The sequence below is a fragment of the Somniosus microcephalus genome, chromosome 5 (assembly GCF_052327205.1).
Source record: "Somniosus microcephalus isolate GS21.2 chromosome 5, FLI_Smic_1.0, whole genome shotgun sequence".
In the NCBI taxonomy this organism is placed as follows: domain Eukaryota; kingdom Metazoa; phylum Chordata; class Chondrichthyes; order Squaliformes; family Somniosidae; genus Somniosus; species Somniosus microcephalus.
The window spans coordinates 298207652-298351830 of record NC_140991.1 but is presented as its reverse complement, the minus strand read 5'-3'; the positions used below and the strand labels follow the sequence as shown (position 1 = coordinate 298351830).

The following is a 144179-nucleotide window of genomic DNA, read 5'->3' as shown; positions in this document are numbered from 1 at the left end:
TTTGCTTTAAATAAGGAGAAAACGAGGTGTTACTGGCGAACTCAGCCTGTCGAGGATGATGTGCACCTATAGGATTCATTTACACAACAGGGCCTTTTGCAGCACTCTGCCAAAATAATTTACATTTTTATCACAATACGTGTGGAATGTAAAAACATAAGCTTGATTTAGTAAACATGCTGCAAGGATTGAACTAGCTGAGTCCAGCCAGACAGCATATTTCATACCCCAGTACTTTGAGGTCAGGCATTGTCCACTCAGGGCCCAGATTTCAGACCTACAGTAAAACAAACAATACAACTCCAGGCGTCATTTCTCAGCTGAAAGGCCCCTTCAGTTCTGTTCTTGATCTGATTGTCGAGAATGAACCACACTCCTAAATTTCCCTTCCTCCTTCTGGGGAAGCATCTTGCCTCTGATCAGTACCTTCCCACAATAGCACAGTGAAAGTGCAAGCACATCCTGTGAGAAATTGACACCATGAAGCCTCTTGGTGCAGTGCGCTAGAATCAGAGGAGTCATTTTCCTACTTCAAACCGAAGCCTCAGCCACCAGCAGCATACATCGGCAAACTGGGCCCACCCTGTGTGCGATCTTCCAACCATTTACATCGAGTGTACAGCACGGAAACAGGCCATTCGGCCCAACTGGTCTATGTCGCCGTTAATACTCCACACGAGCCCCCTCCCACCCCTCTTCATCTAACCCTAACCTTCTATTCCTTTCACCCTCATGCGCCTATCTAGCTTCTCTTAAATGCATCTATGCTATTTGCCTCAGTTACTCCATGTGGTAGCGAGTTCCACATTCTAACCACTCTCTGGGTAAAGAAGTTTCTCCTGAATTCCCTATTGGATTTATTAGTTACTACCTTATATTTATGACCTCTAGCTTTGGACTCCCCCACATTTTCTGTACGTCTACCCTATCAAACCCTGTCATAACTTAAAGTCCTCTATTAGGTCACCCCTCAGCCTTCTCTTTTCCAGAGAAAAGAGCCCCAGCCTATTCAGCCTTTCTTGATAATATATCCTCTCAATTCTGGTATCATCCTTGTGAATTCTCCTGTGTCTCTATATCCTTTTTTATAATATGGAGACCAGAACTGTTTACAGTACTCCAGTGTGGTCTAACCAAGGTTCTATACAAGTTTTACATAACTTCTCTGCTTTTCAATTCTAACCCTCTATAAATGAACCCCATTGGCTTTTTTTATGGCCTTATTAACCTGCGTCATTAAAGTTAGTGATTTGTGTATCTGTACCCCTAGATCCCTTTGCTGTTCTACCCCACTTAGACTCTTAGGGCTAGAAATTCGTTATCGCCAAGGAATGGGCGGCGTCAGTAGAAAAGTTGGAGAATTAGCGCCAGGCGCAATTGGTGTTACACTTAAAGGGTGGACCAATATCGGGTGCAGTCTAATTGCAACTCATCATTGCCATAGGCTTTTTTCATTACTTAAAGAGGAGGTTCATTGATACTGCAGGCAGAAGCAGAACAAGGAGAAGGAGCTGGAGGACTGAACCAGGTGTGCTCATGGCAGGTCCACGCCCCAGGGAGAGAGCCCGCAGATTCTCTGATCAAACATTGGAGGCATTGGTTTTCGCTGTGGAGAGACGGAGGGCGGTGCTCTACCCAGCAAGTGGCAAGGGACCCTCGCCATAAGTCTTCCACACCATTTGGAGGGAGGTAGCGCAGCACGTCTCGGGCAGCACTGTGGTCCCCAGGACCCACACACAGTGCAGGAAGAAATTTAACAAACTCGCTCGGGTGGTCAGGGTGATTGAATGCTTCAACAAATGCTACATACCACCATCTGTACCACAAGCTTCACTCACTGCCCAAAGCACCAGACCCCCAGCACTCACCCACCAACAATCTCTACCTACCAACACTCACACCCACATCTCATACCTTGCTCACAATGACAGCTATTCAACTATGGCAGGCACATCGCCCAAACACATTGCTCCACAATCACTCACACACTTTCCTTTCTCTTGCAGGCCAAGGTGGTGCACAACAGGAGGGAGCAGGAGCGCACAGGCGGGGGACAAGCAGACACCCAACCACTGTCTGTGCTGGAGAATCGGGTTCTGCAAATTATTGGGCGCCAGGTGGTGGGCGCCGTGGCCACCGGTGACATTGACCCCCTTGGGGACAACAATGGCATGTTCACCCCTACTCCTTCTCACATCCCACTTCCCCCTCACCCCACAAACGTTTCGCAATTTCAGCTAATCATGCTGCATGCATGCATTTCTCTCTTCCTGTCCCCTTCCCCTCACCTTAACCTGACTCTTGTGCCTTTATGCTTTCAGATAATCAGCAAGCACCTGAGCAGCCTGTCCCTGAGGGCACCGTTGAGAGCGAGGCGGGAGAAGAGGAGGAGGAAGAACACACCGCGTCACTGCATGTCTCACCCGCAGGCATCAGCTCAGATACTGGCACTATGTGTTCTTTAGAGGCTAGTATAGTAGCGGGATCTGCACAGGGTGAGGCACCGGGGACGAGTGGGCTGCAGCAAGGCCAGGGGGAAAGGGTAGCTTGGGGGCCAGCCCCCCAGAGGGCGAGTTCTGCTGCACAGGACTCGGATGAGGACCTCGATGGGGAGGCCTTTAGAAGAAGGGTGATGGGCATCCACACGGAGATGATAGGTACAGTGGCAAGGGTGCCTGACAGCCTCTCAGCAATGGTAAGGAGCGTGGAGAAGTTCACCTCCAACATTGCACAAGGCTCTGCGCACACCATGGAGCCCATCATTTCCAGGCTGCAAAAGATGGTAGACTCCCAGAGAGAGCGTGGCGACCCAGACCTGATGCCACGTGTGATGGGCGATCTGGCAGCTTCCATTGCAGCACAGACAGAAGCGACACAGCGTCTTAGTGCTGTAATGCAGTCTATGCTCGGTGGCATTCAATCTCAGACTGCCCACATGCAGTCTCAGCTTGATGCCACACAAGCTCTGACTGCTGCCATCGTGGCTGGGTCTACCACCATCGACCAGGGCTTTCACGGTGTCACAGCAGGCCAGCAATCTGCGCTCCAACAGATTGCTAGGGATGCTGAGGTGCTGCCCCGAGGGAGTGGCAGTGGGTCAGTGGAGCAGGAACCTGCTGTCTTCTCTCAGGATGACAGCATTCCTGCTCCCACCGCTGCCACTCCGCCTTTGTCCTTGTCGCTGCCTGTCATCTAGCCAGCCCAGACTGCTGCCGCCCATGCTGAGGTGGTGCAGTCTACAGCCAGGCCTTCCAGGTCCAGAGCTGGTCGAGGACACCCTGCAAGGCCATCTGAAGTCTCCCACAAAGACACTCAGCAGCCTTCCACCAGCTGTGCTGCGCCACTGGGCCAACACTTCGTAGGAGCACTAGAGTAGGAAAAGGCACAGTAACGACAAGCACTAAGGGATTGCACAAGGGTGAAAAGTAAATATTTTTGGTGTAAATATGTGTCCACTACTTTTTTATAAATGTATTACTTCACTTACCATTCTTTTGTGGTGTCTCTCATTTCAGCTTTGCGCTGTGATATGACCTGCGAGAGGGATGGAATGATGGGGATGTGGTGAGCAAAGGGGATCTGGGTTTAACTCATCCTGGTGTGAGGCTGGAGGTCTGTTTAGAGGAGGTGGCAGAGTTCTGTCATCACCTCCTTGGTGAAGCGGAGCTGTCTAATACACTGCTCCTCGCTTAATTGAAGGTAGGAGATGTACTCTCGGAATCCCCTCGGACGGTAAGGCCTCCTGGTGAGAGCCCTGATGTTTCTCCTCATCACTCTGTGCACATGTTCCCGTATTTCTCACTGTCTCGCGTACTACTCCCTCCGCTGTAGATCCTGGAGGGCGAGGTGGCGGCAGTACAGCCCCCATTAATGTTACCAAGTGTAGCAGTTTGAATCTTTGAAGAATAAATGTAGCTACTTTTTAGTTGCCAGAAGACTCCTGATACAAAAGAACCTTAAAATTACTGAATGAAACTGTTGCAGTGGGTGAAACTAACAAAAAACCACTGAAACTGTACTAACCTGACAGCTGTGAGTGATTACTGATGATCCCTTTAAATATCGTCCCTGGAGCCGGCTTCCTGGTACTGTACACCAGCTCTCCCTGTCAGTGTTTACTCCAGGTGGTGAGGTAAGTGGCGAGAATCAATTTTGCAAATCGGGCGGTCAGTGAGCGTTTCACACTCACTGACGTCACAATCTATTTGGCATTGACGTTCCCGGCGATACCTGTTACCGACGGCGCTACGGGGGTTGAGTGGGGGTGAGGCAGATTTGGCATGCGGCACTGGATTTGCCTCGCCCTGGTGATACTGGTTTAGCACCCCATTAACGCCATCTACTGGCGCTAAAGGGAAGCGGTAAGGGGACGAATTTTCCCCCCTTATTGTCCAAGCAGTATGTGATCTCCTTATTCTTCCTACCAAAATGCACCACCTCACACTTATCATTTAAAGGATTGGTCGGGAAATCAAGTGTGGGGAAAATCCGAATCTCTAATACACACTTCTGACAAGCAAGACTTCCTCACCAAAAGTGCAAAGACCTCAGATCCCTTTTTTTCCCAAATTTTTCTTTTCCTCCCCTGAAGGCACTGTTTCATACTGGGATGGTGCCAGCAATCCTTCAGTTCCTCATCCAATTACCCATTCTTCACATGTCAGCATTGGTGGTGAGTATCAGCAGGCTGTTACTGTGGGAGGCATTCCAGCTGGGCCCAAACCTGTTCTGACTTAACACAAGAACATAAGAACTAGGAGCAGGAGTAGACCATACGACCCCTCGAGCCTGTTCCGCCATTCAATCTTTTACCTCAACTACATTTTCCCGCCCGATCCCCATATCCCTTGATTCCCTAAAATCGATCTCAATCTTGAATATACTCAATGATTCAGCATCTGCAGCCCTCTGGGGTGGAGAATTCCAAAGATTCACAACTCTCTGAGTGAAGAAATTTCTCCTCATCTTAGTCCTAAATGGCCGACCCCTTATCCTGAGACTGTGCCCCCTGGTTCTAGACTCTCCAGCCAGGGGAAACAGGCTCTCAGCATCTAACCTGTCAAGCCCTCTAAGCATGAGAGCACACACACACATGCACACACATGCACACACACACACGCACATATCGGGCAGGATTTTCATTGGGCCGTGGAGGCGGGATTGGTGGCGTGTGGGGGGTTAAAATCGCGAAATCAGGGGGCACGAACCCATCCCGCCTCCAACCAGCCTCCATGCCAGTTTCAAAGGAGGCGGATACCCGACCTGTGCTGGGACCCGCCTCCCCGAGGCGGGAAGGGGATTAGTGCCAATTAACTGCCTGTTAACAGGTAGTTAACAGGCAGTTTATAGCCTAATCCCTATTTTTATTGCTGAAGTGTGGGATTCCCAACGGCTCCAAACCACGCCAAGTTAGCGAGGCAGACCGTCGGGCTGAAGGACTTGGAGGGTTTGAGATGTCCGGTGTTCAGGTGAGTGATGTGTGCATGAGTGCAGAGGTAAGTGTGTTTGGTGTGTGTAAAGTGTTTAAATAAGTTTTAATTACCTTTACTTACCTTTACAGCCTTCCTTCCTTCAGGTCTCGGGAGTCCCTCATCTCACCGGCACAGAAAGCAGAATGGCCGCTGTGGTGTATGTAACCTGTTCCACCTTAAGAGAACTTAAGCCTGTTCCACCTTAAGAGATGTACTACTTTCTCTGGCTGCTGTATACGTAATACCGGTGGTGACCACCGGTATATAAGTACTGTGTAGTGATATTGTATTTAGTATAGTCCTGACCTCCAACTAGTAAAGACCTGTTGAACTTTATTCTTGTAGTCTGTGTCAGTAATTAATCTTAATACAACTGGAACACACAGACTTAACAGTGGCGACGAGTCCGATTCTTACCCTGCGGCAGTTTATATCCACGGCGGCTTCGTCCACAGAACGGGCGTCGAAGAGAGGCACCCACCCTCATCACCCTGCTGGAAGACACGTCGCGCGGCAGGCATCGAGAACCCGGAGTGCAGAAGACATCCTGAACTCGAAGCCTCCATCAGCGGCAGTCAGCTATCTTCTTTCTACCTCGGTGGTGGGTAAGCCGGTCAGCGACGCGAGCAGAAAATCGGCCGCGTTGGCTGTACAGACGGGGTGAGGAAGACAGAGGAATAAGGGCGGTGAGATCGATCGCGACCGGAGATAAGGGCCGGGCCGCATTCGGGCCGAAAGGCGCAGCGCGGGGACATCGATCGCGGTTGGTGATAAGGGCCGGGCCGCTTTCGGGCCAAAAAGGAGAAGCGTCTGGGGCGACTGAAGGCGCGAGAGCCGCGGTGAAGGCGAACGCAGCCGGTGCTAATAACCGGGCTGCAAGAAGGGCTGCGAGGCGCGACATCGGGGAAGCGCGAATGCCCGAGGGAGCCGCGGTGAAGCGGAGACAGCGTCGGGGGAGTTACTAACCGCTGGGAAAGGGGAGCAGCAGCGGCACGCCAAACGCCATTGCAGCCAGTGGGTGAAGACCGCCAAGCGCGGGAAAACCGCCATTTTGTAGGCGGAGGACAAAGACAAGAGCGGGAAGCCGCCATCTTGGGAAAAAATAAATTGCAACGATGCCTAAACATGGGAACATTGATACCTTTGATGGTGACATCGAAGATTGGGCCATGTATGTAGAACGCATACAAAATTATTGTAAAGCAAATAAAATCCCAGATGCAGAGAAAGCACTAACGTTATTGAACTTAATGGGTGCGAAGACAGACGGGCAATTGAAACACCTTTTATCACCAGATGAACTGGCGGATAAGACGTTCGAGGAGATTGTTACTGTCCTGAAAAATCATCTAAACCCCACGCCGCTGATGCTAGCGGAACGATTTAAATTTTACAGCAGAAGGCAGCTGAAGGATGAAAGCAATGCTGAATATTTAATGGAATTGCGTAAGCTAGCAAAGTTCTGTCAGTTTGGAACGGGACTAACAGAAGCGCTAAGAGATAAATTTGTGTGTGGATTATTAAAAGAAGATACACCAAAGCGACTGCTCGAGGAGAATGAGCTGACGCTTGAGAAAGCGGTCACTATGGCAGCAGCACACGAAGCCGCAGCGAGAGGCACGGCAGTAATGCAGCTACTGTCACCGGAACACAGTACAAATAAATTGGGTTTGAGTACTGTAAAATGTTATCGTTGTGGAAAGACAACACACGATCAGAACCAGTGTTGGTTTAAAAACCAAGAATGCAGAACGTGTGGCAGGCTTGGCCACATAGCTAAAGTATGCCGGTCAGGAAAGAAGACCAGCAACAAAAAGTCACCGCAAGGAAAATACATAAAGGTGCACAAGGTGACAAAGACCAGTTCGAACGAACAGAAGTCAGATTCAGACGCTAGCAGTAATGAACTGGGTAGCTTAAGAGTACACAACGTTGGTAAGGATGCAGATCTCCAGACAATTTGGGTCACTCTTCAGATAGCAGGAGTCCAAGTAAAGATGGAATTGGACACTGGATCGGCATTGACGGTCATGAATAAGAAAGATTACTAAAGGTTATTCCAACATATTCCCCTACGGGATACGGAGATTATATTGAAAACATACACGGGGCAAAGAGTGTACCCCATCGGAAAGATAGAGGTAAAAGTGGTCCACAAGGGCGAAGAAAGCCAAGTAATGGACTTATATGTGCTACCTGAAGGAGGTCCACCACTACTGGGACGGGAGTGGATTAGGAAAATGAATATGGACTGGCACTCCTTAAAAGCACTAACGGTAGATTCCGGGGAAACAGATGTCAAACCTAAACGATTGTCCAAAATATTGGATGATGCTAAAGAGGTGTTCCAGCAAGGACTGGGAACACTGAAAGGAATTACGGCAAACATCAAGATTAATGAACATGCACAACCAAAATTTTTCAAAGCCAGACCGGTACCCTATGCAATACGACCTACTGTAGAAGCGGAACTGGAAGCGCTAGAACGTTTAGGTGTACTGTCTAAGGTAGATTGGAGTGAGTGGGCTACGCCCATTGTTCCCGTTATGAAACGTCCTTCGAGCAACAAGCCAGGAGAACCAGGGAAGGTTCGCATCTGTGGAGATTTCAAGATCACCGTTAATCCGGTGCTTCACACGGTGCAGTATCCGCTTCCGCGGATTGAGGATATTTTTGCTTCGTTGTCTGGCGGGAAACACTTCACCAAGGTAGACCTGGCGCAGGCGTACTTGCAGATGGAGGTTGATGAAGAGTCACGCCAGTACCTCACGATCAACACGCATAGAGGTTTGTACCGGTATAATAGGCTGGTTTTTGGAGTGGCATCGGCTCCGGCAATTTGGCAGAGGGCCATGGAGCAGGTATTACAGGGAATTCCAGGCACACAATGTTACCTGGACGATATTCTGATTACAGGTGATGGTGATGAAGAACACCTCGCAAACTTGGAACTGGTGCTCAACAGACTGAAAGAGTATGGACTTAGAGTTAATCGGCAGAAATGTGAGTTCTTTCAGAAGCGGATCTCGTACTGTGGTCATGTCATTGACCGGGAGGGGCTTCATAAGTCTCCTGACAAGATAGAGGCAGTTGTAAAGGCTCCCGCTCCGGATAATGTCTCTCAGTTGAGGTCGTTTCTGGGATTGATTAACTATTACCATAAGTTTCTACCGAATCTATCCACGGTACTGCACCCGCTGAACGCTCTTTTACAGAAGGGGGTACCATGGGAATGGAGCGAAAACTGTAAGAAGGCATTTCGCAAAAGCAAAGAATTGATCACTTCAGAGGAAGTGTTGGCTCACTTCAACCCGACACTGCCTATTCGGTTGGCTTGTGATGCTTCTCCATATGGTATTGGGGCAGTACTCTCACACAAGTTGCCAAATGGCACGGAAAGGCCAGTCGCGTTTGCATCCAGATCATTGACCTCCGCTGAGCGCAACTATGCGCAGATCGATAGGGAGGCTCTCAGCCTTGTATGGGGAGTGAAGAAGTTTAATCATTACCTGCAGGGCCAAAAATTCACACTTCTGACAGACCATCAGCCGTTGGTATCCATTTTTAACCCTAAGAAGGGTGTTTCGGTGATGACAGCACAGCGACTCCAGAGATGGTCCCTTTTCCTAGGGGCACATCAATATCAAATAGAATTCAAAGGTACAAAGCAGCATGGCAATGCTGATGGGCTGTCGCGCCTGCCACTACCTGAAGCAGAAGAGACGACGAAAGTTGACCCTGTTGAGTTATTTCATTCGACCATCATCGAGTGTTTACCAGTCACCAATGCAAGTATTGAAAGAGAAACCAGGAACGACCCGACACTGTCCCGAGTTTACGAGGTGACAGTGAAGGGATGGCCAACACATGGTGATCCTCTGTTACCAGCATTCTCGGCAAGGCGAGACCAGCTGTCCGTCTGCCATGGTACTTTGATGTACGGGACAAGAGTGATTATTCCTCCCAAGTTACGGGAAAGAGTTCTAAAGGAACTGCATGAAGGTCATCTGGGGGGAGTTAAGATGAAAAGTCTTGCTAGGGCTTATGTATGGTGGCCGGGCATTGACCAACAGATAGAGGAGTTGACAAAAAGCTGCGTGGGGTGCAAAAAAGTGCAAAATGCACCTCCGATCGTACCGCTACACCCATGGGAATGGCCTTCAGCCCCATGGCAACGCGTACATATTGACTTTGCTGGTCCATTCATGGACTCCATGTTCCTAATTGCGGTGGACGCACAGTCCAAATGGCCAGAAGTGATCAAGATGAATACCACTACTTCAGAAAAGACAATTGCGGTGTTAAGAACAATATTCGCAAGGAACGGATTGCCAGAACAGATATGTTCGGACAACGGACCACAGCTCGTGTCGGAAGAATTCCAAAAATTCTTAAAGAAGAATGGGGTGAAACATTATACCTCTGCCCCATATCATCCGGCGACAAATGGGTTGGCCGAGAGATTTGTCCAAACATTCAAAAAGGCAATAAAGGCCATGAACGATGATCAGATTCCATTACAACACAAGGTGGACAATTTCCTAATGGCATATCGAAACACCGCTCATGCAGTGACTAACCAAAGTCCTGCCATGATGTTTTATAACAGGAGGTTGCGGTCCAGGTTGGACTTGTTAAACGCAAATGTGCGGAGGGAAGTGGAAAACAAACAGTTCCGGCATATTAATAACAAGTCCACTCGAAGTTTCGACGTAGGACAACCAGTGTTGGCAAGGGGCTATGGAAACGAAAAATGGCAGTCCGGAACAATTCAGACCAAACAAGGACCTCTGATGTACACAGTAGATATTGGTAAAAATGTGATAAGGCGTCATGCGGATCAACTGGTAGAATCAAGAGCAAGGGTCGAACCCATGGTTGCGACAGAGACAACTGTGGAAGACGTTAATGAACCTGAAGCATCTACCTCGGCAGGGACTGTACCTGATGATGACGTCCAATACACAGGAAACCAACAAGAAGAGTCACCTCAGCAACAAGAATCAGAGACCACTGAAAGGCGTTATCCAAACCGAATCAGAAGGCCTCCTGAGAGACTGAACCTTTGAACTGTTTATACCTGAAGTTATATATGTATATATGTTATGATGTTATGTTAAATGGGGATATGACTGTTAAGCTAAAAAGGGAGGATTGTGGTGTATGTAACCTGTTCCACCTTAAGAGAACTTAAGCCTGTTCCACCTTAAGAGATGTACTACTTTCTCTGGCTGCTGTATACGTAATACCGGTGGTGACCACCGGTATATAAGTACTGTGTAGTGATATTGTATTTAGTATAGTCCTGACCTCCAACTAGTAAAGACCTGTTGAACTTTATTCTTGTAGTCTGTGTCAGTAATTAATCTTAATACAACTGGAACACACAGAGTTAACAGCCGCGAGCTGTCAAAAGTTGCAGCATTCAGCTTTTTGTTCTGGAGAGATCTCTAAATCAGCCTGAGAGGAAGGAATTAACTTAGTGTACAGATTGTCAGTGTTTGACAGCTTCAAAGAGCTGTCAAACGCTGATATTTCATCTGTCAAAAGCTCTTGACAGATGAAATGTCTGTCTGTGATGTCACCTGTTGCCAGGTGGCCCTTAATTGCTATTGATTTCCTCAGAAAACCATGGAGATCTGGCTTAAGCCCCAGTAATGCATCCGCTGTTATTGCAGTCACCGTCACAATCGCAGAGGACCCAACACCTGAACCACATGTCCACCAGTGTTATAAAAGGTGGACTATTGGAGGAACGCAAATGATGAGCTTTGCATACAGATTGAAGATAGCTACAGCTGATGCTGATAGCAAGGAGGTAATACAATATTGGCCTGGAAAATCCATGGACTGTGATCCGGGTGATTATATCAGGCACCCGCCAGTGCCTTCCAGCGCTGGTCTTTCAGAGTTTGTGGGGTCTGTGGGATGGCATCTAATTTGCCTGGGGGTGGTGGGCACCCATGCCACTGAATATTTGATACCTGGATGCCTTGGGTGGGGTTTTGGAACCCAGGCAACTCGCCCAACACTCCCCAGTGTTCCCTAGGTGCCCTGTGTAAAGGGGCCAATTTCAGTTTTGTTTTTTTAACACTTCTGCAGTCATCGAGGGTCCAGGCATCTGCTCTGACCTGGACACACTTGGTGGGGCGCACGTCCATCCATCTGCGGACTGGTAGGCCTCATCTTACTCAGCGTACTGGCCTCAAGATCAATGCTGGGGTCTCAGCTGAACCAGGGAGTGAAACATAGAAACATAGAGATAGGAACAGGAGTAGGCCATTCGGCCCTTCGAGCCTGCTCCGCCATTCAATGAGATCATGGCTGATCTTCGTCTGAGATCATAGCTGATCTTACCAGTTCAGTACCCCGTCCCCGCCTTTTCTCCGTAACCCTTAATCCCCTTAGCCTTCAGAAATATATCCAATTCTCTCTTGAAAATATTTATTGAATTAGCCTTCACAGCCCTCTGTGGCAGGGAATTCCACAGGCTCACCACTCTTTGAGTGAAGACATTTTTCCTCATCTCTGTTTTAAATGATTTGCCCGCTATTTTTAGACTGTGGCCCCTGGTTCTGTGCTCCCCGGCCATTGGAAACATTCTCTCTGAATTCAGCCTGTCCAGGCCTGCCATAATTTTATATGTTTCGATGAGATCCCCTCTCAATCTTCTAAACTCCAGTGAGTACAAGCCCAAACTATTTAATCTCTCTTCGTAGGTCATTCCCGCCATTCCAGGTATCAGCCTAGTGAATCGCCGTTGCACTCTTTCCATGGCAAGAACATCCTTCCGCAGATGGGGCGACCAAAACTGTACACAATACTCCAGATGCGGTCTCACCAGCACCTTGTACAGCTGTAGTAAGGTATCCCTATTCCTATACTCGAACCCCCTTGATATGAAGGCCAACATACCATTTGCCTTCTTAATCGCCTGTTGCACCTGCATGCTCTCCTTCAGTGACTGGTGCACAAGAACACCCAGGTCCCTCTGCACTTCCCCATCTCCCAATCTATTGCCATTTAGATAATAATCTACCCTCCTGTTTTTACCCCCAAAGTGGATAACCTCGCATTTATCCACATTATAGTGCATCTGCCACGTATCCGCCCATTCCCCCAATCTGTCCAAATCGCACTGTAGCCTCCTGACATCCTCATCAGAGCCCACCCCTCCTCCTAGTTTAGTGTCGTCAGCGAATTTGGAAATATTGCATCCAATTCCCTGATCCAGATCATTTATATATATTGTGAACAGCTGGGGTCCCAGGACAGATCCTTGCGGCACCCCGCTGGTCACTGCCTGCCACTCCGAAAACGAGCCGTTTATTCCAACTCTCTGTTTTCTATCCGCCAGCCAGTTCTCTATCCACGTTAATACTTTGCCCCCAATCCCATGAGCCTTAATTTTGCATGATAATCTTTTGTGTGGGACCTTATCGAAGGCTTTCTGGAAGTCAAGGTACACCACATCCACTGGCTCTCCCCCATCTATTTTACCAGTTACTTCCTCAAAAAATTCCAGCAGATTAGTCAAACACGATTTACCCTTTGTGGGGAACTTCCAGTGTAGGGAGCCCGCTCTCTGACATCATTGGCTTCGCAAAAGGGTGGGTAGGTAGAGATTCCACTCCTTATAAGGCTGCTCGGAAAATCCTGGAAAGTGCCGAGACCTGACAAAGCTGGGTCCCTGCTGTTTTCCAGTGAGTTCTGCCAGACTCTTGCTGGGTTTATGGCGGGACCCAGCGGGACCTCTGAGGAAAGTTGGGGTCTCAAACCATCAAGTTATCGAAATTTTTTAAAAAGGTGCTGGAAATGGTGAACCATCCCAGCTGAAAAGCCAACCTACCTTTTCTGTTCAAATGCTGTTGTGCATTTCCAGCATTTTTATATTTTTATTTAACTCTATTACATTTTTTGTTTTTTTCCTTTTCTATCTTCAAATTACGGAATTTCCTTTGAACTTGGAGAACACACACAATCGCCTTATCATCACCAAATATGCAAGAAAGCTATTTAAAGATATTGGGGGCTATTTTGGCCAAAGGGTGAAAACAGGCACGAAATGGGTGCTGTGCTAATAAGTCACGCCTGTTTGAAAGTCTGGTTTTTGGTGCTAATTGCTGTTTACCATAATTTGAACTTGCCTGTAGGTGCTAAACAGACACCTGCAGGTTTAGCACTCAAGTGCTGATTAGACGCAATTTTCATGGAGTAATGTATGTGGGCTCCTCTCACCCGCTTCCAACTGAAGGGCCTCGGTTTTCTCATTCGATGCGGCTTGGGAGCGGGTCAGCTGGTCTCCGGGTTCCAGTCCCACCCCCAACTGCATCCAGCCCACGGAGGTGATTTTGCGTCAATTGGCCTTGTTAAGCCCGCCCTGCAGGCTTGCCAGCCAATTAAGAGGAAGCCGGTGTCAGATGACGTCATTTGATGATGCGTCGTCTGCTGGTTTTCTTAAAGGGACCACGCACAATTTTTTTTGACAGCTGATTTCTCAGCGTTTGACAGCATTGAGGTGTTGCAAGCACTGACAATCACTGTACAAAGGTGAGCTCTTGCACTCAGGCTCTCCAGTGACTCCCTCCTTAGGCTAAAACAGATGGCAGCTGCAGATGAGGTTACAGAAGCAATCTGTCACTAGTGAGAGAGGTTCTCCCAATGAGATGGGACTAGACATACAATTCAAAACTTGTTACCTCCAGAAAAGTGTAAATGCATTAAAAATGATTTCCCCAACATTTTCTTACCTCTGAAACTCACCAGTGCACCATTGGATCCTTCACACCACTTCTGCAGCTGTCATCAATCCAGAAACATTACAGCAGACTCACAACACACCACACCACACTTACCTGGCGTGGTGTCCGGAAGTCGGGAAGCCCAAAGTAGAAGTGGCAAAATTGAAAAAGAGCCTGTTAACGGCAAAATTCCGGCCTTGGTGTGGAGTGCGCTGGCTGGTACACAGCGGCACGTTGCAGGATGGCTCAGGGACTGAGGGAGAGGGGTGCACTGGTTCTCGGACACCACCTCGCTCTCCTCGCCCTCTCTCCTGCAGCAGCTGGTGCTGCTCTGCCTGGCCTTATGTCTTCTTCCCATTCCTCGTCCAGACCAAGGGAGACCCCTGGCAAGATTCTCCAATTCTCCTGGTGACTCCTATAAGGTGTCCAATAAGGTGGAGTAGCACAGCTCACTCTTTTTACGTGAAGTTCTCAGAGAATTTCCAGAATAAATGTTGCTCGAGTGTTGGTGAACTCTTGACAAAATGTCCCAGAAAGTCTCCCGATGTGTTTCAGAGATCCTCTTCACAGCTCCAGCAGCAAGTGAACACGAAATGGTGAGTATCCCTTTAAGTAGCGCTTGAAATCGACACCAACACCGTGTTTGCTCCCAAACAGCTGATTGCTGTCCAGACAGGGCTTTAGTTGATGCATTAGTCACCAAAATGCCCTGCAGCCTCTTTAATGAGTGCTAACAGACATTTTAAGTGGCAATCAGCTGCTTAATGGTCCTCCAGCCGGCTGTTCCTAGCGCAGGCTTCAACTCCTTTACCAAGATGGCGTCTTGTGCTAAACGCGGGCTAAACCGGCGTATCAGCTCAAGACCCCATCTTGGCCCCCTCGGAGGATCGTTAGCGCCTGAACGCGCTGCTGAAAATCGCCCCCATTGAATACCTTCATAACAAAATGGAACCAAAGCACAAACCGCAAAGCAATATAAACTGTGTTATATTTATTATGTGAATATTGCGATGGCTGAGGAAAAATATAAGCGATAATAAAATGAACATAAGACCATGTCCTAATTGCAATGACATCACAAAAAGGCCCCTGTACGTTGAATGTTGCTTATATGAAAGAAAAATGGCTGGCCTCATAATTGCAGCAATAAAAAAGAACCTGTACAGCCTGGAAACTGAAGTTTCTTATGGATAAAGGGATTGGGGTGGGTGGAGGGTGGGCACACTGAATACATTGGCTTATTTGATGGCAGAAATTAGGAGTAGAAGATGTGATCCAGCTGAGAAACAGAATTAACAAAAACATGCAAATAAGTTATTGCTCCTATTCAAACCTGTCGTGCTTAGAACATGAAAACACCTTTTTTTTCTGTTTGTTGCTATGGTGAAAGCTTTTATGCAAATAAACATAGGGATTGATTGATGCTTATTACGACGTGAAGAGATTAGCACAGCTCTTCAAGGAGAACAGCCTTTAACGCTGAGGAAAAAAAGGCATTGGTACAAAGTCTGGGAACATTGGAAAAGATGGTTTGGAAAGGATACCGAACGAGCTGTATTCTCTATGTGCGTTAGAGGAAACCATGTACCTGCAGAATATCAGAACTCTGACAGTGAGCTACATTTTTGACAAAGCAAACAACGGATCTGAAGTTAGGAATTTTGGATGCAGTCTTTGCTGCGATTCCAAAGAAACCTACGGCTCTGGTTTTTATATTTATGCTATTTTTTTTTACATTGCGTTAAGCATTACTTTTGTTCCTGCAATCTCAAATTAATCAACATTCGGGTTTGTGACTTACTCCCAGGTAATTGTTTTGTACAACATACTACATAAAACAAAGATGTGCAACTAGCTCAGTGGGCAAATGCTCTACATGATGAGGTAGTGGGCAATACCGACCAGCAAGGTCCCGAACAGGGGCCGAAATTGGTTGTTGTCAACAAGAACAGGTTTGCCATAATTGTCTTCAGTATCTCTTCAGTTAGGGTGGTCATAAAATCAACCAAGGCTCCCACTCCAGTGACTACTGGAGAGGACAAGATTAGACTTGGTTGCGTCATCCTCCATCGTTGAATCGTCCGATAATTCTCACCGCCTAGGCTCACACATGAATCATGACCATTTGGCAAGGCATCAGAGGGCCATCAGCAGTTGCGGAATCATACTCCATTACAAGTTACTGGCTTCAGGAAAAAGGGGGAAAAACACAAAATCGTTTACATCGAACTTTTATTGAACGTGTGTGAAGATATACAACAACAACTTGTATTTATATAGCGCCTTTAACATCGTAAAACGTCCCAAGGTGCTTCACAGGAGCATTATCAAATAAAATTTGACATCGAGTTACATAAGGAGAAATTAGGGCAGATGACCAAAAGCTTGGTCAAAGAGGTAGGTTTTAAGGAGAGTCTAAAGGAGGAAAGAGAGGTAGAAAGGCGCAGAGGTTTATAGGGAGGGAACTCCAGAGCTTAGGGCCTAGGCAGCTGAAGGCACGGCCACCAATGTTGCAGCAATTAAATCGGGGGTGCGCAAGAGGCCAGAATTAGAGGAGCGCCGATATCTTGGAGGGTTGTGGGGCTGGAGGAGATTACAGAGATAGGGAGGGGCGAGGCCATGGAGCAACAAGGATGAGAATTTTAAAATCGAGGCGTTGGCTTAACCAGGAGCCAATGTAGGTCAGCAAGCACAGGGGTGAATGGGGCTTGGTGCGAGTTAGGACATGGGCAGCAGAGTGAAGATATGCATGTTTTGGGGTGAAATCACAATGACAAAGTAACATCACAGAGTTGTTTCAGTTGACTTGAGCTACCAAAATGCTCGATTGAAAACATACTGGTATAAAGATGGGTCTAAATTCGGCAATTCTAGCTGAAAGGGTGCCAGCACTACAGTATTCCCACAAGCCTCTGTACTACTGGATTGGGGAGTTGGTCGTGTCAAATTCAACAAGTTCAGCTCATGAATATAATTTGAATATGCTTCCTATATATTTTTCATGAGCGCAGGGAGCTCTATGATTGGCAGCGGGCAGGATATCTGGAGAGCAGCAGCTCTTAAAGGGCTGCTGCTCCCACTTCCAGCCAGCTGGAGTTTTCACTCTTGGAAACTGTCCCGGTCAGCAATGGAAAGTGCACAAGGAAACGTGGCCAAAACTGGATCCTTTGATGATAGAAAGTGTGAGTGTTCTGCAGGAAGAAGTGCAGCAGAGGAGGGTAGCCATATGTGGGGCTGAGGGGAACACTCTACTGCACCACAATGTGCAGGAAGCATTGCACGAGTCAATGCTGTCCCTTATGTCCCTAAAACATGGGAGAAAATAAGTAAATCATTCTCTGGAAGGGTGCCATGGTAAGTCTAGCCACAGTTTCATCAATTTGAATAAAGACTCTGGCAATAACATGCACACTACAAGTACAGTGCTCCAAGCATAGAGAAACACCAGTGATGGAGTATGGAAAGCATTGAGGCAATTGTCGCACTGACACATCTATATCCCTAGTGCTACAAGTTGAACTTTGTAGCTGTCAACTTTCTAACATTTGCAAGTTGTGGCGTCAATTCAAACTGGTACATACAAGTAGCTACTTGTATTCCGCTCCGTCGTGCATTCATAGGGAGAGAGGAGGACCTAAAACTGGGATGGCACTGTCTGCTCACAGCTGCAGCTTATCCCTGGCTTTAAACAAAAGGCTGCCCACAAACGTAAGGAGACAATGAGTCCCGGCAGTAGCCGCGTCAACCAAAGAGACTCACTGCAATGGCAGGTAGCTGTCTACCTTTCAGCTGGAGATGATACATAGAAAGAAAGAAAGACTTGCATTTATATAGCGCCTTTCACCGGACGTCTCAAAGCGCTTTACAGCCAATGAAGTACTTTTAAAGTGGAGTCACTGTTGTAATTTGGAAAACACGGCAGCCAATTTGTGCACAGCAAGCTCCCACAAACAGCAATGTGATAATGACCAGATAATCTGTTTTAGTGATGTTGATTGAGGGATAATGGCCAGGACACCGAGGAGAACTCCCCTGGTCTTCTTTGATATAGTGCCATGGGATCTTTTACGTTCACCTGAGAGAGCAGACGGCGCCTCGGTTTAACGTCTCAAGACTAAAGGTCATAAGATAGGGTACATTTCATTGTGAAATGTTTCCCTCCTCAGCGCCACTGCCAAACATCATGGCAGACTTTTGTCAAAGGCTGTTCCCGTCTTTCCATAGAACTAATCTTACCAGATAATCAGTCTAACAGGAAAACTCATACATTTGAACTTAGGCCAATACTGACTTCATTGAAGCTTGGAGCTACTGAATATTATTTACCAGAACTGGATTGAAATTTCCATTCATTTATGACGTATAGATTGCAGAAAACTAAGCCTTTAATAACACCTGTCTGCATAATATTTAAATTATCTGGATTTGAGCATTAATGTTTAAATGTTGCCATTGATCAGTATCTTGCAATCAGTACCTTTTAAGTAACAGTAGTGGTGATCTAAGCAAACTACCATTGGCACAAACTTTGACGGGCTTGTGTCTGTTTCTATAGTACTAGGCAAAACCTCCAAACTAATGCAGGGCAACAACTTTTAAGAAAAAAGATTTGTCTCATGCTGTATCAGAACTCTCAGAAACATCTCAAAACACTAGACATACAATGAGTTACTGTGAAGTACAATGACTTTTCCACACAGCAAAATTCCACATAAAACAATAAGATGAATGACCAGTTAATCCAGTTTTGGTAGAATTGGCCAGAACATTGGGAGAACTCCCTAATCTTCTAGAAATAATACCATGGGATCTACCCAAACCACTGGAATAGCTGGACTGTGTCTCAGCTTAACATCCCATCCAAAGGATGGCATCTTCAACAATGCACCACGCAAAGTTGCACAGGAGAATCAGCCTAGTTTACATACAAACCCTAGTGTGGGGCTTAAAGCCACAACCTTCTAATTCAGATACAAGAATGCTACCAACTGAGCCAAGCTGACAATTTAAAGGCTACCCAGCAAGCAACCCAACCATCTGGACCATATGTAATACGAGGCCTCCTTGATTACTGATGATCGACCATTGACTGAGATGGGGCAGATGATGGGACATGGCACAAAAACTAGTGTTGTAGCAGGTTGCACAGATGAATAAGCTAATTTTTTTATGTTCTTGTCCAATTTTGCTGTGACCAGATTCTTGGAGGGCTGAATCAAACTTGTCAGTAAGCGCTGGAGTAGTTCAGTAAATTTGTCAGAATATAAGAATGATAGCACCCCGATGCCTTAGTGGGTAAAATGCAAGGTGTGGTGTATTACAGAGCCATACAGATCAGAAAGGACCCAGGGTTGAGCCCCAATTTGTGCTGTTAGAATTGCTGGGAGCATTAAAATCAACCTCAAAGCTCCTGGAGCAATACAGATTGTTATTCAGCTGTGAGTATCAGCCAGGGCTCAGTTAGTAGCACCCTCGCCTCTGAGTCAAAAGGTTGTGGGTTCAAGGCCCACTCCAGAGACTTGAGCACAAAAAGCTAGGCTGACACACCAGTGCAGTGCTGAGGGAGTGCTGCACTGTCGGAGGTGCCGTCTTTCAGATAGAAACATAGAAGATAGGAGCAGGAGTAGGCCATTTGGCCCCTTGAGCCTGCTCTGCCATTTAATGAGAGCATGGCTGATCATCCAAATTCAGTACCCTGTCCCTGCTCTCTCCCATATCCCTTGATCCATTTAGCCTTAAGAAATATATCTAACTGCTTCTTGAATATATTTAATGAATTGGCCTCAACTGCCTTCTGTGGTAGAGAGTTCCACAGGTTCACCATTCTCTGGGTGAAGAAATTCCTCCTCATCTCTGTCCTAAATGGCTTACCCCTTATCCTTAGACTGTGACCCCTGGTTCTGGACTCCCCCGCCATCGGGAACATCCTTCCTGCATCTAGTCTGTCTAGTCCTGTTAGAATTTTATAAGTTTCAATGAGATCCCCTCTCATTCTTCTAAACTCCAGCGAATATAAGCCCAATCGACCCAATCTCTCCTCATACGTCATTCCTGCCATCCCAGGTATCAGCCTGGTGAATCTTCGCTGCACTCCCACCATGGCAAGAACATCCTTCCTCAGATAAGGCGACCAAAACTGCACACAATACTCAAGGTGTGGTCTCACCAAGGCCCTGTACAACTGCAGCAAGACATCCTTGTTCCTGTACTCGGATCCTCTCGCTATGAAGGCCAACATACCATTTACCTTCTTAACCGCCTGCTGCACCTGCATGCTTACCTTCAGCGACTGGTGCATAAGGACACCCAGGTCTCGTTGCACTTCCCCTTCTCCCAATCTATTGCCGTTCAGATAATAATCTGCCTTCCTGCTTTTGCCACCAAAGTGGATAACCTCACATTTATCCACATTATACTGCATCTGCCCAATCACCCAACCTGTCCAAATCATACTGGATTTTCTCTGCATCCTCCTCACAGCACACACGCCCACCCAGCTTTGTGTCATCTGCAAACTTGGAGATATTGGCCCAGTAATTCCTGTCGGGGGCTTGCCGCGCGTGCAAGCCCCCGATGTGCACTTACCCGGCGCGCCGACATCTGAAACCTGGCCCGCAGTGGATTTCCTGTAAGTGGCCCAGTTCTGATCTCGGCGCGCTGTGCTAACCTGACCCAGCGGCGTAGTTAGTGCGATGTGCCGGCTGGGATCAGGTGAGCACTGTTCAGCCAATCAGGGGAGGGGAAACTTCATTCATAAGTTTGATAGTAAAGACTGTCAAACTCATGAAAAGTACGGCACCCCAAAACACTACTTAAACTTTAAATAAAATTTTAAAAAGCATCCCAATAATTAAATTAACTATGAATAACTTTAAAAAACTATTTTAAACAATTAATCAAATTTTTGAAAAAAATAAATTTTTAAAAAATAGGGTCTAAAACTAAACTTACCTTACTGTAGATTCTTTAAAAATAATAAACCTGTGGAAAAAAAAATTCTAAATTGTACTAAAAGACCACTTACCTGTAAAACTAACGCATGGTTTTTCAATGCGTAAAAACCGGAGGCCTTTACACATGCGCAAATCTGTAAAAATACAGGAAATCCAAGTCGCACGCGCTGCCCGATACCGCGTTCAGCCTCTTAACCCCTTGGGTCAGAGGACAGGAAATGCCGGTTTTCAGCGCATGCGCTGTGCATGCTGAAAACCGGCAATTCCTCCTGGCACACGCGTGAGTACCCTGTCCGTACTCACGCGTTGTGACAGGAATTACTGGGCCATTACATCTAGTTCCCTCGTCTAGATCATTAATATATATTGTGAATAGCTGGGGCCCTAGCACCAATCCCTGCTGTACCCACTAGTCACTGCCTGCCACTCAGAAATAGACCCGTATATTCCAACTCTTTGCTTCCTGTCTACCAACCAGTTCTCTATCCAAGTCAGTACCTTACCTCCAATCCCATGTGCTTTAACTTTACACATTAAACGGCTGCTCTCTCAGGGTGGACATAAAAGATCCCATGGCACTAGTTCAAAGAAGAGCAGGGGAGTTATCCCCGGTGTCTCGGCCAATATTTATCCCTAAATCAGCATCACTAAAAACAGATTATCTGGTCATTATCACATTGCTGTTTGTGGGAGCTTGCTGTGCACAAATTGGCTGCCGCGTTTCCTACATTACTACAGTGACTACACTTCAAAAGTACTTCATTGGCTGTAAAGTGCTTTGGGATGTCCGGCGGTCGTGAAAGGCACTATATAAATGCAAGTCTTTCTTTTTTCAATGACCCTGCCAGACGTATAGGCATTGGATGAGGATGAAATCAGATTCATCTCTTATATCTTCCATGATGATCATATAATCTGTCAACACTCCTGGGGTGGGGTGAGTAATGATCTGCATACATATTAGCTGCGGGATGCTTTGCCCACTCCTCGCGCATTACAGAAATCTGACCCTGTGTCTAGATTCACACAGAAAAATGACTATGTGGGTGAGATACTGGAGGGCTGCCAGAACCTGGCTCATACACCAGCATGAGTCAGCACCTCCAGGGGAATTAGAATGGTAAGAATAAGTTCAGTTCATGAAGCTCAAACAATTTGGTAGGCTGGTGCTGTAGTCAACGCTTATCTGTTGTTGCTAAATGGGACTTTAAAAAAAAAGAGAAAAACAATTGTTATATAGCCCCCCCCGCCCCCCATCATCTAACCATGTGGTTAGTAGAATTCATGGATTAACAGTGTTCTTCAATCACTGAATACTTTGACTAGAAATAACGTTACACATTCTCTTCTCACTTCAGTTATGTTCACTTGAATGTTCATGGCCTCCTCCCCCCCCTCCTCCGCCCCACCACACGCACACACAGACACACAAATGGCAATAACAGAATAAAGGAGAAGAAATACAATGGGCCAAATCTTGCAGGAGCCGGGCATCGCGCGGCGCGCGCAGTTAGTTAGACTTTTTCCTGCACCCTTCAGCTCGAATATAATTTGCGTCGTAACTTGCTGGAAGTGCGAGCTGATAACGGCGGGGCGAGGACAACGGGCCATCTGGGACCTTGGTGAATGACAGGGCCAACAGTCTATCTCCTTAGCCAATGAGATTCAAGGATTGAGAAAGAAACAGAGGAACGACAGAGGGGGAGGGTGAATTAGAGTGGGTGAATTATTAACCAGTGTGTTAAAGTAGCTTTATTGCTTCTAATTGTTCCTACTCAAATCCAGTGACAATTACGTAGGATAATGCAATTATTATTATGATTGGGCATTATATTTTTATAGTTATGATAGAATTTGAATACTTGGTGAGTTCCTGCAACACCATCAACAGCCCACTCATACAGTGATCATCATAACTCAGTCATGAGTTATTTATGAGTCATGAGGCCATGGGATAAAATTGTATTATTATTATTATACTTCACTTGTAATACTGAAACCACACTGGCAATAGTTGAAATCTGTTCCGAAGAATTAAGTAACACAGCTCTGATGCTGCCCTGCACACCTCGGCCCAGCACAAAACCAGCTACTCCCAGGTAATCGTTTAATATCGTGCTGATGTTGATGTGTTGGTTGTTAAGACAACTACTAGCTAGTATAGCACCCCTGACGCTCACCGGTAAGGTACAAAAGAAATATAACTGATGGGCAAAAATAAAATAATTGCAAGGTTCATTTTTAATTCCTCTATTGGTCTTGTTTCCTCTCGTGAAGGTTCTGATTTACATTGGAGTACGTGTCCATGTGTCCTCAGATACCTTGCTCAAATAGCCATTCTTTCTCTTAGAACTTCTTTTGCATATGAATGTTTGTGCTCATCAAGACGAGGGGTGTTAATGCTGGGAAACGGAATGCTTCAGCATCAAGCACTTCCAGGTCACGTAATACCATGGATAGATGCAGGGGAAAGCGCCTTTTACTCGAACCAATGTACCTCAGAGCCAACCTGAGTAGAGTATCCTGTCCTGCGGCAGTGTGACATTTTCTTTCACTTCCTACAGGGCATTCTGTGGCCTATGAAGGAAATTGTCAATTTAGGGCTAAATAATGTTGAATTCAGTACACAGTGATACCAGTGAAACAGCCTTTCAGGTGGGTCCAGTTTATACCAACACTGAATCAGCACCTGTAATTCAGGTAGGCTACATATTGCATCAGGGATCCACCTGCAACCAATTTCAGGGCTTTTCTGACCTTGTGTGTCCAACTTAAGCAGAGTATTCAACTAGAGCTCATAGGTTTAGTGTGAAGTAACAGATACATAACAGAGAAAAACCCCACAAATTATCATATGGATAAGCAATAAATATTAATGGCTGATCGTAGAATCAGAGAAGGCTCAGCATATACTGAGGCTATTCGGCCCATCGTGCCTTTGCTAGCTCCACTTTGCAGGTGACTATTCTAATCCCATTTCCCTGCTCCTTCTGCTTAATACCTTTCTTCAAGTGTTTATCTGATTTCCTCTTAAATGTTGTGATTGATTCTGCTTGTGATAATGCATTCCACATTCAAATAACCTATTTTATGGCAATTGTTTTTTCCAACTTGTTTTATGTTTCTAGTACTGATCCTACATTTATTTATGGGAAACAGACCCCGAGTATAAAACTGTCATGGTGCTTCTGCCCGGCACCTGTAGGAAAGAAATCTTAGGAAACTAGTGATACACAAGCCATGATTTTTCATTCACTAACATTAATGGACAGGATATTACAGGCTTGCTACAGTATTTCCCGAGATGTGCTTTCTGTGGGCACAGCACCCACTGGAAAAGCCAGATTGTGGAATCACCCTTTTTATCTCCAGCAACTATTCCCATGCCCCTACATAACACAGTTTAGATAATGCAGAGATTGCTCGATATCCAAGTTGCTTTCAAACCAAATTCCAGTGGCCAAGTATACAGTAGATGTCACAAAACTATGTTGTACTATTCACCATGTATTGTGGGACTATTTACTTGTAAGTCAATGACAGATATGCATTGGAAATAAGCAGCTATCAATGTCTTCTCCAGGGTCAACAAGCTAATGTTTAATTACTAGATGGGTTTGCCTCATGCTACAGGACACCAGAAAAAACTTTTACATACATTGGTGCTGAAAACCTGAATCTAAACTCTTTCAAAAAAAGACACTTTTGGAAATCATAAAACTCACATAACACCATCCTTAAAGCAATGGGATCAGGAAGCAACTTAATGCCACATTTCAGGATCTGATGCATACAGATATAAAGAAAAAACTGGGACACATACTCGTCGAGATATGAAAGTTTATGCTTTGAATGCCCAGCAGACAATGGCCCGGACTTTTCTGTAATAATAACGGTGAGGCTATCAGCGCTTGCCATTATTACAGGGTAAAACTGACAGCAACTTCTGCCGTTCGCACATGCACAGTTAAACACAGAAATCTGGAAGTTGCTGTCAGAGATACCCTGCTCCTCCACAGGGTGCGCTGTTGCAGTCCTCTCCAATAGACTCAGCATTGAAATCACAGTAATAGCGTGAACTTGCTGTACTTGTCCATTAGTTCTGCACTAAAGACGGTTGAAAAAGTTAAGGCTAGTGCATTCAGGAGTAAGTGAGTTTTTAATGGCGTAATAAGTGATAATTACTGCTGAACTTCCTCTCTGGCCCTGAAAAATTAATTTTACAAATGTGAAGTCTTATTCCCTCAAGAAAATTAATGTTGCAAATTTAAAAAAAATTTAAATAACTTTTTTTTTTACTTTTTCTCTTTGTCTCTTACCTCTCTCCCTTAATTCCATCTGTATTTCCAAATCTTTATTTTGCTTTCTCTACATGATTTAAATCTAATTTATATTTCCTGCTTTATACTTCCTGGTTTGGACTCTGTGTGGCTCAGTGAGGATTCTTCAATCTGATTGGTTGAAGAGCCTCACTATTTCTTGCCCTGTCCACAGATCCCCTGTAGAGGGTGCTGTGTGGGAACGGATGCCTGATGACTGGAAGTCCGCGCTCTAAAGCCGGTCAAATCTTTGTGGGCAGCTGTCAGCGAGGTGAATGCCAAGCGCCGCTCACCTTCGCTCGCCGTAAAACCCGAGCCAATGTTGACAGAATCTAATTCAGAATAGACATAGATATCCATAGTTATGCAACCCATCACTATTTCTATAACTTGTAAATCAAAGTTGTGCATTGCTCCTATCTGGCGAGTTCAGAAGCAGGTTATTTATATATCTAAGGAATCTGTTCAAGGTTGGGTTTTTTTCTGTTTCCCAGGCTGTATATTGAGCTGATGTGTAACAAAGTAGGACCCATTACTGGTGGGCAGAAAAAAAAATGTTTATTTGATTAGCGTGTACATGTAACCTAATGTGTCGGCCTTTAGGGAGGGCATATCACAGAAACTATAAAAGTCCAAAACTTCTAAATAGGGTTACCAACCCTCCCGCATTGAGTGGGACTCTCTCGGAATTGAGGATTGGTCTCCAGGAATACGACCAAGGAGAGTTGGCAACCTTCTGAAAGGTGCAAACAGTAAACGCCAGCCCTTAGATTACTCATTGCTGTTCGGTAATTTGCTTTTGTCTTTAGGAACGAATAAAACACTGTATATAAAAAGTCAATATTCCCAGGGATCTGGACTCAACCCACCAGTGTTCAGTGTCTGGAGCAGCAGCCTCTCAATAATGGGTGAAACTGAGAGAAAACCAAAAATTGGACACCAGGCACCTACTGCCAGTCACACTTTACACCAGACCTGTCTTCCGCGACCGGTGGGCGCTGCGGGGATTGGAGTGCGTTATCAACCCGGACAACCAAGTTTTAATTTGATTTGTTAAGTTTAATTTAAAGTTTTGTTAATTTGTTAATTTACAGTCAAATTTGTTTATGTATTTAATTAAAAGAGTACACCAGACCTGTGTTATTTTACCCTTGGTCCCAAACGCCGTCCCCTCCAAGTCATCAATGTTTTAAAAATATGCCTAAATGAGATATAATTATTATATTTAAGGGTTTAAAAAAAAACATTATTCAGTGATGTCAAATTACTGCCGAATCTATTCCCAGGGTTGCAGGGGCTCTTAAAGCTGCAACTCTAAATGATCGGACTTATTTTCGATTGTACAACGCAAATTGCCCAACGAGCATTTTTTTGTTGTTGTTGCAGGAAGCTTTTAACTGCAGCCACGAAGGAGGGAGAAATGATCGTTTTGTAAGGTGCAGGAAAGTTGCCGAAAACCGGGGTTGAAGTGGGGTGGCGAGGAGAGAAAGCGACAGTGCAGCTTTAAGAGGGTTTCGGTGTGATTCACGGCCAGGTATTGGTGGAAGCTGACTCGCCCTGATTGAGAGCAGTGGGCGAGGGGGGGAAGAGAATTCAACCTCTTTAAAAAAAAACACTATATTATTTTTGGGAAAAGAAAAAAAAAAGTGCTCTTTCTGATTCTGCTGGGGTGAGAGTGAGTGGGCTGCAAGGGGACATGTTGCACACAAGGTGTGGTACCTGCAGCCAGGTAGTGAAGTCATGAGGAGGGCAGGTCTGGGAGCTGAATCTTCCGGGAACGCTGTACAGACCGCTTTCATTCCCTGTCTGTCTGTGTGTCTGATCCTCCTGTCATTTGTAAGGATGGTGTGGCTGGGGCAGTCTGGGCTTTGCTGACTGAAGCTCACTCTTCCTGTGCCTGGATCCCTCGGTTCTCTCTCTCTCTCCCCTCTTTTAAGAAACATTTACAGCTAGAAGTGTGAGAGGAGGGAAAAAGAAACTGCTTTGGAGCAACAAAAAAAAGGGAATAATTCGCAAGTGCTGGAATAATTGGCTGGTTGAAAGCCCGCTTGCACCAGAGGGAACTTAATTTATTTAGATCATTAGAGGGTGGGAATTTATTTATTTAAAAAAAAAAGGGTTATTAAATCAATGGCTGTGGAAAGGGACGATTCACATCAAGCCGCCGCCCCTACCACCACCGCCGGCAGATCTCCGGAGCGAACCTCCCGGGGTTTTGACGGGACGGTGTTGCCTCTCCTGGGGGGATTGGGCAGCTACCAGAAGAAGCTCATCCTCTTGACCTGGCTGCCCGCCATCCTGATCGGGCTCAGCCGCAGCTCCGACTGCTTCTTCAGCGCCGAGCCGCAGCTCTTCTGCCGGAGCAACGCCACACGGCTGGCCGATGTCCACGTCGCTCAAGCCAGGCTCGGTGTCAACATTAGCGGCAGTAACAACAGCAGCGGTCAGTGGGACAGCAGCAACCCGCAAAGGGCCAAAGGCCGCGCCGCCGCAGCCGCCACCACCACTACCATTACCACCAACACCAGCCGCGACTGCCAGTGCAAGGAGTGGGACTACAAGATCCACGCCGCCCTCACTCAAAACATAGTCACCAAGGTAAGGAGGCTGCAAGTTCCACCCACTTGGGATCCACATCATAACCTGTAATTTGGGAGGAGGGGAGGGGAGGGGGGAATGTCAGCCGTGCCTCAGTGGGTAGCAGCACCCTCCCTATCTCTATCTCTCTGGCCTTCTTGAGTCAGAAGTTTGCGGGTTCACAGTCCCCACTCCCAGAGACTTGAGCACAAAATTCTAACACTGGCGGAGCGCTGCGCTGTCGGAGGTGTGCCGTCTTTCGGACGAGACGTTAAACCGAGACCCCCCCCCTCTGTCCCCCTGTCCGCGCTCTCGGGTGGGCATAAAAGATCCCACGGCACTATTTCCAAGAAGAGTCCTGGCCAATATTTGCCCCTCCTATCAACGTCCGATTATCCGGTCGTCATCACGTTGCTGTTTGTGGGAGCTTGCTGTGCGCAAATTGGCTGCCGCGTTTCCTACATTACAACAGTGACTGCACTTCAAAAAGTACTTCATTGGCTGTAAAACGCTTTGGGACGTCCGGTGGCCGTGAAAGGCGCTATATAAATGCCAGTCTTTTTTATGGGATGTGCATGGTCTTGTTACGCGCTTACACATGGATTTAGATATCCATCAAAATATTCCTCAATTTTGCTCTATGGAAACAATCTACAGTGGTTAGCTAACCGTTTCTATTTCTCTAAAGTGGCATTTTACTGGATGAAAGGTAACATTCTCAAACTATAGAACATTACAGACAGATCTTCACTTTCCTCTGGATTTTAAGGCAGTTCAGAGAGTGACATTTGTTACAACCACTCGGCATACTGATCAACAAATTTAATAAAGTGATAACTGCTTTGGTCCACCATCGGATAGTTTAAGGTGGTGCTACAGTAATCTCTTATTTTTTTTAATAATTGTCATTTTCTGTTCCCCCCCCCCCCCCCCAAAGTTTCTCGCCATTCGCTGGTGCAGGAGCTGAGTCATGTTGAGATACAGTTCCGCAGGTGGTAGAATCTATGCGACTTTAACAAGTAGCCAAACCCTCGTCTGTTAGGTTGGACAGTGAGGGTTAGGTAGGATAATAAGCCAGTTTTGCTGCAAAAACGTGCAGCACAACTGAAACCAAACCAGTGAGTTCAGATTTTGGGTATGAAACCTCCTTGAGGGGGTAATCTCCAACTGTTTGGGCTTCACAACTTCTGCAGTACGCTTATAACTGCTGCAAAATAGATTTCAAAACAAGTTCCAGGCAGTTCACTGGTACCCTTTTTAACTTTGATAAAGAGCTGGCTGTTTTAGCAGCTCATGACTAAACATTAAGAACATCATCATTCAGACGGTGATCAGCGGGGCTTTCCACGTCTATATTTTTTCCTCTGCCAACTTAGTCCTGGCACCTGTTCCGACTTCAGCAACCAGCGGGCACTGCAGGATGTAAACTGCATCATTGACGTCAACAAGATCCTGAATTCGGGCTTTATGCTAAGCTTCTTTTAGTTTAGTTGGTCCTTGTGTTAGATCAAGGGGGCGCTCGTGGTGCTGATTTCAGTCCTGGTTACACTGAGGGTGCTGGGTCACCCTTATTGGTCCCAGTAAAATAGACTCGTTCTGAAGGAGTTGCCTCTCCACTGGGATAGATCTCCACAGGTACCAGCCCCGTCCAATATTTGATTCATGTATGAACATTGATGGGGCTTATAGCCAAGCTCTCTGTCAGAGGGGGCCATCACAGCTGCGCCCGATCGTGACCTCATCCACATCCACCTACGCACACTTCCAGCAGGGGGTTACCAGATACCGATCAGGAGTAGAACTGCTGGCTGATTTGCCTCCCCTCAACCAGGGCACTGAGGCTAGTTATAATATCCTTAAAGCTGCCTTACCAGAGATCAACTAACTCAGCACAGTCTGGAGATTGAACTTGGAATTTTACCTGTCTGCATCAGCTATTCACTTGGTAAACTCAGTCATTGGGGAAACTGCACCAGTTCTGAGTACGTTAGTATGGAGGACTACTACTTCACCCTTCTCCCTCCATTCTGAGAGTAGTGCGGGGTCGGCAGTATAACTCGATCCTGCTCCAGAAGCCATTGCTGCTCTCAAATGGCAGCTACAGTATAACAACTTGAAGGGCACATCCAACTGCAAATAATCCATATCATACCAACCCTGCCGAATAAGCACAAAATTCCCTATTGTATTTGCACGAAGCCCGACCCTCTAATTTTACGAGGGGGTGGGGGTGTGGGGGGGGGAAACGAGAAAAGAGAAGGCAACTTTGTGAGAGCGTCTCTTTATTACCTTGGTTATTCCCACATCCTGTTAATCTTCTTCTTAGGCAGTCCCTCGGAACCGAGAATGACTTGCTTCCACATTAAAAATGAGTTCTCAGGTGACTAATGAGTCCAATGTGGGACCTAGAGTCTCTGTCACAGGTGGGGCAGAGGAGTACGGATTTCCGGTCTGTCACTGTTGGTGTTGTCTATGAGGGTCCTGACGTTCCATGTCCCGAACTTCATTTTAAAGGGTGGAAGATGCCTGTGCGTGAATTCTTTTAACGTGGGGTGGCCGTTGCACACCAGCTACCACACGGGCTTGACAGAGCAAGGTCTTGGTCCAATGTCAAGGGGATCCAAGACGATTGGAGACCAGGCTCTGCTACATGGGCCTAGCACACGCACACAAACATAATCATACAATGTCCAGATCACAGTATAGGCGTACGGGAGTAGGTGGGTAAAATGTGGCTATGGTTTAGAATCAGTATGTTTAGACAAAGCACTTGTTCTTCTCTGACAATCACTGATCCAGGTAGTTTTTAAAAATATTCTTTGGGATGTGCACGACACTGGAAAGGCAATATTCAGTACCCATCCTCGGTTGCCCAGAGCGCATTGAGTCAACCACAGGTCTGTGACGGGAGTCACGTGTAGGCCAGACGGAGATGGGGAGATGGGTTCTTTTCCCCAAAGGACATTAGTGAACCAATTGGGTTTTATCACAATTTTGTTTATGGCTGTCAGTAACATTCTCAAACTTATTTGCCATATTCCATATTTTAATGTTGCTTTCTATTTTTTTCAATTCCTGCTTAATTTCCTATTTTTTTTTTCCTAATCCACCTACTTAGATTTGACATTTTATTGGAAAACAAACATTTTCACCTGAGAAAATTTTCCTCCTTCTGATCAGTCAGCCCATGTTTCTATGTTTTTGAATCCTGTGGGATAATAAATCGGATCATTTGTGTCTCGTTTTTAAGCATGAAGAAAATGTCTGAGGTATTCTGCCATGGAGTGAAAAGGGAAGGGAGCAATGTATAGTGTCCAGGTACCCTCTTCCCTCATTACACAGCATAACATGGACACCGAAAACCCCACACAAACTGGTGTAACCACAACTGAAAACTAAGATGTTGGGCAAGACTCTTGATTTGAATAGGCTTTTTTCTCTTCTTTCCACATGAATCTTTTTTCTATTTCCACATGAATCTTTTCTCTAAGTTAGTGACGTCAGGATAATCTGGAGTGGTAACAAGAACTGGAGGATGGTTCTGTTGTAGCCGGGACTTTCAAAACTCAACTTCTCTTTCAGTGGTTGTATCAAGACTACTTACAAGTGAGCCACACTTCTCGTGGTCTGGCATTCTGCATCTTGGGTTGCGTAGCCCAGAGCTACCAGTTGCCCTATTGAGCAGTAACCCTATGCAGAGGAATTCACATAATATTCTTGTTACATTGCTGCCCACTTCTTCTTAGGCAGTCCCTCGGAGCCGAGGATGACTTGCTTCCACATTAAAAATTAGTTCTCAGGTGACTGATGAGCCCAATGCGGGACCTACAGTCTCTGTCAACACATTACAACGGTGACTCCACTTCAAAAAGTACTTCATTGGCTGTAAAGCGCTTTGAGACGTCCAGTGGTCGTGAAAGGCGCTATATAAATGCAAGGCTTTCATTTTTTTCTCTCAAAAGATGGAAAGTAGCACTTCCAGGACCTGAATGTTACTGAGCTACTAAATCATTTATTAATCCTCCTCGGCAAATACTAGCCAACGCAATGCATGTTCATGAAAGATGTAGGAAGTGTCTGCGAGCGGTTAATTTACCCGTTTCAAATTTTAGACCTCCTTCAGTTAAAGTAGAAAGTCCAATAAGCCGCGGTGCCTTGTAGTTCGGTGAAGCCTCCCTTCCTGAGAATAATGTAACATAAGCTCTTGTTACGGAGTTTCTTTCTTCTGACATGTTCAGAATGAGAAAGAACAGCAGCAAGACTGGGCCCTCTGGTTTCTTTTTGATGGTAGGGTTGCTCAAAGCAGTGTTTTTCTCCTGATGCAATAATGCAGACTCGTAATATTTTCTTCAGAATAAAATCCAACATTACAGAGACCAATTGCTGCAGATGATTAAAGGAACTGTTAAAAGTACAATATTACAATTTACAGTGGAATTGTCACTGCTCCCTTACAATCTTTCATTTGCATTTAAACATGCTGTCCCAGTTGAAGTGAGCCTTTATCTTAACTAATTCCTAATTTTTAAAACAAATGCACATATTATCGCTGTTATATCCTTTTAAAGTTCGAGAAAGAATAGCTGCCATTTTAGCCTGTTGTTACCATTGCCGTTTAAATCTATTAAGACGAAAAGTCCTATTTTTGTCAAGGGTTCCATCAAAGATGACAGACCGTGGAGATAAGCTTTTTTTAAAAAAAAAAAAAAATCCGGCAATTCTGTTAACTGAATGGAATCATTTTTTATATTGTTTCTATACAAAAAATAATTGAAACAACGTTCAGCTTCCTTATTGCCCAAAGCAAAGTTGTTTAACATTTCCATCTGGAATTTGTGTTAAAGTATAAGGCTACATTTTACAAATGTGTGCTTCCAGCACAGAGCTTCACTTGCTTAGGGAGTGTATACTGTATTAGTAATTCGAGAGTCAACGTCAGTGGGTTCCACTGAGTTTGCTAGATCTTCAAGGTGAGACGTTGCACATGGACAAGGGAATTAGATAGAGAGATAGTTGAAACGGAAAAATTGCAGGGCTGCGGGGAAAGAGCAGGGGAGTGGGACTAATTGATAGCTATTTCAACAACAACAACAAAAACTTGTATTTATATAGCACCTTTTAACGTAGTAAAACGTCCCAAGGTGCTGAACAGGAGTATTTTAAGACAACAAATTTGACACCGATCCACATAAGGATAAATTAGGCTGGTGACCAAAAGCTTGGTCAAAGAGGTAGGTTTTAAGGAGCGTCTTAAAGGAAGAAAGAGAGGTAGCAAGGCGGAGAGGTTCAGGGAGGGAATTCCAGAGCTTAGGGCCCAGGCAACAGAAGGCACGGCCACCAATGGTTGAGCGATTTATAATCGGGGATGTTCAGGAGTGCAGGTATCTTGGGGGAGGGGGGGGGGACGCGATCACAGAAACCCCACAGTGCAGATAGAGGCCATTCGGCCCATCGAGCCTGCACCGACACATATCCCACCCGATCCCCGTAACCCCTACACCAACACACATCCCACTCTATCCCCGTAACCCCACGTATTTAATCCCCCTAACACTAAGGGTCAATTTATCATAGCCAATCAACCTAACCCGCACATCTTTGGACTGTGGGAGGAAACCGGAGCACCCGGAGAAAACCCACGCAAACACGGGGAGAATGTGCAAACTCCACACAGACAGTCACCTGAGGCCAGATTGTGGGGCTGGAGGAGATTACAGAGATAGGAAGGGGCGAGGACATGGAGGGATTTGAAAACAAGGGTGAGAATTTTGAAATCGAGAGCTGATACAGGCACAATGGGCCGAATGGCCACCTTCTGGTTATATGACTCCTATGACAATACAAGATGCAGTCCACTCACAGAGCCCGGATGCTACTGTTGGAGCTAAAGCTTAGCAGCCAGGTCTGCCATATATAGGAAATAAAAACCGAATGTGCGGAAACTACAAAGCAGGTCTGTCGGCATCTGTAAAGCGAAAAAGCTGAGTTAATGTTCTAGGTACAAACCTTTTGCCGGGACCACAGTGATATATGCCATGGGGTGTCCTTCATGTTGTATTTCTTTTGAAGTAAAGCAAGTTGAGAGTGAGGTGTTAAGGTCTGTTTTTTCTCCACGTGATGGATTCTCCTTATAGCTCCGTATTCAGGTAGAAAAGAATAATCTACATACCGCTTCTCAACCCACATATATTAACATTTAAATTAAGGTTTTCCGGTCACTAAAGTAACTTTGACTTAATTGGCTTCAGAACAAAGACTCTCCTGTAGATTGATGCCTTTAATCTTCTCATTTGATTCCTGGGGTCGGAGGCCAGTTTCATTTTAACTGCAGCTGTTATAAAAACTGTATGAAATCAAGACAGAAATGTTCTTATTTGTCTCAAGTAAGCCAATAAATTTCACACCCAAAAATAAATTGTACAGAGTTAATATTAAATGTCTAGTTCCCTGTAAAGCACTTTTATCATTGACCATTTGATCACTTTTTTTTTTAAATTGAGTTAGCGTTTTCTTTTAATTTGAGTGTATTTGCCTGCAAAGTTTCCCCCAGATCACACACCACCTGCAGGGATGGAGCCAGCTACCATGTTTCTGCTAACGTTTCTTGAACCAATTGTAGGAGGTGTGCACGAATGACCCCAGTGATAATTTTTCCTTTTGAGTTTATTTATTTTCTGTCTAAGCTGACACTTCAGTGCAGCCCTGAGGGAGTGTCTTTCAGATGAGACATTAAACCAAGACCCTATCTGCCCTCACGGGTGGACGTAAAAGATCCCATGGCATTATTTGAAGGCAAGTTCTCCATAGTGAGAGGGGCCAATATTTATCCCTCAACCAACATCAGTAAAAAAAAATCAGATGAATTGGTCATGATCTCATTAGTGTTTGTGAGACCTTGCTGTGTGCAAATTGGCTTCTGCATATAAGGATCCATCCGTCTGTCTGTCTGTATGTCTCTCTGTCTGTCCGCTATACACTCAAAAGTTATAGAGCGTACCTACACATATGTTATATCAAAAGAAAGCTTATGATTAGGGGAGTCTCATAGGCATATTTACTTTTTGGTCAGACAAAAATTGTTCGGACAGTATACGAAAAAGTTCAAAAATCCGCTCATTAGCGGTTGACCAATCCTACCGCTCATTAGCGTTGAGTGACGTGATGGTTGACCAATCCTACAGTTCAGTGACCTGATGGTTGACCAATCGGTGCATCACGGGGGGCGTTTCATTTCGTGTGTGGGCGGGACCTAATCCTGCAGCCTCCCGAAACATAGCCGCCATTTTTTTCACTTCTTTTACTCAACAGCGAGCGGGGCAGCTGTGGCGGCCCGCCGGAGCGGGAGGTGAGTTGGGGTCACTCGGGCTGGGCCTCACAACCGCTCGGCCCGAGACACAGAGTGGGGGAGCAGCAGCAGCCGGCCGTCAACCACGCGGCCTGTAAACTGCCGTATTACAAAAAAGCCTTGGCAACGCCGGGCCCCCCCAGCTAGTTTTCCTATATTAGAACAGTGAATACACTTTATAAAAAAAAAAGTACTTCATTGGCTGTAAAGCGCTTTGGCATGTACTGAGGTCATGAAAGGCGCTATGTAAATACAAGTTCTTTCTCGTTCGTTCTATTTCTTTCTCTCTTACTCGCTCTCTTTCGCTCGTGCTCTCGTGCTCGCTCTCTTTTTCTCTCGCTCTTGCGCTCGCTCTCTTTCTCCTGCTTGCTTCTCTCCCACTCTCTCCACTGTGATGTGACTGAGATTAGGAGTGGCAGAGGTGGGGGTATGGCGGTTGTGTTGCATCACCCAATGGTGAGTTGATGGTCCAATACCATGCCCCCACAGCACCCAAGCTTTAACTTTTTTAGCTCATCGAGGGGTAGCTGGCATCGTGAGGAACCCGGTAGGTGTATTGTCCGTGCAGCGCTCTGGACCTCCTGCGCAGCTGGCTCACCGTTTTTTCAGTGGGAAAAACCGCGCATGCACGGTATTTTGAATGGGCCACGCGGCCCCTTAAAGGGGCCATGTACCCCCCCAAAAATTAAAGGGCACATTGGCTGCAACATGACCATTATCTAGCTCCCAACGGTACACTCCCCTTTTACTGCAAAGGAGTAGTTGCTGAGAGCTGAAGGCCAGGCAACAGGAGATCCTTGTTTCCAGTTCTTGCCTTTTGAAGCATAGCGAAGATGGCAGCTTTGCTCAGGAGGCCAGTTAGCTTGTCATTTTTTTAAAAATAGAATTTTATTTTTCAGATTATTGAAAATCAGGATGTAAGCCCTTATCCTGAGATATTCCTTGAATTAAATCCTTGTTTTGTAGGAATGAGAAAATAAAATATTTAATACAATTTATTTACAATATTCCTGAATGTCTTGATGATAAATGAGATCTGACCGTGGATGAGCTCAAGTTTATGGAGGGTAGAACTAGGGAGGCCGGCCAGGAGTGCACTGCAATAGTCAAGTCTAGAGGTGATAAAGGCACAAAGATTGATTCTATGGCTGACTCTCACGAAGTTGAATGGTGCTCACAGGGATTACTGGCCAGGAAATCATAGGCATGCATTTCCTGATTGCCTGTCCTTCTAGTTTAAGTGGAAAGAGTGCCTGCAATTTGCTGGCCAGCTCTCCGCACGAGCGCTATTCTGCACCGGGAGTGTCTGACTGCAGAGTCAGTTCTATGAAGAATGGACACTTGGGTGAGACACCAGATGGGTACCTGCACCCATGGAACCATACCCAAGCTCGACGGGTGATTGAGAGCCCTTGTTCCCAACTTGCAGCCTGCAGTTGCGGGGCATGTGGGTTGGAGATGGGGTTACAACATTGCAATGAAGAATGAAAGAGCTTCTATTTAAAGAATACTTTTAACATCCCAAAGCACTTTATGATCAATGGATCACTTTTGAAGTGCAGTCACTGCTGTTATACAGGCAAACGTGGCAACTAATTTGTGTGCAGTGAAGTCCCACGGACAGTAAACGAAAGACTGACTGGATAATCTGTTTTTAATAGCATTGCTAGAGGGAGCCAATGTTGAGCAAGACACCAAGAGAAATCCTTGCTCTTTGAGCCTTTTGGGATTTTTAGTGTCCACCTGAGCAGGCAAAGGGGACCTCAGTTTAACATCCCTGCTGAAAGACAATGCAGTACTCCCTCAGTGCAGCAGTGACATGTCGGCCTTGATTATATGCTCAAGTCCTGGTGTGGGGCTCAAACCGGTGAGCTTCTGATGCTGAGGCGCTAGGGCTGACATTGTAGCCCGATTTCCCCCTGACCCTTCACCCTGATTCCCCTGACCCCCGACCCGTCACGGTTCCCTCTCGGATGCCACGTTGCGGAATCGCTTCTTGGGAGTTCACGTCTTGAAAAGGAGGGAGCAGGGGCACGTTGAAATGTGTCACGGAAGGAAGATAGTCCTGAGTGGACCAGCCATTAATTTGTCTCTGGCATTCTGCCTGGTGCTTGGTGCAGGCAGGGAAGCCTCATCCAATGGAAGCCAAGGACTAAATCTTTGATTCTGTGCTGACTCTCTGGATGGTATTAGTGGAGGAGTTATTTCACCGCCTGAGTCTTCAAGCGTGGGCCAGAGAACACTAAATAAACTGCAATTCAAGCAAATGCCTGGTAAATGAGGGAATGAGTTGCAAGTAACCTGTGACATGAGTCAGTCATTCATGAAAGAAAGACTTATGAAATAATACTGAGCGGCCTGCGGGTGGCGCTGTCCAGGGAGAGTATAAATACTCGGGCACGGGCCCAGCTTGCGCAGGACATTCTTAACAGGAACTAGTGAAGGACACAACTAGACCTCCATGTTGTAAAACAGTTGATTGAAGCTTTGTCTAACGCTTAGACCAAGTGCCTAGTAGTTTTCTTACGTCAACCTGCTTTTTAAAATTCTTATTCAGATGGTTACTTTTACATGCACTGATCACATTACAGTTGGAAAACACTTTTACAATTGACTTTTAAAATATGATGGACTTAAAAAATTGGGGCGTGCAAAACTAAACGCCACGGTATGTCTTGAGAAACTAACCCATCCCAAAATGGCACTGAAAAAATAGTTGATTTCTCACCATCTCTGAGCTAGTTTGGTGTTGCATTACGTTTCACTAAAGCGCAGCATCATGGTCGAGCATGTTGGTACTTCACCATAGCTATGTTCTTACTTATGATCCCTGAACAACCAATTCTGATAAAGGCTCTATCATCATGAGGATCTGAGAGGAGATCCTCTCTGCTGTTTCTAGCGTGGAGACTGACAGAAAATTGGTGTTGTCCAAAACGGCGCTCATGCACATTCTAACAGAAATGGAGCCCATCTGGGGAGCCAGGTTACACGTCAGGCTTTAAAGTGTGTGTATCTGTGTGCGAGAGAGGTCCCAAAACTCCAGGACTGCCAGTAAATTGTAACGCACTTTACAACTGCAGCAACACCGGAGTTGCTGGAGCTCAGCCTGACCAGACCACCGTGTCTGTAGCAGAAATGCAGGAGCTGCTGCAGTTGTATCTCAGCGTTCTGTAACATGCCATGGAATTCCATCAAGGCGGCTTCAGCAGCATTTACCCTGTGGGGAAAATCCGTCACCTGTTGGGACCTAAAGTATAAAGCTTCCAACAAACATCAGTGAATTTTGGCAGACCTCTGTGCTTGTTCCAGCTCTCTCTGGCCACAGGCTGATTGTCCATTTGGTATAGATAGAATATTTTTTTTAGTGATTTGCATTAATGTCTTTGTATCCCTTCCTGAGTACATAACAATTTTACTTTGAGCTCATTGTTTTGCTGTAAGTGAACTTGCATTTATCCATTTAATCAGTTTGAGATGGCCCTGATACTGTGAGAGATTGTGCCAACATGATATCACTGTATAAACTGGGCCCACCGCCACTTTATAAAGCTTAAGAGGATAGGACCATGAATGTGGATTGTTTTCTACGGCACCTTTCCCTTTGTATCTTGGGTGGGATGATCGTAAATGCCACCCAGCTACTGAAAACACCTGCAACTACTTTAAGTTTCAGTTTCAGCTAAAAGTAAGAGATTTTTTTTGTGTTGTAGAATAATACGTGTTTTATGTCTGTCTTCAACCGCTGAATCCCGTAAGAGCAGATCTCCACACAGCTGACGGCTACATTGAAATAAACATGCAGGGTTTTTTTTTTCAATCAGTGGTCAGGACGACCCAATATTTTTTTTCTGTTGTCTTTTTACCTGCCGTTGGTCTGTCTGGGAGCAGTGGAAAGCCGATAAATCCCCAGGACCTGATGGCCTACATCCTAGGGTTTTGAAAGAGGTGACTATAGAGATAGTGGATGCATTGGTTGACATTTTCCAAAATTCCATAGATTCCAGAACAGTTCTTGCGATTGGAAGGTAGCAAATATAACGCCGCTATTTAAGAAAGGAGGGAGAGAGAAAGCGGGGAACTACAGACCATAGTTAGCCTGACATTAGTAGTAGGGAAAATGCTAGAATCTATTAAGGATGTGGTAACAGGGCACTTAGAAAATAATAATAGGATTGGGCAGAGTCAACACGGATTTATGAAAGGGAAATCGTGTTTGACAAATCTCTTGAGTTTTTTGAGGTTGTAACTAGCAGAATAGATAAGGGGGAACCAGTGGATGTGGTGTATTTGGATTTTCAGAAGGCATTCGATAAGGTGCCACACAAGAGGTTATTAAACAAAATTAGGGCTCATGGGATTGGGGGTAATATACTAGCATGGATTGAGGATTGGTTAATGGACAGAAAACAGAGAGTAGGAATAAACGGGTCATTTTCGGGTTGGCAGGCTGTAACTAGTGGGGTACCGCAAGGATCAGTGCTTGGGCCTCAGCTATTCACAATCTACATCAATGATTTGGATGCGGGGACCAAATGTAATATATCCAAGTTTGCTGATGATACAAAGCTGGGTGGGAATGTAAGTTGTGAGGAGGATGCAAGGGGGCTTCAAGGGGATATAGACAGGCTAAGTGAGTGGGCAAGAACATGGCAAATGGAATATAATGTGGAGAAATGTGAAGTTATCCACTTTGGTAGGAAAAATAGAAAAGCAGAGTATTTTTTAAATGGTGAGAGATTGGGAAATGTTGGTGTTCAGAGGGACCTGGGTGTCCTTGTACACGAATCACTGAAAGTTAACATGCAGCTACAGCAAGCAATTAGGAAAGCAAATGGTATGTTGGCCTTTATTACAAGAGGATTTGAATATAAGAGTAAAGACGTCTTACTGCAATTATATAGACCCTGGTGAGACCACACCTGGAATATTGCATAAGTTTTGGTCTCCTTATCTAAGGAAGGATATATTTGCCATAGAGGGAGTGCAACAAAGGTTCACCAGACTGGTTCCTGGGATGGGGGGATTGTTCTATGAGGAGAGATTGATTAGACTAGGCCTATATTCTCTAGAGTTTAGAAGAATGAGAGGTGATCTCATTGAAACATACAAAATTCTTACAGGACTTGACAGGGTAGATGCAGAGAGGCTGTTTCCCCTGGCTGGGGAGTCTAGAACTAGGGGGCATATACTCAGGATAAGGGGTCAGCCATTTAGGACTGAGATGAGGAGAAATTTCTTCACTCAGAGGGTGGTGAATCTTTGGAATTCTCTCCCCCAGAGGACTGCGGAGTCTCAGTCGTTGAGTATATTCAAGACGGAGAGCGATTAGATTTTTGGATATTAAGGGAATCAAGGGATATGGGGAGAGTGCAGGAAAGTGGAGATGAGGTAGAAGATCAGCCTTGATCTTATTGAATGGCGGAGTAGACTCGAGGGACCGAATGGCCGACTCCTGCTCCTATTTCCTATGTTCTGCTCCAGCAGCAGCAGTGCATTTTGGTGCAAACAAGCTGACGCAAGATCATGGCCTCATTCGAGCCATTCATTTTCTGTAATGACGCAGTGATATGATGTCACGACATTAGTCTCTGCGCGCACTTTCTAAAATGCCACTGCCAATCTATGTCCGCGTAGAACGGCAGGCACCATAGCTCAGTCGGTTTTCAGAAGGCTGACAGCGTTTGAGTAAATGTGGGAGATCGGTGTGGTTTGTTCTTTCCGTCATCTCCCAAGACCCGGACTGCAGGATAAAAGTGACTTGTGAACTTGGGGTCGTTGCGGCAGGAGTTTTGAAGTAGGTTGATCCAAGTTCTTCCTGCCTGAAAACACCGTTAATAATCTTGTGGCTAACCGTGGCTGCAGTGTGTACCATCTACAAGATGCCCTGCAGCAATTCGCCAAGGCTTCTTCGGCAGCACTTCCCAAACCCACGACCTCTACCACCTACAAGGACAAGGGCAGCAGGCACATGGGGACACCATCGCCTGCAAGTTCCCCTCCAAGCCACACACCATCCTGACTTGGAAGTATATCGCTGATCCTTCATCGTCGCTGGGTCAAAATCCTGGAATTCCCTCCCTTAAAGCACTGCGGGAGTACCTTCACCACCCGGACTGCAGTGGTTTAGGAAGGCGGCTCGCCACCACCTTCTCGAGGGCAATTAGGGATGGGCAATAAATGATGGCCTTGCCAGTGACGCCCACATCCTAGGAGCGAATAAAAAAAATCTTGTTCTTTTAGCTGGGAATAGGACCTCTGGTGTAACCTGCACTGTTCAGTATCACTGTGAGATATCAGTGAGGTTTGTAATACCGAATTCAGTGTGGTATAATATGCAGTGTAACAAAATGTTGCACTTTGACATAATTGTCTGAGAAGATCTGGACTTTAAGATATATTCAGTGGCTAAATAATTATGCTGATTGATCGCGTATTTTACCTGTGGTATCGGTGTTAATGAAGTCCTTTTTTTGTACGTTTTTGGAAATATAAGTACAGCTTTCTCTCCAAACCCAACCAAATATGTTTCCTTTTCCTTTGAGTACAGGAGCAAGGATGTCTTGCTGCAGTTGTACAGGGCCTTGGTGAGACCACACCTTGAGTATTGTGTGCAGTTTTGGTCGCCTTATCTGAGGAAGGATGTTCTTGCCATGGAGGGAGTGCAGTGAAGATTCACCAGACTGATACCTGGGATGGCAGGAATGACATATGAAGAGAGATTGGGTCGATTAGGCTTATATTCGCTAGAGTTTAGAAGAATGAGAGGGAATTTCATTGAAACTTATAAAATTCTAACAGGGCTAGACAGACTAGATGCAAGAAGGATGTTCCCGATGGCGGGGGAGTCCAGAACCAGGGGTCACAGTCTAAAGATAAGGGGTAAGCCATTTAGGACAGAGATGAGGAGGAATTTCTTCACCCAGAGAGTGGTGAACCTGTGGAATTCTCTACCACAGAAGGCAGTTGAGGCCAATTCATTAAATATATTCAAGAAGGAGTTAGATATATTTCTTAAGGCTAAAGGGATCAAGGGATATGGGGAGAAAGCAGGGACCGGGTACTGAGTTTGGATGATCAGCCATGATCTCATTGAATGGCAGAGCAGGCTCGAAGGGCCGAATGGCCTGCTCCTATCTTCTATGTTTCTATGTTTCCCTCATTTTCTAGGGACAAGATGGGGGAGAGGACGACTGTTTCTTCCAAATTACTGCCCTCGCTTAAAATTCTCTTCACGATGGTGATTGATAGCAGATAAATAGATCCACGCGTAGCGGTGAGATACGATTGTTATCCCATCAGTGGATAAGTTGTGAATGAGCACGTCGGCAGTCGGCGGCATTTAGCGCAAGTGTTAAACACCGAGCTGTTCATTGTGTACTCTGGGCGTATCACAACAATGAACACCCCTGCATCTAATTTCTACTCTTTTTTTAAAGATGTGCTGTGTTGCTGGTTCTGCTGACATTACTCTGAATGGTTTTTTTCCCCCTCTCCATGCTGATTGTTATCAGTGCTATTCAAAAAGTATTTTGGGTAGATGTTGCGTATGTTAGTAATACGGAGTAAAACTGACTAAATTACTACTATTACAGGAATAGGAGGGGAGATGAATTTTGCATTATTAGAACTGAGGCCACATCAATAGGGATGGGACGAGCCTTTTTACATCATCGAGATATTGGCCCGGATTTTGCGGTGACGAAACTGGGGAAGATAAAATCGATGCCACAGAGATCGCTAGATCTTCGTGGGCAGCTTTCTTCAAGGTCAGCAGCGAGTGTTGCCACTTCGCCGATGAGCGCAACATCCGGACCAATAAGGGTGATTTTTTGGGGGGGACGGTGGGGGAGGGAAAGGTAGAGTCAGTAAGGAAGTACAATATTAGCCTTGTTAGATGGCACGTCATACTAGACAAATGCAGGTTTTTGGAGGGGAAACTGCACTTTCAAAAGTGTACACCGAAAGGACTGAATTAGCACAAACAAACCTCAGGAAAAATCAATCAGCATGATTATTTTGACACTGGAACTGTGCTTACTACTAATAATGTTCTAAGTGTGTTACTGTTTCTTCATCCTCTCCAGTGGAACCTGGTTTGCAGTTCTTCGTGGAAAGTCCATATTGCCAAGTTTTCATTGCTGGTTGGATTGATTGTTGGTTACTTGGTAACGGGATGCTTGGCAGATTGGTAAGTTCAACATTTTCTGTTTTGCAAATAGTTGGATGTGAATTATATTTGGGCAATTCCACATTTAAGAGTAGGATTATAGAGTTCATTCCTCAGGTAAATGGGGTCGTCTTGTACCTGAGTAACATTATGTTCTCTCTCTCGTGTAAATGGTTCTATTCACTTTGATAGGTGAAAAATCTGAGTCTCGTACATTGAGGAGAACAAAGGCCCAAATAGCTGGGGGAAGACCAACTATAGCTTGATCCAGTAGCTGTGTTTTGGTGAATCTGTCTTAAAATGAGGGTTTTACTTGATTTTTTTTTAATGTAAGAGCATCTTAATATTGCTGTTGTGAGCCTGTCTTCTAATTATTTAATTCCAATTTAATTCTTAGGATTGGCCGACAGTTGGTGCTGATGTTCTCGGTCATGTTCATGTTGGTCTTTGGACTGACAGTAGCTCTTTCTGTGAATGTCACTATGTTCAGCACACTAAGGTTCTTTGAGGGATTTTGCCTGGCAGGAATATTTCTCACTCTCTACGTAACACGTGAGTAACACTTTTGATAAAGCAGCTACGTTAGGTGGGTAAAATTCTTGGTAGCCTCTTAATCCAGAAGCCTTTAATATAAATATGTCTTTATAATGTTCTAAATGGGGATCTCCTAAATCAGTTGTCTTTTATATACCTCTTAGTTCAGTGCTGGTAAACATTAATTATTGAAGTGAAACAGGCAATTACAGATATCCAAATACATCTTGTCCACATCATTAATCTAATGTACCAAAATGTGGTTTGATAGGATTGATGAGATGCCTATTGGAGGTTAACCTGTTAAGATAGCTGTTAGAAAGAATAGGTTATAATTGTTATAGTTAGTAGGCTATAATTAAGTAACAGTAAAATGAATAGCTTTCTGTACTGATAATTTGACAGAAGTACTGTTTTTTTTCTTTCCCTGTGGTTCCTCAGCAGGATTGGCCCAACAATTCTATCAGCTTTGTTTTTTATTCGTTCACGGGATGTGGGCGTTGCTGGCAAGGCCAGCATTTATTGCCCATCCCTAATTGCCCTTGAGAAGGTGGTAGTGAACCGCCTTCTTGAACCACTGTTTTCAAAACCTCTTCTACTCTCCCTTTTCACCTCCTCCTACACTTTCTATATTCCCCATGATTATCTTTAGTATTGTTAGCACAAAGTTTATTATGTACGTTCCTTTTAAGTTTCAGTTTAGTGTTAATCTCTCAAATGGTTGACTTGGATATGAAAGATCACATTGACACTATTTAATGAAGAGCCAGGTACTGTGTGCTGGTGTCCCAGCCAACAATCCACTCTTTCAAAACAACATAACCAGAAATACTTGTCTTTCATCTCGTGTCTGTTTGTGGGACCTTGATCTGTGCAAATTGACTGCCTTGCACTTCAAAAAGTCATTCTTTGATTGTGAAGTGCCTTGGGATGTAATGAGAGATGTGATAATTTGCTGAATAAATGCAAGTTCTTTTAATGTACGGAATATGCACCCTGTGTCTTTTTAACTGCGGTGGTAGAAAACCTAAACCTAAATCTATCGTCGTTGTTGTTAATGGTGCTAATTATCTGCTCTAAAAAGGCACACTGATTTGGTCAGAAATAAGGTTACTGATTTATAGAATGTTAAATATAAAGTATAATGTGTGTGTAAATACAATTGGGTGTTGGTACAGCTAGGTTTCAAGTTGAAGAATATAATCGAATGCATCTACTTTATTTACCGATAATCCCTGCGCATGTATGGTGGTCATGTGACAGGTCTGCGTCCAATATCATGGTGATTTGGGGAAGGGTTTATTTTGTGGTGTATGATTTCCTACCAGTTTGGGGTAGGGGAAAGGCCTAAGCTTTATTATTGACAAGGCCTAGGTGTAGAGCCAAGCCCCATAAGTGCAGGGCAGGACCAAGACTCAAAGAGTAAGGGAGTAGACAAAATAAATCGGATGGCAGTGGTGCCAACCTTGGTTTTCAAAAACCTGAAAATTGTAGGAAGGTGGAAATATTGAGGGAGGTAAGGAGTTCCACGGTTTAAAGGTTCTTTGAAAGACTGAGTTAGAAAGTAACTGGTTTTATTGGCCCAGAAATTCGGGTCGGGGGCTTCCCGCGGGTGCAAGCCCCCGACCTGCACTTACCTTGCGCGCCGGCAGTTGAGCTCTGGGCTCCCGTGGAATTCCGCTCCGGGGCCTGCTCCAACTCCCGGCGCGCTGTGGTTGCGTGTCCCAGGGGCGTAGTTAGTGCGATGCGTCCCCTGGGATCACGTGAGCCATGGGCAGCCAATCAGAGGAGGGAAAAGCCCATTCATAAGATTGACAGGAAGACCTGTCTAAACTTATGAATATACGGGCCCCAAAATAACAGTAAACCTTCAAATAAATTATTTTTAAAATCACACTTTTTAAATAAACTATAAATTACATTAAATAACTATTTTAAACAATAATTTAAATTATTTGAAAAAAATAATTTTATAAAAAAACAGCTAAAAATAAACTTACCTTGCTTTAAAGTATTTAAAAATAATAAACCTGTGGAAAAAATGTTTTAATTTTAATTAATTGACCACTTACCTTTTAAAATGCAGGCCTTACGCCTGGTTTTTACATTTCTAAAATCTAAAGACTTACCCTCACGGAAAAACCTGTTTTAAAAAAAAAAACATAAGTTCAAAGCACACGCGCAGACTCCCGCGCGCACGCGTTCGACCTCTGAACCCCTTCGTTCAGAGGAACGGAAGTGCCGGTTTCCCACGCATGCGCAGTGCATGCAAGAAACCGGCACTTCTATCGGGTCCACGCGTCAGTACTCCGTGCGTACTCATGCGTTGGGACCCGAATTTCTGGGCCATTGGCCCTGAAATTCCGCAGGATTACCACCAGCCTCCCGTCAGAATCTTGGCCGGCGGAAACCTCTGAGCAATTGGGGAAACTATTCCCAATTCGGGATTCACGGCATCTCTCTGGGGTTTCCGGTGGTCTCCCACCAAAGCTGTGGCAGGAGACTGGTGGTAGTCCCACTGAATGTCAGGGCCCTTTAGCTGACGCATAATTGGTTGCTGCTACACGGTGTAATGGAAAATTGTGCAGCCATATAAAGCACTAGAGTGTGCCCTACAATTAGGAAAAATTTGATTAGAGAACCAAGATATAATTGTTTATATTTACTGTGTCGTGAATTCCCAAGTATTCTTCCAGCAAACAATGTCACCGAAACCTTTTGTGTAGCATGTGACTGCCACTTTGCAGTTGTAATGTCACAGGAGATGAAGGATTCTCCGATATCGTTAGAAAGTTGACTATAACAAACAAAAACAGAATTTTTTTTTTTTTTTAACTGTACAGCTTTGCAGCTTCCTTGGATAAATAAGTAATAGGTCTGATGAACATGCTGCATCAACGACTATCTCTCTACACACGCTCGCAGCAGCAGTGCCACGTTCAGGGCACTCCACAGCTCCTGTTGTCTTAATGTATAATCTTAAAAATTAATTCCCCAAAAAGTGGTTTCAGATAACCGTTGTGGGTGGTGATTTTAGATATTTTTACTTTGTGCTCCAACACTATATCCTGTTGGGAAGCTTGGACTTGCAGTGGTGCTGGCTCTGCTATTAATCCAAGTGTGCAGAGCGGGGTCTGCACATTTACTTTCCTCCAGCTGATAGCCTTGACCCAACAGCAAAATTATAGGCCACAATTTTGTGGATCTACAATGCTGCTGATTCCTGGAAACTTAGGTGGTGTTGATGGAGATGCATTGACAGAACCAGGGGTCACAGTCTAAGGATAAGGGGTAGGCCATTTAGGACAGAAATGAGGAGGAATTTCTTCACCCAGAGAGTGGTGAACCTGTGGAATTCTCTACCACAGAAGGCAGTAGAGGCCAATTCATTAAATATATTCAAGAAGGAGTTGGATATATTTCTTAAGGCTAAAGGGATCAAGGGATATGGGGAGAGAGCAGGGACCGGGTACTGAATTTGGATGATCAGCCATGATCGCATTGAATGGCGGAGCAGGCTCGAGGGGCCGAATGGCCTACTCCTGCTCCTATCTTCTATGTTTCTATGACAGTCGCAGTCTTTTAATTGTATTCTTGTGCTTTGTGTGAACAAACTCCCGATTAGCAAAACGCCACAGTCTTGTGTGGTTAGTCATTTCTCACCGCTGTGTAGACTTGAGACTGGTGGATACACAGGAGGCACAATCGACTCCTATATGAGGCTCCATTGTTCCTACTTGGCGATTCATTATTTCTTCATTCCTCTTGGTTGCTTTGCTGCTATTTAGAACTGTAGAATGAGTTTTATTGTGTTGTTGCATTGTGCCTATCTTCTCTTTGTACAGGGCCTTCTGAAGAGGTCAATCATTGATATCTTCATGTCTCCTGTTGCCTGATCAGTTCCTCATCTACATTAGAACCCATCTTGCACCATTTCATGGAACTGACTTTAGTCCTGGGTCCTCGCTGATTTCTCATTTGGGAGACTAACACAATAAACAATAGTTTCCCGCAAGCTATGGGTAGATTAACTAATACACCACATTGTGGTAGCGGCGTTGAAACACATGTCTGTAGTACGGAGGCAGCTTGACTCCTTCCTGACTGCAGATAGAATGGGCCAGCTGCTTCATAAATTTAATGGCCTTTTACCTGAACTTTTACCTCTTGTGTTTTTCCAATTTCTCTACCCCTCTTCTAAACATGGTGGCTTTTGCTGAGGTGCCATTTCATGGATTCCGGAGGCCCTCAGGTACCTTTATTCAAGTGGCCATTTTTCTTATGTGTTTACATAGTGAGCACGGGAGGGTGTTCAGCTGTGTGGAGCATCAGCGTCAAGCCTAACCTTGTCTTCTCCTGACATCCACACATGATGATTTTCTAGTGGCCGCGACTGGACAATAGTCAGGACTGGAAACTATGGGTGATTTATTTTGCCTTGCTAGCCTACGGCCACTGAGGCCAACCGTAGCACCCCTGCCACTGCACTGGGTGGGATCAGCTAGCACACCACATTTCCGGGGGCTTTCCTTCACGGATGTCATTCAGTACCACGCCAGCATTCACTTCTGAGCCTTTGCTGAACCTCAATATCTTCATAGCGCAATATGTTCACAAGCAGTTCACATGAGTTGTCACAGAATAGCGTTCTTAAGCTATTCCGCTAGTGCACCTGTGGAGTGGCTGGATCACTGCAATGCTTGCCCATAATTGGTCCCACCATCTCGTCCTTTTGGTTTCTCCCTACACCACCAACACCTCCCTGAAGGTCCTACTGATCATTAGCCGAATGGCACACATGCCCTATTTGATAAAACGTTCTCACTGTAACACATTGTATGCAGGTCATTACTTTAACATTTTCCCCAGGAAGGGGAGAAAGTATAAATAACATTTTTACCAACCAAACAAGAATTCTGCTCTGCAAAGCAGTTGGGATGGCTTCAGTAATGATTGTTTGCTGATGTTTCACCCTCTTACGCTTGTCCTGTTGCATGCTGTTAATATAATCTCAAAGTTATTGAAATGGTGTAAGCAAACCTGTGATGTGCATGTGATCCAAAAGAACAGCTCATTCTGTTTGTTCGATGATGAACCATGACTGTTTTATGCCAGGGACCAGTGTGATCATTTGCTAATCAGTACCAACAGCTTTCTGTAGCGAGAGAGAGTTTGATCTGCCTGATAACTGGGTCTGAATGTACTGCTGCAGCAGGTGTAGTATTGAATAGGTTGATGGAAAGATTTCAGATCTGGCTGCTCACATAACATATTTAGATGTTTGTATATTTTTGCGAGTTGTAATGAATATATGTTGGGGAGGAGACGGAAGGGACATCTGATAGCTCAACTTCTTCAGCTTCCATTTGTTCAAATTGTTGCTGTTTTCAATTTTTAAAATAAACTTGAGACCAAAGCTTTTCACTCCTATTGTGGAATAACTTTTCCTAGAAAATGCCGTTTGCTGATATTTCATATGTTGTAAACTTTGAAGTAACTAGACAGAAGCATTAGATAAAACACAGTGGGGGCGATTTTTAGCCCTACTCGCTCAGCAGAAACCTGGCGGGTGGGCAGTTAAAATCGCCCTGGCTCTTGCCAGTCCGAAAGCCCACATCATCGCAACTTCTGCAATTTTAACCTGCTCTCTTGAGCAGGCAACAAGGACGCGCGCCCGGAGCCAACAGGGTCCTTCTTTACATATGGATGTTGCGGCCTGATGACATCATTGAGACCCGACGGTAATTTTAACTCCGGCCTGAGTGGGGAATCCACCTGGAGTTAAAATCGGGGCCAGATCTATGTTTGTGCCTCTCTGCAGTTTTGACACTTTTTTTATTTCTTCAAACCCATTTGCCACAGGGACTCTTGCAAAAAATAAATTCCAATCATTCTTGCAGGTTTTCCACAGCACTCTGAAAAGTAACTTCCGAGGGGAGGAGGAACCATTGGATAGCTCAAAAATAATGCAGTGCTTCATTTTTAGAACATGGGGGGAAAAAGCCATTGGACTTGTCCCTCTAGTATGCCAACTCACCCAGGCTGTCATCTTGTATGTTGGATATCTCTACCATCTTTGACTCCACTGCCTTACCTGGTAGATTTTTTCCGATGTTTATCGCTGATTTTTTTTTTCTTAATCTGTGTTAAATTTAATTTTCATTAGTTTTGTATCCTCTGGTGCTATCAACCTGACTTACTTTTGACAGAATATTTTGGGTCCACCTTATCTAATACTTTTTAAGTACCTCGTTGACATCCCCTTAACCTTATTTCCTGACTGTAGACGCCTAGAAGCTTGGCTAATCCAATCTTTCTTCATAGGTCATCCTTTTACAATTGCAATCATTATTGTTCTTTTCACTGCATCCTTTCCATTGCAAGTATATCTCTTTTGAAATGTGGTAACCAGAATTGCGCACACTACTGATCTGATTAGTGCATTAAAAACTTCAACATAACCTCTGTAAGCTTGTATTCCACTATTCAAACTATGATCTCAATATTCCATTCACTTTTTTTAATTGCTTCTCCACATTTGTCTCCAAATTAAAAGTAACAAATTTACTTTCACTCCCAGGCCCCTTTCAAAGTCTCACTGCACAGATTCTGTTCTATTTTCCGAAATAGATCCATTTTAATATATTAGTCTGTAGAAAGCTTGAAATGTGGTGACTTTAAGAAATTCACCTGTTTACCACAGCAGTAAGTAAACCTCGGTTTGATATGTGGACGGACCTGGTTGGACAGGTTTTTTATAATTGCAGGAAGCTTTGCTGTGTCAGCCTTGCCTCAGTGGGCAGCACCCTCGCCTCTGAGTCAGAAGGTTGTGGGTTCAAGTCCCACTCCAGAGACTGGAGCACAAAAACCTGGGCTGACACTCCAGTGCAGTGCTGAGGGAGTGCTGCACTGTCGGAGGTGCCGTCTTTCAAATGAGACGTTAAACCGAGGCCCCGTCTGCTCTCTCAAGTGGACTTAAAATATCCCATGGCACTATTTCGAAGAAGAGCAAGGGAGTTATCCCTGGTGTCCTGGCCAATATTTATCCTTCCATCAACATCACTAAAAAGCGATTATTTGGTCATTATCACATTGCTGTTTGTGGGAGCTTGCTGTGTGCAAATTAGCTGCCATGCTCCCTACATTACAACAGTGGCTACACTTAAAAAGTACTTAATTGGCTGTAAATCGCTTCGGGGCGTCCTGAGGTCATGAAAGGCGCTATATAGATTCAAGTCTTTCTTTACATTTTTTTAAAACTTGCAAACTATGAGGAGGCCTGTCTTTGTTTTGTTTGCCCCATGAGTTTGCTGTGTATTTATGGGCTACATGAATAGATTCATCCCCAGATAGATTATGTTATCGTCAGGAGATATTACAACTTTGAATCCACACAAAGACAGTAAGTGTATTGCCAAATTAAATTTCCAAGACAGTAGTTCACCAAGAGGGAAGCGGGGCGCTATTGGAAGTGCCCCGCCTCCCTCTTGGGACGCTGTGAGTCAATATCGCGGCACTACATGCCACGGTATTGCAGGCCTTCCTCCCCTTCTTAAAGGGCAGGGGCCTTGCGCAACGCGACCCGGGGCCCAGCTGGGCCACCGGGGATCGGAGTGCTGGCAAAAGAGCCCGGCACTCAAGACAAGTGCCAGGCTCACGGAGTGCAGCCGGCACTCCACGGGGGGGGGGGGGCGGGAACGGGAGTGGAGGCAGGTGCTGGCAGGTGGCCAGCAACATAAATGGCCTCCCGGCACCTCGCCTTTAAATAGCGCCTCCCCGGCCGCAGGTAGGCCCCCCTGACTCCGTCGGACATGGCATCCGGCGGTAAGTCAGGGGGCGCGACTGAAGATTGCGGGTGGGGCGCTGCGCAAGGCGATGACGTCATCGCCGGTGGCCCAGCACCACGGGGCGCTAACGGTTAACGCCGCCGCTAACCTCCCGCTGAATTTCGCAGGAGGCGAGGGCGGCGCCGCGCCCGGGCGCGAGTTGCTTTGCGCTTTCTTAGAGCGCTAACTGGAGGCGCAAAACAACCGAATTTCTCCCCCCCCCCCCCCCCCCCCCCCCCCCCCCCATGGAATCTGGTCGAGAAGCATATTGAGTTTGCCACCATTCAGGGAGTCTCATCTCTTCCTCTCCTCGCCTGCTGCGGTATATTGGTTACAGGGCGAGGCTGCATACATCCTGGAGCAGCTCCATTCATTTTAGTGGCAATCAGCACTTTGGCTTGGCAGCGAGCCTATCTACTGCTGTCTGACCCTGGGAAAGCACTCTAGGCTGGGCACTACTCTGTGCTCAGATTTCCAGGGCTGGGTCATTTTAGATCAGCTCCCAGGCCAGTTTATTGTGACCTTTCCCGTTGTGGTGAAAGGGGCCATTCTGGGATTCATGTGGCTGCTCCCTGTAACTGCATAAAGGAGAGGTGTAACGGAGGGCGTGGTTCTACAAGACAGCAGACAGGATTTTTTTCCCCGATTGAAACAAGGTTGGTAGGATGGGGGACACTTTGAATAGAAAGTACCCCTAGACATTGTTACCCCTTGTAAACCGTTTAAAAGTCAGAAGTTTTGCACTGGACTTCGAATAGCTGTCTGCCTGTGATCTTTTGGATTGCTGGGCAGAAGCCCACGGATTGACTACATATACGATGAACAATAGTTACAGAAAAGAAGATCTGGTCGTAAGGATCAATAACTACTTTTTAATCTCATCTTTTCATGTCCTGCTTGAGGTACAGTTGCATGGGTGGCTACAGCCCTTCAAATATCTGGTCCAGATCCTTCACATGCGAGGCTAGACCATGAGTGGCAGTAGGCTATTCGGCAATGGAGGGCATCACAGCTTAGCCCGTTTCTGTTGTCGCCTGGGCCAGTTAATTCCTTGGAGCTGCTCCGGCTGCGCTGGCATGACTTTGTCGGGAAATGCGGCAGAATCCCCGTTTACATGCTTGCTCGCTTCCAGCAGCTGTCGCTCGATAGTGATAAGGAACAGGAAACATAGAAACATAGAAGATAGGAGCAGGAGTAGGCCATTCGGCCCCTTGAGCCTGCTCCGCCATTTAATGAGATCATGGCTGATCATCCAAATTCAGTACCCTGTCCCTGCTTTCTCCCCATAACCCTTGATCCCTTTAGCCTTAAGAAATATATCCAACTCCTCCTTGAATATATTTAACTAGCTGGGGAGCCCCGCGTTGCGAGGGCAATTTTGGGGCGCGAGGGCAATTTTGGGGCGTTTGGTCTCCCTGCCCCTGTGTGTCCCCCCTCTCCCTGTCATGTCCTCTCCCTGTCCTATCCCTCCCTCCCCCTCTCTCCCTCCCCTCCCCTCTCTCCCTCCCTCCCCTCCCTGTCTCCCTCTTTCCCCCCCCCCCTCCCCCACTCCCCTCTGTCCCTCTCTCCGGCCCCTCCCCCTGCCTAGCGCCTGAGGTCCGGTGCCGTTGCTGAGGTCCCCCGCGTATCGCGCGGCTGATGGATGGCCGCTGCGTGCGGGCGGCGCATGCGCGGTCAGTGCGAGCGGCCCGCGGGAGCCGGCAAGGCCGTTAGCGAGCGGGAAACTTCGGGCGGCGCGCCCGCGCTCCGTCCGCGACACCTGAGAGGGGGAAGTAGAGAGAGACAGAGAGGGAAGAGGAGAGAGGGAAGAGGAGAAGGAGAGAGAGGGAAGAGGAGAAGGAGAGAGAGAGAGAGAGAGAGAGAGAGAGAGATAAATTTTTTCAGCTTCAGGCCCCGAGTCCCCCCTGGGTGAGGAGGAGGGGGGGGGGGCGGTTGCTAAACACAATATAAAACTCAAATAAATTGTTAATTAATTGCCTAACACATAATTGAAATATTTACCTTAGTTCCCTAACACACAGAAAGTGTGGGGGAAAAAATCGTGGAAAATCAAGATGGCGGCCACTCACCTCGGTTCAGAAGGATAAGGCCCGCCCACACACGCACCGATTGGTCGACCGGTCAGGTCACCGAAGCGTAGGATTGGTCAATCGTCGAGTCACTCGACACTCAACTGTAGGAAGACCTCGACGTCACACGGTCGCTAATGAGATGCTAATGAGCGGAACGCTGAACGTTTTTGGGATACCGCGGGCGGGATTTTTGTCCGGCCGAAACGTAAATACGCCTATGACCAGTCCGGAATCGCAAGCTTTCTTTTGAGGCGACGCGCGCGTCGGTACGCTCTGTAACTTCCAAACGTATAGAGACCAGGCAGGCAGACAGACAGACAGACATCGGGACAGACAGAAGAGCCGCTTTATATATATAGATGAATTGGCCTCAACTGCCCTGTGTGGCAGAGAATTCCACAGGTTTACCACTCTCTGGGTGAAGAAATTCCTCCTCATCTCAGAACTGACTGTTCTTTCCTTCCCCCTAAAGCGTTGAAACCTAGCGTAGCATCCCCAACTGTCGCCCAGTATAATATGAACTTAACACACTTTGGACCTTGAATCTGGGACCTGATTGGCCTTTCTTAACTCCCTACCGTAAAGGCAGCACATTTACTCGCTGAGCCTCCAGTGGAATTTTTGTAAAAAAAAAATACTTATTTGTTTTATAGTTGAAGTGGAAGTTTAAGGAGTGAGAGGATGGGGGCAGGTCCTGTTTAATCTGACCTCTACATGCCCTTCATTTGTTAGAGGAGTGTTGTGGAAATGACTGTGCTCTGGACACAGCCCTTGGGCACTGTTGTTTATGGGCTGCTACGTGCTTTAAGGGATTAGAAATATTTGCACAGGCATGTACTTACTTACCTGAGTGAGGCAGCTGACTGGATCTGTCTGTACAAGAGGGAGATAGGTTGCTCACTTCTCTGCGGTGTATTCATTACTGATTCCTTTTCCCTAGTATCTGAGGCTGAACCACACTGTTCGCAATTTTGCTGTCATATTTGATCCTGAAATGAGCTTCCGACCACATATCCGTGGCATAACTAGGACTGCCTATTTCCACCTCCGTAACATCGCCCGTCTCCGCCCTTGCCTCAGCTCATCCGCTGCTGAAACCCTCATCCGTGCCTTTGTTACCTCAAGACTTGACTATTCCAACGCACTCTTGGCTGGCCTCCCACATTCCACCCTACGTAAACTTGAGGTCATCCAAAACTCGGCTGCCCGTGTCCTAACCCGCACCAAGTCCTGTTCACCCATCACCCCTGTGCTCGTTGACCTACATTGACTCCCGGTTGAGCAATGCCTCGATTTCAAAATTCTGATCCTTGTTTTCAAATCCCTCCATGACCTCGCCCCTCCCTATCTCTGTAACCTCCTTCAACCCCACAACCCCCCCGAGATATCTGCGCTGCTCTAATCTTATTATTCGGGTATTAATTTCAACAGTGTTGCCTGTTTTTTTTTAGTGGAGAAACAAAAACAGTGAAAACCTCTTCCTGAAGTTAAGGATAGGTATGTTTTACAAATACAAGCTATTGTAATGAAATAAAAATTGTTGCGTAGCCTGCCCAAAATGCATCTCTCTCTGGCAGCTTGCAATATTTCAAGTAGGTTCATCGAGAATGACACAATTTCAGTTAGGCTGTAGAGATGATCACGGAGAAGGCCACAGCTTCAGAATTGCAGTTTAATGTTTTTTTTTTAAATCTCTAGCTTTGAAGGAGAAAAATCAGCCAGTGTTCCTGCTCCTCATTGCTATTCACCTGATCCCTGCTGGAGCGTACTCGTGTGGACAAGTGTTGAGGACTGCATCAGTTTAGCAGTGACGCCATCCATGGCGAAATAGCTGCCAACACTCACTGTCACACATGGGTAATGGTGATCTGGGTGAGGAGCTGGAGGAATGCTGGCACCTGTTGAATTGTAGCCTGGTGCAAGCCAGCATCATTTGAGAGGGTTGTGGGGGGTGATGGGGGAGAGTTAAGAGGGACCTAATCTCCAGCGTTGTGGGACTGGACTCGTTCTCGGCCTACTGGAGTTGAGTCTTCGGGGCTGGTTTTAACCTTTTTGGCGATCCTGTAAAATGAAGGATTATCGACCAGCCGCCCATTATCGGGGGAAAATCGCGAGAGGTGTCTGATGAGTGGCTGATCCGATCTTGCCTGTTTTACACTATCGCCACCAAAATTAAAATGGCCCCCTCTGCGTCGACGTCATTTCTGAGCTTAATATTTCAGTTTATAAGTAATTTTTAAGTTTGTTCTGCAAATGTTCCAGACTTACCAGCGTGTCTTGGTGTGTTAAATAATATGCACATTATATATCGCATTATATTGACATACAAGCAGCGACATGTAGACAATCCTGACCGCTTGTGCCTGTCTTTATTGTGTTCGACTCTGGAGCAGGAAATTTTTACAAAAATTGGGATATAGTATGGTGGGGCTAAATAACATTCACTCTGGTCGGGTCCATTCTGGTTTGCTCTGTTTTAGAGCTGTACAAAGGTCTGATCAGAAGTGGATTAAGTGGTTTTAATTGCAACAAGTTCTTAAATCATTTTGTGCCATTAATGACCCAACTTAACCCTACTAAATTGTACTGTATTGCAGCGGTATCCCGATGGGTCCACAGGCCAATTCTCTTCTCTCTCTCTCTCTCACACAGCCCACTTGCAGCAGAGTTCCGCAACAAACCTCTCGTTTCAAGAGAATGAACAAAAAATACTTAATAACAAACTTCAGCGGGTAGATTTTCATCCTCGCCCGAACATTGCTACAAGCGGGCTGTGTGAGAGAGAAATCCTTGGCCTGTGGGCCCGTGGGGATACTGCTGTGAGGCAGCACGATTTAGTGTTAGTTGAGTCATTAATGGCACAAAACGGAACTTATCGGATAGGGAATGCCGATTTCTTCAAATTACTGTTGGATTGACACACATCCAGATTTCCTATTGGGACCTTGTGCATCCATGAGCTAGTTGTTCCAGTTCTGGATTCCAAATTAATTCTCCATGTATTGGGGAGTTTCAATTTTCTCCAAAGCAAATAACGTCAAAACTAGAGTTAAAAAGTATTCTCCAGAACACACACATCCCTGGGAATTTCCTGCTTTACAGCTAATTACGTCAGATATTGAGTGGATTTTTTCTGCCATTCATAGGTTACAGGCAGAACATTCTGCCCATTGCTGTCAACCGTAAGGTTTTTATATTGGGTTCAGTGGTGTGCTATTGTCACAGGCTCTTGATCCGTGGACCTTGTGTAGCAGGTAGCATTAATACTTCTGACAGCACCTCCCTAACCCGTGACCTCTACCACCTAGAAGGACAAGGGCAGCAGGCACATGGGAACACCACCACCTCCAAGTCACACACCATCCTGACTTGGAAATATATCGCCGTTCCTTCATCGTCGCTGGGTCAAAATCCTGGAACTCCCTCCCTAACAGCACTGTGGGAGTACCTTCACCACACGGACTGCAGCGGTTCAAGAAGGTGGCTCACCACCACCTTCTCGAGGACAATTAGGGATGGGCAATAAATGCTGGCCTTACTAGCGACGCCCACATCCCAGGAACGGATAAAAAAAATGAACTTGCTGAACTCACTAAGGAAGACCCATTTTGAAAATTATCTGCTCCAACCCCTGCCTTAGTGGTTCAGGCAAGGTTACACTGCCACATCAAGAGTTGCATCACAAATTTCCTCAGGTTTTCTCCCAGTCGGCCACTTCGGTAACTTCGGTAAGTTCAGCTCGGTTGCAGGCAGTTTTTTTGTAACCGACCTGATCTGTCCCAAAAGAGGTAGCCACCTAATCTAATTATCTGTAAGACACACCGGTTCCTCTGTTTTCTGAGCTGAATCAATAGACATGCAAACGGGATTTTCGCCAATCCTCTGCCGAAATTACGGCCACCGATTGGGAGAACCCCCGAGGAAATTCCTGGCAATAAATGATTAGAGAGCTGATATTTCAGTTTATCCTGCTCACCTCAGCAGGAGGGTGGGGTATCGATTTGAAACAATATGCTGTTATATTCTTTAAATCCTCCCAATGTCGAGGATTGTCTGTGCTTCAATTCTTCCATTGCGTTGGGCTATAAAGCCGACTTTATATTGCACCTTATCAACAAAAATCGGTTTCAGATCTTAACGTGCAACTTTATTTTTTTTTAAATCTCGCAGAAGTTAAGTTTGGTACAAATGTATGAAGTCGCGTGAAACAATTCTACAAATGCCACCCCTGCTTTTAGTTTACTTTGTATCATGGTGTCCGTATTGTCTTATGCGACAACAACTCCGCTTTTAACGCTGTAGTGTTGGTTTGGCTTTTCACCTGTGCCCCAGTTATAGTGTAAATACAGCTTGAAGCTGGAGTCGGGGCCCAACCTGAAGCTGGAATGAAGTGAAGTGAGACTTCCTGGTAGAGAGACTCTCCCTCCACCTAGCTTTGGAGTCAGCTCACGCCTTCCAATCTGATTTAGTGTGGACGCACTATGACAGCCTCACATAACAAAAAACTTACAAGTACTTAAGTCAAAAGGGCAAGGGGGCTGAAGCGTGGGAGGAAGGTGGTGTAAATATTTGCCTTAAAGCCGTTGTTAAGCCTATTGCATTTTCTGCCGAAGTTTGTTAATCGTACGACACTTCCAAAAAAAAAAGTGCAAGAGCTATTTGAGCAGAGAGGTAAATCTATTGTTTCAAGCCACAGAACAAAGCATTGGGCCCAGAAGTGCATTCTTTATAAATAATTCACACAAATAAATAGCTCTGGAATTTTTAATTTGAAGCCTGGTGTACAGTTTATTCATGCAGAAGCTAGAAATGGCATTACAAAAATGTGAAAGAATGGTGGGGTTTGCTTAATGTGGTATTTGAAAGGTTAGGTCGATGACTAAATGGCAGCTGAATAATTTGCCTGTTGCCCTAGAATTACTGAACAACATCCTGTTTTGTTATCACTGGACTGTATTTCAAGAGCCAGCCAGGCACTTTGACAGCAGTCACTTTTTTATAATCTCTGGAATTTTCTGAGCTGAATCAATAAAATAATTTTCAAACTGTGAAAGATTGTTTGTTTTAATGTGGCAATTCGTTTGTTTTTTTGTGGGAGGGCTTTAGATACTGTTTCTGCTACTTATGGTTAAATAGTTTATATGTAACACCTTTTTATTGAACCAACTCGATAAGCACGCCGGCACAATATACCAGCTGTTTTCGAGACGATTCAAGCTATAAGGCTCCTTACTTGCAGTCGCTGAATAAGTCAAATTCTGTTTTTATTGTGCGGGATTGCAAGGTTATATTTTAAACCAGTGTCTTTTTTGGGGTTCTTTACTGTAATTTCATCTGTTTATAATTGAGGCCATTAATTTGTGCTGACTGAATAAATCCAATTCCAATTTTATGACGTGGATTACCTGGGATTTTTACTAGTACGATAGCAAAATACTGCAGATGCTGGAAATCCGAAATAACAACAGAAAATGCTGGAAAAACTCAGCAGGCCAGGCAATATCCGTGGAGAGAAATTAGAGTCAACGTTTCGGGTCAAAACCCTTTATCAAGACTAAAGAGGCACAGGGAATGAAACCGATTAAGAGGCCAGGCTGGGAGAGAACAAAAGAGAAGAAACATTAAGAGGTATTCAAAACCAGACGAGATGGTGATAGGACTAGTGGAGACAAAAGACGGCTCTAGATTAGGTGTGAAATGCGCTGGCAGAATGGGAGACAGCTGCCATGTGGGAGAGAGAAAAAAGAAAGGGGGGGGGGAAACCAAAACAAAGGGGTGGATAAAAAATATAAGTAAAAATGTAATAGGGGCCGAGGTTATGATCTAAAATTGTTGAACTCGATATTGAGTCCGGAAGGCTGTAAAGTGCCTAATCGGAAGATGAGGTGCTGTTCCTCGAGTTTACGTTGAGCTTCCGTGGAACAATGCAAGAGACCGAGGACGGTGAGGTCCGAGTGGGAATGGAGCAGTGAATTAAAATGACAGGCGACCGGAAGCTCGGGGTCACCCTTACGGACTGAACGGAGGTGTTCCACAAAGCGGTCACCCAATCTGCGTTTGGCCTCCCCAATGTAGAGGAGACCGCGTCGTGAGCAGCGAATACAGTATACTAGATTTATATATTTTTTCCACCCCTTTGTTTTGAATCTTCCCTTCCCCCCCCCCCCTTTTTTTTTTTCTCTCTCCCACGCGGCAGCTGTCTCCCATCCTGCCAGTACACTTCACACCTAATCTGAGCCGTCTTTTATCTCCACTGTCCTATTACCATCTTGTTGTGTATGTAACCTGTTCCACCTTAAGAGAGCTTAAGCCTGTTCCACCTTAAGAGATGTACTACTTTCTCAGGCTGCTGTAGACGTAATACCGGGGGTGAACACACCGGTATATAAGCACTGTGCAGTAATCTTGTATTCAGTATAGTCCCTACCTCCAACCAGTAAAGACCTGTTGAGTTATACGTTTAAGTCTTTGTGTTAATTGTTCAATACAATACACATACTTAACACTGGCGACGAGTCAGGTTCTTACCCTGCGGCAGTTATTCCACGGCGGTTGAAGAGAGGTTTCAAACCTCACCACTCACCACCCCACTGGAAGCGACAGGCATTAGGACCCTGAAGCCTCCATCAGCTTGTGAACCGGAGTAGAAGACAGGACTGGGGAAGAGAGGTACAGGGCGATAGCGATTGGCAGATAAGGGCCGGGCCGCTTTGAAGTGAGGGGCGCAGCCGAGCCATCGATCGCATCCGCTGATAAGGGCCGGGCCGCTTTCAAGTGCGAGGCGCAGCCGGGCCATCGATCGAAATCCCTGATAAGGGCCGCACTCGGGCTGAAAGGCGCGGCGGCTGCAGAAGCTCAAGGTGCGAGAGCCGCGGTGCACAGCGCGGGCTATCGATCGCGGCGAAGATAAGGGCGGCACTCGGGGGCTGAAGGGAGACGGCGTCGGGGGACGGGTGAAGACCGCCAAGTGCGGGAAAACCGCCATTTTGTGGGCGGAGGACGACGGCAAGAGCGGGAAGCCGCCATCTTGGATAGCAGTAAAAAAAAAAAATCTGAGAAATTGCAAATCTGATAAAGTACTACAATGCCTAAACACGGGAATATTAGCAACTTTGATAGTGACATCGAAGATTGGGCCATATATGTTGAACGAGTTAAAAATTATTGTAAGGCCAATAAAATTCGTGAGGCTGATAAAGCACTAACATTATTAAATTTAATGGGTGCGAAGACATACGGGCAATTGAAACACCTGTTATCACCAGATGAACCGGCGGATAAGACGTTCGATGAGATTGTTACTGTCCTGAAAGATCATCTAAACCCCACGCCGCTGATGCTAGCGGAACGATTTAAATTTTACGACAGAAGGCAGCTACAGCATGAAAGCAATGCTGAATATTTGCTGGAATTGCGTAAATTAGCGAAATATTGCCAGTTTCGAACGGGACTGACAGATGCACTACGAGGCAAATTTGTGTGTGGTTTATTTAAACAGGATACACAAAAGCGACTGCTCGAGGAGAATGAGCTGACGCTTGAGAAGGCGGTCACTATGGCAGCAGCACACGAAGCCGCAGCGAGAGGCACGGCAGTAATGCAGCTACGGTCACCGGAGCTCAGTGCACACAAATTGGGTGCGAGTTCTGTTAAATGTTATCGTTGTGGAAAGACAACGCATGATCAGAACCAGTGTTGGTTTAAAAACCAAGAATGTAGAACTTGTGGTAGGCTTGGACATATAGCTAGAGTATGCAGGTCAGGGAAGAAGACCAGCAACAAGAAGTCACCGCAAGGGAAATACGCAAAGGTACACAAGGTGGCCGAACAGGAGTCCGATTCAGACGCAAGCAGTATTGAACTGGCTAGCTTAAGGGTACTCAACGTTGGTAAGGGTGCAGACCTCCAGACAATTTGGGTTACTCTTCAGATAGAAGGAGTCCAAGTAAAAATGGAATTGGACACTGGATCGGCATTGTCGGTCATGAATAAGAAAGATTACAGAAGGTTATTCCAACATATTCCCCTACAGGATACGGAGATTATATTGACAACCTACACGGGGCAGAGAGTGTACCCCATCGGGACAATAAAGGTTGCAGTGGCCAACAAGGGCGAAGGAAGTCAAATAATGGACTTATATGTGCTACCGGAGGGAGGTCCACCACTACTAGGCCGGGAGTGGTTTAGAAACATAAATATGGACTGGCATTCACTAAAAGCCATAAAGAGTGAGAACTCGGTGCAGATAATCAGCCCAGACTCTAGAACTGATGATGGTAAGACCAACCCATGTGCAAAAGACAAAGTTTCAGCACAGAATTCCACTGAGCAACAACAACATAGTTTAACAGAGAATTCTGAGTCTGTCAAGTCTACTGATATGCACATTTTTGAGGGACACTGGGCTCGAACTCAACTCCATTTCAAACTACAACAGCAATTAGAACAAATGATTCGCCGTTTTGAGCAAGAGATGAATGAAATAAAAAAGTTCTTTGTTACAGAGTGGGAGAATCTGGAAAGGCAACAGAAGCAACTGATGGAGAAAATGGAGCAGGAGCACACCAACCATCTGCGCGAGGAGGCCGAACGAATCAAAGCTGATTCAGGTTCTGAAGGTGCGTGCCATAATCTGGTGTCAGAAGAGTTAACGGTCAGCCAACTCCTTCATATGCTGAGGGACAAGACTCTGAAATGGGAAAAACTTGAACACGAGCTGCGATCTTCGAAGGAAAAGGGTTCGGAGCTCTCGAAAGTCATTGAGATGGCTGATGTGACGACACAGACTGAAACGACTGCAACAGAGCAGCCATTGGATGCCAAAAGTACGCTGACTCACGTCAATGTAGAACAACAGACCGCTGAAACAGCTGCTCCGGTAGAGGGACTGCATAGTCCGAGCAATCAATCCCCAAAGGAAGTTGAAGTATTAAAATCACAAATGAGGTCACTAGTAAACGACTTGCTGAAAGCCCAGAAAAAGCTGGATGCAGAGGTACACATGAAGAAGTCTCTTCAGGAAAGATGTCTGGATTTGGAACAAGAGCTGGCTAACATCCAGCTGGGTATGGAGGAAATAGACGACCCTCTCGCTGGCCTAGCTCAGGACGACACCGAATATTACCATGACCTGTCGGACGACTCCGAATATTACGATGTCCTGTCCTGCCCAGCTTGTAACTTCGACCCCCAAAGTGCAGAAATCATGGAGGAGCACCAAAAGTCTACGGAACATCGGAAGAAGGTGGCTCTACTACGGGAAGTAAGAGAGATAGAGAAGGAACAGCAGTCGGATAGCGTCCAGTTGGGTAAGGAAGAAGTAGAAGGGCCTCTCGACCTGTTGAGTGATAGTGAATACTACGAGGATGTGGTATGCCCAAATTGTGATGGAAACTCCCAAAGTGCTGAAATCCGGAGGAAGCACTTAAGGTCTAAAGAACACAGAGAGTTGGTAGCATTACAGCTGTCCGCCGAGAAGATGGGAATGACAAGAGTTGTAAAAAGGCAGAAAAGAAAAAGAAGAGGCCGAAAATAATAATTGTTTAAAATATTGTTACTTCTACTACCTCCGGCCGAACACTACGAAAAGATGCTGTCTGGAACGAATTAAGATCAGAGACTGAATTTACGAACTGTTCCCACAGAGACTGAACCTGTAAACTGTTCCCACTAAGAGTATGTTGCATTCGTAGAGATTGAATCTGTGAACTGTTTTCCGCAGAGACTGAATCTGTGATATGTTACGTTAAACATGAAGTTATATATGTATATATGTTATTACGTTATGTTAAATGGGGGGGATGACTATAAAGCTAAGAAGGGAGGAGTGTTGTGTATGTAACCTGTTCCACCTTAAGAGAGCTTAAGCCTGTTCCACCTTAAGAGATGTACTACTTTCTCAGGCTGCTGTAGACGTAATACCGGGGGTGAACACACCGGTATATAAGCACTGTGCAGTAATCTTGTATTCAGTATAGTCCCTACCTCCAACCAGTAAAGACCTGTTGAGTTATACGTTTAAGTCTTTGTGTTAATTGTTCAATACAATACACATACTTAACACATCTTGTTTGGTTTTGAATACCTCTTAATGTCTCTTTTACTTCTTTTACTTCTTTTGTTCTATCGCAGCCCTGCCTTCGATCTATTTTATTTCCTTTCCAGTTTGAAAAAGGGTTAGACCCGAAACGTCACTCTAATTTCTCTCCACGGATGTTGCCTGGCCTGCTGAGTTTTTCCAGCATTTTCTGTTGTTACTTCGGATTTCCAGCATCTGCAGTATTTTGCTATCATACTATTTTTACTGTTGTTTTTGGGGATAGTATTCCACAATTCAGTCCATTTCTCTGTGAAAACAGTAATGTCCGTGGTTTTGGCTGCAAGTAAACTCAAGTAAGTTCAGCTAGGCACTTTTTTTTTAATTGACCTGATCTGTCCCTAAAGGGATAGTCACCTAATTGTCTGTAAGACACACGGGCTCCTGTACAGCTCTGACTATGAGTGAGTTACAAGCGGAGTGCCGCTCGTTGGATTTGGGCAGATTGCAAGGTTGAGTTATTTTATCAGGTTCTGCAGTTTTTGTTTGGTTAATCTGGGAGGAGGAGGAGGAGTTTGTGAGAAATTTCAGGCCATCTATTTTATGTTTGTGTTGGATATCTCCTGTAGGAGACTGAGTAATTTGCATAGAGTGCTACAGCAAATCAGTCAAAGTCTGTGGAGTGAATGGGCTCACTAAGCTGAATGGCCAATAATTCTTGTTTTATTATCTCAACATTTTGGAATCGCATGCCAATTAAGCTATCCCAACATTAATTTTGTGCAGGATTATCGTAATATTTTTAAGTGAGTCAGTCAGTTCGGATTCCAGTTCCTCAGTTGGCAGCCAGTGGTTCAGTGGGTAGCACCCTCGCCTCGGAGTCAGAAGATTGTGGGTTCAAGTCCCACTCCAGAGACTTGAGCAGATAATCCAGGCTGACACTGCAGTGCAGTACTGAGGGAGTGCTGCACTGTCAGAGGTGCTGTCTTTCGGATGAGGTTAAACTGAGGCCCCGTCTACTCTCTCAAGTGGACGTAAATGATCCCATTGAACTATTCGAAGAAGAGCTGGGGAGTTCTCCCCGGTGTCCTGGGGCCATTATTTATTCCTCAACCAACATCACTAAAGCAGATTATCTGGTCATTATCTCATTGCTGTTTGTGGGACCTTGCTGTGCGCAAATTGCCTGTCGCATTTCCTACATTACAACAGTGAACACCAGAAAAAGTACTTAAGCAAAATACTGCGGATACTGGAAATCTGAAATAAAAACAGAAAATGCTGGAAATACTCAGCAGCTCAGGCAGCATCTGTGGAGAGAGAAACAGAGTTAACGTTTCAAATGGATGACCTTTCGTTCGAACAAGAAGAAGTACTTAATTGGCTGTAATGTCCTGAGGTCATGCAAAGCGCTATATAAATGCAAGTCTTTTTTTCCTTAGTCATTTTTTAAACGTTTCTAACAAAATTGGATTTTGCTGATGAATTTTTCTTTTTAAAGGCTTCATTAGGCCATAATTCAAACATACCACTCCCTTTTAAAAGAATTTGTGTCCTTAAACTATGCTGAACACAGAAATTCTCAGTAAAGCTGCAATAATGAGGTCAAGGTCGCGAATCATTTTTGTGTAGGTCCCTGTACATTGTCATGGAGTGTGTGCTGGTCAGCCTGCACAGAGCATTAAATCAATTCCGAATAAACCTACCATGTAAAATTGAAATTGCACGACCAAAGTCTGTAATTGAAATTTGGGGATTGGACAATGATTACAAAAAGCATTCATTGTTTTACAATATCAACTAAAGCTTTTGATTAGATACTACTTTGTAATTGTTCTCACTTATCAACTATTGTTAACTGGTCTTTTTTTTTTGTAATACCATTGAATTCTCCTAAATTTCAACTTATGTACCTTTTAAGATGGGAGGAGGGTGGGAACTGAACATTATAAGTTAATCATTTGCGAGGAAACCTATTTTAAATAACACATCATTTCTGAAGCAGGCAAAGAAGTGTTCCTAATTTACAAATACAATTATGATTCAAATCTATATTTATTTAAGTTTCTGTTCACTTCCCCACCCCGCCCACCGCCCACCCGCCGCCTTCTCTCTCACTTCCCTCAAACTGGGTGCTCCCTTCTCAAATAAATTCACTGAACCATCAAGTGAGGTAGGTCCTAGTTTCAGTGCCTGGTCTGTGCCAAATGAGTTAATCTCCATTTGTCTGGTGGTTGGGCCCCTGGGTAGGAAAAATATCAGCCCGGGTTGCCATGCCTGCTCACTATCGCAAGGATCGGTCCTAGGACCCCAGCTGTTCACAATATATATTAATGATCTGGACGAGGGAATTGGATGTAATATCTCCAAATTTGCAGATGGCACAAAGCTGGGTGGGAGGGTATGCTGTGAGGAGGATGTCATGAAACTCCAGTACGATTTGGACAGGTTGGGTGATTGGGCAGAAACATGGCAAATGCACTATAATGTGGATAAATGTGAGGTTATCCACTTTGGAGGCAAAAACAGGAAGGCAGATTATTATTTGAATGGCAATAGATTGGGTGAAGGGGAAGTGCAAAGAGACCTGGGTGTTCTTGTGCACCAGTCGCTGAAGGTAAGCATGCAGGTGCAGCAGGCGGTTAAGAAGGCAAATGGTATGTTGGCCTTCGTAGCAAGAGGGTTCGAGTACAGGAATAAGGATGTCTTGCTACATTTGTACAGGGCCTTGGTGAGACCGCACCTTGAGTATTGTGTGCAGTTTTGGTCACCTTATCTGAGGAAGGACGTTCTTGCCATGGAAGGAGTGCAGCGAAGATTCACCAGGCTGATACCTGGGATGGCAGGAATGACGTATGAGGAGAGATTGCGTCAATTGGGCTTATACTCACTGGAGTTTAGAAGATTGAGAGGGGATCTCATCGAAACCTATAAAATTCTGTCAGGCCTGGACAGACTAGATGCTGGAAGGATGTTCCCGATGGTCGGGGAGTCCAGAACCAGGGGTCATAGTCTAAGGATAAGGGGTAGGACATTTAGGACTGAAATGAGGAGGAATTTCTTCACCCAAAGAGTGGTGAACCTGTGGAATTCTCTGCCACAGAGGGCGGTGGAGGCCAGTTCATTAAATATATTCAAGAAAGAGTTGGATATATTTCTTAAGACTAAAGGGACCAAGGGATATGGGGAGAAGGCAGGGACAGGGTACTGAATTTGAATGATCAGCCATGATCTCATTGAATGGCGGAGCAGGCTCGAGGGGCCGAATGGCCTACTCCTGCTCCTATCTTCTATGTTTCTATCCAGTGCGCCCTGCTCAAAACCATTCTCTTCCCTCAACCAGCCTTTGATACATCCCACTACTCCTCCTTCCACCACTGCCTCTGTAATCCACCTTTTTGGTTTCATGGTTAAACATAAGAACATAAGAAATAGGAGCAGGATTCAGCCATTTGGCCCTTCGAGCCTGCTCCACCATTCAATAAGATCATGGCTGATCTTCTACCTCAACTCCACTTTCCTTCACTATTCCCATATCCCTTGATTCCCTTAATATTCAAAAATCTATCGATCTCTGCCTTGAATTTACTCAACGACTGAGCCTCCACAGCCCTCTGGGGTAGAGAATTCCAAAGATTCACCACCCTCTGAGTGAAGAAATTTCTCCTCATCTCAGTCCTAAATGGCCGACCCCTTATTCTGAGACTGTGACCCCTGGTTCTAGTCTCCCCAGCCAGGGGAAACATCCTCCCCACATCTACCCTGTCAAGCCCTGTAAGAATTTTGTATGTTTCAATGAGATCACCTCTCATTCTTCTAAACTCTAGAGAATATAGGCCTAGTCTACTCAATCTCTCCTCATAGGACAATCCCAGGAATCAATCTCGTGAACCTTCGTTGCACTCCCTCTATGGCAAGTATATCCTTCCTTGGGTAAGGAGAACAAAACTGTATACAACTGTTCCATTCCTACCTGTCTTAACCTGGCCAGCACATCGCCGGGAATGGCTTCTTGTCCCATTCCTGCACTGTCACCTCCATTTGTGCGCCACAATCCATTCTCTGCCTCCCTATTTCGAGGACGGATAAAAGTTGCAGGATTTTTGCGGTTGAGCGGATTGCATTAGACTCAGTAAGTGAGAAGTCACCGGTCGGTGAGATGGCCAGGCAAGCAGTCGACCTGGAGAGTGAACCACCAGGGAGTGAGGTGAAGACCAGTATAACCAGGGACAGGGCTGCGATGATATAGTGACTAATGCTGAGGGGAAACCAAGGAAATTGTGATTTTTGGGTGGATTAAGTTTGGGAAAAGAAGCAAGAATGGTAAGAAAGCCTGCAAAGGTACCCATGAGATTGCAACAACTAATAAATCCCAGTCACTGTCCCAACACAAGTTAACAAGGTCCTGGAAGATAAGCCAGCTAGAATACCAGAGTGGACATCTTAGACAAAGACACAGTTGGCCACTGAGACTGTGGTTTAGGGGATTCTTTGCTCCGGAAATTAGATAGCCATGTCTGTTGGAAAGACAAGACCACAGTAAGCTATAGCTTGAGCAGTGCACATTGAGGGAAGTTTAGAAGAGACAGTGAGGGGGTTAGGACCAGGTCTTATGGTGGCAGTCCATGTAAGGGGAAACGATATAGGGAGAAGTAATATAGGGGTGTGTTGTGTCTGTATATAATAAGACACAGACTGCAGGAGAACGGTACAACAGGTGTTTACTCAATGTGGCTCACACTGGAACTGATCTGTACAGATTACTACTCAGTGCTATATACAGGTGTGGTCACTGCCGGTACTGCAGTATACATGAGCTGTAAAAGATAGTTCCCCCTTAAAGGTATATACATTACAATTCCTCCCCTTTTAGATTAACAGTACCATAACACTCATTTAACAATTAAATATCAAACTAATTACAATTAACACTTTTAACATGCAACATTAGCTGAAAATAGTCTATTTATATATTCAGTCTTTAGGGAGGCGTCCTGATCCTTTCTGGATAGCGCTTTTCCCGAGCGTCTTGCTCTTGGTGCAGAGGCGATTCTGGCCCCCTGTCGTCGGTTGGTTCATCAGCTTCCGATGCTACTATTTCTGGGGTAGATGCGACCTGTACGTCGGGTTCATCACCAGGTACGTATGGGGTTGACTTGTTCCTGTGACTCTAGGATCTGGTTAGCATGGCGTCTCACGATGCTCTCCCCAACGTCCACTGTGTACATTAGTGGGCCCTGCCGTGTGCATATCATTCCTGGCTGCCATTTTTCTGTTCGGTAGTCGCGGGCCAAGACTGGTTGCCCTACATTGAAGCTCCTTGTTGGCTTCTCATGGATGTGCTGGAATTGCTTACTCTCAACATTTCTTCGTAGGTTTGGTCTGAGCAAATCCAGGCGAGATCTTAACCTTCGGTTAAAGAACATCATGGCTGGGGCCTGGTTGGTGACTGCATGTGTTGCATTCCGGTAGGCGAACAGGAAATTGTCCACCTTGTGCTGCAGCGGAATGTTGTCATTGTACATAGCCTTTATTGCCTTCTTAAAGGTTTGTACGAACCTCTCAGCCAATCCATTTGTGGCTGGATGATACGGGGCGGATGTGTAATGCCTTACCCCATTCTTTTTCAAGAACCTCCGGAACTCTTCGGACACAAACTGTGGTCCGTTGTCGGAGCAAATCTGTTCTGGCAAGCCATTCCTGGCAAAAATGGTCCGTAGGACTGCAATAGTTTTCTCCGTGGTGGTGGAGGACATTTTGATGACCTCAGGCCATTTCGAGTGCGCATCCACGGCTATTAAAAACATTGAGTCCATGAATGGACCAGCAAATTCAATATGCACCCGTTGCCATGGAGATGAGGGCCACTGCCATGGGTGTAGAGGGGCCTGTGGTGGTGCATTTTGGACTTTCTGGCATCCTGAGCAGCTCTTGGTCAGGTCCTCGATTTGTTTATCGATTCCCGGCCACCACACATAAGCCCTGGCTAGGCTTTTCATTTTTACCCCTCCCAGATGACCCTCATGAAGCTCATTGAGCACTCTATCCCTTAACTTGGGTGGAATTACCACTCTGGATCCACACATCAAGGTCCCCCGGCACACTGACAGCTGTTCTCTCCTTGTCGAGAATGATGGCAACAGTGAGTTGCCATGTGCTGGCCATCCCTTCACCGTCAAATCATATACCCGAGACAGTGTCGGGTCATTTCGGGTTTCCTTTTCGATACAAGCGTTAGTTACCGGTAGGTATTCAACTATAGTCGAATGGAATATTTCGACAGGATCCACTGCTGGTGCTTCCTCTGCAGTAGGCAGTGGCAGGCGTGATAGTCCATCAGCATTTCCATGCTGTTTCGTGCCCTTATATTCAATCTCATAGTGGTGCGCCCCTAGAAAAAGTGACCATCTTTGTAGTCGTTGCGCAGTCATCACCGGAACGCCCTTCTTCGGATTAAAAATGGAGACAAGAGGCTGGTGATCAGTCAGCAAGGTGAATTTCTGCCCGTGCAGATAGTGATTGAACTTTTTCACTCCCCACACTAGGCTGAGGGCCTCCCTGTCAATCTGGGCGTAGTTACGCTCGGCTGAGGTTAGTGATCGTGACGCAAAGGCTATTGGCCTCTCTGAGCCGTCCGAGAATTTCTGCGACAGCTCCGCTCCAATGCCGTAGGGTGACGCATCACATGCCAACCGAATTGGTAATGCCGGGTTGTAATGGGCCAATACCTCTTTCGATGTGATTAGTGTTTTGCTCTTCTGGAAAGCTCGTCTACATTCGTCACTCCACTTCCATGGCACCCCAGTTTGCAGTAGGGTGTTCAGTGGGTGTAGTATTGTAGACAAATTTGGCAAGAACTTATGCTAGTAGTTTACCAGCCCAAGGAACGACCTCAGTTGTGACACATATTTTCCGGTGCTGGAGCCTTGACTACTGCCTCAATCTTCTCTGGGGACTTATGTAACCCCTCTTTATCGATAACGTGGCCACAATACGAGATCTGTTTTCTAAAAAACTCGCATTTGGGGCGGTTAGCTCGGAGCCCATATTCCTGCAATCTAGTGAGCACCTGCTCCAGGTTGGCAAGGTGATCACTGTCATTTTCGCCCGTGACCAGGATGTTGTCCAAATAACACTGGGTCCCTGGGATCCCTTGCAGGACTTGTTCCATTGCCCTCTGCCAAATAGCCAGAGCTGATGCTACCCCGAATACCAGCCGGTTGCATTGGTAGAGACCTTTATGGGTGTTGATTGTGAGGTATTTTTTTGATGCTTCTTCTACCTCCATTTGCAGATATGCCTGGGCCAGATCACTCTTAGTGAAGCGTTTCGCTCCAGATAGCGAGGCGAAAATATCTTCAATCTGCGGAAGTGGATATTGTACGGTGTGAAGGACTGGGTTCACTGTTACCTTAAAGTCCCCACAGATGCGAACCTTCCTTGGTTCCCCAGGCGTGCTGCTCAACGACTTTTTCATCACAGGGACGATGGGTGTAGCCCACTCGCTCCAGTCTACCTTGGACAGTACACCTGAACGTTCCAGACTCTCCAGCTCTGCTTCGACGGCTGGGCGGATCGCATAAGGTACCGGCCTGGCCTTAAAAAAAAATTTTGGGCTTGCGTTTTCTTCAATTTTAATCGTCGCTGTCATGCCTTTTAGTGTTCCGAGTCCTTGCTGGAACACTTCTTTCGCGTCAGTTAGGATCTTTGACAGTCGCCCAGGTGTGACATCGTCATCCTTTTTGTCAGCCACAGTCAGTGCCTGTATGGAATGCCAATCCAGTTGTATTTTCCGGATCCATTCACGTCCCAGTAATGGTGGTCCTCCATCTTGCAATACATACAGGTCTAGTTTTGGTGTTTCCTTACCGTTATATATAACGGTCACCCTTATTTTTCCTTTGGGGTAGAATTTTTGCCCCGTGTACGTCTTCAAAATCATTTTGTGTCTCTCACGGGTATGTGTGAGAATAGCCGCTCGTAGTCCCGTCGGTTTATGACTGTTAGGGCTGATCCTGTGTCCAATTCCATCTTTACCTGGACTCCTGCTATCTTGAGAGTGACCCAAGGGTTCGGTGATCCTCCGTTGTGATCACATTATGTAGTTTCAGACAACTCAGTTCCCTGCTTTCGGAGTCGTTATCACTCTTTTGTTCGTCTGAACTATTCTCCGTCATCTTATGTACCTTCTTGTACTTTTCTTTGGTAGGTTTCTTATTGCTGGTTTTCTTTCCCGACCTGCAGACTCGTGCTATGTGTCCTACTTTTCCACACTGTCTGCACACTTTGTCTTTGAACCAGCAATCATTCTGGTAGTGTGTTGTTCTGCCGCAGCGATAGCACTTCTCTGTTCTATATGACATTACGTTTGTGCCATATTCTTGCGGTCTCTGTTGTATCTCTGCAGCACCCCGTGCTGCTGCTTTATATGATACCGCAATGCTGAAAGCCTTTTCCAGCGTAAGGTCCTTTTCAGATAAAAGCCGTTTCTGGGTTCCTTCACTTTGAAGCCCACACACAAACTTGTCCCTTAAGGTATCTGCCAGTCCCGCTCCAAACTGGCAGTGTTTCGATAGTTTGCGCAGTTCTGTTAAATAATCAGCATTGCTTTCATCCTTATGCTGGTTCCGTTTGTGAAACTTGAATCTTTCTGCTATCAGCAGCGGTTTGGGGTTTAAATGTTCCTTTAGTATCGTTACTATGTCTTCAAAACTCTTTCTCATTGGCTTCGTTGGGGTTACTAGATTTCGTAATAAACCATACGTCTTTGCACCCATTAAATTTAACAATACCGACGCTTTCTTGTCATCTGACACCTCATTTGCCTTGCAGTATACCTCTATTCGTTCGACATATGTAGTCCAATCTTCGACTTCATTGCCAAATGCGGTGATACTGCCACTCTTCGGCATTTTGGGTGTGGTTTAAAATGGCATCTCCCAATGGCTTAAAATGGCGTCTCCCGCGCTTTCCTTCCTCCCCCGCTGCTGCCAACGCCGCTCCCGGTGGTTCTCGTGGCAATGGCAGTGCCCTGTAGGTTTCGCGCGCTTCTCCTGCGCTGCTGCCAACGCCGCTCTCGGCGGTCCTCGTGGCAATGGCGGCGCCTCGCGGGTTTCTGCGCGTCTCTCTCTCTCCCTCTCTCCGACGCTGCTCGGCCCCTGAACACCGGCTGCGCCCTGTGCGCTCTGCCCTCTCTCTCTCTCTCTCTCTCTCTCCCCCGTCGACGCTGCTCGGCCCTTTGTTGTGCCGCTCGGTCGAGCTCTAGCCCGCCGCTGTCCAGGAAGGGTCTGTGCACTACCTGTTGCCAGCCCGTTTCGCTGGACCACCTCGAGTGGAAAGCCAAGCCTGGCTCTCGACAGCCTCCCCCGCAATTCTCGAGTCTCTGCTGGATGACTGGGCGGTTGCCCGTGGTCGACGCCCGAGTCTCTGGCCTTGACCTCCAATCCACTGATCTCCAGGAACGAATCCCCGGGAGGTGATGCAGAGTTGCAGGTAGGTTCGAACTTGCCTTGTCGCCAATTTTGTGTCTGTGTATAATAAGACACAGACTGCAGGAGAACGGTACAACAGGTGTTTACTCAACGTGGCTCACACTGGAACTGATCTGTACAGATTACTACTCAGTACTATATACAGGTGTGGTCACTGCTGGTACTGCGGTATACATGAGCTGTAAAAGATGGTTCCCCCCCTTAAAGGTATATACATAACAGGGTGTTAACAACAACTTGCATTTATATAGTGTCTTTAACAGTGGAAAAACGTCCCAAGGTACTTCATAAAATGGCAAAAATCGACACTGAGCTAAAGAAGGTGCTATTGGGAGGGGGTGACTTAAAGCTTGGTCAAAGAGGTGGGTTTTAAGCAGGTTCTTAAAGGAGGAGAAAGGGCTGAAGAGGGTTAAGCAGTGAATCCTAGAGCTTGGGGCCTAGATGGCTGAGGACTCCGCCGTCAATGGTGGGATGAAGAGGCCAGAATTGAAGAAATGCAGTGTTCTCATAGGGTTGTAGGGCTTGTGAAGGTTGCAGACTCAGAGGCCATGAAAGTATTTAAGCAAGAGGGTGGGAATTTTAAATTTGAAACATTGGTGGACTGGGAGCCAATGTAAGCCTTCAAGCACTGGGGTGATGGGTGAGTGGGACTTGGTGCGGGATAGGATATGGGCAGCAGTGTTTTGGATGAGCTGAACTTTATGGAGGATCGGAGACTGGCCAGAGAGCATTAGAACAGACAAGTATAAAAGTGACAGTCATAGATGAGGGTTTCGCCAGCAGATGGGCTGAGGCTGGGATCGAGGCAGCCAATGTTATGGAGATGTAAATAGGCAGTCTGTGTGATGGCGAGGATATGGAGCTGGAAGCTCGGCTCAGGGTCAAATAAAACACCGAAGTTGCGAACTACCTGGCTCAACCTGAGACAATGGCCGTGGAGGGGATGGATTTCGTGCCGAGCGTACTGAGATAGTGGTGGGGGTGGAAGACAATGGTTTCAGTCTTCCCAATATTTAACCGAAGGGAATTACAGAACTGGATGGAAGCAGTGGAAAGAGGTGGTGGAGCGGTAGACCTGGGCGTCATCAGTGTATCTGTGGAACCTGACCCCATGTCTTCGGATGGTTGCCAAGGGGCAGCATATAGATGAGGAAGAGGAGGTGGACATGGATGGATCTTTGGGGTGCTACAGGGATAATGGTGCAGGGTTGGGAAGAGAAGCCATTGTTAGAGATGCTTTGGCTACAATTGGATAGGTTCGAGTGGAACCAAGTGGCAGCAGTCACACTGAGCTGGACAGTGGAGGAGAGACATGGAGGGGGATGGTGTAGTCAACCGTGTCAAAGGCTTTAGAGAGGAGGAGGAGGAGGAGGGATAATGAACCATGGTTACAGTCACGAGGATGTCATTTGTAACTTTGATTAGGGCTGTAGGATAGGCAGAAACCTATTTGGAGAGATTCAGACCTGGAGATGGGCAGTGATCTGGAAGGTGACAACGCGTTCAAGGACCTTGGAGAGGAAAGGAAGGTTAACAATTCAACAGGCAGCTTGCACAGCATGGTTTCAGCAGAGCTGCTGACATTAAAATCAACAGAGCCTACCTTTTTTATATGTGGCTCCGCATTGATGAGCAGAGTGCACTCTGACTGCATCACCTCACTCACCATTCTTCATGCGAGCCTAGACAGTGACAACCATTGCAGGCATCACAGGTAATCCATATTATATATTGTATATACACACCAATGGGTAATGATCAGGAACAGGAAAACAGGCTGAATTCCCCCTCCCCAATTGCAGCACCTTTATTGTTGACCTAGCTGTGATCAGCTAGCTCAGCACAGATCTGGAACCAAACCAGGATTTTCCCGGTCAATGTAACTTAGTATTACAGTACACCCGGCAGTGCCTTTGCCCACTAAGACATCAGGAGAGCTGTGACATGAATCAGTAATTCATGAAAGAAAGACTTATGAAATAATAGTGAGCAGCCTACGGGTGGCGCTGTCCAGGGAGAGTATAAATACTCGGGCACGGGCCCAGCCTTCGCAGGACATTCTTAACAGGAACTAGTGAAGGACACAACTAGACCTCCATGTTGTAAAACAGTTGATTAAAGCTTTGTTTAACGCTTAGACCAAGTGCCTAGTAGTTTTCTTACGTCAGGCTGTATGCTTTTTGCCTTTTAAAAATGCTTAAATTAACGATTTGGCATAATTTTAAAAAAAAACTTTTCCAGCTCTTTGTCAGTGCTATTGTAGTAATTCTATTTTAATGAGTCAAATGACATAGTAGGAGAGTTCGTTTTTGTCAGATACTTGGGCAAGTAAAATAAATTTCACATGTTCTCCTTATTGCTTAACGAGCTTTAAGCAATCATTAACTGCAGTAGAATCCCCAAATTAGTGTCATTTTATAATCTGGGCAAGGCTCAGGTGCTCATACTGCTAGAGAACCTGAAGGGAATCTGCTTCCTAATCTAATAATGTGTTTTGCGCTTGCTTTGGAAAGGTGTTTCATCCCCTTGTGGAGTCAGTAGAATGAAAGAAATTGAAGTATTAATGTCGAGTGTCATGCTGGGAAATAGCGGTAGTCTGCAATGAATGCATCTCAATGAGAAAGGGATTGCAATAATTGGTGTCGATAAAGGTGTTTTTTCAGTATAATATATGTTATGATAATTGTGGTTGTGTATATCCCAATGATCTTCCAAAATTCCCTAGATTCTGGAATGGTCCCAGCGGAATGGAAGGTCGCAAATGTAACACCGCTGTTCAAGAAAAGAGGGAGAGGAAAAAACCGGGAACTACAGGACAGTTAGCCTGACATCAGTCGTCGGGGGAAATGCTGGAATCCATTGTTAAGGAAGTTGCATCAAGTCACTTAGAAAATCATAACCTGATTAAGCAGAGTCAACATGGTTTTATGAAAGGGAAATCGTGTTTGACAAATTTATATGTTTTTTGAGGATATAACTAGCAGGGTAGATAAAGGGGAACCAGTGGATGTAGTATATTTGGATTTCCAAAAGGCATTCGATAAGGTGCCGCATAAAAGTTTATTATGCAAGATTAGGGCTCATGGGGTTGGGGGTAATATAGTAGCATGGATAGCGGATTGGTTAACAGACAGAAAACAGAGTAGGGATAAACTGATCTTTTTCAGGTTGGCAGGCTGTAATTAGTGGGGTGCCGCAAGGATCACTGTTGGGGCCTCAGCTATTTACAATCTATATTAATGACCTAGATGAATGGACCGCGTGTAATGTATCCAAGTTTGCTGATGATACAAAGCTAGGTGGGACAGTAAGCTGTGAGGAGAACACAAAGGGCAGGATTTTCATTGGGCCGTCGAGGCGTGTGGGGAGGTTAAAATCTCAAAATCGGGGGGCACAAACCCATCCTGCCCCCAACCCGCCTCCATGCCAGTTTCAAAGGAGGCGGATACCCGACCTGTACTGGGAGCTGCCTCCCCGAGGCGGGAAGGGGATTAGTGCCAATTAACTGCCTGTAAACAGGCAGTTTTTAGCCTAATCCCTATTTTTATTCCTGAAGTGTGGGATTCCCGACGGCTCCAAACCACGCCAAGTTAGCGAGACGGACCGTCGGGTTGGAGGGTTCAAGATGTCCGGTGTTCAGGTGAGTGATGAGTGCAGAGGTAAGTGTGTTTGGTGTGTGTAAAGTGTTTAAAGAAGTTTAGTTACCTTTACTTACCTTTACAGCTTTCCTTCCTTCAGGTCTCGGGAGTCCCTCATCTCACCGGCACAGAAAGCAGAACGGCCGCGAGCTGTCAAAAGTTGCAGCATTCAGCTTTCTGTTCTGGAGAGATCTCTAAATCAGCCTGAGAGGAAGGAATTAACTTGGAGTACAGATCGTCAGTGTTTGACAGCTTCAAACAGCTGTGAAACACTGATATTTCATCTGTCAAAAGCTCTTGACAGATGAAATGTCAATCTGTTGCCGGGTGGCCCTTAATTGGCCGGGCTCAACAAGGTCAAGCAAGTGAAAATCGCGTGGGTTGGCCACAACTCGATGGAGGTGGGACTACAAAAGTTGTAGTCCCGCCTCCTACACGCTTCCTCAATGAAAATTCAGCCCCATGAGTCTGCAAAGGGATATAGATAGACTAAGTGAGTGGGCAGTAAGGTGGCAGATGGAGTGTAATGTAGGGAAATGTGAGGTTATTCACTTTGGTAGGAAGAATAGAAAAACAGAATATTTTTTAAATGGTGAGAATCTTTCAAATGTTGGTGTTCAGAGAGATTTGGGTGTCCTCATGTAAGAAACACAGAAAGCTAGCATGCAGGTACAGCAAGCAATAAGGAAGGCAAATGGCACGTTGGCCTTTATTGCAAGGGGGTTGGCGTATAAGAGTGAGGAAGTCTTGCTACAATTGTACAGGGCCTTGGTGAGACCACACCTGGAGTACTGTGCACAGTTTTGGTCTCCTTATCTAAGGAAGGATATACTTGCCTTGGAGGCGGTGCAACGAAGGTTCACTAGATTGATTCCTGAGATGAGAGGGCTGTCCTATGATGAGAGATTGTGTAGAATGGGCCTATACTCTCTGGAGTTTAGAAGAATGAGAGGTGATCTCATTGAAACATACAAGATTCTGAAAGGGATTGATAGGGTAGATGCTGAGAGGTTGTTTCCCCTGGCCGGAGTGTCTAGAACTAGAACTCAGGATAAGGGGTAGGCCATTTAAGACTGAGATGAGGAAGAATTTCTTCACTCAGAGGGTTGTGAATCTTTGGAATTCTCTGCCCCAGAGGGCTGTGGATGCTGAGTCTTTGAGTATATTCAAGGCTGAGATCGATAGATTTTTGGACTCTAGGGGAATCAAGGGATATGGGGATCGGGCGGGAAAGTGGAGTTGAGGTCGATGATCAACCATGATCTTATTGAATGGGGGAGCAGGCTCGAGGGGCCGTATGGCCGACTCCTGCTCTTATTTCTCATGTAATGCAGTTGGCCTGAGTTGATACGTCTGGTTTCTGATGCTTATCCTGCTGAACTACCGCAAAGGATGTTTTCATCTGGTTAATTGTCTTGTAAGAGAATTTTTCCTGGTGAGTAAACGCGATGTTGGGGCATGATCACATCACGGGGCCGAATTTTGTCTCGCTGCCTCTCCATTTAAGCAGGGAGGTATTGGAACAAAAAAAGACACCGAGGTCTGCCCGTTCCAATTTTCAGCCGAACCTCGATCTTGGTGGCCAGCTGTTCTGCCTGAAACTGCGCGGGCCGAAGGAATATACGTCAGTAGGAGTCAAATGATGCAGTCAAGTCCGCAAAGTGGTTTTTATGTCACTCAGTGCTGCCTCAGGCCTTCCACGAATCATGAGCAATAAAGGTCTGGAGGCGGTCATTTCCAGCGCTACTCAAAGGAATTGTTAACTTGCAGTAAGGAAAAGCTGGCACGCAATTTTCCTTGATTTTTAGCTTGGGAGTTTTGATCACTTAAGACTTCCTTAACTTCAACTCCTTGCTGCCAGGTGGGCTCTTCAAATTTCTTCTGACGCTGAAATAAACTGCTCCAAATACTCCTCCACCCTCCCCAACCAATACTTCCAGCCCTCCCCTTCAAGGTGCTGCTGCAGGCCTGTGATCAGCGTGTGCCCCGCTGGATTTCCCCACCCTCCCAAAAACGGCGCGCTTCCTATAAGCAGTGCGATTAACGCTGGCAACCCGTCTATTCAAGGTCAACGAGGCCCGGCCACGAAAATATACCGGGTGTCCTTCCGACGTCGAGGGCTGGTAGTGCAGTCAGGCTCACCTACGCACCACACAAAAATCAACACCGATAAGTATGTAAATCCTATCAAGAATTACAACAAACTCCGATGCCAACTTACTGTGTTTAATATGGAGGCTTTAATATGGATTTAGTAAAAATCTGGTTGTCCAAATTCTTCCTTTTTTTCAGTTTCCAATTTGGACAGCCAGATTTTACTGAGTTAAATACAGCAAGTTATTATCTCTGAAAGCTGTAAAACTTGAAGGTCCAATAGATGTGGCAGCATCTTGCTCTATTTGCGAATCCGGTGGCAGGGTTTCTAGGGAAGGCTGTTCCAGCGCCTCACACCACTCGTTGGCCCAGAATTTGCGGTCAGCGGCAAGTTTCTTCAAAATTGTAATTTTTTATCATAATAGAGAAATTTGACACTCCACAAAATTAAAATTAGTTTTTCAGGTCAGGGCCAAAGTGTTTGTTTCGCCGTCAATACGCTGTTAAAGCCCCACTCACACCTAATCAGACAGGGTCTTTAACTTTTAATGGGGTATTTAACAGCAATATTACCGCGGAAGAGTCGAAGTTTTCGTCACTCTCAATGGGCTGGATTATACGAACCTCGGCCGGTCCGTGGCGGGCTATGTCGGTGGCGGGTCCTGACCCCGCTGCTGGCTCCATCCCAGCCTCTGAAATGACTTTCCATTGATAGGGCTTGTTCAGCCCCGCCCAGCACGTTTCCCGGCCAATTAGAGCAAGCGGGTCTGGTGATGTCATTTGATGACGCGTCATCAGCCAGCTTCCTTAGAGGGACCAAGGCCCACTTTCTTTTGTGAGCGTTCTACAGCATTGAGGTGCTGCAAACACTGACAAGCACTGCTGAGGTGCAGGGCTGCACTCGGGCTCGCCCATACACTTATGGAGGGAGACACAGCACGCAGGGAGGTCCTCTTCCTTTCCCATGGGCGGAAGAGACCTCCCTAGGCGATCAACACAGCCTGGGTGCATAATGCATATTGTGGTCCTCCTGACCACAGGGATGTGGTCAGGAGGACCTGGGGGCAGCACCGCAAATGATTCAATGATCTCAGTAGATCACGAAACGTTAGTACAAAGCCACACTCACCTTCATCCTGCTGTGCTTCTCATCACATCCCCATCACTCTGCTTTCCCTACCCTACTCCTGCACATCCTTCTCATGCTAACTACCAACTTACCTTGCACCTCCACCCATCCCTCTCTCTCCATCTACATTATCACATCCCCATCTCACTAGCCATCCCTCGCACTCGCCTTCATCCTAGTGCAATCATACTAACTAACAACACACAAGGGTAAGCACTTGGGTGTTTTAACCAATGTTCATGTAAAGTTTCTGTTAATGTGGTGTCAAACATTGAAACCTTTATTTTCAAACTTGCGTTCTTGGACAGATTTATGTGCACCTTTGGAAGTGGCTTAGTGAGTTGCAGCGAATGGTGAGACATAACGGTACCCCCCACAATGGTGATGAATGTGAAAGGAATGGTTTGGGCATTGTAGGGATGCTTTATGGTATTGGTGTAGGGTGGTGCCAACCTGGCGTATCATGTGGCAGCCAGGGTGTACAGCCTCAAGTGAAGGAAATCTGGCCATGGTGAGGCCATCCCTGGCCTCCCGGGCAGCAGTGTGGGCGGGTGCTGATGCCCTGTGCTCTGTGTAGCATCAGCGATTGCGGAGAAGGTTGTTGGTGTTGAAGCTAATCGTGAATTCTGAGGACCAAGGTGAGAGAGTTTCAAGGGCACCCATGCTGATTGAATAGATGGCAGGTGAAGTAGAGATGACGGAAGCGAGCTGTCAATGGTGGGAGAGGTAATGAGGTCAGACTGGATGGGAGTTGTGTAAAGACTTGCAGCATCCTGAATCTGTAGTGGAAATGCAGTTTAGAGAAACTAGTGGTTAAGGGAACATTTCTCAATCAGCTGGGAGCTTTGACTTTACATTTGAAGCTGTCAACTCATCAACTGATTCAATGGCCACTGACCTCCTGCCTCAACTTCACAGATGAGGTCCAGGCACAGCAGGAAACCGGTAGGCCACCTGTCAAATCCCAAAAGCTGGGAAAAAACAATTGATACGTTGTTGTAAACAAGCCACTAATGATTTTAATTGCCTCTCCTGCCGCTGCGTTTCGGGTCTGCTCAGCACTGGCAGACCCGACATTTGGTAAAGGCGCGTGGCGGCAGATTCACAGCGGGATCTCAACCCGCTGGGGGGGGAAAAAACACTTTCCCACCCGACCCACCAACAATCGCACTCGCTGACACCCCGCAAAATTCAGCCCAACAATTTCACTGATTACACTGATTGCCGACTATCTCGGGCGGGCAGGCAGGTTAGTGGTGGGGGCACAGCGTAGCCGGTGTTGGAGCAGTGAATGACAGACCGCAACTTCAGGATTTCCGCATTTAGATGCGCATGCGCTACATCCTGAAGTGGTGGTCAGTTTGAGTGGAGTAATAACAGCGAGCACTATTCGTTCGCCATTATTACCCACCGCAAATTCCGGCCCATCGATATTTTCAATTCAGACCAAAATAAAACCTTCTCTAAAGCAATTTTTTTTTCTTTTGGAGAAGATCTGAATGCATTCTGTAAGTGGAGGGGGCTGCCAGTGGTAACCTGGCTATCAGTTTTATGCTCTTTTTAATAATGGAGCTTGCAATTTCTCAACTAGTGATTTTAAAAGCCACTTGCGGGCGAGACCAGAACTAGGGACCATAACCATAAGATAGTCACTAATCAATCCAATAAGGAATTCAGGAGAAACTTCTTTTCCCAGAGAGTGGTTAGAATGTGGAACTCGCTACTGCAAGGTGTGGTTGAGGTGAATAGGATAGATGTATTCAAGGGAAAGCTAGATAAGCACATGAGGGAGAAAGGAATAGAAGGATATGTTGATGAGGTTAGATGAAGAGTGGGAGGAGGCTCGTGTGGAGCAGAAACATGGACCTGTTGGGCCGAATGACCTGTTTCTGGACTATAAATAATTTGGAATATAGAATTAAAGTAAACTTATTTTCCATCTTTTTTTGCATGTGTTCAAAACACGCAATTCTACATTTAAAATCAAACCTCCTACATTTTGGTGTAATTCAGAGGTGAACGGGTGTTGGGCTGTGTCTACATTATTTTTATTGACTATTGCGTTCAAAAAAAGACTTGCATTTATATTGTGCCTTGTCCCATCTCAAACCTCTCAAAGTGCTCAACACAGAAATACATAGAAGGTACTACATGAAAACAGACCAACATGAAAACAGACCATTCGGCCTGTGCGTTGGCGTTTACCCTCCAGGCGAGCAAATGGTTCTAATCGCATTTACTCACCCTCATCCCCATTTCATAAGAACATAACATAAGACATAGGAGCAGGAGTAGGTCATTTGGCCCCCTCGAGCCTGCTCCGCCATTCAATAATGGCTGATCAGATCTTGGCCTCAACTCCACTTTCCTGCCCGCTCCCCATAACCCTTGACTCCCTTCATCCCCCTGTCCAATCTAATCTTGAACGTCGATACAGTTTCTGCCTCGACCACTAACCCTGGGAGTGAATTCCACAGCTTCACGACTCTCGGTGGAAAGAAATTCCTCTTGCTCGCTGTTTTAAATGTCTTGTATTTGATCTTGTATCTATGGTGGCTCATTCTGGACCCCTTAACTACTGGGAACAGTCTGCTACTCTCTACCCTGCCCCATCCTTTGCATACGCCAGAAATTTCCTCGTGGCTTCTGCCGCTGTAACTTCAGCGGAGGTTCGGCGGGAACCCAATTTACACACATCCCGATAATTGTAAACATTTCTATCACATTGCTCCATAATCTGCATTGTTCTAACGGGGGGGGCGGGGGGAAAGCCCGAGTGCGAGTGGAGTCAGAAAGTTACTTCAGACTTAAATCATGACAAGGCGACACAGGTTCAAACTAGTAAAAGGTAAACTAAGGACTAATGTTAGGAAGGAGCGATCAACAAAATGGAAAGGACCTTCCTGCAGCGTGGTAGAGGGCAAAATCTTGGAATCATTTAAGAAACAATTCGATTACGAAATGAGAGGACCGTCTGGTCTTTCTGGAAAGGTGGGGGGAACCGGCAAAGTCTTTCTGGCAGGAAGAGCTAAGCTGGGCCGCGTGCCCTTTCTCAGTCATGTCTAGCTCGTGAAGGGAACTTGCTGGGTTGGAACTGATTTAAATGGTTTGCCCTGGATGGAAGGGCATTGTATCCTCTCGGCGAACCACGGGCAATCCCCAGCTGGCTTTCATCCTGACTGAGCTCGTTAAGTTTCCAAGAGCGAATCCTCCATCCAGGACAGTCGTGGAGCTGCCACCACGAGGGAGAGAAAGCACTTGCAAAAAGTCAACCACGCTTTCGAAAACCCTGAAGCCTCTAGCCGCATTTGTTGGCAGGATGCGGAGAGGAGGGAGCGAGAGGTCCCTCTGAACACAGGAGGACTGAACTTTATAAGTCCCTGATGCCACATTTATGGTTTGGATTGCTGGTCACTTGACACTGTAACAGCCATTTGCTGAAAGATTTCTCGCTGATGTCGACTGGCTCAATTCCAAGTGTCTCATCCAGATGGGTGGATCTCCACACAGCTGCACCAAGATAATTAAAAGTCTGGTATCACTTAACAATCAGTTTCAATGACTCGTCTAGTCATTTGAAAGATAGTAGGTACATTATACAGCTCGACATTTTTATCCTCTCTTTCTCCCCCCGCCCCCAAGTAATAGTCCCTTTTTAAAATAATCTATTGTGCATGTACCTTTTTATACGGTATATATGAAGAAAGACAAAAATAAAGTTTGGATTTATACATTAAAAAGTGGGACTATACCATTTCTGACTGAGGGCCTTATTCACTGAGATTCCGTAGCTTAAATTTGCTTTTTTCAAAAATTTCATGACCTTCTTCATTAATAAAGAGTGTTTGGGAGCCAGGGAATAAACATATTGTACTGAGTGATGCATTCAGACCAAAATGCAGATTATCAGCCCCCACATCTCGCTGTATTGAAGTCAGTGACAGCATTTGCAATGTTTGCATTCATGAAATAATCCACTGAAATATTATTAAATTAATGAGACTTTATTTTAAAATTAATTTATTGATGTCATAGACGCTGGTATATAAATTACTTCTGTCTCTTTTCGCTTGCAGTTATGGGTGTTTTCTATTCTCCCTCAAGGCAATGATCTTTAATTAGTGAAGTATTGACATCAGCCATTTATAGCAGCTGCATTTAGAATCCAGGGAAATATCAAGTTACATCTGATTACACATATTGAAATGTTAGGGAGGAGGGAGCAGACTGTTGCAGCAATAAGGAATACCCTAACCTCAACTAGAGGTTCCTTTTGACTATAAAAATCTCTTGTACGGATTGTTGGCTACAGAATCCACGCCTTGGCAACAGCCCTCCAGTGAATCACTTGTGAATTCTCAGTGTGTCTCTCTCTCTGTCATTGGGCTGGGGGTGGTTTCCTCGAGGGACTAACGGGCTAATTCATCTTTATCCTGACACAACATGAATTGCCTGGCAACGCTAACAAAGCGATGATTCGCCTTGCTTGCTCTATTAAAGCAGCGCTGGGAACACTGTATATTCTCCCTTGAGTGGTTGATGGATTGTCCCCTTTTATCTGGCTTCTTTTTTAACAAAGTAATCCTGACCACCTACTCTATTAAGATCTCATTACATTTCTGTTCAGGATACTCTTCCATACTGTGTGACTGATAATCTGCCTGCTTCTCAGACTGAATCTCCCATGTGCAAACTCATTTATTTATCATTATTAGAGACTTCTCGGGGTACACGCAAAACTGGCTATCGCCTAAAAATGGATACATTTAAAAAACACTGTTTATATGTTTCCAGTAATGGATCTATATAAGACAGTGTGGAGAACTTGGAAGGACTACATTAACGATCTGTTTATAAATCGCTTTTTAGTCCTACTCGTCTCGGGTCAGAACAGGCCTAGATCTGCTTTCCCGGCTGACAATGTACGTGGTGAGATTTTTGCGATCAGTTCTCACCTGTTGGATGTTGGGACTAATTTAGAGGTAATGGGCTGGATTTTGATACTGGAGGCATGTAGGAGGCGGGACTACAACTTTCGGGGTTGTAGTCCCGCCTCCATCGAGTTGTGGCCAACCCATGTGATTTCCACTTGATTGACCTTGTTGAGCCCGCCCAGCGGGCTCAGCAGGCCAATTAAGGGCCACCCGGCAACAGGTGACATCACAGATTGACATTTCATCTGTCAAGAGCTTTTGACAAATGAAATATCAGCGTTTGACAGTTCTTTGAAGCTGTCAAACACTGACGATCTGTACTCCAAGTTAATTCCTTCCTCTCAGGCTGATTTAGAGATCTCTCCAGAACCGAAAGCTGAATGCTGCGACTTTTGACAGCTCGCGGCTATTCTGCTTTTTGTGCCGGTGAGATGAGGGACTCCCAAGACCTGAAGGAAGGAAGGCTGTAAAGGTAAGTAAAGGTAATTAAACTTCTTTAAACACACCAAACACACTTATCTCTGCACTCATGCACCCATCACTCACCTGAACACCGGACATCTCGAACCCTCCAAGCCCTTCAGCCCGACGGTCCGCCTCGCTAACTTGGCGTGGTTTGAAGCCGTCGGGAATCCCACACTTCAGGAATAAAAATAGGGATTAGGCTAAAAACTGCCTGTTAACTACCTGTTAACAGGCAGTTAATTGGCACTAATCCCCTTCCCGCCTCGGGGAGGCAGGTCCCAACACAGGTCGGGTATCCGCCTTCTTTGAAACTGGCATGGAGGCGGGTTGGGGGCGGGATGGGTTCATGCCCCCCGATTTCGAGATTTTAACCCCCCACATGCCTCCAATCCTGCCTCCACGGCCCAATGAAAATCCTGCCCAATGCATCAGCAATCCCTATGAATTCACCACTTGCGCGCTGGAAGTCAGCAACGAGCTAAGGAGCCAGTCCTGCTTAATCTGACCTTGTAGTTTTGGCTGCTGAGCCTGGCTAAAAGGGCAATGCAGAAACATTTGCAGCGCTAGACTATCGATCTAATGAGATGTAAAACTGCATGGCTTCCACTGATGGCTAAGCTAGCAGGTGCACCATCTCGAGTGATATTGAGCCATTCAGACCAAAAAGGTGTTGGGTCTGATCCCGTGGTCTGCAATGAGTTAGCGGATCTCAGTTGTAGGGGAGATACAATTGAATCTTTGTTCTTAGGCTGGGGAAAGGAAAAACCAGCCAGGCTTCCTGCTTCTTAGTCATAACGGCACAGAAGGAGGCCATTCGGCCCAACGAGTCCGTGCCGGCTCTCTGTAGAGCAATCCAGTCAGTCCCATTCCCCCTGCTCTATCCCCGAAGCCCTGCAAGTTTATTGTTGTGTAAAAGCACCCCTCGTCCCTCCTTACTCAGAAACTGTGGTTGTTTGGATGAGTTAGGCTCGCCTGCAGTGCCACCAAGATTTTAACAGCTAGGGAGATCTGTGTGAATCAACCCAGGATAATATTTGCTTTTGAATACAGTTATATAGAATGTACTTAACAAGTGAACAAAAAGCCCTCAATTTGTTTGAGGAAATAAAGAAACCTGCTGAAAAAGGCACCATCACAATCTGAACCAGTTTTCTTTTTAATTGATTTGGCAGCTTTAAATAATATTAGTGAGGCCGGATGCGATACAAGCTGCAGGTTAAGACGAGCGTCACGCAATAATGAAGCACAAACTAAAGGTCAACGGGGAAAGCAGAGGAGAATATTGTAGTCTGACTTGACTAGTATTGGGTGCCTTTTTACATTGCAATTGTTCTCTGATTATAACACATAGGGGTCGATTTTCATTGACCCGTGGAGTCGGGATTGGAGGCGTGCGGGGGGGTTGGGGTCCCGACACCATCCCGCCCCCAACCCGCCTCCATGTAAGTTTCAAAGGAGGCGGGTATCCGCCCCGCACTGGGACCCGCCTACTCGAGGCGGGGTGGGATTAGTGCCAATTAACTGCCTGTTAACAGGCAGTTTTTAGCCTAATCCCTATTTTAAAGCTTGAAGTGTGGGATTCCCGACAGCTCCAAACCACGCCAAGTTAGAGGAGTCGGGTTGAGGACTTGGAGGAGTCGAGATGTCAGTGTTCAGGTGAGTGATGGGTACATGAGTGCAAAGGTAAGTGTGTTTGGTGTGTCTAAAGTGTGTAAAGAAGTTTAAATTACCTGTACTTGCCTTTTAAGCCTTCCTTCCTCTAGGTTTCGGGAGTCCATCATCTAACCGGCACAGAAAGCAGAATGGCTGCGATCTGTCAAAAGTGACAGCCTGCAGCTTTCTGTGCCGGAGAGATTTCTAACTGAGTCTGTGTAGAAGGACTCAGGTTAGAAGTCAGACTGTCAGTGTTTGACAGCTTCAAACAGCTGTGAAACACTGATATTTCATCTGTTAAAATGTCTTGACAGATGAAATTTCAGTCTGTGACGTCACCTGTTGCCGGGTGGCCCTTAATTGGCCTGCTGAGCCCGCTGGGCGGGCTCAACAAGGTCAATCAAGTTTAAAATCGCGTGGATTGGCCACATCTCGATGGAGGCGGGGCTACAACCCGGAAAGTTGTAGTCCCGCCTCCTTCCCGACTTCGGAATGAAAATCACCCCATTAGTCTGCATGCTCTGACTGCAGACATGGTCCAGTGCACACGGTACCAAGTGGTGCTGAGCGACCCTTTACCAAGGGGCTTGGTATGAGGTAACCGTGGATACCGGGGATGGCTCGTCATTTTGCGGTGTACTGCTGTGCTCGCCAGATTGGGCCAGTGTCTAAACGGGCAGCCGGAGCTTTAGGCACAGTAGCCCAATTTGAGTCCCACACACTTAATGAGGAGTGCCATGCTACCAGTGTACAACGAGCCTGGAGGCCAGGAAGAATGCTAGGTTTCTACAATTTCTCCTGGTTCCTCCTTCAGAGTGCACAGCTTCTCGGATTGAACTCTATTCCACAGAGCGCCAATTAGTTTTGAGTAGGTGGGACCACCTCAGTGTTTGGAGGAAAACTCTGGTCCTTGTTTGTGTTTGGACTGAGGGGCCATTTTGGGGAAGCCCAGGAGGCAGTGTGCTGGATCTGGCTGATTTTTTTAAAGACTGGGTATTCTTTTGTAATTGGCGTGTTTTGAGCATTCTCTTTCCCCACAACGTGTCTACCAGGCAGGCACCATATTCTATTGGAAAAAGGGATTTTCCAACCTGCCCTCCCTGTAGGTGACCTTGCCCTGTGGGGAGCAGAGATTCGAGCAATTACCATTTACGATTAGAAAAGCATGCACAGCGTGCACCTGAATTTCTGATGTGCTCTACTGGCAGGTGAGGCGGGAGTGAAGTTGGAGAATAATCCTCTATTTAACAGCAGAAATGATCAATAAAGTTAACCCCTGGTGGGGTATATTAAAGCATAATGCTATTGGGCTTGACAGATCGTTGGTGCCAAGAGCAGCAGAAATGAGCCTCTCAGCCCGGCAAACCGTAGCGAGTGGAATGAGAAAAGATTAATTGGAAAAATTGCATTGGAAGAGGAAACCGCGGCGAGAAATAGCATGTGTTTTAGAGAGAGGTTGTTGGAGACTAATTTAAAGTGCACAGCAATGAGAGGCATAAAGATAACAGTCAATCCCACCCACCATCTCTGTTCAGTTGCTTTGATCCACGTCTTAAGGTAAGCCAAATGTATTTAAATATTACAGTGCTATGGTACGCTATGTTGATGTACCAAAGGGCTGCAGTACAATGTGGCTGTGCAGCCACGATTCCCGCCGTTGAGTTCCTGATCTTCACTAGCTAGGTTTGGCCTCTTCCACATAGGAAGAGACAACGGGGAGGGCACACTTGTGGTCAGTGGCAGAATAAAAATGGAAGCGACCCGAAGGCAAGCCGCCTGCAGCCCTCTTTCCTGGGAAATTGATGCGTGGCCTTCCGAGGAAGAAGGTACACTGTGTCTCTGTATTGGTGAAATCGAAGCCTTTCGTTCAACCTGGGGTCTGTAATCAGACTTGCCAACAGATGGACAATTTGTTGAGCTTTTAAAATAACAAAAAGGAAGGGGCTTTTATGGTAAGATAGTGGTGACGAATTGAAGTCTTAATGCCTTGATCAGGAGTTCTAGAGGTGTGATGGAAAGGGATCTGACACATTGCCGAATCAAGTGCTTGAATTGTGTTTTTTCATCTGGGGCCAGCTCCAGCACGGATTACTGATGATTTGCCATAACATTTTGTAAAATGGAACTTAAAGCTTTTCATTTCTTTTTTTTCTCCTTCCTCCTGCACTCTAAATGGAAAAGGTCTGGCCTTAATTTGGCTCCTTTGCTCTGAAAAGTCGAGTCTAGATCTCACCCTGTAGGTTTAATCTCAAACCTGCATCCTGCCCCACTTCTCTACACACCAGTAATGCACAGGGAGTCAAAACAGAGGCGACCTCCATCAACAAGTATTAGAAAATTATAGAGCCTGTTGAAGGCATGTGAAAATAATGATGAGCCTTCTAAAACCAAATACACTGGCCATATGACAAGCGGTTTAATATTTAATCAATATTTAGTTGGACCCAGTGCAACTGAATCTAGATAGATGGAGATAAGATTCAGAGTCTGTATTACAATGACAGATCACTAAATCGGAGTTATGATCTAGATTTCCTAATCCAGCCAGCACACTTCAATGCGTAAATACAAAAGAATGCTTAAAATTCTGCTTCTCCTCCCACTTTTTCAATTCACAGCATTCAACCTGTTGGATATTAACCAGCTGTTGCCCGAGTTCACTGAAGACAAGGGTTGGATGAAGTGTTTGATTTTGACTTTTTTTTAAGGAGCATTAATCCGCCATTATCACTTAACTTTATTTTTAAAACATAGCACTTCCCACTGGCCAGCCGGGAGTAACCCTGTGTATATTCCTGGAACAAGCTTGTAGCTGCCTCCTTTGAGTGAAAATTCCGCTTCCCTTGGAACTTGGCGGTCGGTCAGGACAAATCCTGTCAGGATAGGCGATAATTTAGGCTACTGACTTAGGGTTTTCATTGGAAAATGGATTGAATTGTAGAATTCGATCTCGTGCTAAAAACGATACGTGATTTATTTAGTCGCTGGAAACCAATGATTCTCTAATTGTAACTGGATGGAATCACAGAATCACAGAAACCCCACAGTGCAGATAGAGGCCATTTCGGCCCATCGAGCCTACACCGACGCATATCCCACCCGATCCCCGTAACCCCATGTATTTAATCCCCCTAACACTAAGGGTCAATTTTTATCATAGCCAATCAACCTAACCCACACATCTTTGGACTGTGGGAGGAAACCGGAGCACCCGGAGGAAACCCACGCAAACACGGGGAGAATGTGCAAACTCCACACAGACAATCACCAGAGGCTGGATTCGAACCCGGGTCCCTGGCGCTGTGAGGCAACAGTGCTAACCACTATGCCACCGTGCTGCCCTATCAGCAAATACAATTCCCAAAACACCAGTAAAAGTGCTGGAATCCTATGTAACAAAAGTGGAACTTGATTTATTTAATCGCCGTAAATCAGCGGCCTTGGTGATGATCACCATTTACACAGTTTTGAGTTCGGTAAGTGATCAGTTATAGCTTGCACCCAATGTAACTGTGATTTGTCCCAACTCATCCCAGTTTCCTTTCTCTAACGATAGGTATTGAGATTTCCCTGCCTAGACACCGGTTCATGATAACCATGGTAGCAAATTTCATTGCAATTGGAGGTCAGCTGCTCATGCCAGGCCTTGCTGCCCTGTGTCGGGATTGGCAGATTTTGCAAGCTATCATCATTTGTCCATTTATTTTCATGATACCTTACTGGTGGTAAGTACGCTGATTTTACAAAATGCGCAGATTTTAATTTCTAATCTATTTAATTTCTATTTAATTAATTGGTGTGATTTGGAGTGGCAGCCATTTGTAATGATCATCACTCGAATTAATACTTTCTGAACAGCTTTCACATTGGTGATACCCAAAGACCACAGGTGCTGTTTCACCTTGTATTGAGATGTCCTTTAAGGCAGTGGTTTTCCAATTTTTTTTTTGTGTGTGGGGGGACCTCCTGTAAATAATTGATACACTTCCAGGGACCTCTCTGGCATCTGTCTGAGGTTGAACCAGACCATTCACAACCTTGGTGTCGTATTTGACACAGAGATGAGCTTCTGACCCCATATCCACTCCATTACAGGAAACTCTCGATTTACCGGCGCCTAAATAACCGGAAATCTCTATTAACCGGCAAAATGCAGGAGTAGGTTCAGGTAAGTTTTACTTCATATTAGTGGCCGTTCCTGGATCTGTGGCCGTGTAACCGGGGTTCCTGCACCTGTTGCTATGCAACAGGGACGCCTGGATCTGTGGCTGTGTACGGGGCTCTCGTACCTTTTTGCTATACCTCTCTGTAATCCGGACTTTTTGATAAACTGGCACCACGCCGGTCCCGTCGGTGCCGGATAAAAAAGTTTCCTGTACCAAGATCGCCTACTTCCACCTCCATAACATCGCCCATCTCCACCCCTGCCTCAGTTCATCTACTGCTGAAGCCCTTTGCTACCTCTAGACTTGACTATTCTAACGCTCTCCAGGCCGGCCTCCCATCCTCCGTAAACTTAAGCTCATCCAAAACTCTGCTGCCAGTATCCTAACACGCACCCAGTCCCGTTCACCCATCACCCCTGTGCTCACTGACTTTTTGGTGGGATTAACCTATGCTGACAACAGTATGGAAGGCCTATGGGGGTTGCAATGTCAACAGGATCTGAGTGATATTACACCAAGTGATTAGGTTTATTTTTGACTCTTTGCCAAAGAGGACGAAATGTGTTTGCATTGGATTCAACCAGCTAACCTAATTGGGATTAAATTGGGTAAACTACCAAAAATCGGAAAATTCCTGGCGACAAAGTTCACTGTGTTCACACGTTTAAATTTACTGCAATTCTCTTTCAGCAGAATCAGTTTTATGCGATTCTTCATGCTAATGTTTCCTGAACTGCAATATTTTTCTTTTAACAATGACTTTTATATAAAAAAAAAAGAAATGGGCAATATCCACAAAACAAAGTCGTCGACTTGACATGAGACTGTTGGTGCAAAGCGACTGCGTTGCCATATTGAATTGACAATCCCGTGTCTCCTGTTCACTTTCCTCTTCTCTCGAAGGCAGCCATGGTGAGGATGGTACTGTAGCCGTCGACTACTATTTCCAAGTATCTGTCTTGAGTCTAGATGGTTAATGTTGGCAGCCCCTCACCAGACAGTGACCACAATTTCCAACAGTGTTGTTGGATACTGATCAACAGTGGAACCCCTGTTTCTGTCCTTGTTGCCTGGGGATGGAGGCTGCTGGTTGTGGCACGACGGCACGACTGTTCTTTAGGTCGTGCCAAATCAAAGAATCCTTTAGCCTGCTGGGTACAAATACAGCTATTGAGTGCAAAAAGAAAGGCTCGTGGAGCCTTAAGCTCCCCAGTTCTGGCCAGGCAGAGGGATGAATGTATCTGAAATACATTAATTTCTACAGATCAAGCAAAGGGAAAAATCTACAGCCCCGATTTTAACTCTGCGCGCAGGTGTTGGGGTGAGTGGCAAACTCGAATCCCGGCAGCGGTTGAGACCCGGAGAGATTTTAACTCCCGGAACTTATTTCAATGTTGAAGGCGAGTCTTCCACCCAAACTCAGCAGAAACTTAACTGGACCAGCCACACACGTACTGTGGCTACAAGAGCAGGTCAGAGGCTGGGTATTCTGTGGCGAGTGACTCACTTCCTGACTCCCCAAAGCCTTTCCAACATCTACAAGGCACAAATCAGGAGTGGGATAGAATACTCTTTTACTTGCCTAGATGAGTGCAGCTCCAACAACACTCGAGAAGCTCGACACCATCCAGGACAAAGCTGCCCACTTGATTGGCACCCCATCCACCACCTTAAACATTCACTCCCTCCACCACCGGCGTACCGTGGCTGCAGTGTGTACCATCTACAAGATGCACTGCAGCAACTCGCCAAGGCTTCTTCGATAGCACATCCCAAGCCCGTGACCTCTACCACCTACAAGGACAAGGGCAGCAGGTGCATGGGAACACCACCACCTCCAAGTCGCACACCATCCTGACTTGGAAATATATCGCCGATCCTTCATCGTTGCTGGGTCAAAATCCTGGAACTCCCTCCCTAACTGCACTGTGGGAGTACCTTCACCACACGGACTGCAGTGGTTCAAGAAGGTGGCTCATTAGGGATGGGCAATAAATGCTGGCCTTGCCAGCGACGCCCACATTCTGTGAATGAATTTTTTTTTTTAAGTCATTACCTGACTGGCGCGGGGTGGGGAAGTGGGATTACGGGTGGCAGGAGGCTGCTGCCGGGGACCCACGGGAATGGTCACCAGTACCAAGGTAAATGTTGGGGGGATGGGGGAGTGGTTCGGGCAGTCATCGCGGTCCGGGAAGGTGCAGAAGCCCGGGGCAGGGGAGGCCCAGGGTTTCAGTGTGGAAGAGCACTTCTGCTTCTCCTGGCCCACAAACAAGCCATTTATAAAAAAAAAAACTTGCACTCCAGTGCCTCTGCTGGCCCTGATTCTGTTTGCCACCAGGTTGCTCTGCCACTGGTTGGGACTTGTGCAGCTAGGAGTTAAAATCGTGTTGGAGTTCTAGTTGCGTCAAAGGACCACAACCTTTGCATAGTTATGAGGCCCTCGCAGAGAGTGTATATTTTCCCTTTTTAAAAAAAAAAGCCGTAACAATTGCCTTCAAATTCAATCCCTGAATCTTCTGGTAATGTCCTGTTATTGCTTAACTAACCAAAGTATAGAAACTTTTGAACTTTGGAGTTTACAGTATCTCTTACTGTATTTACACTTCTAATTACCTTAACACTTTTGTTTTCTAGTATTTTCCCAGAATCACTCAGATGGCTGCTTGCCACAAACCAGCTCCAAGCTGCCAAAGACTTATTTCTGGAATTTGCACGCAATAATAGAATAGAGCTGGTAGATGATGTCAAAGATTTTCTTCCGGGTAAGATGATTGCGACGTAACGTACAACAATGTCATAAAAGTGCTGTAATAGGTTAATGAGACGGCCAAGTTGCTGAATGAGAAAAGTTCCACTTTCATTTACAGGTGGCCTCTCCAGCAAAGCAGTGTGATTGAAATAATCATTTATATATTTTTTTTCTCTCTTTAGAACTTGATAAAGAGCCAACAATAAGGCCCCAAAAAACATTCATCATCAAACTGCTATATACAAGGATCTTGTGGAAGCACATCTTAGTACTTTGTGTGAATTCGTAAGTACGAGTCTTCTAAAGCAATGCTGAAAAATGTGTTCATTGGTACCATTTGTATTCTGTAAGCTCGGTGGGATGATGGTTTGAAAACCAATTAGCTTTTTTTTTCTCACTAATTTTCTCCTCTGGCCACTTTTCCCAGCAGCTTGACTCCTTGCTGGAGTACGGTTACATAAACACTAGATGCCCTTTGGCACCATGCCCAAGAGGTCATTGTTGATGCATAATCCTTAGTGATGAGTGGTGGCAGGCTATACAGCCATTGGCAACTTCAGGCTGTGCCTGACCATGTCCTCACCTGATGCACACATTTGCAGCACGGATCATTGGCGAGTAATCAGGAGCAAAAACCTTGACATTTATTTCCCCCACTCCCTTATCCTGGGTGCTGACCAATGTTCCCCCTAATTTTTTTTTGGGCTGGGGTGGGGGGGCCGCGTGGCCCATTCACAGGTTAATATAACTGTTATAAATCTCATCATCATGAAGAAACGACTCATGAAATAACACTGGACGGCCAGCTGGTGGCGCCGTCCAAGGAGTATAAATACTCGGGCGTGGGCCCAGCTTGCTCTGGGACATTTTGTAAGACAGGAACTAGTGAAGGACAACTAGACCTCCATGTTTTGAAACAAGTTGATTAAAGCCTTGCTTTATACTCGAACCAAGTGCGTAGTGAGTTTTATTACATCAATAACATTAGAGAAGCGCGGGACCAGCAGAGAGCTAGGCGGCCGTGCCGCTAATAGGGAACGTTGGTGCTGCCCCAATTGTAGCCGCTTAGCTACTGCCCTCATTGAGACCAGCTACTTCTGCACAGAACACGGATCAAACCTCGGACTTTCGTGGTCTTTATGGCTCCGCTACTTGGTCGTCAGGCTTGCTAAGCCGTTGCAGGATCTGCATCAAAATGGGGGGCGATTTTAACCCTATTCGCTCAGCAGAAACCTGGCAGATGGGCAGTTAAAATCACCCTGGCTCTTGCCTGTCCGAAAGCCTGAGCGGGGAATCCACCTGGTGTTAAAATCGGGGCCAAATAATTGTTTCAGAAGTTTGCTTTGTGTTTGGTTGTAGAAATAAAGAACGCCAAAGGTTGAGAATGGAAGGAGAGTTGGTGGTGAGCCACAGGGAAGTTAGGGTCATGCTTACTGATCTTGCAAAGGCTGATGAGATGGAAGTTGAGGGGACATGTCACTATTGGGAGGTGAAAGTGGAGGTGCAGGAAATGGTACAGATAGAAAAAAAATGGTGGGAAGATACCTAATCCAAGTAATTGTGGGAGTGTATGGCTTGTAATAGATATTTCTGGAAAACCCATGGTTGGAGATGGAGAGAAAGAGGAAAAGAAAAGGTCCAGGAATGATGAGGAGGAGGAGTCGGAAATTGGCCACATAAGTGCGGTGGAAATGGGAAGCAAAGCATAGGAACCTTGCAGGTCAGTGTGAAAGCAGGAAGCAACATAGTCATCAATGTAATGGAGGAGATTGCCAAGCAGTGGGCCTAAGTAGGATTGGAACAAAGTGCAAAGGTTTGCCCTGTTAATTATCAGTAGCAAAATCATAAATGTATGTGTAAAGAATACATTTATAGTTTATTTGCAGATAACAAACAAAGGTAACCTTCCCCCAGTCGGTGCTCCATATCTATATATATAAATCGGTACATCTGTCTGTCTGTCATTCTGTCTGTCTGTCTGTCATTCTGTCTGTCATCGCCTGTGCGTCTGTCGGGCTATGCGCTCGAAAGTTACAGGGCGTACCTACGCGCGCGTTACCTCCAAAGAAAGCTTACGCTTCCGAGACGGTTTTAAGCGTATTTACGTTTCGGCCGGGCTAAAATTGCGCCCGCGGTATCCCAAAAACCTTCAACGTTCCGCTCATTAGCATCTCATTATCCGCTCATTAGCGACAGAGTGACCTCGAGCTCGACCAATCGTACGCCGGGTTGCTGGCGTGTGCCGCCGGGCCAATCGGTGCGTGTGTGGCCGGGCCTTATCGTTCTGAACCGAGGTGAGTCGCCGCCATCTTGATTCCAAACTTTTCCTTTTTCCCGCTTTCTGCGTCTTTAAAAAAAACGTTGCTTTTAAAACACATATTCTTTTTTAAAAAAAATGATTTAGAAAGTAATTAACTTATCTAATCTCATTAATTTTCCTACCTTTCCCCGTTTTTCCAGGTAGGCCTCGAAGCCTCGGCTTCTCCTTCGCACCCACGCCCGGGCTAGACACCTCCCGGCCCCACTTGAAGGCTGGAGGGCCGAGCCTCAGCCCAGCGCCGCTAGGGTGCGCGCACAGCAGGAGCTGAGACGCGGCGTCTCTCTCTGGCTCGGCCGGGGGGGCGGGGCTTGCTGAGCGTCAAGCGTCACCCTGGCAACCGGCCCCCCGGCCGTCTCGCACAGCCGCAATTGGCGGTCTTCACCTCGGGGGGGGGGGGGGGTCTTCCCTCCCCTCCCCTCCCTTCCCCTCCCCCCGCCCTCCCTTCCCCCCCCGCCCTCCCTTCCCTTCCCCCCCCCGCCCTCCCTTCCCTTCCCCCCCCGCCCTCCCTTCCCCCCCAGCCCTCCCTTCCCCCCCCCCAGCCCTCCCTTCCCCCCCCCCCCAGCCCTCCCTTCCCCCCCCCCCAGCCCTCCCTTCCCCCCCCCGCCCTCCCTTCCCCCCCCGCCCTCCCTTTCCCCCCCCGCCCTCCCTTTCCCCCCCCGCCCTCCCTTTCCCCCCCCCGCCCTCCCTTCCCCCCCCGCCCTCCCTTCCCCCCCCGCCCTCCCTTCCCCCCCCCCCCCGCCCTCCCTTCCCCCCCGCCCTCCCTTCCCCCCCCGCCCTCCCTTCCCCCCCCGCCCTCCCTTCCCCCCCCCCGCCCTCCCTTCCCCCCCCCCGCCCTCCCTTCCCCCCCCCGCCCTCCCTTCCCCCCCCCGCCCTCCCTTCCCCCCCAGCCCTCCCTTCCCCCCCAGCCCTCCCTTCCCCCCCAGCCCTCCCTTCCCCCCCAGCCCTCCCTTCCCCCCCAGCCCTCCCTTCCCCCCCCAGCCCTCCCTTCCCCCCCCCGCCCTCCCTTCCCCCCCCCCCGCCCTCCCTTCGCCCCCCCCGCCCTCCCTTCCCCCCCCCCGCCCTCCCTTCCCCCCCCCCGCCCTCCCTTCCCCCCCCCGCCCTCCCCTTCCCCCCCCCGCCCTCCCTTCCCCCCCCCGCCCTCCTTCCCCCCCCCCCCCGCCCTCCCTTCCCCCCCCCTCGCCCTCCCTTCCCCCCCTCGCCCTCCCTTCCCCCCCGCCCTCCCTTCCCCCCCGCCCTCCCTTCCCCCCCGCCCTCCCTTCCCCCCCCGCCCTCCCCTTCCCCCCCCGCCCTCCCTTCCCCCCCCCGCCCTCCCTTCCCCCCCCGCCCTCCCTTCCCCCCTCGCCCTCCCTTCCCCCCCCCGCCCTCCCCCCCAGTCGCGCCCTCCCCGCCAGTCGCGCCCTCCCCGCCAGTCGCGCCCTCCCCGCCAGTCGCGCCCCTCCCCCCCAGTCGCGCCCTCCCCCCCCCAGTCGCGCCCTCCCCCCCCCCAGTCGCGCCCTCCCCCCCCCAGTCGCGCCCTCCCCCCCCCCAGTCGCGCCCTCCCCACCCCAGTCGCGCCCTCCCCCCCCCCCCCAGTCGCGCCCTCCCCCCCCCCCCAGTCGCGCCCTCCCCCCCCCAGTCGCGCCCTCCCCCCCCAGTCGCGCCCTCCCCCCCCAGTCGCGCCCTCCCCCCCCAGTCGCGCTCCCTCCCCCCCCAGTCGCGCTCCCTCCCCCCCCCCCCCAGTCGCGCTCCCTCCCCCCCCCAGTCGCGCTCCCTCCCCCCCCCCAGTCGCGCTCCCTCCCCCCCCCCAGTCGCGCTCCCTCCCCCCCCCCCAGTCGCGCTCCCTCCCCCCCCCCAGTCGCGCTCCCTCCCCCCCCCCAGTCGCGCTCCCTCCCCCCCCCCCAGTCGCGCTCCCTCCCCCCCCCCCCAGTCGCGCTCCCTCCCCCCCCCCAGTCGCGCTCCCTCCCCCCCCCCAGTCGCGCTCCCTCCCCCCCCCCCCCCCCCCAGTCGCGCTCCCTCCCCCCCCCAGTCGCGCTCCCTCCCCCCCCCCCCCCAGTCGCGCTCCCTCCCCCCCCCCCCCCCAGTCGCGCTCCCTCCCCCCCCCCCCAGTCGCGCTCCCTCCCCCCCCCCCAGTCGCGCTCCCTCCCTTCCCCCCCAGTCGCTCCCTCCCTTCCCCCCCAGTCGCTCCCTCCCTTCCCCCCCAGTCGCTCCCTCCCTTCCCCCCCAGTCGCGCTCTCTCTTTTCCCCCCCCCAGTCGAGCTCTCTCTTTTTTCCCCCCCCCCCCCCGCCCCCGTCGCGCTCTCTCTCTCTTCCAACAACGACCTTCCCTCGAAAAAGCCTCGGCACCGCCGGGCACTTCAGCTAGTATCCTATAATAGGCAATACAGCTGGGACCCACCTGGGTTACCTTAGTAACACCTTTGAGTTCAATCCCTTTGTGTGAACTCATTGGCCGCGATTTTGCCGACTGAGGCCGGGGTCGGTGTCGCGGTCCCAGCCCGCTCCCAGCTCTAGCCCACAGTCTGAGTGATTTTCCGTTGATTGGGCTTGTTAAGCCCGCCCTGCGAGGTTCCCGGCTAATTAAATGGAAGCGGGTCTGATGACGTCATTTGACATCAGCCGGTGTTCTTTAAAGGGACCATGTCCACATTCATTTTGACAGTTCTGCTGTCAATGTTCTACAGCAGTGAGGTGCTACAAACACTGACGAGCACTGCTCAGAGGGGCACGGCTGCACCCAGGCTTTACCATGACTCCCTCCATATGCTTATGGAGGGAGTCACAGCACGCAGAGGTTCTCTTCCCTTCCAAGGGAGAAAGAGATCACCCCAGGAGATCAATGCAGCCTGGTTGCACATTGCACAGGAGGGCACAAGGAGGGATGTTGTCAGGAGGACCAGGCTGCAGTGGCGCAAACCTTTCAATGATCTCAGTAGATCACGAAACGTTACTGCAAAGCCACACTCAGCTTCGCCCTGCAGTGCCACTCATCACATCCCCATCACTCTGCCTTCCCTACCCTACTCCTGCACATCTTTACTCACACCAACTTACCTTGGACCTCCACCTATCCTTCTCTCTGTCTACATTATCACATCCCCATCTCGCTAGCCATCCCTCACACTCACCCTCATCCTAGTCCAATCATACCAGCTAACAACACACAAGGGTAGGCACTTATACAATGTTCATGTAAATTTTCTGTTAATGTGTTGTCAAACATTGAAATCTTTTTATTTTCAAGACTTTGCCTTATTGGACAGATCTGTGCTCGCTTTTGGAAGTGCCTTTAGTGAGTTCCAGTGAATGTTGAGACATAGCTTCCCCGCCCCCCCCCCCCCTCCCCTTCCCACAAATGTGATGAGTGTGAAAGAAATGGCTTGGACATTGTAGGGATGCTTTATGGTGCTGGTGTGGGGTGGTGTCAAGCTGGCACATCATGTGGCAGCCAGGGTGTACAGCGTCAAGTGAAGTAAATCTGGCCATGGTGATGCCATTGCTGGCCTCCCAGGCAGCAATGCTGTCGGATGTTGATGCCCTGTGTCCTGTGCAGCATCAGGTGATTTGCAGAGCAGGTTGGTGCTGTTGGTATGCCTGGTGATGTTGGTGTTGGGGCTGATCGTGGAGGGATTCAGAGGATCAAGGTGAGATTTTTTCAAGGGCACCGATGTTGCTGGAATAGATGGCAGCTGAAGTTGAGATGACAGAAGCAATCTGTCAATGGTGAGAGAGCTTGCTCCAAGGAGGTGACAGTAGATAGAGAGTTTACTCCAAACACTTCCAAACTGCATACAGCTCAAAAGTGTCTTCCAAGTCCTGAAGGCTCAAGCTTCTGACATTTGAAAGTGACCACCTGTGAAATGGTAGCTTTCAGACCACTTTTGCAGCTGTCACCTATTCTCAGCAATAGGGAGACAGAGAACCCGACCTACTTACCTGACATGATCTCCAGACAAGGTGAACCTCGTTTATAAAAAAAAAAAGTAGTAAAATAGAAATAGGCTGGCAAAATAGTGGTTTACAAGTGTTTAACAAGCATTTAACAATCTTAAATGCCTCCCTCGCCACTTGGTGTCGGGTCTGTTCTGAATTCGCAGACCCGACACTTTGGAAACTTACATGGAGGCGGGTTGGCAGCGGGCTCCCAACCCGCTGTCAATCATTTCGATTTTGACAGCAGACCCGCCTCCAAACCCGCACTCTGAGCGCTGGCAAAATTCAGCCCAATGTCTACACCAAGAAGTCCATAAAGTGAAGAGCTAATGGTGTCATCACCCATCTACAGGAAACTTTCTGATATCCGGCACTGACTGGACCGAGCTGGTGCTGTAACATCAAAAGTGCCGGACATACCAGCGTTAATGTTTAAACATATGAAACTGAGAAGCTCCGTGTGAATCAACAAACCCTGTTGCTTGGCAACAGCTTCAAAACAGTCGGCTGCAGCTGCAAGCGTCTGTAGCTGAAGCTGTTGCTATAGCTACAGACCTTGCAGTGCTTGACTGGGGGGGGAAAAAAAGCAACGAGAGCTAAAAAAACATATAGAAAACGGCACCTGATTTTTGCCGTTAGATCGAGTATTCCGGACATATAACCTCCGGATAAACCAAAATTTCCTATATGAAGTTGCACCTTTTGAAACTGTCTTGACAATGTCTTTATATTTTTTTTAAACTAGCAGAAGCTTTGTTCCTCTAATCTGGGTTCTATTTGCCAGATATTGCTGTTTAAAAAGTGAGGCGCCCCATCAGGTCCCTTTCATTTTGGGGGAAAAAAACCTTTTGCCAGGAACAACAACCACATTCCAGATGATTTTCTTGGTAGATATTTTTTGTGCCAATGGCATTTGATGAATTAACTTGGCAAAGTTATTAAACGCAACAATTTGACAGAGCTGACTCAACGTGTACAGCCAAGGAGAAGCTATAGTTGAAGCGCCCTGGATTACCGACTGGATCTAACTACAGATGTTAGTTCAGTTCCCTGATGATGTCAAAACTCATTCCAGCCTATCCTGCTCATGCTGCTGCCACACTCAAAAAGCTTGGCATTCAAATGGTGGTTATAAACCGCTTGAGATTTGCTCTTTAGTATAAGATGTCCTTTGAACTGACTAATTAGATTATAGGCTGATAATTCACTCTCGGGAATTGAACATCTTCTTTGATGCAGACAATGGGATCAAATGGCCTTTTAACTTTACTTCCTCGCTGTAAAATCACTTTCTAATTTTATACTGCTGTGTGTAATGCAATAGTAATATCATGTAGCCACTGTGATAACTTCTCTTGATTAATTGTTGGACTGGCTTTAAAATGAATTTTGTTTCATTGGTAAGTTTAAAAAAAATCAAAGTGAGTAATAGGCTGTATTTTAATTTGGGAGATCTAAGGACATCCAGAAATCACTTGAGCCTTACTCTTGTGGTTTAAAACTGTGACAAAAATCGATATATTGCCCCCGATTTTAACCTCCCCCACCTGGCGGGAATGGGGTGGATTCAGGTCGGACCAAGTCAATAGGGGATTGTCCTATGAGGAGAGATTGAGTAGACTAGGCCTATATTCTCTAGAGTTTAGAAGCATGAGAAGTGATCTCATTGAAACATACAAAATTCTTACAGGGCTTGACAGGGTAGATGCAGGGAGGATGTTTCCCCTGGCTGGAGAGACTAGAACCAGGGGTCACAATCTCAGAATAAGGGGTCGGCCATTTAGGAATCAAATCAAATCAAATCAACTTTTATTGTCATTGTTAGTGCACAAGTGCAGTACAACGAAATGTAGGCTTGGGCTCCCGAGAGTGTACATTTGGATTAAGACATTTAAACATTCAACATACATTTGGCTTGTAGTATATTAACATAAATATAACCATAATAAAGTGCATTGGCAGATGTGCAGGCTTTAGAGTTTATTTGTGGAGTCGATTATGGACTGAAGCCGATGAGAAGTTTCTTCACTCAGAGGGTGGTGAATCTTTGGAATTCTCTACCCCAGAGGGCTGTGGAGGCTCAGTCGTTGAGTATATTCAAGACAGAGATCGATAAATTTTTGAATATTAAGGGAATCAAGGGATATGGGGATAGTGCAGGAAGGTGGAGATGAGGTAGAAGATCAGCCATCATCTTTTTGAATGGTGGAGTAGGCTCGAAGGTCCAAATGGCCGACTCCTGCTCCTATTTCTTATGTTCTTTCCTGCTGGGCTTGTTAGGTTAAAATCAAGGCTATTGTTTTTTAAAATTTAATCCATAGCCTTAAAAGTAAAAGCTACACAATTTTTCAAAATGGAAGCTGTGTCTTCTCCAGGCTACTGAACGGAAGCTGCTGTCTTCTGGGCTGTGGACACAAGGCTGTTTGCCTCTGTTCAGAAATCAATTAAGTTGAAGGTGCTTTGAACCAGGTGTGAAATGAACATATCTCATGTAAACTACAGGATGAATTCTGTTGAATGACCAAACCCAGACAATGTATATTTTTGGTCCTCATCAACACCCCATGTGGTCTTTTTTTCCATGATTTTATATTTAAAGGTTGTATTGATGGCATTGTTCAGCCAAACCCCTTTGCTTGACTGACTGACTGACTGACTGACTGAATTTCAAAGCAAATGCTTGTTCAAAGAAATTATTAATATCTAATTTTTGGAAAAGAACCTCTTGTGCATTTGGTAGATTGGTTATCTTGCATGGAGCATACTCCATAAGCTCATGCAATTCTTCCAGACCATATTACATTTTTGCTGAGAATTGTATAGTTCTTTCTAAGAAGCATTTTGTCTTCATATCTATCCGAAGAATTAACAGGATTGATGTATGTGCTTAACCCTTGCAAACTGTCACCAGACCCCGAGTACCATTTAGTACCTCCCTTTATTGCTTGTTTCTGTAAGCAATTTTATTTGTAACTAACCTGATTTAGTAGATTAGCCTGTTAAGAAAAGTGTATTATGCGGTTAATACCCATCTTAAAGTGATTGTGTGAAGTAGTGCAACTCTGTGCTTCCCAATAACAATTTTGCCATAAAAGACTAGGGGGTAGAAATTCGTCTCGAGCTGTGGCACAAAATGGGCGGTATCGGATTGGCCGCTCGTTATACGCAGCGCCAGATAGTCAGTTCCATTGACGCTGTGTATAACGGGCGGGCGATCCGATAGCGCCCGCTTGGCGCCACCACCCAAGGCGAATGACTAGGCCTAGCTTGTTAATCCTGAGGCAAGCTATTCGCTTTCACTGCCTGCTCTAACATTGTAGGTTTTGACTCCTGGGGAACCTATGTAAACTACAGCTTGCTGTGAACCCAAATAAAGCGACTGGAGAGAGGGTTTGATTCATAATTATGACATCCTCTGAACCTCTCTATTGAAGCCTTTCGCTTGCTGCCAACCACCCAGAATTCTATGTGTGTATATATAACTGTTCCAGGTGAGTGCTTAATTCACCAGAACCTTTTTTTTCCTTGCGGTTTTTCTCTTCTCACTTGTTGAAGGTGCCAGCTAGTACTGGGGTAAGGTTGCACATATGCTGGTGGCAGCCTTGGATAACATCCTCCAAGTGGCCACTGTCCATGTGTCTACACCTGTGTGACTGTGGTGCAGGGAAACAGAGGCCAGTTATATTGCTCCGGCCAGTGTGGGGGTTCTTTCATATTGCTGTAACTGTCTAGAAATTGGCAACTTGTAAATGGTTGTGTTTTGTTCTCTGTTGACTCTGTTCCTCTCTTCTTGATCTATTTTTGCAGCCTTACGGGATTTGGGATCCATAACTGTTTTGCAAAGAGCCTGATGGAATACAACGTGAACAGTCTAAACAATTTCTACACCCACTACTATATCATGGAGGTGATCGGCATTCTCTCCTGTGCAATCATGTGCGTCCTTGTCGGACTTATGGGGCGAAGAGGAACTCTGCTGCTCTTCACCATCCTCACTGCACTAGCTTCCCTCCTTCAGTTGGGCCTCATAAGCTGTAAGTTCTGCTTGTTCTCCCCCCGCCCCCCAACCCCACTTCTTTCTCTTTTTGGCGTTGTATTCTACTCGGGAACAACATTATTTCAAGTGCTACATGAAGGTGTACAGGTTCACTGGAGAGTTTTAAATGGAAGGGAAGGGGAGGGGCAGGGTGATGGTGTAAAACATTTTTTAAGCTCCAACTCCCAGATAAGCAATCTTTTTGAACTATAACCTACCTCAGAAAATAATTAAACTCAAAGGGCCATAGTTTGCTGTGGCAGGGCGTCTAACGTCGTCTGCCGTTGGCTCGACTTGCCCTTGCACGTTTAGGTATTTAAATTTTTTGCATGACAAGGTGCTGAAGGTGCGAGCTGATAACGACGCAGCGAGTGGGAGCAGGGCAACCAACTGTGTATCTCCTTAACCAATCAGACTGAAGGACTGAGAGGGAAATGTAAATTAGAGAGGGTGAATTCAATGTCAAATTGGGTACAGAAAGAGAAATAGAGGGGAAAAAAGAGACAAAAGTTTTTTTTAGTCATTTAAAATTTTTAATTTTTAAAATCTCCAACAACAATTAAAATGTGAAGGAATGAGACTCCACACTTGTAATAGCTCATTTTCAGTGCCGGAGAAGTTGCCTGGCAGTAATTACCACTTATCACATTGTTAAAGGAGTACTTAGACTTGAAATGACTTCACTTAACTTTCTGTGGTGAGTTTAGTTCGTATCCACCGCGCAAATACAGGAACTTCACGCCATTCAATGCATTTCAGCAAGATCCCGTTTTCGGAAAGCTAATGGCGGAACGGCACCACTCGGACAGCAACTTTTGGATATTTGAGTTTAACCTCACATCTATCTGCCCCTTGCGAGCGCCATTAGCCTCGCCGTTATTTTTACAAGTGATTTGTTTCTAAGTATTAATAGTTAATGAGCAGTATTGTTATTTGGTCCGACATTGCACAAAGTCTTTGCTTTGTTTGGAAATTGCGTCCACCTGGTTTCCTTGGTTCCCACAATCGCCTTCAGGTCCAAAATATTTTTCTTTCGACTGATTGATTGTCCGTGGTATATCACAGAATTCCATAAATCGGTAACCTTCATATTATACAGATGAACATTTCTTGGGAGCCTTTATTACAGGATTCCAACCATCCATATTTCTATGGATTTGGCCAGCCTTAACACCTTCTTGGAGTCTTAATGAAAATGTCTTAAACCTCTTATTTCTAAAGCCTTCTATATTGTACTTAAATGTGAATCCTTGGATAAAAGTCACCACACCACAACGACTTCACTTCAGAAATTGCCCAGTAAAATACGCAGACAGAAATACTGGCAGATGTAAATGTCACTGAAATTAATTTCTGGGGTGGTTAAATTGTACATTATGCACACACGCGAGAATATCATCAGTGCTGTCTGAAAACCATCCCGTGTTGGAACTTGCAGTTGGATGGGCCTGTTCTTCAGGTTTTTATGCAAAACTTTTCCAAGTGAAACTATATTTCCAGTGTTCTTGGGAATTGCTTTTGATTATTGGCCAACAGAGATTTTGTGATTTTTGTGTGTTTTTTGTCAGGTCCTGGTAGTCATGCAATGCAAGTGTGACCTGAAGTGCTGTAACAAAGAAAAAATTAATGATCTTAAATTCAAGCACTGGTACATCAATAATTCTGTGCATGTGTGCAAACTTTTATTTTGTTTTTTGTTTACGGACAGTTCAGCAATGTGAAGTCTATCGTATGCATGCATGTTGAAAATGACATAAAGCTCTTCCTCTCCAAACAACAATATTTCTTTTGCCAGCAAGAAAGACTTGCATTTATATAGCGCCTTTCATGACCACCAGACGTCTCAAAGTGCTTTACAGCCAATGAAGTATTTTTGAAGTGGCGTCACTGTTGTAATGTGGGAAATGTGGCAGCCAATTTGCGCACAGCAAGCTCCCACTAATAGCAATGTGATAATGACCAGATAATCTGTTTTTGTTGTGTTGGTTGAGGGAGAAATATTGGCCAGGACACCCGGGGATAACTCCCCTGCTCTTCTTCGAAATAGTGCCATGGGATCTTTTACGTCCACCTGAGAGAGCAGACGGGGGCCTCGGTTTAACGTCTCATCCGAAAGTCGGCACCACCGACAGTGCAGCGCTCCCTCAGCACTGCACTGGAGTGTCAGCCTAGCTTTGTGCTCAAGTCCCTTCTGACTCCGCGGCGAGGGTGCTACCCACAGCCACAGCTGACAGTGTCCCTTTCAACAGCTAATTGTATTGTGTATCAGCAAGTTAACGAACTAGCGTCCTCCCTACTAAAAATTATCTCCGTTTGATGATGCAGTGATACAATCCACTCTTAATTCAAAGTCACTCAATTCAACTGACTTGATAATTCAATTTTTTGGGCATTAATTTCCTGCTTTCAACAACAACAGAAACAGCAACTTGTATTTATATAGCGCCTTTAATGTAGTGGAATGTCCCAAGGGTTTCACAGGAGTTTTATAAGACAAAAATTTGACGCCGAGCCACATAAGGAGAAATTAGGGCAGATGAGCAAAAGCTCGGTCAAATAGGTAGGTTTTAAGGAGCGTCTTAAAGGTGGAAAGAGAGGTAGAGAGGCGGAGAGGTTTAGGGAGGAATTCCAGAGCTTAGTGCCTAGGCAACAGAAGGCACGGCCACTGATGTTTCCTATGTTATTTTTATTGCGTAATTCAAATTGCTGGATTATACAATTTTTTTGTGCGACTTGGAGTTCAGCGTAGACTGCATTGCATTAGTGATTACTGTCCACTTCCTGTGTGTGTGCGTGCGTGCGTGTTTTTTCAACCCTGGCTGACATTTTTGCACCCCAGCCTTAACATGGGGGAAATGGAGGCCGAATGTAGTTCACTGCCCCTCCTGGCTCAGATGAGCTACCTCGGCACAAACTAAGTGTGTTGGTTTTTTTTCATTCGTTTATGGGATGTGGGCGTCGCTGGCTAAGCCAGCATTTATTGCCCATCCCTAATGGCCCTTGAGAAGGTGGTGGTGAGCCGCCGCCTTGAACCGCTGCAGTCCGTGTGGTGAAGGTGCTCCCACAGTGCTGTTAGGTAGGGAGTTCCAGGATTTTGACCCAGCGACGATGAAGGAATGGCAATATACCTCTAAGTCAGGATAATGTGTGATTTGGAGGGGAACGTGGTGGTGGCCTCTGACCTGCTATTGTTACCACAGTATTTATGTGGCTGGTCCAGTTAAGTTTCTGGTCAATGGTGACCCCCCAGGATGTTGATGGTGGGGAATTCGGCGATGGTAATGCCGTTGAATGTCATGGGGCGGTGGTTAGACGCCCGCTTGTTGGAGATAATCATTGCCTGGCACGTCTGTGGCGCGAATGTTACCTGCCACTTATCAGCCCAAGCCTGAACGTCGTCCAGGTCTTGTTGCGTGCGGGCATGGACTGCTTCATTATCTGAGCAGTTGTGAATGGCGCTGAACACTGCAGTCATCAGCGAACATCCCAATTTCTGACCTTATGTTGGAGGGAAGGTCATTGATGAAGTAGCTGAAGATGGTTAGGCCTAGGACGCTGCCCTGAGGAACTCCTGCAGCGATGTCCTGGGGCTGTGATGATTGACTTTCGACCACCACAGCCATCATCCTGGTCAAATCCAGGGTCTTCCTGATGTGCGTGGCACTGCTCCACACTGGGAAGTTCTTTACCAAATCCAGGCAGTGCTGTATTGGAAATTTATTCCCGATAGATTAAATGGTGCGTGAATCTCAAGTGACAGTTTGAATCCTATAGGACACCACGTTGTCTAAGGTGTAGCACCTACTGCAGCTGAAACCTTTTCTCTGTAGCACAAAGCCACGGTTTTTGCAACAGGACATTCTAGGAGCCGAAGCTGTCTGAAGGCTTCCCTGCCCGGCACGTTGCTGAGCACACGCAGTCCCATTGGTCCAAAGGTGTGGGCCACCATTTTATTGGGAGGTATTAACCTGCAAACTAACAGCTCGACCAGGTTCACAGTTCGATCAGAACGTGAGCCCAGATTTAGCATTTCCTAACCAACCTTGTGTATCCACTGATCAAGGTGAACTGGGTAAGTGCCCAGTTACAGAAGCGTCAGTAGCACTTTAGCTCGAGGAACAGCACCTCATCTTCCGATTAGGCACTTTACAGCCTTCCGGACTCGATATCGAGTTCAACAATTTCAAATCATAACCTCGGCCCCTATTATATTTTAATATTTTTTATCCACACTTTTGGTTTGTGCCTTTTCCTTTTTTTCTCTCCCACATGGCAGCTGTCTCTCACTCTGCCAGCGTATTTCACACTTCATCTAGAGCCATCCTTTGTCTCTTTACCTGTCCTATTACCATCTCGTCTCGCCTTGAATATCTCTTGATGTCTCTCCACCTCTCACAGACCTCCCCTTTTGTTCTTTCATCCCCTCCCCCATTTCCCAGCCCCCAAACTTGCTTTTTAATCTGTTTCATTTCCTGCTTTTTTTTCTCAGTCCTGACGAAGGGTCTTCGACCTGAAACGTTAACTCTGTTTCTCTCTCCACGGATGTTGCCTGGCCTGCTGAGTTTTTGCCAGCGTTGTCTGTTGTTATTTCGGATTTCCAGCATCCGCAGTATTTTGCTATCGTAGTAGCACTTTAGTATCGCATCCATGAGCTGGCTCCTTGCTTTTTACACTGCTAACTCCAGCTGCCTTATCCTAGCAGCAGTCCCTCTGAGCCACCAAAAACTGGTCTCTGATTCTGCCGATGCGATAAGGGAGCCAGATTTCTAAAACTGAAAAGAAAGACAGACTTTCATTTATATAGCGCCTTTCACGACCACCGGACTTCCCAAAGCGCTTTACAGCCAATTAAGTACTTTTTTTTTTGACGTGTAGTCACTGTTGTAATGTAGGAAACGCGGCAGCCAGTTTGCGCACAGCAAGCTCCCACAAATAGCAATGTGATAATGACCAGATAATCTGTTTTAGTGATGTTGATTGAGGGATAAATATTGGCCCCAGGACACCGGGGAGAACTCCACTGCTCTTCTTCGAAATGGTGCCATGGGATTCTTTTCCATCCACCTCGGAGAGCAGACGGGGTCTCGGATTAACTTCTCATCCGAAAGACGATAAACAAAGCCATCAGCAGTGTATATAGAAATAGAAATTCAATCTCCCAAATGAGTGAACCTGTTGTAATGTAGGAAACGCGGCAGCCAGTTTGCGCACAGCAGGCTCCCACAACCAGCAATGTGATAATGACCAGATAATCTGTTGTTGTGATGTTGATTGAGGGATAAATATTGGCCAGGACACCGGGGATGACTCCCCTGCTCTCCTTTTATTAAAAAAAAAAGTGCCATGGGATCTTTTACGTCCACCTGAGAGAGCAGACGGGGCCTTGGTTTAATGTCTCATCTGAAAGACGGCACCTCCGACAGTGCAGCACTCCCTCAGTACTGCACTGGGAGTGTCAGCCTAGATCTTTGTACTCAAGTCTCTAGAGTGGGACTTGAACCCACAACCTTCTGACTCCGAGGCGAGGGTGCTACTAACTGAGCCACGACTGACAACCAAGGAACTGGAATCCGAACTGACTGACTCATTATTTAAAAAAATTACGACTATATGCTTCGGCAAAGGGTGGGGTGAGTGCTTACTAACTGATTTATAAACATTCGCAGGGAGCTGTCTGAATTTGAAGTCTTACGGTTTTGTGTGGACTTGATGGTCCAACCCAGCTCGAACTAAGAAATCTCTCTCTCCGAGATAGAATGTGGTGCAGTGGTTAGGTCAATCAACCTGCTGTGCAAAGGAATGACAGGCTGCAATTTCACACCTGTCATTCCCCACCACGTAAGCTTCCAAACTGGTTCAGCAAGAAGCTAGCAACTGAGGTTTAAGAGTAGCTCCACCCCTTATGGAAGGAGAAAAAATTGGAAGTTAAGTCATCCCCCCCGAGTTCTCTTCTTGCACCTCCTAAGTGACTTCATGAAGCAAATAACCCAAACTAATCACTGCCACCTGGTGTAGCTCATCATTTTTCAATCTTGGTGGTGTGCTGTACTATGGGCCTTGGCCTTTTACCATGGTGTCTAAAGACGTGCAAATCGATTGATTGGCTTTATGCCTGTTCAGCCCTGGTGTGGCACATGGCAAAGGATCGCTGAGCCAAGCAACTGCTCGAGGTTACCTGATCTTCTGGCAGTTAACATAAACAGTAGAACAGAACAGAAGGAGCTGGTGTTACCCTGTTTGAATCCACTGATCTGTGGAATTGATTGATCCCCCAAACTGCCATACAGATATGGTTGGAGCCTCATCCTGCTGAGAAGCCATCTCTAGCTGTGTCTCATAGTAGACAGGGAAGCACTAGCCAGTCACTGTGCCCTTTGACGTACATGTGGCCAATTACCCTGGGTATCGCAGCCCTTTTTGTCTTCTGTTTGCAAGCAGGGCACGGGCAGTTTATTTGTTCATGTCCAATGGACCAATGCTCCCTCTAAATATACCAGCATTATTGCATTACAAATCACTCTTCCAGTCACAAGCTAGACCCTACACGGCTAACCTTTTGCCAGTTTCTGCCCAGAAGACTAAAGGCCAACTACAATATAGAGCAAATAATCAAACCCGGCATTTCTATGTGGTGTTGTTCTTCTGCCTTGGTCTGCCATGCTTTCACTTGGCCTCTCCCCAGCAGTCAGGCCTCTTATTCTGGTCTTTTTAATTCAGATTCTGGGAGCGTGTGTGCCCACAAGCCCACTGCTCAATCCAGTTACCCGTGTCTCACTATATCGCCGGTCTAGAAAAACGAATGGAACAAGGGATATGGGGATCGGGCGGGAAAGTGGAGTTGAGGTTGAAAATCAGCCATGATCTTATTGAATGGCGGAGCAGGCTCGAGGGGCCAGATGGCCGACTCCTGCTCCTAATTCGTATGTTCACAGCACAGGCTCCTGGAATGAAAATTTCAAAAGGCCAACATACAAGGCCCTTTTTGCAGAGGGTTTGTTAGAGGGGGAATTCATGCTGAGCCAAGCAGAGCCCCACTGCACTTTATTGCTCTAACACCTTTTATGTGGCATGATCAAGGCGTATGTGTTTCTTGTACAAAGGCATTCTTGCAACCAGCCCACTTAACACCTGCTTTTGTGCGGCAATCATTATACAGAAATACTGAAGCAAAGGCTGCCTGCTCAAAACTCACGGCGATTTCACACTGAACCGCACTTGTGACTGGACCCAATAACAATATGAGCTGCTGAGGTGAAAATCTTGCTATTGAACTTATTTAAAGGGATGTTTATTGTCCAATGGCCGCAGGCTCAGTTGATTTGTTTCCTTACACGGGGCAGTATTATCACTAGCTGTTGTTGTCTGACTTGCAAAGAAAGTAGGTCACCCAAAGCAGGAAAGGTAATTATATCATTGTACCCGGAGACATGAAGAAATATAGAACAATCACTCCGCTGAATATTTTCTTCATCAAAAGCCATTACGGAATTATTGAAGCCGGTTTTTCCAGTGGTTTGGCCCTGAAACTCCGACAACTTTGACTGTGCTTAGCGAAGGCCAGGCTCTTCGCAGCTAAATTGCTTGAACAGTGGGGCTGGACTTCATGATGTCCAGGCTTTCGGGTGTCGCCAGTGTGGACGTTAACCTTTCATTTATTGGCCGCTCATTTGGTGCGCATTATCCCCAAGGAGGTCCTATTTGCTCATGTTGAGTATCTCACCCAAGCAAAAGGAATTCAGCAAAAAAAAAACTACTTCTGTGAAATGATTTCAATGTTAAAAAAAAAGCTATTTAAATAGCAATGAAAGAAAGACTTGCATTTATATAGCGCCTTTCACAACCACCGGACGTCCCAAAGCGCTTTACAGCCAATGAAGTACTTTTTTGAATTGTAGTCACTGTGGTAATGTAGGAAACGCAGCAGCCAATTTGCGCACAGCAAGCTCCCACAAACAGCAATGTGATAATGACCAGATAATCTGTTTTTGTGATGTTGATTGAGGGGTAATGTTGGCCAGGACACCGGGGATAACTCCCCTGCTCCTCTTCAAAATAGTGGCCTGCTGTATGCCTCAGAGACATGGACCATGTACAGCAGGCACCTCAAAGCGCTGGAGAGGTACCACCAACGCTGCCTCTGCAAGACTCTGCAAATCCATTGGCAGGATAGGCGCACCAACATCTGTGTTCTTGCTCAGGCCAACATCCCTAGCATCGAAGCTTTGACCACGCTCGATCAGCTCCGATGGACGGGTCACATTGTCCGCATGCCCGATATGAGACTCCCAAAACAAGCGCTCTAGTCGGAGCTCCGGCACGGCAAGAGAGCCCCAGGTGGGCAGAGGAAACGCTTCAAGGACACCCTCAAAGCCTCCTTGGAAAAAGTGTAACATCCCCACCGACACCTGGGAATCCCCGGCCCAAGACCGCACAAAGTGGAGGAGAAGCATCCGGGAAGGCGCCAAACACCTCGAGCCTCTTCGCCAGGAGCAAGCGGAAGCCAAACGCAGGCAGCGCAAGGAGCGCGTGTCAACTCAAGCACTCGACCCACCCGCCCCTTCAACCACCGTCTGCCCCACCTGTGACAGAGACTGTAGGTCCTGTATTGGACTCATCAGTCACCTGAGAACTCATTTTTAGTATGGAAGCAAGTCATCCTCGGTTCCGAGGGACTGCCTAAGATGAAGATGTCATGGGATCTTTTACATCCACCCGAGAAGGCAGACGGGGCCTCGGTTTAACGTCTCATCCAAAAGACGGCACCTCTGACAGTGCAGCACTCCTTCAGCACTGCATTGGAGTGTCGGCCTAGATTTTTGTGCTCGAGTCTCTGAAGTGGAGCAGGTCCATCAGCGTTTGTGGAGAGAACAGTTAAGCTTGGTTAACTCATCTGTTCTTTCCACAGATACTGACTGACCTGCTGAGTGTTTTCCCCATTTTCAGTTTTTGTTTCAGAGATCCGGCATCTACACTTGTTTAGCTTTGTTTATAAACTACTCCACTGGTTGCAGTGAAGTTCTGCCAACTCACTTTGTGCATGTTCATTCACTCAAGAACTGCAGGAGGATTTTGATACAAAGATAGATCATTACAATTGCTTCTCTCATGCTGGGATTCCTGCTAATTCCCAAACGTGTGGATTTCCTGGATCTTATTTTAATGAGATCAAATGTAAGAAGTCACACAACACCAGGTTATAGTCCAACAGCTTTATTTGAAATCACAAGCTTTCGGAGCGCTGCTCCTTCTTCAGGTGAAGTGGAGAAATGCATAAAGACACAGCTTATATAGTCAGAGAACCATGTCAGATGTTTACAGGTAACCTTTCCAACTGCCATTTATCGCACCTCGGCAGAGAGATAATCACAGCAGTCAAAGGTGTGAATGGTGTCCAAACAGGTCAGTCAGGGAAACATTACATCAAAGAACAATGAGGTGGGGTCACAAGGGGTCAAATATTGCAGATGCTGGGGTCTGTATGAAAAACAAAAAAACAGACAAAAAACATTTTTTTTGGCTGGAAATCACAGCAGGTCCGGCCGCATCTGTGTAGAGAGAACAAGCCAATGTCGACTCGAGTCTGGATGACCCTGCATCAGGTGGGCTTACATGTAGCGTGACATGAACCCAAGATCTCGGTTGAGGCCGTCCTCATGGGTGCGGAACTTGGCTATCAGTTTCTGCTCGACGATTTTGCGTTGTCGTGTGTCTCGAAGGCCACCTTGGAGAATGCTTACCCGAAGATCGGAGGCTGAATGTCCTTGACTGCTGAAGTGTTCCCCGACTGGGAGGGAACACTCCTGCCTGGTGATTGTTGCGCGGTGTCCGTTCATCCGTTGTCGCAGTGTCTGCATGGTCTCGCCGATGTACCATGCTCCGCATCCTTTCCTGCAACGTATGAGGTAGACAACGTTGGCCGAGTCACATGAGTATGTACCATGTACCTGGTGGATGGTGTCCTCACATGTGATGATGGTATCTGTGTTGATGATCTGGCATGTCTTGCAGAGGTTGCTGTGGCAGGGTTGTGTGGTGTCGTGGTCGCTGTTCTCCTGAAAGCTGGGTAATTTGCTGCGAACGATGGTCTGTTTGAAGTTAGGCGGCTGTTTGAAAGCGAGTAGTGGAGGCGTGGGGATGGCCTTAGCGAGGTGTTCGTCGTCATCGATGACATGTTGAAGGCTGCGAAGAACATGGCGTAGTTTCTCCGCTCCGGGGAAGTACTGGACGACGAAGGGTACTCTGTTGGTTGTGTCCCGTGTTTGTCTTCTGAGGAGGTCTATGCGATTTTTCGCTGTGGCCCGTCGAAACTGTCGATCGACGAGTCGAGCGTCATATCCCGTTCTTACAAGGGCGTCTTTCAGTGTCTGTAGGTGTCCATCGTGTTCCTCCTTGTCTGAGCAGATCCTGTGTATTCGCAGGGCTTGTCCATAGGGGATGGCTTCTTTAACGTGGTTAGGGTGGAAGCTGGAGAAGTGAAGCATCGTGAGGTTGTCCGTGGGCTTGCGGTAGAGTGAAGTGCTGAGGTGTCCGTCTTTGATGGAGATTCGTGTGTCCAGGAATGAGACCGATTCTGAGGAGTAGTCCATGGTGAGTTTGATGGTGGGATGCTAATGAGATCAGCATTGAAACGCTAAGTAGTGTTCTTCTAGGGATAATCTGTAATAGTCCAAAAGCCTTAATAGCCGTTCAGTTGAAAGAGTCTAACTTTTTTGTTTATTACTCATATCATTTGGTACATACACATAAATAGGACCAAATCCATGCAAAAAACTACCCTCCATGCAGAAAATAACTCAACACCTTTTAACGAGATAAATATGCACCTATTTCCTTTTATTGTGCAGAGATAACGGCCTTGATATTAACCCTCCGCCCCCCCCCCCCCCCCCCGACAAAAAGGGTCAGGCAAGGGGTTCAGATCTTGAAAATAGTGATCTCACCGTGGTCCCGGCCCCCATAATATTAATGCCGGCGATTCAGGCCATCAACGAGGCTCCCGCTGAAAGTCACAGCCCGCGAACATCATCCGCGCCACGACGTAATCACGCCAAGCCAGGGAAGAGTCCTGCACTGTCTGCAGCTCGGCAGCATCCTCCGCCCCCATCCTCCCTCTTATCGCAAGGAAAACTCTAGCCTCGGCCTCCCCCCACCCCCCCCCCCCTCCAGATCGCAAGGGAATCCCCAGCTCCCATCAACATCCCCCCCCATCCCACCGATTGCCTAGCCACAACTGCCCTGGAACGCTTCCTCGCACTGTCTGCCGGGTTCTGTTCCCACAGGTACCTGGCTAGGTAGTGAATCCAGTCTGGTGTCGAGCAGTACTCCGGGAACCTTTTATATAAATGAGGCCCTGCTTTTAAGATCTTGGGAACAGAAGTAGGCCATTTAGCCCCTTGAGCCTGTTCCGCCATTCAATGAGATCTGTGACCTAACTCCATATACCCGCCTTTGCCCCATATCCCTTAAAACCACAGTTTTGCCCACTCACTTAGTCTACCAATGTGCCTTTGCAACTTTCTGCGCCCAACTACACTGCCACTGTTCATCTGTAGTTTTACCCTTCAGCCCAGTTTACCGTGGTCAATCTCTGACTCATCCCTTTAAAGTCAGCCTTACCTAAATTTAAAACAGTGATTCATGACTCGCCCTTCTCCCTCTCAAACCTAATACCTAGTTCAATCATGTTACGGTCACTGTTAGCTAGGTGTTCCCTTACCGGTAAATTGTTGGCTAATTCTGGCTCACTACTCATCACTAAACCTAGGACGGCCTGTCCTCGTATTGGTTCAAGAAGATATTGTTCCAGAAAACGGTCTTGAGTACACCCAAGAAATTCGCTGCCTTTGGGACTCGAAGCTGTTCTGCTTCTCCGAGTCTATGGAGAAAATCTGGGATCTAGGCAGTTTTTTCATTTGTTTGATTTTTTTTTTTAATTGTTTCAATGTGGATTGAATCACATTTCCTTGCATTTTTTTTAGCAGCCAGAGAGAATAGGAGCAGCGGAAGAAGATTCCTATGGGGAGCAGTGGTTGAGTTAGACATCTGAGTTACTAATGACTGGAGACACACAGAGTGGAGCCAAAGCAGGAGAGCAGAGAGTGGACAATAGACAAGAGGAATCAAGAGGACTAGAGGAACATGGGGAGAAATCCAGTTAAGATGCAATCAATGAGCCATTGTGAAAACTAATAATTCCAAAAGGCAGCAGAGGTAGCTTCTGAGGGAGACGGAGGATCAGTCACGATCATATTGAATGGCGGAGCAGGCTCGAAGGGCCGGATGGCCAATTCCTGCTCCTATTTTTCTATGTTTCTAGGGAGGTTAGGTAACTTTAATTTAGGTGTTTCCTTTGTCCAGTGCTGTTTTTTTAAATACTTTTCTATTTAAAAATAAATCAGCTAATGGCAGATCGGCTGCAGTGAGTCTTTAGTCAATAAGGCTGGGTTTGAATCCCCTATTTGCTCTTGCGCAATTTTGTTTTGAAAGAGAAAATGAATTGAAACATTTTTGTTTTCTCCCAACAATAGATTATCTGCTGCTGCAAAGTTTTTAAAATGTTAAAGAAAAAATAATTAATGACCAAATTGCAAATAAAGAGCAGTTTTCAATAAAAGTGAGCAAATCTTCCTTCGTTTTCAGATTTGAAATAAGTTCAATGGTGGTTTTCATTTCAAACTCCAAGGGCGCGATCTTGCCAGCCCTGGGGAGGTGGGTTTGGAGGCAGGACTGCCAGGAAAATGGCAGAATCCGGGGTCCGGGGGCGGGTACCCACCCCGCCCCCAACCCGCCTCTGTGCCATCTTGCCAGGAGGCAGGTAGCCGACCCACACTGGGTCCCATCTCCTGGAGGTGGGAAGGGGATTACAGCCACTTAATTGCCAGTTAACAGGCAGTTAAGAGGATTATCCCCATTTTTCCACCAGAGGCGCGGGCTTCCCGACATTGGGAAACCCCGCCAGGGTCACCGAGGCGAGCAGTGGGTCTGAGGGGGTCGGAGGGGTGCAAAAGTGCACTGTGGAGGTGAGTGATGGGTGCAAGTGTGGAGAGGTGAGTATGTGAGGTGAGTGTAAAGTGTTAGAAAAAGTTTACTTACCTTTGTTTCTTCCTGCAGGCTACAACAGTTGGGGATGCAGAGAGTCTCGCATCTCACCGGCAGAGATGACAGATGGCTGCTGCATTCTTCGATGTAACATCCATCTAATTTCTGCTCATAAGAGGATTGATGCGTCTTCAATACAAGACCTCATCAAACTACAGAGAATGTCAGTGTTTGACAGATTCACAGAGCTGTCAAATGATGACAAAACATCATACGCTGATGTTCTCTGTAACCGGCTTCCCCTTAATTGGCCTGCTAAGCCCGCTGGGCGGGCTTAACTAGGTCAATCAAGGGAAAATAGCGTGGATTGGCCATAAGTCGATGGAGGCGGGGCTAAAACTCGACAAGCAGCAGTCCTGCCTCCAACGCGCCCGCCAAGTTGCTAGAAAATATACCAAAGTATCGAAAAGCAAAATTTTCCAATAGGTGTGCATGGCCCCAGACCTTCCCCCCCCCACCCCCCCCCTGCTGTCCCCTCCAATTAAAATACATGCATTTTCATCTGTATTCCTTTCAGGCATTCACACACTTGTAGTTTAGTTCTACAGTGTAGGTGGAGGGATGTTGGGTATATTAACAGGTCACACAGTCCTGTCCCACTGTATTTTCAGTGTAAATACTTGTTTTCACGTCAGAAGCGCAAATTCAGGGCCCGCTTTAAGTTGTCCGTTCTTTTATGGCTGTGTCTGCTTTCTTGGGGGTTGTGGGTCAGCCTTTGCTAGTTTTCTAGGGTATGCATTTAACCTTTTTAAGAGCATTTACCAGTTGTATGTCAGTCAGGAAAATCAAACCTTTCGCAAAGGGCCCTTCCCAGTTCACGACTGATTGGGTAAGGCAAAGATCGTGAAATCCTGGGGAGGTCCCCCAGCGTCAATGGGTAACGGCAGTGCCGGTAGTAGGAAGCTGTAGAAAACGCAGGGACCTAGGTGTGAACTCTGCTAGACGGCTTTCAAATGAACCCTGCTTAAAAAGTGCACTTGTGTGGATGCCTGGTTCGAATGGGATTTGGCTCGGATGCCATGCACACCTATTGGAATGGGATTTGGCTCTGTGATTGACTAGCCTACCAAAACTCGGTCTAGGCTTGCATATGAAGAATAGCCACTTGGGCGGGTGCCAGAGAGCTGCCACTATCCGTGGAGCTGCTTCCCAGTAAGAGCCTTCAGGAGAGGAAAGGAAAAATTTGTGTCGGGTGTGGGGGCGGGAGATAAATCGTGAAGTTACATTCAGTGACTTCTTATTAAGAGGTCCCCTAATGTTCCGTGAGAAAATACATATTTTTTTTATTCGGTTATGGGATGTGGGCGTTGCTGGCAAGGCCAGCATTTATTGCCCATCCCTAGTTGCCCTCGAGAAGGTGGCGGTGAGCTGCCTTCTTGAACCGCTGCAGTCCGTGTGGTGAAGGTACTCCCACAGTGCTGGTAGGGAGGGAGTTCCAGGATTTTGACCCAGCGACGATGAAGGATCAGCGATCTATTTCTAAGTCAGGATGGTGTGAGACTTGATGGGGAACTTGGAGGTGGTGTTCCCATGCGCCTGCTGCCCTTGTCCTTCTAGGTGGAAGAGGTCGCGGGTTTGGGAGGTGCTGCCGAAGAAGCCTTGGCGAGTTGCTGCAGTGCATCTTGAAGACGGTACACACTGTAGCCACGGTACGCCGGTGGTGGAGGGAGTGAATGTTTAAGGTGGTGGATGGGGTGCCAATCAAGCAGGCTGCTTTGGCCTGGATGGTGTCGAACTTCTTGAGTGTTGTTGGATTCTTAACTCTTAAATAAGAGAGAAAAAAAAATTGCATTTGTGTTTACACATTACCCGGTGTAGGACTGAACCGTAGACACTCGGCAAGTTCCAGCTTCGATTGCTGGTCTGCACTGATCTTGGATGAGGTTGCAGTGAGCTGCTATACTAAATTAAATATACCCAATGAATACTCCAAAATAGCTACAGCAGTGGGACCGGAAGCCACAGGTATCCTCACTCACCGTTAACGGCACCCAGACAGTGGCCAACCTCATTTCTTCACTTGTATTGAGAAGTGGGCGGGGGGGGGTGGAGGAAGTACATGAAAGTGAAGTGGGCTCTGGGGGCAAGCCCCCCTTTGACCCTTTGGTTGTTGCACTTTTTTTGGTATTTGGGCAATGCATTGTATTTCACCTAAACAGGAAAAGACATTTGCTCAATTATTTTGAAAACCATTCTCTAGTTGACATTTGGGGAACTAATAATTTTCTTCTTCTTCAATTTTTTTTCACTCTGTGGAAATAGATATTTATTACTGGGAGAAAAGTTTTAATTGCCCAATAGAAGAAAGGGGATTTTGAACCCTGGTTGGTTGACCGTGAGGTCACTCCAGTTAGGGCTGTGGAGAGCAAGTGTAGAATTGTGTGCAGTCCTTTCAATTGCTGCTAGTCTCTCGCGTGGTAAATTTTCCACTCCAAAGATGCAGTCTGGTTCATTTTAAACACTTCACAATTAATTCGATACTTAAATCTTTAAAAAAAAAAAAAGAGTTGCATTTGTGTTTTCACCAGAGCAGCCAATCACTTGCACGAAATCTTTAGATGTCAGCTTGGCTCAGTGGTATGTCTCTCGCTCGGAGTCAGAAGGTCCGTGGGTTCAAGACCCACTCCCAACATTTATTCCTGAGGTTGGAAAAGACGCCAAAGTTCCATCTTTACCTCATCGGTCACTTTCCCACATCCAGCACGTTCCCCGCCCCCCGCCCCCCCCCCCCCCCCCCCCCCCCGGCAGTTAACAGACACTCTCCTCCAACCCCACTCCCAGCTTCTGCTCTTTTCTTAACCCTCCTGGTGGCCATCCTACCTGAGTCCTGCTGCTGGTCATCCTACCTGAGTCCTGCTGCTGGTCAAGTAATTCCGGCCATTGGGTGCTGTGGTTGCGAATTCTTATTTCATGAGAATACTTGCCACAATATATACTGTAGTGCCAAACTTGGGGAGGGGCAACGCTGTGGAGGAGGGACCTAGCCCTTGCTGAGGTTCGTCTGGAACACGGATGTGTGGATCAGACCCCCAAAACACTGCCTGCGTCAAACACAGAAAATTGGCACATGTGTGATATATGAAGGACTACATTGTCCATGACTTGAATGCTCTGTAACTTAGGATCAGGCAACCTTCAATCACCTTGGCCGATTTGCCTTGTTTTTGTTGAAGCTACTCTCACTTTCCCTATCTCGCAGGAAATTGGAGAATTGTGTACAGATTCTCTTAAGTGTCTTGTTTTTTAAAAATTGTATTGCTGCGTTATACAAGAAGCTTGAATGTTTACTTGGGTCCTGTGCTCTTGTTATTAATTTGAAATATTAACTGTGGTAGTGTTTTTAATGCCAAGTAGATTTTGCTTGAAGAAAACCAATCCTTTCTTCTCTCTCGTAGATATGGCCAAACATTTGCAGCTCCCATTTTCCATAGTGTTCTCCATTGTGGGTATGTTTGCATCGCATTCAGTCGGAAATCTCAGCATCTTCTTCTGTGCGGAGCTCACGCCTACTGTTATCAGGTAAGATTGTAGTCAAACAGACATCATGTTTTTGTGTTCTTATTTGCAAAGTGACTATTCTGTTTGAACGGGATGTATACAAAGTTCACCTCCTAAGAACATAAGAATTAGGAGCAGGATTAGGCCATACGGCCCCTTGAGCCTGCTCCACCGTTCAATAAGATCGTGGCTGATCTTCGACCTTAACTCCACTTTCCCGCGCGATCTCCATATCCCTTGATTCCCCTAGAGTGCAAAAATCTATCGATCTCAGCCTTGAATATACTCAACGACTGAGCATCCACAGCCCTTTGGGGTAGAGAATTCCAAAGATTCACAACCCTCTGAGTGAAGAAATTCCTCCTCATCTCAGTTTTAAATGGCCGACCTCTTATCCTGAGACTATGCCCCTAGTTCTAGACTCTCCAGCCAGGGGAAACAACCTCTCAGCATCTACCCTGTCGATCCCCCTGAGACTCTTATCTGTTTGAATGAGATCACCTCTCATTCTTCTAAACTCCAGAGAGTACAGGCCCAATCTTCTCAATCTCTCCTCCATAGGACAACCCTCTCATCTCGGGGATCAATCTAGTGAACCTTCATTGCAATGCCTCTAAGGCAAATATATCCTTCCTCAGATAAGGAAACCAAAACTGTGCACAGTACTCCAGGTGTGGTCTCACTCAAGCCCTGTACAATGGTAGCAAGACTTCCTTACTCTTGTACTGGAAGGCTTGTGGATTGTGTTCCTGGCTTGTGAGCAAAAAAAATAGAGGAGAAATTAAAACATTTTGGGAGACACTTTATAAAAAAAAAAAAAAACCCCAGGAGCATAAGGGAATAAGTTAAAATGTTCTTCACCTTCTGGGAACCAATTTCAAATCTCGTCCAGATTGATGGAAATAAATTCCAATCTCTGCCAGCTGTAAATCAGTAAAAATGTATTTAGGGTAGTCACAATATATTTGCTAATCGAGAGGCATCTACAGTCCAAAACTGCCCCAGTTTGGTACTGAATTTCCCACTTAAAGAAATCGTAATTGTTGTGTGAAAGGGGAAATAAATATTGGTACACGTGGGGTGAGCTTTTCTAAAGGTGAGGTCAAAGCCAATATTGGAGCAGTGTAGAGAGACTTTTATTGTGTATCTGGCTATGTTGTGCCTAGCTTTGCTTTGTCTGACTGGAGAGTGTAAAAAGCAGAAAAGTGTTTAATCTCTGACATCTTTCACCTTGATTGAGCATAAAAATTAAAATGCATCAAGTATGATGTTAGACCATCTTCCCTATTGGTTGGTAAAGGTCTCACTTTTTTTTCTCCAAGTTAGGGGCCAGGGTTAAATAGCTGGTTAGGGATAAAACAGGAGCTTGGAGATTGGTAACTGTTAATACTGCATTAAATTAGTAACTGTTAATACTATATTAAATTAGTAACTGTTAATATATTAATAACTTGAATTCGATACATCTTAGTCTTAAATTTCTGTAAAGTTAGTTAATAGTCGAATAAATAAGGCACGGCAGGGCAGCTCGGTCCAGCGGAATGCACATCCTGTGCCATGTGGGAACTCCAGGATGCTTCTCGTGTCCTGGACAACCTCATGTGCAGGAGGTGTCGTCAACTGAAGGAGCTCGAGCTCTGGGTTTCGGAGCTGGAGCAGCAGCTGGCGTCACTGCGGTGCATCCGCGAGGCTGAGAGCTACGTGGATAGCGCGTTTCAGGAGGTGTTCGCCCCACAGCTAAGGAGTGCACAGGCAGAGAGGGAATGGGTGACCGTCGGACAGAATAGGAGGGCCAGGCAGCTAGTGCAGGAGTTCCCTGAGTGCATCTCGCTCTCCAACCAGTATTCTGTTGAGTACTGATGAGGGCAGTGGTTCCTCTGGGGCGTACAGCCAGAGCCAAGTCCACGGCACCACGGGTGGCTCAGCTGTACAGGGCGGGAGGAGGAAGATAGGGAAAGCAATAGTGGTAGGGGATTCGATAGTTAGGGGAGCAAACAGCCGTTTCTGCGGCTGCAGACATGACTCCAGGTTGGTATGTTGCCTCCCTGGTGCCAAGGTCAAGGATGTCACTGAGCGGCCGCAGAACATTCTGAGGGGGGAGGGTGAACAGCCAGTGGTCGTGGTCCATATTGGTACCAACGACATAGGTAGAAAGAGGGTTGAGGTCCTGCAGGCAGATTTTAGGGAGCTAGGAAAGAGATTAAAAAGCAGGACCTCAAAGGTAATAATCTCCGGATTACTCCCAGTGCCACACGCGAGTGAGTATAGAAATAGGAGGATAGAGCAGATGAATGCATGGCTGGGGAGATGGTGCAGGAGGGAGGGCTTCAGATTATAACGTCGTGACAATAACAGAGACCTAGCTCAAAAAAGGGCAGGATTGGGTATTAAATATTCCTGGATATAAGGTGTTCAGGAAAGAAAGGAGGTGGTGTGACAGTATTGGTTAAGGAGAATATTACAATGCTGGGGAGAGAGGATGTCCTGGAGGGGTCAAGGACAGAATCTATTTGGTATGGGTTAAGAAATAATAGAGGTGCCATTCCACTACTAGATGTATTCTATAGACCAACTAGTGAGAAAAATATGGAGGAGCAAATTTGCAGAGAAATTGCTGAGAGATGCAAGAACTATAGAGTCGTGATAATGGGGGACTTCAACTATCCTATAGACTGTGATAGTAATAGTGTAAAGGGCAGAGAGGGGGAAGAATTTCTGAAGTATGTTCAGGAGAACTTTCTTGATCAGATGTTTCTGGCCCAACGAAGAAGGAGGCATTGCTGGATCTGGTTCTGGGGAATGAGGTGGGTCAAGTGGAGCAAGTATCAGTAGGGGAACATTTAAGGAACAGTGATCAAAATATATAAGGTTTAGATTAGCTATGGAAAAGGACAGGGAGCCATCTAGAATAAAAATACTTAATTGGAGGAAGGCAAATTTCAGTGGGATGAGAACGGATCTGGCCCGGGTAAATTGGAATCAAAGATTAGCAGGCAAAACTGTAGTGGAACAATGGGCTGCCTTTAAAGAGGAAGTATTTCAGGTACAGTCAGGTACATTCCCACTAGGGGGAAAGGTAGAGCAACTAAAGTCAGAACTCCCTGGATGACGAAAGAGAGAGAGAGAGAATAAGATGAAGCAGAGAAAGAGCGCGTATGACTGATCTCAGGTCGAGAATACATCTGAGAATCAGGCTAAATATAGAAAGTTCAGAGGAGAAGTGAAAAAGAAAATAAGAGGGGCAAAGAGAGGGTATGAGAATAGACTGGCAGCTAACATAAAAGGTAATCCAAAAGTCTTCTATAGGCACATAAATAGTAAATGGGTAGTAAGAGGAGGGGTGGGACCAAAAAGGAGATCTACACATGGAGGCAGAGGGTATGTCTGAGGTGCTAAATGAGTGCTTTGCATCTGTCTTCACCAAGGAAGAAGATGCTGCCATAGACATAGTGAAGGAGGAGGTAGAGGAGATACTGGATGGGATAAGAATTGATAAAGACGAGGTACTAGAAAGGCTGGCTGTGCTTAAAGTAGATAAGTCACCAGGACTGGATGGGATGCATCAAAGGGAAGTGAAAGAATAAATCATGGAGGTACTGACCATAATCTTCCAATCCTCCTTAGAAACGGGGGCGGTGCCAAAGGACTGGAGAATTGCAAATGTTGTACCCTTATTCAAAAAAGGGTGTAAAGATAAACCCAGCAACTATAGGCCGGTTCGTTTAACCTCGGTAGTGGGGAAGCTTTTGGAAACAATAATCAGGGACAAAATTAAGTCACTTGGGCAAATGTGGATTAATTAAGGAAAGCCAGCACGGATTTGTTAAAGGCCAATCGCGTTTAACCAACCTGATCGAGTTTTTTGATGAGGTAACAGAGGGTTGATGAGGGCAATGCGGTTGACGTGGTGTACATGGATTTCCAAAAGGTGTTTGATAAAGTGCCACATAATAGGCTTGCCAGCAAAGTTGAAGCCCATGGAATAAAAGGGACAGTGGCAGCATGGATACAAAATTGTCTAAGTGACAGGAAACAGAGAGTAGTGGTGAACGGTTGTTTTTCAGACTGGAGGAAGGTACACAGTGGTGTTCCCCAGGGGTCGGTACTAGGACCACTGCATTTCTTGATATATATTAATGACTGGGATGAGGGTGTACAGGTAGCACGGTGGCATAGTGGTTAGCACTGTTGCCTCACAGCGCCAGGGACCCGGGTTCGAATCTGGCCTCGGGCGACTGTCTGTGTGGAGTTTGCACATTCTCCCCGTGTTTGCGTGGGTTTCCTCCGGGTGCTCCGGTTTCCTCCCACAGTCCAAAGATGTGCGGGTTAGGTTGATTGGCTATGATAAATTGACCCTTAGTGTTAGGGGGATTAAATACGTGGGGTTACGGGGATAGGGTGGGATATGTGTTGGTGTAGGGGTTACGGGGATCGGGTGGAGATATGTGTCGGTGCAGGCTCGATGGGCTAAAATGGCCTCTATTTGCACTGTGGGGTTTCTGTGATTCTGTGAGCACAATTTCAAAATTTGCAGATGACACAAAACTTGGAAGTATAGTGAACAGTGAGGAGGATAGTGATAGACTTCAAGAGGACATAGACAGGCTGGTGGAATGGGTGGACACGTGGCAGATTAAATTTAATGCTGAAAAGTGATACATTTTGGTAGAAAGAATGCAGAGAGGAAATATAAACTAAAGGATACAATCATAAAGAGGGTGCATGAACAGAGAGAGCTAGGGGTATATGTGCACAAATCGTTGAAGGTTGAGAAAGCAGTTAAAAAAGCTTACGGGATACCGGGCTTGAGGTATAGAGTACAAAAGCGTGAAAATTATGATGAACCTGTATAAAACACGGGTTCGGCCTCAACTGGAGTATTGTGTCCAATTCTGGGCACTGCACTTTAGGAAGGATGTGAAGGCCTTAGTAGGGGCAGAAAAGATTTACGAGAATGATTCCAGGGATGAGGGACTTCAGTTACGTGGATAGACTGGAGAAGCTGGGGTTGTTCTCCTTGGAGCAGAGAAGATTGAGAGGAGATTTGATAGAGGTGTTCAAAATCATGAGGGGTCGTGACAGAGTAGATAGAGAGAAACTGTTCCCATTGGCGGAAGGGTCAAGAACCAGAGGACACAGATTTAAAGTGATTGGCAAAAGAACCAAAGGCAACATAAGAATAGGATCTGGAATGCATTGCCTGAAAAGGTGGTGGGGGCAGACTCAATCACCGCTTTCAAAAGGGAGTTGGATAAGTACCTGAAAGAGAAAAATTTGCAGGGCTACGGGGAAAGGGCGGAGGAGTGGGACTAGCTGAGGTGCTCTTGCAAGGAGCTGGGATGGGCCGAATGGCCGCCTTCCGTGCTGTAACCATTCTATGATGCACTGTTTAAAAGTGTTTTGTACCTCTGAATATAACAGTGTAGTATTGTACACATTCTACAGGTTTGCACTCTGGTTCATTGCTAGTGTCAGCCTGGGCTCGGTGGTAGCCCACTTGTCTCTGAGCCAGAACGCGTGAGTTCAAGCCCCGTTCCAGGAGTTGAACATATAATCTAGGCTGGCACTTTAGTGCAGTGCTTTGGATGAGGTGTTAAACCAAGGCCACGTCTACTTGTTCAAAGTGGGCGTAAAATATCCCAGAGCAGTACTGGAAGAAGAACAGGGAGATGTCCTGGCCAAAATTCATGCCTCAACCAAACCACCAAAACAGATTAGCTTCTTGTCCATCTTAATTGCTGTTTGCGGGACCTTTTTGCAAAGTGGTTCCCGCAGTTCCCTACAAAACAACTACACTTCGAAAATAATTTTCCGGCTGTGAAACACTTTCAGAAATGCTGAGAATGTAAAAGGCGCCATATCAATGCAAGTTCATTCTTTTTGCTTCCTTATTTTTTTTTCAATTATTGGGTTTTTATTTTGGGATTTCAGTTAATAATATTTGTGGCATTCTTGCTTTCCAAAAAAATTTCTGATCACATTTAGGTCCTGACCTGTGCAGCCTCTCTGCTCTTCTGAGCTGCGCCTCTGCTCCCCTCTCAATACTCCTCACATCCCACCACGCTTGAAACAAAAGCGAGATTTAAAAAATAGAGAATGTTTATTTGCAACAAAATGCAGAATAAGAGCCATAGGAGGAAAAGATCAAGAAGAAAACTTGAAAGATTTTTTTTTTTTAATGCACAATATGAGAGAAGAAAGTGTGTGACCGGCACATAGACTGACCGGCGGACTCGGTGAGAGACACGAGTCGGCCAGGCTTACAGAAAGAGCGGGAGACAAAGACATACAGAAACTGGTGCAATCAGAATCATCAGTATGACAGGCATACGCAGAGTGGGAGATAGGTAGGAGAGGAGACCGAGGGAAGGACAGGCCTACAGAGAAGTGAGACACTCCGGAAAGATCATTTGTGCCTGAGACAAGCAGACCAAGTGGGGGGGGACAGGTGAGGAGAGCGAACCTTAGAGTGTGCGCTTGTGCTGTGAGGGAGAGGAGACACGCAGCTCAGAAGAGCACCTATGTTATTTTTTTATGTTTGTCAGCAGAGCCATAGAAAATCAGCTAGTACAATCGTTGAATAGTGCCGCACAGATGGAGGCCATTCGGCCCATCGAATCTGCTGAAAGTGTTGCGTTTCTACTTGCCCTTTTTTTTAAGCTTCGTGCTTGGAAGCTATAAAATCAAACAAAATTGCCGCAAGGTTTGAATATTTAACTTCAAACCATCTACTTGCTTGAAAATGCTCAGTCTCCTCTACAGTTCAGCCGCAGGAGTGTTGCAATTAAACCCAATTTAGTGTGCTCCGTGCAGTAAAAGGGACAGGTGCAGGGAAAACGTCACGGTTCTTCTTGAGAAGGATTTTACACCGATCTTGAAAGGTCACAGAAGATGCAGAAGTGCGCACAGAGTTTCACTTTGTTCTGTTTGGGTTTTTTCTTGACGTTTGCTTGAGACCGTTGTTGCAGCATTTCTTTCATTCTTGGCCTTCCGTGGATTTAATACTTTCACGTTAATCGTGAATCTAATTTTACTGGCCCAGCCGAAACAGTCGATGCAACTCGACAGCTGATTTATTAAAATGAAGCCCCTGCACATCCCGCCACTAAGGTCACAAAGCTGGCCACACATTGAAATAACATTCTGTTCTGTACTTTAGCTAGGTCCCATTTACCAGATCATGAACCCTAGCTGTCAGTTTACCCCCATCCCCAGTTTGCATGCTGTGTATGTGTGTATAAATAAAATTTATACGTATTATTTCGCAATCAATCGTCATTTCAACATGTCGAGCTCTGCTCAAAATATGTATTCAAAATATTCTTGAGCATTTGTCAAAAAAAAAATGTAGGCTCCAGAAATGACAGGGTGCTAGATACTTAATGAGACAGCAGCAATTCTCGTCGGTCTTTTTGAGGATAAGCTTCAGAGAACGTGTTACTTCACGAGCCCACACGCCAGCCATCATCAACGTGGCCCCCCCAAAGGTGCGCGTGCCCGTGGCCCCCCCACGGCCGCGCATCAATCGGACGCCCCCGCGCAGGCCGCTTGCCAGCTGTTGCCGCTGGAAAAGATACCGCGCAGAAAATTTAAAGGGACCACGCGTGGCAAAAAAAAATTCGAGGGAACGTTGGCCCTATTCCTCTAAATAATGATATCGGAAGCTTGCCCTTGGGTCGACAGTGTTTCAGCACACTATCCTTTTCACTTCCAAGGACCTTAGATTGAACCCAGCCCAGGCTGATGGGCCCTACATGAAATGCGTTCGGGCATTTTAAACCCAGTTCATAATGGTGATAAGTCTGTGGCCTAATACTGCCACAAACCTGGAAATGTAACACAAGATGAACTTTTGTGACAGAATTAAGGGAGCTTTATTTTGCACTGGGCTTACGCCACACTTGAGTGTAAACGTTTGATGCTTGCAAAGCATAAAAAAATCCAAATCTACAAGAGTTAATATTCCTCTGCTTGATGACCACAAAAGTAAACCAAAATATATTTTCTTTGGTCCCCCAGACCCAGCGGGTAAGCAGATAACTAAATGTGCTGTTGCTTTGGAAAGCACTTTAAAATATAGATTTCTAAATGTTCCCTTGCTCTGTGCGAGGATCATGCTGCCCATTGTTTTTTGCAGCCAGCTGTGCTGAGTAGGCTCTGAATACAGGCAGGCACAAGCCTCAGTAAGGGTGTGAAAATAATGTTACCTAGAGTCGGACACCCCTACCTTGCATCGGTTTCTGCTCCAGAAATGAAGGCATGTTTTTAAATGGTACTTTTGCAAACAAATTCCCTGGTATTTGACTGTCAGTTTCTTAAACCTACACCAACCGCCATGCTAAAAAAAACACCCTTCATCCATCCCTACTCTACCCTGTCTATAACCTGCTTTCTTTTCTAAGCTTTAATAACCTTCTCAAAAAAACATCTTTTCAATCGAGTACTTGGTCACTTCTCCTACGCTCTCCCCCATGGCTCAGCATCTCTTTGTAAAAGACCTTAGGAGATCTGTGCATTAACGGCACTATATAAATGGATCTTGTCTTTGGCTTATTGTGGAGTGAACATAGGAACAGCAGTAGGCCATTCAGCCCTTCGAGCATGTTCCACCATTCAATTAGATCATGGCCGATCTGTATCTTAACTCCATCTACCCGTCTTGGTTCTGTAACCCTTAACATCCTTGCCTACCAAATATTTATCAATCTCCGTTTTGAAATTTTCAGTTAACCCCCAGCCTCAGCAGCTTTTTGGGGGAGAGAGTTCCAGATTTCCACTACCCTTTGTGTGAAGAAGTGCTTCCTGACATCACCCTTGAACGACCGAGCTCTCATTTTAAGGTTATGCCCCTTTTTCTGGACTGCCCCCACCAGAGGAAATAGTTTCTCTTTATCTACCCTATCAAATCCTTTAATCATCTTAAACACCTCAGTTACAACACCCCTTAATCTTCTATTCTCAAGGGAATATAAGCCTAACCTCTGCAACGTGTCCTCGTAATTTAACCCTTTTTAGCATTCTGTTATTGGGGAGACGATGTTGCCAGGGTGTATCATTCTGGTGAATCAGCGCTGCAATCCCTCCAAGGCCAATATATCGTTCCGGAGGTGCGGTGCCCAGAACTGAGCGCAGTGCTCCAGGTGGGGTCTAACCAGAGCTCTGTACAACTGTAGCATAACTTTCAACCTTTGTATTCCAGCCCCTTGAGATAAAGGCCAACAATCCATTAGCCTTTTAAATTCCACTAGCACGCCTCAATTTTAAAATTCTCGTCCTTGTTTTCAAATCTCTGCATGGCCTCCCTTCTCCCCATTTCTGTAACCTCCTCCAGCCCTACAACCCTCCGAGATCTCTGCGCTCCTCCAGATCTGGCCTCTTGCCATCCCCGATTTTATTCGCTGCACCATTGGCGGCCGTGCCTTCAGCCTGTGCCTAGGCCCTAAGCTCTGGAACTCCCTCCCTAAACCTCTCCTCCTCTCCTCCTTGAAGACGCTCCTTAAAACCGACCTCTTCACCTGTCCTAATATCTCCTTATGTGGCTCGGTGTCTAATTGTGTCTGATAACGCTCCTGTGAAGCACCCTGGGACGTTTTACTATGTTAAAGGTGTTATATAAATGCAAGTTGTTGTTGTAAATTATTTTTTGTACCTGTCCACTAGCTTTTAGTGATTTCTGTACTCGGGCCCCTAAATCTCGCTGCTCCTCCACAGTTCCCAGCTTCTCCTCATTTAGAAAATACTTTAATCTATCTTTCCTGGGTCCAAAGTGGATGGCCTCACACTTCCGCACACTGAAAGCCATCTCCCACAGTTTTGTCTTGAACTGGTCCTTTTTTGGTTTGCTTTCATTGTATTTAGATTTTATGGCCATTTAGCACTTAATTTTTGCAACAGCTTTTTAATATATCAATTTTGGTTATTTTTTGTTTTGCTGGGAGGGCAGTATTAGTGGACAATGATAGGCTGGGAGGGCGGTATTAGTGGACAGTGATAGGCTGGGAGGGTGGTATTAGTGGACAGTGATAGGCCGGGAGGGCGGTATTAGTGGACAGTGATAGGCCGGGAGGGCGGTATTAGTGGACAGTGATAGGCCGGGAGGGCGGTATTAGTGGACAGTGATAGGCCGGGAGGGCGGTATTAGTGGACAGTGATAGGCCGGGAGGGCGGTATTAGTGGACAGTGATAGGCCGGGAGGGCGGTATTAGTGGACAGTGATAGGCCGGGAGGGCGGTATTAGTGGACAGTGATAGGCCGGGAGGGCGGTATTAGTGGACAGTGATAGGCCGGGAGGGCGGTATTAGTGGACAGTGATAGGCCGGGAGGGCGGTATTAGTGGACAGTGATAGGCCGGGAGGGCGGTATTAGTGGACAGTGATAGGCTGGGAGGGCGGTATTAGTGGACAGTGATAGGCTGGGAGGGCGGTATTAGTGGACAGTGATAGGCTGGGAGGGCGGTATTAGTGGACAGTGATAGGCTGGGAGGGCGGTATTAGTGGACAGTGATAGGCGATCAGTTTCCATTTGTGTTTAGTAGGTGAGAAGTAGCCCAATACCAGGTGACTGGGCCATACTGATGTTGGGATTCGTTTTACAAGCTGATACAGGGAAACAGCAGAGATTTTCATAATTACAAGTTAAAGCCGCACTGAGGGCTCGTGAATGCGGAATGCAGCTCAACCAAGGTCATGTTAACCCATGTGAATTGACTAGTGTCTCAATTCCTGAGATGATTCGTCTAAGAGTCAGCCAGCGCTGAAGCCATCTGGTGCAGCTTCCTGGTTCAATGTGGGTTCAGCGCCTGGCAGAGTTTCAAGTTGACATTCTGCTGGATGAAGCACAACATGTTGAGCTGACATTTTTGCAGGCAGTACGTACGTCTGTTAGTTGCCCAGTTTCAAGGAACGAACAACATTTCAGGGTGTGTTTTTTGTTATTGCAGTAATGCAAGTGTTCCGTGTACTGTAGAAGCCAAAGCCAGAAAATGCCAGCAACGTGCAGTGGACACAACAGATTAACGTTTCAGGCCTAAGACCCATCAACAGAAGTAGGAAAAATTACAGCTGAACAACATTTAGAAACGAATAGAACAGAAGGAAGGGGAGGGGAAAAACTTGCACATGAGAGGAAGTAGAAATTCCTGTAAAATGCTGAAATGGAAAGAGGAGATGGTTAAATGGCTGAAGTTGTATTAATACGAGACAACAGGAAGTATAATGAGAGAAATTAAAAACATTTAAGAAACACAGAGCATCTGAATAGCTGAGCGGTTGAGGACGAGGGAGATAAAAATGGAAATGGGAAAAGCTGGCCCAGGAGAAGATGAAGAATGCAGGCCAGCACCACGGGTGCAGACCACCCTACCAGCACGGCGTTCTAACAGAGGGTCTCCATGCCGAGACCCAACCAGTCTCTCCTCTTCCCCTCCCAAAAAAAGCACCGGGACACCCATACCATTTTGCTGCATCTCCTGCCATAGAGAAAGTGGGATCTAAAAGTAAGGTCGGAAGTTAGCATCAATCTTGAGGTCAGGGGGCTGCAGAGTGCTGAATAGAAAGATTAAGGTGCTGTTCCTTGAGCTTGAACTTGTATTGTAGATCTATATCGGGATCAACTGTGGGAGTAACGAAAGAAAGAAAGCCTTGCATTAATTTAACGCCTTTCATGACCACAGAACGTCCCAAAGCGCTTTATGGCCAATGAAGTGCATTTGAAGTGTAGTCACTGTTGCACTGTGCACAGCAAGCTCCCACAAACAGCAACGTGATAATGACCAAATAATCTTTTTTTTTTTAGTGATGTTGATTGAGTGATAAATACTAGCCAGGACACCGGGGATAACTCCCCTGCTCCTCTTTAAAATAGTGCCGTGGGATCTTTTATGTACACCTGAGAGAGCAGATGGGGGCTGTGATTTAACGTCTTATCCGAAAGACGGCACCTCCGACAGTGCAGTGCTCCCCCAGTACTGCACTGGGAGTGTCAGCCTGGAATATGCGCAAGGCCCCTCCCCTTTAAGAAGGGGAGGAAGGCCTGCAATACCATGGCGCGACGTGCCGCAGCGCTGCGATATTGACTCGCAGCGCCCCAAGAGGGATGCGGGGTGCTTCCAGTAGCGCCCCGCTTCCTTCTTGGGGTGCAACCACTTGAGTACCGGCGCGGGGGCGCTAATTTTTCCGGGGCGCTAAAAGTAGCACCCCGGCAATGTTTGGGGCGCTACTCAATTTTTAGCCCACTATTTTTAGTTGGACTGATCATCCACTAATACATGTGATACAAACATAATCCTGGGCCGTTTCCCTACCCCCTCCTGATTTGCCTGACTATTCCATCACTCATGTCAAAGTGCTTGCTTATAGAACAGCGCTCCTGTGGTGCAGCGCACAGCAACCGGTCAGCTCTCCTATGGCAGAAGTTATTTTTTGACCTTTAGGATTGAATGTGTGTATGAGACAATTTCAGTTTTCCTGTGCTTCTGAACAACAGGCTTTTTTTGTTCATTCCGTTTAAAGACTCTTTCTGATAAGGCATTAAACTGAGGCCCCCCACAACTGTCTGTTGAAATGAATGTATCAGAACCCTGCGCACTTTCTGAAGAAGAGCAGGGGGAGTTCTCCCACTGGCCAACATTTATCACTCAAAATTAGCGCCACCAATGGAAATAAAAAGCAGGAGCGATGTAAAACGGGCTGCCGATTCGCTATCACCCATTTTACACTGTCGCGCAAAGTCAAAATTTTCCCCTGATGGCTTTAAATTGCACTCAAATTTGATGTGGCCCTTCACCAGAGACAGAGGTCCATGGGTTGTAGGGGCAGCGGAGCTCAAACTTACCAAGAGGGGGACTGGATCTTGGAGAACAATGCTCGGCACCACCGACTCACTAGGATTGTGTTTGAGACGCACATGCCCCGAGTACTCCAGAGCACAGTTAGTGGTTTCTGCCCACAAGAAGAGGGATCCTAGTTACCCCGACGGCTATCTGTAGTTTCATTGATAACGCTGGCTCGTGAGCTTGTACGACTTGGGGAAATCACTTGCATTCTTTTCATCAAGTTTTCATTATGCCTCATGGAGGGGCTGGAAGCTGTAGGGAGAACATATGCCACATCCGGGATTTTACCCGGGTTGTGTATTCCAGCTCCAAGAGCCACGCACGGTTCGATGGGAGGCTCACTGAACCTATTTCTCTCAAACCTGGAGAACGTTCTCCACTGTCGGGCTATTCAGTGTCTTCATTAATGATGCGTTGAATGAGATTGCGAGGAATGTCTGTTCTGGGCATTGCTGATGAATCGCAGTGCTCCTTTTCCCAAATGCTATTGTGTTGATTGCCTCATCAGTGTGCTCTACATAGCATCATTATTTTGCTTTAAAGGTAGAATTACAGTAGACTCAAGTGCTGGAAAATGTACCAAAAAGTGTCAAAAATAAAAAATATCCTGGGGGGGTTGGGGGCGGGGGGGGAGAGGGAGGTTGCGGGCGGTCATATCCTAGCCTGATTCGCCCCCCCCCCCCCCCCAAAAATAAATTTGGTACCTTCAATGCTCACTTCTGCCTTCAGAAAATTCTAGATCTGCCACTGCATTTTGTGTACTTCAGTTTTCCCCCTATAATACTGCTGATGAAACATTGGGTATACCGGCAGTTTACAACAAGCTCATGTCCCACTGCACTCTAATTCTAATTACTGGCACATGTCATGGGGAAGGACATTGGGTTTTGGTTTTCATTTGCAAACAAGTTGAATTGTGGAATGTGATCCTAAAACATAGGAATTGCTAGACAAAGAAAGACCAAGGTCCCTCTAGTTCGCCTTCTACCATTTTGGTCGTCGCATGATACACTGATAATTTAGTTGTTGACTAACCATAGCAATCAGTCTCTCAATTAGTCTACAACAGACCCAGACATGAGGCGAGGAAACTCCCAGTGGTGGAGAGCTTTTTGAGCAATAGGACCAAAGTCACCTGTCCTCCCAAGAATGCTACATTCCTCACATCATGTCTCAAATTACTCGTACTGTGTCCCAAAATAATATTTTCTGTAAGAAATCTATCTAATTTGCAATTGAATGAATCAATACTATCTATTTCCATCATCTCCCTAGGAAGCCTATTCCATAGATTGACCACTCACTCACTGAAATGGCCTTGGCTTTTATATGGCGGCCGGAAGGGTGCGCGTGAGCCCAGTAGATGACGGTGCACCCGGCTAGGTCAAGGATGTGGAGGCCTTGCCAATCTTAACAGCAGGGCCTCATTTAAATAAAACCTCCACTTGACATACGGCCAGATTCACTACCTGGCTGCCAGGCGGGAGCGGGAAATTCACCGCCGGAGTCCGCAGCTAGTTACCCATGAGCACGGTCCCCGGCAGACAATGGGCCAGGAAATTCCTTTGACATCGGCCTGAGAATCGGGAGGGCTGGGGATTCCCTCTTCAGGATCACATCGGAGGTTGGCGAGGGCTGGGGATTCCCTCTTTAGGATCACATCGGAGGTTGGCGAGGGCTGGGGATTCCCTCTTCAGGATCACATCGGAGGTTGGCGAGGGCTGGGGATTCCCTCTTCAGGATCACATCGGATTTCTCGAATACCCGGGGGATGCCATGGCTTGGAAGGCCCAAGGACTCCTCGCGGGGCCCGCAGGGAGAACTCCTGTTCCTCCTGACCCACAAGGAGTTAAGAGAGGGGAAAGTTTTCAAATTTAGCTGGTCCTCTTCTGGGCAGTTGGCTCATCGCACTGTGTTTCTGTCGAGCAGCAGACAGTGCGGGACTCCCCCTGCGTGGACCTTACAATTATGTCATGGCGCTGATGACATCATCGGGAAGCGACTTTTTAATCTTAAGTAGGACCCCACTTTAGAGGGAGCCTTGTCGATGGCCTGAATCGCCGCCGCTAATATTATGGTGGCCGGGAATGTGGTGGGTTGGAGGCGGGGTCGGATTTTCAAGAATTTAACCTCTCGCCCGATTCTTTCCTGCCCGATGGGGTAGGGGTTAAAATCGAGGTCAATGCTTCCACAAGTTAGTTGTGAATTTACCCTGCTCCAGGTGCAGGCTGTGTCCTCTGGTTCTACTCTGGACAAGGTAAAATAGCTCGTCATGGTCTGCATTATCCAGACCCTTTCGAACCCTAAAAACAGCAATCGGATCACCCCTCAAGGTACAGGGCCTTGGTGAGACCACACCTTGAGTATTGTGTGTAGTTTTGGTCGCCTTATCTGAGGAAGGATGTTCTTGCCATGGAGGGAGTGCAGCGAAGATTCACCAGACTGATACCTGGGATGGCAGGAATGACGTATGAGGAGAGAATGGATCGATTAGGCTTATATTCACTAGAGTTTAGAAGAATGAGAGGGGATCTCATTGAAACTTATAAAATTCTAACAGGACTAGACAGACTAGACGCAGGAAGGATGTTCCCGATGGCGGGGGAGTCCAGAACCAGGGGTCACAGTCTAAGGATAAGGGGTAAGCCATTTAGGACAGAGAGGAGGAGGAATTTCTTCACCCAGAGAGTGGTGAACCTGTGGAATTTTCTACCTCACAAGGCAGTTGAGGCCAATTCATTAAATATATTCAAGAAGAAGTTAGATATATTTCTTAAGGCTAAAGGGATATGGGGAGAAAGCAGGGACAGGGTACTGAATTTTGATGATCAGCCATGATCTCATTAAATGGCGGAACAGGCTCGAGGGGCCGAATGGCCTACTCCTGCTCCTATCTTCTATGTTTCAACCTTCTCTTTTCCAGAACATGCCCAGTTCACATAACCGCCCCTCCATCCCCCTCAATCATTCTGGTTGCTCGCTTCTGATTTTTAACCCTTGGTTTAAAAATCCTAAATTCGCCTTATAATGAAAAAGGAATTTCATGTGTTCAGTCATTTTAAATCAGTCATCTTGATCATTGGCTCATGCTTAGGGCTGTTTTTCTGAGTTAGAGCTTGGTTTTTTGAGTGGTCAGCCTTTTTGAAGCTCTTTTTTTCAGCTTTTGTGAGTTTTCTAGGTTGTTGTGCACAGGGTTTCCAGTGACATACAATAGCAAACAATCCTCTTTAGAGTTAACCAGACAGCTGCCTAAGGGATCATAAGCATTAATCTCGTAAACTCTTATTTATCCTCTAGCATTCGGTCCGTAATCCCCTGAAGGGTGAGCTGATGATCTAGTGCAAGCATACTGACAGCAGACTGATCTGTGCTGATATGACTTGTCCAGTTTAGTTGATGCTACTTTGTCAGGTCATTTTTATTAATAGTTAAAAAGCCCAAATTACACACACTTATATTTCATTAACAATGTAGCCTGTTCCACACAAATTCACAGGGATTAATCTTCAGCTAGCACTAGCGGGAGAGAGACAGCTCTGTATGTTTTCAGTGCCTCCACAGTATGACTGATTTCTTTATGACGACACTCTGACAACTGAGCCAGCAGCGCACGCCACAATGATGCACTGTCACTGTCCTGTGATTCCTCTCCTCACGTGAAACTATAGTCAGCAATTCCGGTGGCTTTCTGGACAAACCAATTATTTTGCTTGGTTGTTGGTTCTCATCCTTGTTTTCCAATCCCTCCATGGCCTCGCCCCTCCCTATCTCTGTAATCTCCTTCAGCCCCACAACCCCCCCGAGATATCTGCGCTCCTCTAATTCTGCCCTCTTGAGCACCCCTGATTATAATCGCTCAACCTTTGGTGGCCGTGCCTTCAGCTGCCTAGGCCCCAAGCTCTGGAATTCCCTCCCTAAACCTCTCAGCCTCGCTACCTCTCTTTCCTCCTTTTGAGACGCTCCTTAAAACCTACCTCTTTGACCAAGCTTTTGGTCACCTGCCCTAATTTCTCCTTATGTGGCTCAGTGTTAAATGTTTTGTCTTATAATACTCCTATGTTTTACTACATTTAAAGGCGCTATATAAATACAAGTTGTTGTTGTTGGTCAAAACTGTGAAACATGCATTGTGTTCAGTACACTTGATAGTTTGTCTGGTCAATCTGATTGATTATCCAGACAAATTACATCCCCCATAGCCGTAGCTGTTTTCTGCTTCCTCGCTCTCTACTGGTGCTTGTAAACGTAGTGGGGATAAGGCCTATAAATAGCTGACTTCCTATCTAGCCACGATGAATCTCTACAAAACAAGGCATATCAGTTTTGAACTAATCCATCATCCAAGTGTCCCATGCATGCAGTCTCCCACAGTGGGCAGACAGAGTATTGCTGCGGTGGCAATTGGCGAGTGCTGGTCTCCTATTAAAATGAAAGGGAAAATAATACCACAGTAGCAACTGGAAGACGACGGTTAAAGTATTTAGTGATACAAAACTGAGGCGGGTCTGCTGGTTCCGGCATATTCTAGTCCCGACGGTGAAACTTTGTTTGTTGGCTCGACACCACTCTGATGAAATGAGCACCATGCAGATAGCATTGTACCATTCATGATCTATTAGATCATTTAATCCGTTTTATGGGATAAGGTGTGGTCAGCGAGTGCGTACAGACTAACTCAAAAGCAAAATACTGCGGATGCTGGAAATCTGAAATAAAGACAGAAAATGCTGGAAATACTCAGCCGGTCAGTCAGCATCTGTGGAGAGAGAAACACAGTTAACGTTTTGGGTCGATGACCTTTCATCAGAACGCGTACAGACTAACTAATAGCTTGCAGTATAACCAACAGAAAATGCTGCAGAAACTCAGCAGGCCAGGCAACATCCGTGGAGAGAGAAACAGAGTCGACGTTTCGGGTCGAAACCCTTCGTCAGAACTGAGAAGAAAAGGCAGGAAATGAAACAAAAGGCAGTTTGGGGGCTGGGAAATGGGGGAGGGGATGAAAGAAGAGACATTAAGAGATATTCAAGGTGAGACGAGATGGTAATAGGACAGGTAAAGAAACAAACAATGGCTCTAGATGAAGTGTGAAATGCGCTGGCAGAGTGAGAGACAGCTGCCATGTGGGAGAGAAAAAAGGGAAAGTCGCAAACCAAAAGTGTGGATAAAAAATATAATAGGGGCCGAGGTTATGATCTGAAATTGTTGAACTCGATATTGAGTCCGGAAGGCTGTAAAGTGCCTAATCGGAAGATGAGGTGCTGTTCCTCGAGTTTACGCTGAGCTTCCGTGGAACAATGCAAGGGGCCGAGGACGGTGAGGTCTGAGTGGGAATGGAGCGGTGAATTAAAGTGACAGGCGACCGGAAGCTCGGGGTCACTTGCAGTGTTGGTTTTAGGTTGCTGTGCCCCTCGATTCACTGGCTGGCATTGCTTGAACTGTTTCTGCAATGGAAAGATCTGTTGACTAGGCTTGAACGGGAAAGCAGTGGGAGAGTAACGAGGATTTGCAGAGCGACCCGCATTAACCCAGCTTCCCTTTGTCTTGCAGGGGTGGAGGATTGGGCTTGGTTTTGGCTAGCGCCGGCTTTGGCCAGCTGACGGCGCCGATCATGGAGCTTCACAACCAGAAAGGTTACTTCTTGCATCACATAATCTTTGCTTGCTGCACGGTGATCTGCATCATTTGCATCCTGCTCCTGCCGGAGAGCAAAGGGCAAAACCTGCCAGAAACCATGGACGATGGCGACAACTACACCAGGCAGCCGTTGATCCCTCCCAAAAAGGTTGAGCAGCCACTGCTCTCCAACAACACTGAACTCAAGGATTATTCAGGCCTCAACGAAAACCCAAACCCTGAGCTGACTGCCGAGAGTACCACCGCCAATGGCACCCGGTCAAAATGATTTTATTTCATGTTTACACTTAAGTGTTTTTGCACAAATATCATCCAACAACGGGTTTTTTTTTGGTGAAAGGATAATTAATTGAGCGGCTGCTTTGCAGAGATGTTTTAGTTATGGACTGGGCAACTTTTAAAGACTTATTTATATATATATATAGAGTTTGCTCTCCCCCAACACCAATGGGGATAGCAGTTAACGATTGTCAAATAATGTGAAGAGCGCTAAGGGGCCTCTCGAGCACTTCTGGTTCCCTGGAGCACACTGGGTCATCTGCAGCAGAAGATGGTACACTACATTTGGGGGAAAATAAAATGTCAGAGAGAGGACTGCGCCGAGCGAGCTGCCATGCCGCTGAAGGAAGGCTGTGAAGGTTTGCGTTCAAAGTACCGAGCGAGACGTCAAGATGAACTACAGCTCGACCAGCTTGCTCCCCTTCCCCTGTACTTTCCCCTCACTCTTCCCCTCCCCCAGCTAATGGTAGAGTAAATAATCTATCGTGCTATCTTTTTTTTAAACTTGCGGTTCAGAATTACTTCCCATTTGACAAACTAATCCAAGGCAATATTTTATTTCCTCTGAAATGTCAAACAAGTCGACAGAGTTGTATAAACCCCAGTTAACAGCTTCTCCTGCTTATCGGAATAAGAAGCTGATGGACTATGCTAATATGTGTGTTTTTAATGCCAGTATTTCCCTTCCTCCACTTTTGAGGTCTTTAATTGTAAATTTACCGTGGTGTTTTGTTTTTGTAACTTCTAGGCTGTGGTATGCTATTAATCATTTTTTTTTAAATATGTACAGGTGTAAATTAAATGCGAGTGTTGAAAGCATGAATTGAATTTTTAAACGATTTCCCCACTGACACTAGTGTTTTTTTTTTGCTAATGGCTAAAAGTGTCGCTAGCAAAAACTATCACTACCAATATTATTTTTCACTACCAAAAACCATCAGGGTCACCCATATATTTTCCTCCGATTCCTGTCCACCACTGAATGAAGGTTAAACACTGAGGCACCCAAGCTGCCCTGGCGCATGTGACGTTGACTACCGTTGGATTTTGTTGGTCAGCCAGCATTATGTGTGAGCCCTCTGCACGTGTTCCTGAAGTGCTGGAGTGCAAACTAATAAAGTTCTGCATATTTCCATCGACCTAGTGAATATTTTAAAATGCAAATAAAGTCATTTTCATTGTTCACTATCTATCTGCTTTGTATCCCTACTTTTTATAGAAGAGCGGGTAATGGTGAAATAAGAGGTCTGTAATCCGACTTCCCAGTACTGTACACCTTTTAAATGTGAGATGGGAACCTCTGAGGGGAGGGGATAGTGAACTAGTAGACGATAATTGGAAATTGGCGGGGATACTTAAGTCTTCACATTGGTGCTTACAAAAGAGAAGAGAAGAATATGACACAGGATTACATAGAATATACTGCACTGAAACAGGCCATTCGGCCCAACTGGTCCATGCTGGCTTCACTCGAACCTAACCCTCTATTCCCTTCTCCCTCATATGCTTATCTAGCTTCTCCTTAAATGCATCTATACTATTCGCCTCAACTACTCCCTGTGGTAGCGAGTTCCACTCTCTGGGTAAAGAAGTTTCTTCTGAATTCCCTATTGGATTTCTTGGTGACTATCACATATTGATGGCCTCTAGTTTTGCTCTTCCCCACAAGTGGAAACACTGTCTGCGATTTTTATCGGCACCGAGAAGGCGGGTTTGGAGGCAGGTCAAAGGTTAAAATCGTTTTGATTGATGTCGGGTTGCGATCCCGCCGTCAACCCGCCTCCAAACAATTTTCCCAAGTGTCGGGTCCCCGATTTGTGCATGGACCCGACACCTAGCGGCGGGAAGAGGAGTAAAGCCAATTACCTGCCTGTTAACAGGTAGTTGAGAGTAGTTAACAGGCTATTTTTTAATTTTGCCGCTTCTGGCTCGGGCTTCCCGACATCCGGACACCACGCCAAGCAAGTGTGGCGTGTTGTGAGTCTGCTGTAATGTTACTGCATTGATGACAGCTGCAGAAGTGGTGTGAAGGATCCAATGGTGCATATGGTGAGTTTCAAAGGTAAGAAAATGTTGGGAAAATCATTGTTAATGCATTTACACTTTTCTGTAGGTAACAAGTTTTGAATACGATGTCTAGTCCCACCTCATTGGGAGAACCTCTCTCACCAGTGATGGATTGCTTCTGTAACCTCACCTGCAGCTGCCATCTTTTTCCAGCCTATGGAGGGAGTCATTGGAGCGCCTGGGTGCAAGAGCTCACCTTTGTACAGTGATTGTCAGTGTTTGCAGCACCTCAATGCTGTCAAACACTGAGAAATTGGCTGTCAAAAAATTGTGCGTGGTCCCTTTAAGAAAACCGGCAGATGACGCGTCATCAAATGACGTCATCTGACTGGCTTCCTCTTATTTGGCTGGCAAGTCCGCAGGGCAGGCTTAACAAGGTCGAAACAGTGTAAAATCACATCTGTGGGCCAGATGCAGTTGGGGGCGGGACTGGAAGCCAGAAACTACCTGACCCGCTCCCAACCTGCCTCCATTTGCAAAATCACAGCCTCTGTGTCTACTCTATCAAAACCTTTCATAATTTTAAAGACCTCTATTAGGTCACCCCTCAGCCTTCTCTTTTCAAGAGAAGAGAGACCCAGCCTGTTCATCCTTTCCTGATAGATATAACCTCACAGTTCTGGTATCATCCTTGTAAATCTTGTTTGCACCCTCTCCAGTGCCTCTACATCCTTTTTATAATATGGTGACCAGAACTGTACGCAGTACTCTAAGTGTGGTCTAACCAAGGTTCGATATAAGTTTAGCATAACTTCTCTGCTTTTCACTTCTATCCATCTAGAAATAAACCCTAGTGCTTGATTTGCTTTTGTTCGCCTTATTGACGTGTGTCGCAACTTTTGTGTATTTGAAGTCCCAGATCCCTTTGCTCCTCCACCCCCTTTAGGTCCTTATTTTCTAAGTAATGTGTGACCTCCTTATTTTTCTTAATTGAGGAGCAGTCAAATCCTTAATTGCTTAAAAGTGAGATGAGGGATACTGCAGTAAATAAAAGGAAAGTATTCGCGAAGTTAGTTAAGCTAATAGAGGGCAAAGTCCCATAACCTGATTGGATACATCCAAGGATCCTGTGAGGAAATTGGGGGCGGGGGAAATAGCGGAAGCCCTAGAAATTATATTCCGGGGTTCGATTCCGAGTAAATGTGTGCTGGAAAACTGGAGAATGGCCAATGTAATACCCATTTTCAAATAGAGAGACAGAGCAAACCAGGGTAATTACAGGCCAGTTAGTTTAACATCTGTGGTAGGGACAATTTTGGAATCTTTAATTAAAGATGAAATAACTCAATATCTAGAGGAAGAGAAAATCATTAGAAGTAGCCAACTTGAATTTCAGAAATGAAGATTGTGCTTGACAAACCTGATAGAGTTCTCGGAGGAGCTGGCAGATAAAGTGGATGGGTGCGCATGGACTTTCAGAACGCTTTTGAGAATGAACCACACAGGAGACTATTCCAGAAGATTAAAGGGTGTGGAACTGGGAAAGGGTAACAAGTTGGATTAAAAACTGGTTAGAAGGGAGGAAGCAGAGAGTCGTGAGTTAAGAGCAGTTCCTCGGAATGGTTGAAAGTGGGTAGTGGTGTCCCACAGGGTTCTGTTCTGGGACCACTTCAGTTCAGTGTGTATGTCATTCTGAGAAACTGCCCTTAACTCCTACTCTCCGTCTCCTCTACCATGCTGCCTGGTGGGAGGAAATACAAATATAAAGACTTGGAAAAATTGTAGCTATTTTCATTAGGAGAGGAGATTATGAGGAGATTGAGGTGAATTGATGAGCAGTCTTTGAAATAATGAAGGGATAAAGAAAGACTTGCATTTATGTAAGATGTGCCAAGGTAGATAGAAACAGACAGTTTCCAGTGGTTGAGCAATGCAGAAGAAGGAGAAATAGACAGGGGATTAAATGTAAGAGACTTAGGACAGAGAGCAACAGAAACTTTATCACACAGAGGGTTGTGGAATGCACTGCTGGAGTGGGTGACTGAAGCAGAAACCATGTCAATATTTAAGAATAGGTTAAATAGGTGGTGGAAGGTCAGCTGAATAAAGGGATGTGGGATTAGGACTACTCCGCATGTAGAGGATAAACAAACAGACGGCTTGGGCTGAATGGCCTGTCTCCATGTTGTCATTTCGA

General features: G+C 46.3%; 1 protein-coding gene across 1 annotated transcript; it reads left to right on the top strand.

Annotated features, from left to right (window-relative positions):
• The first annotated feature begins 26894 nt into the window (after window positions 1-26894).
• Window positions 26895-141165, top strand: slc22a23b (solute carrier family 22 member 23b). Its single transcript, XM_085989221.1, has 9 exons — window positions 26895-28082; window positions 43494-43597; window positions 43974-44128; window positions 91008-91176; window positions 94252-94379; window positions 94549-94651; window positions 104403-104629; window positions 121125-121248; window positions 139610-141165. Exons 1-9 carry the CDS (start codon window positions 27615-27617, stop codon window positions 139962-139964), a joined length of 1833 nt encoding a protein of 610 aa, XP_085845347.1. The 5' UTR covers window positions 26895-27614; the 3' UTR covers window positions 139965-141165.
• Window positions 141166-144179: the final 3014 nt, after the last annotated feature.

Excerpts from the sequence above, each read along its gene's own strand:
- slc22a23b (XM_085989221.1), top strand. The coding sequence starts at position 27,615 with ATGGCTGTGGAAAGGGACGATTCACATCAAGCCGCCGCCCCTACCACC. Across the intron at positions 94,652-104,402 it reads TTAGTACTTTGTGTGAATTC|CCTTACGGGATTTGGGATCC; the intron begins GTAAGTACGAGT and ends CTATTTTTGCAG. Across the intron at positions 121,249-139,609 it reads CTCACGCCTACTGTTATCAG|GGGTGGAGGATTGGGCTTGG; the intron begins GTAAGATTGTAG and ends TTTGTCTTGCAG.